This window comes from Phyllostomus hastatus, unplaced genomic scaffold (assembly GCF_019186645.2).
Source record: "Phyllostomus hastatus isolate PE091 unplaced genomic scaffold, TTU_PhHast_1.1 phas_contig_329, whole genome shotgun sequence".
In the NCBI taxonomy this organism is placed as follows: Eukaryota; Metazoa; Chordata; class Mammalia; order Chiroptera; family Phyllostomidae; genus Phyllostomus; species Phyllostomus hastatus.
In genome coordinates, this window is record NW_025333854.1 from 2,503,269 (window position 1) to 2,625,164 (window position 121,896).

Consider the following 121,896-nt stretch of genomic DNA (forward strand, 5'->3'; position numbering starts at 1 on the left):
CGGCCTTCGGTTTCACTTGATGCTTGCATTCTTTTTCACTTGCACGAGACGAGCGCTATCGTTACAATGACGGTGAAAAGTCCACGCTACCGGATCTGCATCTACTGCTCTGTTCGTTGCCTGTGACGGTGCAAGGCACACAGTGAACGATCAATATGTGATGATGGATTAAGAGAGTGATCTTCGTGACGACCCCGTGAAGCCTCGGTCCTGCAGCTCACTCTCTGGCTGTGGACTTGGGAGAACCGTATCAGCCCTCCGGCTTTCAGCATCTGGAAAAGGAAGGGACAAGAGCAAACAGTCTCTCAGAACCACAGAAATGGTGGCCCCCTCCAGCTGACCGTAGGGTGCAGCTCAGCTCACTACCCGTGTGTCCGCTGGAAAGTGGAGTTATTGGTATGTTACAGGGCACAGAGGAGTTTAGAACAGAGCGTTCCCTTTCCTGCTTTTCTTCGCCAGAGGCCAAATGCAGGGCACGTTACAGCGAGGGGCCTTTGGTGGTATGGTAGACGCTCTTCCTTCCTCAGCCCCTCGGGGCGGGCGCGGGGAGGAAGACCAGGGTCTCTCTGGCACGGTGTTCCCCCGGCAGGGCAAAAGCTCTCCGGTTCCACCACCACTTCCGCTGATCAGAGCTACTCTGTTACAAATATTTTTAGCCTCCTAAAACCTTCCAGTAAAGACAGAAAAATACCGAGCACCAACCCGACTTCAGACGAGGTCATATACTGATCCAAACCTCATTTAGTTTGGGAGAAGTTAAACTCCTTCACAGCGAGTTTCTAGACAAAGTCTGTGAAGGGGTCACTGTGGAGTGGGAAGGCTGGGCACCTGCGAAGTGTACGGTGGGGGCTTGGGGGTCTGTGAATTATTCTCGAGATTCCTGGTAATATTCTTGGAGATGCTAGAACAAATTTCCAGCCAGCGAATTAGCAGGGTTGATAGCTGACATCCAAGCAAGTTCACATGAAAAAGAAAATAGAAAAGAACACTCATTATCCTAAGTGCCAATAAAATACCCTCCACTTCCCTCTTCTTTTGAGCAAATACTTTCAACGTGGTTTTCCTCCCCGGGCCTCAGTTTTATGAGTCTGGTGACATGCGGTCAGCGGTGTAATGGCCTCCAGAGGTGGGGAGGAACGGCCAGGACCGGACAGGAGGGTGTTTTCCAGCTTAGGTGACCCAGACGCTGAGAAAATAGGTTCTAGGGGCCCTGGAGTAAACTGGGATCGCTCTGCAGCGACGGGCGACCGGCGCCCTGCGTGCACTGCTGACACTCCGGCTGACGTGCGTGCGCACCGGGACGCAGAAAACCCCCAGGGAGCCCCCCGGGGGTCCGCTTGCTCCCGGACGCCACTCGCGCCCCTCAGCGAGCAATACAGTCGCTGCTCGTCATTGATGAATGACACCAACCAACTCCACACACGTTTCAACTCCATTGGGGTATTACGTGGGAATCAATGCGTCCTCAGTTGCTTCCTTCCATTGACCGTCCAAGTATCCACGTTCAGAACTCACACTTAAGGACCTGCTGAGGTGCCGGTGTTTGGGTTTTTGAAGAAGAAGCATCGTTTACACAAAAATGTCTCCCGAGTGGGGGCGTGAACGACCGTTTGCCTCTCCCGTGGAAAGTGCGGTAGCAGCCTGCTCACCTGCCCACCTGCCCACCTGCCCGCCCGGCCGCCGGCCCCGATGTGTTGTTCCGCTCTCCAGGGAAACCGCTGGCGACTCGGAGAGCGTGCCCCCTTCCCCGGACGACCTGACTCCGGGTGACTCTGGTCCTCAGGGGTTGTACCCACGCCGTCTGGACCGTCTGTCCCGGGGAAGGGTCCCGTCTCTGCAGTCTCCCCGAAACAAACGAGTGAAGACCACCCGCCACACCGCGGGCGGAGGGGTCTGCAGGGCAGCACGGGGGGACCGGGCCCCTGACCCGCGGGGTCTGCGGGCTCTGAAGGCAGCAGGCTGCCCGCCTGGCCTGGGTTCCAACGACAGGAGGGCGACTGGCACTCACGCCAGAACCCGGGGTCCCGCAGGTCGCTCTCGTGTGCAGAACGTGATGCATTAGAGGTGGGTGGAGAGGCTTGTGGACAGGGGGGTGGAGAGACTTGTGGATGGACGGAGATCACTTCAGGTGGTACTACACTCACCACAACGAGAAATGGCTACTTTTAAAAATACCTGCTCCGCCCGATCTGTAGTTTCGGAGTGTTAACAGCAATGGTAGGCGTCTGGGCCTCCCACACCCCAGGAGTGTGAAACGTTGGGAGGATTTTGCCCCCGAGTGGACTTGGCACAGGTCCGCCCTGGAAATTGGGCTTGTCTGCACAGAAAAGGCCTGCCCGGGTTTGGCTGGTCCCTGCGGTACGGCCTCCACGCCGTGCTTTTGCGGGGACCGCAGGAAAACCGCGGTCGAAGGTCGCGGCGGCGCGTCTGCTCCGTACAGATGCTGTGCTTCTCTCGGGAAAGGTTCGGGTGTCCGAGAGCCTGCAGGTCTTGACTCTCAGAGGCAGACACAGGGAGCTCCGGAGCGTCCAGAGATAATGAGGCAGTGTTCCGTTTTTTCAGGGGTAGTTGAGAAATGCCTGTCTTACCGACAAAAGACGAGGTTATCTCCGAAGGGACACTGTCGTTGGCCTTCTCCCTGCTGTGAGCCAACACACACACACACACACACACACACACACACACACACACACGCCCCGCCTTCCCAGAGTCTCCCGGCTCCTCCCGCTGCCAGGCTGCCCCCCAGCCTCCGCTCAGAACCATGCGCAAAGCACATACACCCTCCAGGGAGCTCTCTGGACGAGCCCACCGGGTCCGGGCTCCGGTCACTCTCACAGCACTTCTGCTGGGGTTCCATTTTATAAGATCCGATCGTCCATTCATTGATTCGTGGAACACGGGGGCCAGCCCTAGGCTGGGCATAGTCCTAGCACTTGAGATGTACTGCTGAGCAAAACAAAGATTTCTCTTCTCCAAGAGCGTATATCTCAGGAAAGAGAGGGCGATGTTTCATTTTACGCGTTACCTAGCTCCGGCTGTGGCGCCCAGACGTTTGGTTGCACTTCAGTCCAGGTGTTTCTGCGAAGGCTATTTTTCTTTTTTTTTTTAATGTTATTTTAATCATTGTTCAAATACAGTTTTCTCCCTTTTACTCCCAATCCAGCCCCCCTCCCACCCCTCCCCGCTTCCCTCCCATCACCACCCTCCCCCTAGTTTTTGACCGTGTGTCCTTTAAGTTCCTTCCCCTGAACCCTTCCCAGTCGAAGGCTGTTTTTCAGATGCGAGCACTCGGACTTTGACGGAAGCGGAGTGGCCTGCGGTTAGTGTGGACCCGTCGCGCGCGTGAAGCCCTTCAGGGTGAGAGACCGAGGCCTCCTGAAGAAAGGACTCCGCCTCCAAAGCGCCTTCAGGTCTGAGCCGTGTCCCCAGCTCCTCTCCGGGCCCGCAGCCTGCCAGCGCCCCCTGCGGACCCAGGCCCGCTCGCCTGTGCAACCACGCGGGCCACATCCTTAGACTCACTCTCCCTCTGGGCAGACACGCGCACACGCGCGCGTGCACACACACACACACACACACACACACAAACATTTTAGTGGCTCTGCTTCTCTGAAGAGTCCCGACTAATACGGAGATACATACGATAAATAGGAAATGCAGTTATTAAGTCACGTGATATTTCGGAAGATGATGAATAGGGAAGGGATGTCGGGGATGGGAACCGGCCATTTGATTCCGTGGAGGAGGACGAGGCCTCGGGGAGAAGCTGAGGCTCGGGGAGGTGCCTGAAGACCCTGGGAGAGGCAGACGCGGGGCGGGGGGGGCTCTCCTCGGACAGAGCTCTGCGGGCAGAGCGGCCCACCGGGCCCAGCCAAGGCGGGAGGGCGGCGTGTTCAAGGAGGAGGAGGGAGCCGGATGCAGCTGGACTGCAGCAGCGGCAGAGGCCGAGCCGTGGGGAGGCCGGCCGAGTGGCACAGGGGAGCCTTAGGGGCCACGGGGAAGAGAACCATTGCAGAGCGTTCAGCAGAACTGACGTGAGGCCGATGTGTGTTTTTAAAAAACTTCTTTCCAGCCCTGGCTGGCGCAGCTCAGTGGACTGAGCGCGGGCTGTGAACCAAAGCGTCACAGGTTCGATTCCCAGTCAGGGCACATGCCTGGGTTGCAGGCCACGGCCCCCAGCAACCGCACATTGATGTTTCTCTCTCTCTCTCTTTCTCCCTCCCTTCCCTCTCTAAAAATAAATGAATAAAATCTTTAAAAAAATCAACTTTCTAAAAAAAAAGAATGAACAAATAAAATAACAAATAGGACTATTTAAAAAAAAAGTTCTTCCCGAGAATGGACCTGAGAGGCCAGCAGGGACCTGGGTCGGGAAGGCGCCCCCAGCAGCTACGGCTCTGTGCCGAACCCCCCCTCCCCCGTGCCCCTACTTCAGGGGCTGCAAACAGAACGGGGTCTAACTCACGGCTGCACAGGTCGGCCACTCGGAAGTCGTGGGCTTTTCACAGCCGGGGGGCTGAGGAGTAGACGTCCCATCTCGATAGTAATGGTGGAGTGTTTGCTTGGAAGCTACAAGCCACGTTTGGAAGGGGTGGGCTGTAGCAAGGGGAATCATTGCTGACATTCTGGGGACAGCCTACCGCACAGGCCGTGGTGGACGGCCAGGTAAGACAGGGCGGCCGCGTGGGGCAGGGGGTGGCAGCGGAGGGGGTGGAACAGGTGGGAGCACACGCCTGCCTGCCTTCCCGGTGAGTCAGGGGGTTGTTCGGGGGCCAGGTGTCCGGGCCGGGGTGGAGGGGGTGGGGGGAGAAGGACGGTGAGGAGGCGCCCCGGGAGTCTCCAAACTGGAACCACGGAGCCGCCGCCCACAGGAACCGAGGAGTCGGCGTGGGGGCCACAGTACGACAGGAGAGCGGGACCCCACCCCGGCCGTGCCGTTTCCAGCGTCTTGTAGACCCCGGGGAGGCACCCAAAGCAGGCGGTTGGCTAGCGAGGCTGACGCTGGAGGCGGAGGTCGGACCAGGAGTCCTCGCGCGTCGCCGGTCATCAGACCGCGGTGCGACCAACCAGGTGATTCCGGAAGGACCCCGGGCGCGGGAGAACACCGGGGGTGGAGCCCGGTGCTGGTGCGGGGATGCTCACGCCAGCACCGGTGCCGGTGCCGCGGGTGCTGGGGGGCTGGGCAGGAGAAGCGGTGGTGCGGGGGATGGCGGCCCCAAACCCGAGTGCCCTGGAAGAGGAGCCACGGGGGGACCGGGGCAACGATGATGCAGCCCAACGCTGCTGCCGCTGACAGGTCCCTGAGAGCGTGACCCTGCCAGCCCGTTCGAGGACCTCTGCAAAAACGAGCTTTGGGAGCTTCTTCTGTCTTTTTTTTCTGTCAGGTAGATACGTCCGCCCTGGCTATGGCAGGAGCGGCAGGGGGAGGAGAGGAGTCATAGGAGCACCAGCAGCAGCAGCACTACTGCGGGTGGTAACAGGTGGCCGTGGTGCGGCGCGACTGTGGCGCAGCAGTAGTTCCAGCGGCCGCGGGATGGTGATGGTGGTGCGGTGGCGGCGGCGGTGACAGGGTGCAGCAGCGGAGGCGGCAGAGCAGTGGCACCAGAGAGGCGGTGTCGGTGACAGGGCAGTGCCGGGGCAGGGGCGGCAGAGTGGGGCGGTAGGGGAGTAGCAGCAGCAGCAGCAGCAGCAGAGGCTGTGAGCAGTGGTGGTCGTAGGGCCGTGTTAGCAGAACAGCAGCAGTGGTGGTGGCAGCGGTGGTGGCACCAGCAGTAGCAGAGGAGTGGTGGTGGTGGTGAGAGGAGGGGCCTAGCAGAGCAGTGGCGGTAGTACACGAGTGGGAGGAGGAGGAAGGGGGCAGCAGCAGCAGCAGGCTCCCGGTCCCCTAACCCTAACCGCCCCCCTCCCCCAGGAGCCCCGAACTCCGTGTGGATACCTCCCTGAACCCTCAGAGTAACCCTTTATGGACGAGGACGCCGAGTTTCAGCAAAGTTCGCTGACTTCCCCGAGTCCCACTGCCAGGGCGCCGGGCACAGAATTGAACCCCAGGCCTGCGGATCCATGGACCCCCGAGCCTTCCTCCTCACCCCTGCGCGGCACCAGTACCGGCACCAGTACCGGCACCAGTACCTGCACTCGGGAATCAGGAACGGGACCTGCTCCGCGCTGGGCCCGCCGCAGGTCCGGATGCAGGGGCGATCCCATCCCCCTCCGCACTGGAAGCTGGCCTCTCGGTCCTGCCACCGTTCTTGCAGCCCATCCGGGTCTCCTCTGGTTACTGGCCTCGGCTTCCACCTGAACCGCGTGGCGGCCGAGATGCGGCCGGCGCAGCCGCAGCCGGAGCGGAGAGCGAACAGCGAGCAGCCGGAGCGGACCCTCGCTGCCCCCGCCCCCGCCCCCACCCGGTCCTCCTCACGCCCGCGCCCCCCCCCTGGCAGGGAAAGCAGGCTCAGCGCCCCCAGACCCGCTTGCCGACCAGAGTCAGAAGGTGACACGCACATGTGGGCACGCTCGTTCAGCCTTGCCCCCTTTTAAAACAGAACGAGCAACACACTGCTCGTGATGTTTAAGTATAAACGTCACGCCAAGCTTTTGCCCCGTGTGTAAGCACTGCGTGAGCTTTAAATGACACCCACGTTATCCCCGTGGGTGGCACCAAGAATGCTTTTTCCCACTCACATCTGGCTTAGAGCCACTTGTGTCTACTTGATATTCCCCTAAAGTAGATATTAACGTATTCCCTAATAATGTGAGGTGGTTCACCACAGCACAGAACCATGCCGGTGGCCACCACTTTTTAAAGCCCTAGCGGCCACTGGAATCCCTTGTCGGAAGAGATGCATCGGAGGGGGTGGAGGGGTCCTCAGGGGCGGCGTCTGCAGACAGGTACACAGGCGTTGGGGGCTTCGGCCCACGGCGCCTCACCTGCGGCACCGTGCAGTGGGCCAAGGGCCCTCTGAAACCCTCTCAAAGGCAGAAGACAAAATCTGACAATTCACACTCCAGGGATCAAACTTTCTCCAACCTGGGGCTAACAAAACAATGTATCGATAAGATCTCAAGACAACACCTTGCCGACTGGACGTGTTCTCGATTTTTCTCCCTGCCCCCTCCCCCCCATCTCTCAGCTCTAAGGTATTTCTCATATCACCGCCAGATCAACCCTATCCAATGCGGCTTCGCTCTGTGTGGTTTCTCTTCTGAAAAGTCTGCAATGACTCTCTACGGCCTGGAAGGGCCACGAGCCACCCTCGCGCAGGCAGGGCTGCCTAGCGAAGGCCACAGCCGCCCCCACTGCAAAGGCTGGAGAATGGAGACTTTTCTGCTCTGTGCCTCTTCCGGCTGCAAGCAGCCAGTGACGCATCTTTCGACGATGAGATCTACGACTACTAGGGACCCCAAGAAAGACTTTGCCTTTCTGACAAAAAGAACATGTGTGGTTTTTACTATTCTTTCTCCCTATGCCTTGTCTTGAAGGTAGATGTAATGCCTGAAGCTTCTGCATCCATCTCGTGACCATGAGGGCACAGCTCTAAGGATACAGAGTCTCTAAGGACGTCAGAGAAGAAGTAGAAAGATCCAGGCCCATGAGGACTCTGTTCAGCTGCCGACACGCCCCTGAGGCTGCCTATTTCTTGATTTCTTGTTAATGAAACAAGAATCGTTTCTGTGTTTTCATCAGGGTTCCTGTTTCTTGCAGGTGACATTATTGTTGATTTGGCTCAGCGTTCAAACACTCACACTATCTGATTTGAAGTTGTTCCTCCGTACACACCTACCCTTTCCCTGGGGACTTGAGCCCTGGGTTTCAGAAAGCTGTCACCAGCTCCCATCTCCAGAGCACTTCCCGGCCAGTCCTGCTTCGTGGCTCAGCCCCTGTTCCTTCTCCCGCACAGAACGGCAACAACAGCCACCTCCTTTCTGTGTCTGCAGTCTTGCTTTGCTTTCCAGTGTGGATGTGCAGCTCCCGTGTGACTTCCTCCACGAAAACTTGCCCGGCCTTTCTGAAGGTGATAGTGTCCTTCTCTGAATTCCTGGGGAGCATGGCTCTGCCCAGCGAAGACCACACCAAGCCCCAAAAGGTGCCATGGATGTACACACCATCTCATCTGCCCACATGTGCTCCTTGACTCAAACTGGACTTGTACATCATTATTTTTCCTTGGGGAGAGGTTGCACTTGGGTGGCCATTCATTTTTTCCCCCAGAGGAGTAGAGGGAATGGATCTCAAGGGTCTGATATATGAAGTGGGTTTCGAGTAACAGAATTCGAGAAGTGGTGGAATACAGAGGGCCTCCTCAATCAGGTCAATGAGCAGAGCATCCTGTCACCATAAAGAGACCATCCAGAGTCCCATCAATCACAGGAAAACTGAAGTAAGGTTTTGGCCAAATGCAAGACATGAAGAAACTCTTTGGTCCTAAGTCTCATTTTTACTGCTGAGCTGTCATGCTTTTGTGCATAATTTTTGTTACATGTTATGGGGAATTAGGCACATAATTCTATATAGTCTACAAGAAAAACTGGGCCCATGAAATCTTCTAATTATAAATTGAATTCTTTGTGGTTTTTATTCGCATGTTTTCTTTGTATTATAACCTAATAGACTTGCTTAGGAAAACACATTTCATTGTTTTTGAGTCATTTCCCCATCTTGAGTTTATTAAACTTCAATTAAAATAAATTATACTAAAAAACAAAGCTCTGTTTTCTACTTGAAAACCTTTTGAAACTAAATAGAGTTACAATGCAAAACATTAGGCACAGACAAGCCTTAAAAATGCGAAGGGCTTGCCCATCTCAAACACAGAAATTTATGGCTGCGACATGGGAATCGTCTCTGCCCCTCGGTCTTTTCCAGGGGAAGCCGTTTGATGAATGCGCTGTCAGATGCCTCACATGAGGCAATGAATTAAGTTACTCATCCTGTGCGTAGCCCCTTCCCGTCCACTTAGGCAGCAAAGGGTGGCGGAGGGTGAACGGCTCTGGGAGGGGAAATGAGGAAACTCAGGCATGTGCACCAACAGACGCGTCTGCCGCCTTGAAGAGAGACAGAGAGAAGGAACCTTGGGGGCGGGGGGAATACTTCGATCCCACGCCTCTCAGCCCCCGCCCCATTTGTAAATAATGCACTAACAGACGGAAAGACAGCTTAACAAATCAGAAAAGCCCACAAACACCCCTAAGGACTGCTGTCACTACTCAATCCTGATGATAGCCAGCTTTCCGAAGAAATCTATCTAAATTATGGGCTTTTTTAAAGAAAGTTAAGAAATCCAGGAAAGTTATAGTCCTGATTACAGACGCTGGCACAGTCTCAGTTTTTAGACACAATGTCCTCCTCTCAGTTGTAAACTCACAGACGGGCCCTTGGGCCAGCCAAGTTCAGAGCAAATTTCTCCACGTGGGCCTGGAACCCGAGTGGCTCCTTCCTGATCTTTCGACAGTTTTCACCGAGTCAGCCTTCTCCTTTCCAGAAAGCAAACACCCAGTCTTTGAACTGCGAGTCACTCACATGACTCATCACTGTGGAGGGACAGGCGAGGGTAATCTCAGGCTTTTAAATTGTGGACGTTTCTTTCAAATGTGTCTCAGGAGTCCCCGAGCCTACGTCGGTTTGTCTCCTGGGATGGGACGGTTCCTTACTTGGCTCACTCGGTCATTCACTTTGATTGGCAGATATCGATCAAGCTCCTCCTACGGGCCAGGCACCGTGCTAGACTCTGGGGATACGCCGGGGGACGACGTGGTAATGGAGTTTGTGTTCCAGTGGGGAGGGCGGATTAGAAACAAGCAAACAAAAGCCATGTGCCAGGAAGTGATAAGTGACACGAAAACGATAAGCAGAGTTGGGGGGGGGGGGGCTACTGTTTGCGCTGGGGGTGGTCAGCGAAGGCCGCTCCCACGCCGGCGTCACCGAGCAGGGGTGGGGCGCGCTGTGCCGAAATCTATCTGGGAGGAGAGCCCTCAGGCGGAGGAAGCGGCGCGTGCGCAGGACCCCGGCGCCCCAGAGCGGTCCGGGGTGCCCAGGGCGCTGGCGCTGCTGGAGCAGCCCCGGCCGGCCGTGCTGGGGTTCGAGGCGACCACAGTACGTAAGACACCGAGGGCCAGAGCAGGCCCCGGTTTGTCCATTGTAAGGCTCCTGGTGTTGACTCCAAATAAGATGGGAAACCAAGGACCTCGGTGATTTTCGGCAGGAGAGCTCAGAAGGTTTAAGCCTCAGGATCTCCTGGGCCGCTATGCCGAGAACGGACGGCAGGGGGCAGGCGCCCCCGCAGGGGCCCCAGCGAGGAGGCTGCGACAGTATTTCAAGTGCCAGGTGAGTTCTTGTCTTAGAAACTCACACGTCCAGCCCCAGCGGGGACACAGGTTTCACCGCGATGTTCACCTCGGGGCCAGCCTTTGGGTGTAACATTGTCTCAGAGCTATCTGTAACCAATTCTGATCTCATTTCTTTAAAAAAAAGATTTTAAAAAAGATTTATTTATTCATGTTTTAGAGAGAAAGAAGGGAGGGAGGAGGAGAGGGAGAGAAACGTTGGTGTGCGAGAGAAACACGATCGGCTGCCTCTCTGACCGCCCCGCTCCCCCCCCCACCACCAAATGGGACCTGGCCTGCAACCCGGGCTCGTGCCCTGAATCGAACCTGCGACCCCTCGGCTCGTGGGAGGACGCTCCACTGCCCGAGCCACATCAGCCAGGGCTCTGACCTCATTTCTGTGCAGGGACCAACGTGTCCCCAGTCCACCCCCTCCGAGTCAGCTCTCGTGATGCGGTCCTAGGGGAGGGAGACAGCTGCCTCCTGAGTCCCAAAGAGCCCCCCCCGTGGGCCTCAGACGTGTCTGCAGGGGCCCCATGTTTGCCTCTTCCTTCCCGTCTGAGGTGCCTCTGACACCGCCGGGCTGGAGGAGTTCTCTCCCACCCTTGCTCTGTTTTTAAACTCTTCTCGGCCTCCCCCGGGGCGCACCCCGTGGTGTGTTCACCAAAGCCGGTCTGGCTTCATTCAGGTGGGGCTCACTGCCCCCCGGCCCCACCCCCTTCTCACTGAAGGGTCTTTCTGTAGCTGGTGTGTGCCCTGCGGCGCCTGGCATCACCCTGGGGTCTCCGGGGCCACGTTCTTTACTTTTAGCAGAATTTCTCCTGCTGCCTCTAGCCCTTGGACTGCCCGCAGAGTTCCCCCCCCCCCACCCCCAGTCGGAGCGGCACTCTGGCCCAGACTCATTCTGGGAGTGGCGGTGACGGACGGACGGGCCCCGAGCCGGCGGCATGCCGTTCTTCGGTCCCGACCACCTTTCCCGTCACACCTGTGCCAGAGGCCGCTGGCCGGCCACGCACCCGCCATCCCAGCCTGCAGACGTTTCGTGTGGCCCGCACGGCGCCGTGCAAAAATGTTGAACAATCGCCAGCACTAAAAATGATGAGCTTTCTATGAAAACCCTAATTTTTCATTTCTCTGGAAGCACGTCCACTGGGCATGCACGCTCACGTAGCAACAGGGAGCTTGAGCTCAGCCACAGGGGTCGGGAGGCGCGGGCCCCTGCTTCCTGGCGGGGGCCGCTGCTGGCCGGGGCCGCTGCTGGCCGGGGCCCCTGCTTCCTGGCGGGGGCTGCTGCTGGCCGGGGCCCACCAGACATTGGAGCCCGAGATCTGTGGTTCCCACTGTCCCTCTATTTCCCCACCCCACCTGCCTCTCCAAAACGGTTCTGGAGGTCCCCAGTGCCCCTGAAGAATTTTTAAAGATGAGACTAATCTTTTGAAATTGTACCTTCAGGTAAAAACAACACTCTCTCCCCACGGATAGAAAAAATGAGGCATGACTTTCACATGAGAAAGAGCGACCAGACTCTTAGATCTTTCCAAAGCAAGGCTCTAAGTCGATTTTGGCTGGTCGTCCCGTTTACTGCAGTCTGGGTAACTGCCGGCCACACACCTTGACCTGCCCTTGACCCGGCCCTTCCCCGCCCCGGTCTGTGCTGGCACAGCCTCCTGAAACAGGGTTTGGAGAAAGGCCCACAGCCCAATACAACTGTGGACAGAGGTGCTGGCGCTGGACTTGCTGTTGCCGCTTCAGGCCTGATTCTTCAGACTGGAGTTCCTGTCGCCTCCTGCTCTGTCTTCAGAGGCCTGGGTGGCGAGGGAGGGACCCTCCCGCATCCCGCGGAGCGCTGAGCAGCCTCCGGTCAGCGGGCCGTGAACAGGTGGAGGTGGCATTTCCTCCAGCCACTGCCTTCGGCCGCCTTGCTCACTCTCCCCTTCCTGTCTCTTACCAGGACCTGCACCCGATCCCATGAATGTTCCGTCTCCTTGAGCGATTAAAACTCAGTCACTTTACGGTATCGATCTCACTTTTGGTCTAAGTCCCTTCCTTGCTCTGTGCCCGTGCCTGCGTGGCTCAGGGCCGAGTCTCCCCGAGGGCCCCTCACTGCGCATTTCCCAGACCCCGAGGTCCAGCCCTTGTCCCGGCCCTACACCTTGCCTTCACCGGGCCACCACCCCACAGCCTCCCGCTCCCGGGCCCCCCTCGCCCGAGGTCGCTACTGTGGGCAGGGCAGTCTGCCTACACCCAGCAGCAGCGATCTGTGGCCCCCACCTAACCCACCGTCAACTTGGCTATGTCTGCCACCAATCGGGGGTAAGGAGCCTGCGCCCTCTCGCCCCTGCGGTCTCTCTTTAGCGCTTCCTCTCCACCGGCAGGGCACGGTGACAGAGCGGCCAGCTGCCTGCCCTGCAGACCCCTCCCCTCCAGGGCTCCTTCCCACCGGGGCTGTGAGTGTCCCACCAGGGCTCCTCTCTGGAGTGTCCTTATCGCTCGCCCGTGCAACAGGAGAATCCGCCTCTTTTCCCGGGAGAGAGAGCGGATCACCTCTTAGCGAAACCCTCCAGGACTGGGAGGCTTCTCGCCCTGTCCTTCCCCAGCCCTGGGCCCGGCAGCCTGGAGGGAGGCCCGGTGCTGTGGGCTCTCCTGAGCCCTGCGGGAGGGCCTGTGCGTCTTCGGCCGCTGTCTTCGGAGGACAGGGCCAGCGCGCTTTCACAAGTGCTGCTGCCTGTGCTGGGCCTCGGGGCCGTCTGGGACAGGCCTGCTCAGTGTCCCGCCACGGTGTCCTCAGGGAGCGGGCCGAGTCATCGAGGACACCCCCAGGACCAAGTGACAGCCAGAGCTCTCGACCCCAAATGGCTCTGTCCCTGAGGAGGGACACCGTCCCACTGAACTGACAGAGACCGGTGGGAGAGTCTGGCTTCAGGCTGTACTGGCTCCTGGCTCCGCTCTGGGGCCCGGGTGAGAACTGCGCGTGGAAGTCTCAGCGTCCTCGGAGAGCCAGGCCAGGGCTCACGTCCTCACCGGCCCGTGGGGGCGGCGGCGGCTCCCCGGCCCCTCCAACGAAAAAATCGTGGGACGTGACTTAACTGCAGTTGTTGGGCACAGTGTCCGTGTGTCCATCAGACCGAGTCGATGAATTGTATCCAAATCTTCTCTACGCCTCCTGCTTCAGTCTGCTCATTTGGTAACGGGGTGCAGCCCAGAGGGGAGCCCCAAATAGGGATTTGTAACGGGGCCCAGAAGAGCTTGGAGATGATTGGCTCCACACCACAGGGCCACACCGGCCCTGGAATGTGGGCAGCTGCAGCCAACTGTGAGAGGAGCCGGAAATGGGGCTGCAGAGGGAGACGGGCGCTGGGGTTTAAACGGAGGCACGGCAGCCACTGGGGGTCTCTCTTTTTGGGACCACGCATCTTGGGTGAGAGTCAGGACCACGAGGCTTTGGAAGTGCTTCCTTCTGCCATGTGGAGGGTGCCAGGACGGCTGTGTGTGTTTGTGGAGAACTTTAGTTTGTATTATTTAAAATAAATAATAAATTCCTTTCCTTTTCACGGATCTCTGGTATTAAGAGACGTCTTTCCTCAGGTGGTGGGCAAAAGAAACCCAGTAGGTGGAGAGGAATACCCAGAGAAAAAGGGGGCGCTTTTATATCATTCAGCACCCGCCCCTGTCCCCCCATCTGTCCTGTAACAGTTTGTCTATCCGTTACCGACAGACATGTGTTAAGATCTCCTCCACCTGTGATTGTGGGTTTATCTTTGCTTTCCGTTCTGTCGATACTTGCTTTCTGCGTTTTGCAGCCATGTGGTCTGGTGCGTACTAACTAGGGACTGTTCCCTCTTGAACTGACCCTTCATTGGACCGTAATGTCGTTCTTCATCTCTTACAACAATCCTTCCACTTCGCGTGTAGTTGGTGCTTTCTTTTCAGTTACTGTTTTTTTAAGACTTTATTTATTTATTTTTAGAGAGGGAAGGGAGGGAGAAAGAGAGAGAGAGAGAGAAACATCAATGTGCGGTTGCTGGGGGTCATGACCTGCAACCCAGGCATGTGCCCTGACTGGGAATCGAACCTGCGATGCTTTGGTTCTCAGCCCGCGCTCAATCCACTGAGCTACGCCAGCCAGGGCTGATTGTTGTTTTCTCAGAGCATCTGTGCCCATTCCTTTCCCTCTGATCCGCTCGCTCTCTTCCCGAGCTCCTGTCTGCACCAGGGTTTGCAAGAGGCCCTCAGAGGAGAGGCTGGAAGGACGGTGGGGCTCGCCGCCCGCACCCTCCTGCTGCCTGGCCCCGAGCCCTGCTGTCCGGCCACGACCCATCCGCCAGCGCCCACGCTCTCGGAGCAGGTCAGACCGGATCCAGCCTCGCCATCGACACCGGGACCAAAATCAGTCCATCTGTGCTCCCGTTCGTTCCCCGGCCTGTCCTGTCGTCGTCCCTCCTGCGACTCTCGTCCTGTAGGTGCGGGCTGTTTTCCCCTTGCACTGCCACTTTTCAGAGAGAGAAGAGGTAAGCTTACCTGCTCCCCCTGCCTTGTTCGGTCAGAATCCCCCTCCGTGCCCTGCCGGAGCCCCCCTGCCCCGTGCAGGGGCCTGTCTGCTCCCCAACTTCCGAGCACGGTTCCCTTCGAGAGTCACTTCCACGTGGCTTCTCGTTTCAGGCCGCGCCGCTGGGGACCCAGGTCTGGGATCCTTGCCTGCGCGGCGATCACGGCATCTCAGGTTAAAAGGTATTCGGAGTCTCTAACCATAGTTTTCATGACTGTGCAAACCTGGTTAGATGGACTCAGTGTTCCCCACCAGTCTCTTCGACACTGGCTCTGATGTCGCCCCCTGTTGGACTGGATTTCACCGGGAGAAGGGATCTGTGACAGGGCGTGTCCGTGGCCTCTGTGTCCCGTGTGTCTCCCGCTCAGCCCGCCACCGCCTTTGCCGTGGAACGCCAGCGTGCCGGAGCGCGGCGGGGCGCGGCAGGCTCCGTTCCTCCCTCGGCATCGCGGAGGCCTTGGCCGCTGTCCTCCGACGCTGGGCCGTGCTGCGGGGACACGAACCAGCAGCTCCACTTTTAAGTCACGTGTTTATCCTCCCCGATGCCTGAAGAACTGTTACCCCGAGAATTCCGTAAAGACCAGGAAAGATTTTATGGCCCCTTAGGACGGTTCGGGGGTTTTATCAGAACACGCGCACCCTCCGACTCCGTCATGGAAACTCCTTTATGTTCGGGAGAACTACCTTCTGTCTCGACTGGAAGTGCACGCCCTGCTCCGCTTGTTCGGACTTCCCTTCCAGCGGCGGCACGGATGGTCTCGATGCTCCTCGGTCTCCGTAGCGACCCCGCGCCCGCCCGCCCGCCGTGTCCTCTGTCACTGCTCGCCCTCTCCGCGGTGCCTGGCTCCCTGGAACCGTGCCCAGAGTCTCCGCCGGTCCAGACTCACAGTCCATACGGAGCCACCGGCCGTCCGTGGCTCTGGAGATCTCAGCGAATTAAAACTTTTCAATGCAGCCTTCGGTTTCCTGATTGCACTAGCCACACGCGGAGCGTCCGGGCGGCACCGTGGCCGCTCCGTCGCCCGGCGCAGAGAGACAGCGCCCCAGCTGTCCCGCCGGCCCCCCGCCCAGGACCGCTCCTGGTTGTACTCTGTCTTCTTCACATACGTTTGTCGCTTTCTTCCTCAAGGGCCACACAGTAGTCCTCCGTATTTCCTTAGACCCTTTATTTCTATTGTATAGTTTCATCGCGTCCTTGAAGTTTTATGCAAATGTGTGTCCTGGTGAGCTCTCCCGGAGCGCGCACTCGGACAATTTTCCCTCCGGGAGGGGGTTCGCATCCTAGAGGCACATGGTTCCCTCTATCATTTGCATACTGTACTGTTTCATGTCAGTTTTGTTTAACCTTTGCTGAAATACATTTTCTCTTGTTTGTGTATATTTTGTTTTCTGATTTACTGTCACTTAACATGGAAAGATTTCTCCGGGCCGATTCGCGCTGATTGTCACGTGGTTGAATGCTTCTCTGAAGAAATGTCCACCTTTTGTCCTGATGCGCAGCACTGCCAAGGTCAGCAAACGTGGCCCATGGCACACCGTGGCCCGTCTGCTGTTTGCATGAGAGATTTTACGGACACAGCCACACTCCTTCACGGGTGGGCTGTCACGGGCTGCTTTCCGGGGGCACCAGCCGAGCTGGGTGGCTGTGACAGAGATCGCAGGGCTTGGGATGTCCAAGCCCTTATCATCTGGCCTTTTGCAGAAAAGGCTGGCCCCACGCTGAGGTGCAGAGAAGGAGACAGGACCTGTAGCCTGGCCGAGGGTGGGAGGTGGGGCTGAGCCCCTTCAAGATGAGGAGGACTTGGCCCGAGAGCCGCCTCTCCCTGCCCCTGCCCCTGCCCCTGCCCCAGGTCCATTGTTTATTTCTGAGGGGGGTGCTTTCTATGTCTATAAAGACTTCTGCTTCACCAGTGCCCCTTCGGTATGACTTCCCAGCCTTTTGTTTTCCTCAGCTCTCTCTCTCTCAGTGAGTACTAGGAGAGGGGTGCTAGCAGCTCCCTAAAAGAGCTTTGCTTTTCATTGGATAGCGACCCTCGGGGGGTATATCTATCTTCCTTCCTCCCTTCCTCCCTCCCTCCCTCCCTCCCTCTCTCTCTCTCTCTCTCTCTCTCTCTCTCTCTCTCTCTCTCTCTCTCTCTCGGTAACTAATTTGTTGTGCATATCTTAGATTTTGCAGAAGTAAATTCTGAGCTCTTGCTTGGCTCTGCCCGCCGGCACTGGGAGACAGTGACTGGTTGTAGCAGAAGCTCCCTGAAGAGCCTGTGTACAAAAAGCCCTTGTATTTCCTTCCCACCTGTGGGGTGAAGGACTTGCCATTCAAAGGACGAACCACAAGGGGGAGTATTTCCTCTTACTTTCTTTGAATAAACGAACAAGTGTACATGGTTTATGCTGTTTTTTTTCCTTTTTATCCAAGATGACCGGTGAATAAAATTACATAAGAAGGACATGATATTTTGCAAATAACTTCGTTCAGTCACAAAACTGAATCGACAATATTCTGCACATCTGCAAGGTGCCAGGCACCCCGATAGGCTGTGCATCATTCATGCACACTGTACCCCATGTCTTTACAAGCCAGTTGTATATAGAAAAGTGCTGGGAACTCTGGGTGGTGTCTTCGAATGCGTAACTCCAAACGGGCTCATGTTGAAGCAGTCTTTTAAAAAATAACTATCGCATCTAGTTTTCAACGAGGAATGCAAATACCGCCCAAGATATGTTCAATGTCGACGGACCTCACACCATGCCGTTCAAACCTTCTCAGGCAGAGACATCTCCACCTGTTGCAGATTCCGCTGCATGGAGATGCAGGGGCCACGTGGACGGAGGCCTGAAATTCACTCTCCTCTGCTTTCTGGCGTGGCGCAGCAGCAGAGCCCTCCAGATGCTTCCGGGGAGTCGCTGAAGCCGGGGGGTGTTTCAGGGAAATTCCTGATCATGAGCCAAAGCACATGACCAGGAACCTAGCACTAAATACTATTTAAGGCCCTGGCTGGCGTAGCTCAGTGGATTGAGCGTGGGCTGCGAACCAAAGCATCGCAGGTTCGATTCCCAGTCAGGGCACATGCCTGGGTTGCAGCCATGGCCCCCAGCAACCGCACATTGATGTTTCTCTCTCTCTCTCTTTCTCCCTCCCTTCCCTCTCTAAAAAGAAATAAATAAAATCTTTTAAATACTATTTAAGAGCTGAACATCATGGTGGCAAATATTTGGGCAAAATCAGGAATTTATTGCCTCACTTGGTTGAAAAGTCCACAGATCAAGCTTCGGTTCCTCTCTTTTCCTGCTTGTGTGCAGCGTCCTGAAACCGGCCTGGCGCGGACGCAGAATCCCAGCTTTAAAAGGCGCGTGGGGGGTGGGGGGGAAGGTGTCTTCCCACCGAAAGTGTTGATGCACAGAATCCAACCTGGCTTTCGAGGCCCTCCGGGATCTGTCTGTTCAGGTCGCCTCCCAGCCTCTCTCCCTTTTTCTTGCATCCCACTGGCCTCTCCTCCTCCTTCAAACGTGCAGAGTGCTTTCCTGCCCCAAAGCCAGGCCGCTTCTCTCCAGACGCTCCGCCCCTGCCCTGCGCACGGGGGCTCTGTCACCCCTCAGGTGGGTCCGCTCAGGCCAGGCCCTGTTCAGCCCGTGCTGACTCTGCCACAGCTGCACCCGCCCCTCCCCGACTCACTTCCTCCTCAGCACCCATCACACACGCCCTCCCTCCTTTCCTCGCAGAAGGGACAGACCTGCCTGTCTTCCTACCGGATGCAAGCTCCACCAGGCAAGGACCTTATTTTTATAGTTCACAGCTGTATCCTCGGTGCTTCAATAACAATAAGCACTCAAGACATATTTATAGGCTAAGCAAATTGCTTTAAAAATCAAGCAACAAGCCCTGGCTGGCGTAGCTCAGTGGATTGAGTGTGGGCTGCGAACCCAAGTGTCGCAGGTTCGATTCCCAGTCAGGGCACATGCCTAGGTTGCAGGCCATGGCCCCCAGCAACCGCACATTGATGTTTTCTCTCTCTCTCTTTCTCCCTCCCTTCCCTCTCTAAAAATAAATAAATAAAATCTTTAAAAAAAAGAAAGAAAATACTTTAAAAAAATCAAGCAACACAGAAATTTGTTAAGAGGAAAGCAAAAGTATTTTTTAAATCACCTGCGATTCCACTCCCCATATACAGTAACTATTATTTCAGGAATGCTAATCCACCCCTTTCCTCTGGACATGAAGGTTACACAGATGTAGTTTTTTAAAAAATGCAATGACACTATACACTATTTGTCATTTTTTAGATTTTAATGTATTTGTACTTGAATTGAACAACAAAGTACCTGAAATGAAAATGAAGAAATTTGAAACCATCACATTTTTGTTCAGAAGACATAGTTTTTTAGTTGCCCCTGATAGATCTTCCTAAAACTAAGAAACATTGTGAAAAATATTGAGGCTTGAATCAATGTTTTGTAACTACATGATCCAATTAGAGGCCATTTCTATTGTTTTTAAAAATATTCCAATATCCATCATATTTTATCCCACAACCGAAATCCCACGATTGATGTTTTTGTTTTGTATTTAAGTGAATTAAAATCTCTTTCCATTATTTATTTATTTTTCCATTAACTTATTACTAAGTTTGTTTTTTTTTTTAACTTTGCTTAGTGTCTTGATTGACTGGATTTTTGCAGATCTTTCCAGAAGGGCTCTTGGGTATTTTTTCTTTGTTCGGGTTGAGGCCTGTCAGGCTTGGCCTTTACCAGCACCAGCCCGGCTGTATGTAATATTTGGCTCGTGCTTTTGTTCTCAGCCGTTTGTAGGTGTTGCACACCGCCATGGTCTGGCATTGCACGTCCCGGACAAGTCCAAGGCCATTGTCATCATTCCCATTCTTCCGTCTGAATGTGAATGGGATTCTTTATCCTTAATGTTTACAAACGTTACCAGCGCAGATGCTGGTGTTACTCCGTCCTTGTCCACTCCTGTTGCCCTGGGTTACCCTATCTCCAGCCTCCTCCCCACTCTTCCCTTGCGGGGGGGGGGGGGCACCTGGCCTTAGCAAGTATTCTCCCTTCTGTGGCCTTACCATGCTGCTACCTGCCCCCCTCCACCCCCGCCCTGCAATGTGCTGCTGCCCATTCCGGCAGCTTTAGCTCCAGCCTCTCCTGGGTGAACACTGCCTCCAGCCCAGTCCTCAGGTGAGCGGCCACTTCCGTGCAACGCAACAGTGTCCCTTGTATGACACCTGGTTCCCTGGCTTAGCATTTAGTGCTGTGCGACAGTCACACACCCCGGACGATGGGCGCCAAGGGGAAGGACGCCCCCTTTATAAGCACAGGACTAACCAGCCATTAAACCCAGAGTTCCTATCGTAAGAAGCTGGAAAGGTTGGATGGATGGGTGCGGGCAAATTGCAGGGCGGCCAGTAAACAGAAGTGTGAGCTGATGCGCCGCCGAGTGCTCTAAGTCTTTCAGGGACGGAAGCCGGCGGGTGGATAAAAGCGTTATTCAAGAGAAGCCTGCAGGGGAGCTGCAGGGAAAGCCCAGCTCCCCAACGCAGGTGCTAAGTGTCCGGGAGAGCGCGGTCCGCTGTCCCACGCCTCGCATCCTGTCTGCCGAGACGCGCGCACACGGCCAGTCCTGGTCCCGTCTCCGGACACCTTTAACTTGCGTTGCCTTCGCAGCTCACTAGCGAGTGGAAGCGAAACTACTCCGCGGGTCAGGCCTCTGGAACTGCGAGGGCGGGCGGCGGAGGGGCGGGGGGGGGGAGAGGGCGGAGCTAGTTGTGCGCACGCCTGTGCGGGCGGGTCGGTGGGCGGAGCCTCAGGTGCGCCTGCGCGGTGGGCGGCCCCGCGCCTCCGCCTCCTCGGCCGCAATCCCGGCCCCGGGACCTCAGGCGGGATGGTGCAGCAGTGCCAGGTAAGGCTGGGGGCCCCTCCCGGACGTGTGCGCCCCACTCCGTCCCTCTCCAAACCCAGCACCCTCCCCTTCGAGCACCTGAGCGGCTGCGATCCTTCCCGACCTCGGAGTCTGGGCCCCAGCGCAGGTCCTGTCCAGTTCCCGGCGCCCCGGACACGTAAAGGCATCCTTGACCTTTGTCCGTGTGTGACGGCATTCGTTTGAACGAAGACAAGCTTTAGTTTAAAAGATACGCATTCTCTCTCTTCTTTTCAGAGAGTGTGTAGCTAGCTCATTTTATTTTCTTTTTCCATTGCAGTTTACATGCAATGTTACTTTGTAGTAGTTTTAGGTCTTACAGATAGTGGTTAGACAGTCATCTACTCGAGCGGCCCCCAACCTTCTGTGCACCAGGGGCCGGTTTTGGTGAAGACGCGGGTGGGGTGGGGTGGGGGTGCGGGCAAACGACAGAGGAGGCGGAGCTCAGGCGGCCGGGGGCTTGGGGACCCCTGATCAACTTTACAAAGTGATCCCCGCAAAAGATACGCCCTTTAGGCATTCTTGGGGCATGCTTCCTCTGTGCATTTGCAAACTTTGGATTGTTTGGTAGAGAATATCGCGTTCACCGAGGACAGGGGGGCCGTGCACTTGGCGATACTAGTGGATACCAGTCTAGCCACACAGATTCGTTCCAGGAAATGCCAGTTTAACCTGTATCTCAAACGCACCTCCTTTGGTGTAAATGTCAGGGTGGGTGGATTGCATAACTTAGCCCTAGGCAGCTGGGCTCAGTGTGGCTGTAGACCGGATTCAAAGGTCAGGTGACAGCCGTGAAAGACATGTTTTTCCCTTTTCTTGTCATTTACTCTGCTTGTGTAATTCATCTCTTCACTTGGACGTGCGTTCACTGCTGGAATTTCACGGCAGCCGAAGACCCACCTCACTTCCCAGTTCCTGGTGTTAGGGCTTTAGCTGCAGCACGATGATATTGGTAAAGCTGAAGAACATCCCAAAGTTGGTGTGAGTTGTGCTTCACTCATAAACGTTTCTCAACATTGGAACTTGGAGACACACTGACATTTTGACGGGCGACTTGATGTTCTCCGACTTGTAAAATTTGCCTTTGAAAAAAACCACCGCATCTGGAAACCACAGCTCAGCGTGGACAGCCAGGAAAGGCCCGTGAGTTGCCATTAAAAGCATTTTTTTCTCCCTTGCAGGTGGAAGTGCTGTATTTCGCAAAGAGTGCCGAAATAACGGGGATCCGGTCGGAGACCATTTCCGTGCCGCAGGAAATCCGGGCGCTGCAGCTGTGGGACGCGATAGAAGCTCGGCACCCGGGGTAGGGAGGCGGACACACACGACGAACAGTTTTTAATACTTAAAAAATGTGTAAACGAACACATGATAAAGTTAAAGAAACAATTTTGATTTTCTCAATGTCAAAAGGGTCATTAGTTCTATTTTCCTGGAATTACGCTGAAAATGAGAATTCTTGTATTTAAAAATGCACAACTCCTTAAGGAAGTTTAAAGATATTTTACTGGAAAACACAGGGAGCGAGGCACTCCCCAAGGGACATGACTGTATTCGATTTTGTAATTTGCAAAATATTGGAAATGTAGATTTTGCATTTTTAGAATGTCATGTGAACTTGTTACAAAGTCTGTTAAAAACATGTGCTTTAAGCTTGAAGTCAAAATAGAAATGTCTAAGATTAAAAGGAAAATGAGAGGTAAACCCTAGCCACTGCTGAATTTGTCTTTTGCAATAGTTGATTTTTTCTGGCATTGAAAATCGGTCATTTTACTGCTGTTGTTCCTACCACAAGTTCTTTTTTGGAACAAATGATAAAAGTGGACTATTTGGAGGTGTTCAGGAATATTAGTAGTGTCACATAAGTCCCTATAAATGTTTAACATGTAAAAGATACTCCATAATGCTTGTTCAAAAGAAAAAATTGCCCTGGCTGGTGTGGCTCAGTAGATTGAGTGCCAGCCTGTGAACCAAAGGGTCACCAGTTCAATTCCCAGTCAGAGCACATGCCTGGGTTGCGGGCCATGTCCCCAGTTGGGGGCATGCAAGAGACAACCACGTATTGATATTTTTCTCCCTCTCTTTCTCTGTCCTTCCCCTCTCTAAAAATAAATAAATAAAATCTCTAAAAAAAGAAAAAAATACTTATTTTTAATTGTACATGTTTAAGTTGCTCTTAAAGTGCCCTGATAATCAATGACACGTGGTGGGACCTTTGACCCACTTTACCTTTAACCTCTAACCTGCTGAGTGACAGCTGGTCTTAGGGGGGACTTCCAGGGTATGCTTAGGGTGCTTGTATACTTGAAAGGGCCCTAAATGAGGAATTTTTTCTTTTTCTTTTTTTTTTTTGGACTGCGTCTGAATGTTGTCTTTAGGCTAGATGTGTTTGTTTGTTTAATTTCCCGAGACACACATCATCCGATAAGGGGCTGTTAGCAGTGTAGTGTGTTTTTCGTGGTGAAAATGTATATTCTTCGGTGCATATGTCCTTTGTAGCATATGGTACCCCATGAGTAACCCCGCATGCATTGCTCCCCAAAGTAGTGTTATGCAGTGTCTTTCCTGGCAGCCGAGGCATTCGCGGTCTATCGCGGCCCTGACACCTCTTGTCCCACCTGCTTCCTTTCCAGGTTGGCCGATGTCCGCAACCAGGTGATCCTGGCCGTGCGTCAAGAGTATGTCGAGCTGGGGGATCAGCTCCTCCTGCTTCGGTCAGGAGACGAAGTTGCCGTCATCCCCCCCATCAGTGGAGGGTAGCGCTCCGGAGCCCCCCGAGTACGTGAGATCCGATTTTCTTCCCCGGGCTTCGGGAGAAGGGTCGGCAGGGGTCAGACCTGTGTGCAGCGCGCTCTGAGTGCGTGCTCTTTGCGGGGCTGTCGGCGGCAGCGCCCGGTGAAAGCGGCAGCCCTCCGTCGGTGCCGCAGAATCACGAATGCCCACCTGTCGTGCCGGCGTCAGCTCCCGTAAGCAGTTAGTGCCGGTGGGATGTGTCCGCCCTGTTCACTTAACGTGGCTCGTCGAGGTCTCACTGTGAGCCATGCACGGCGCTGGGTGCCGGAGCCCTAAGGTCCCTGTTTTTCTGGGGGGAAAACTGAGACTCAGAGAAGCTGCAACACTCGTCCGTGATCTCGGAGCCAATAAGCGGCAGACCAGCAGAGAGCTCAGACTATTGGGGTCCCTGTGTACGCTTTCACGAACATGTTCATCAGTCTAGGTGATGGCACTCCTGGGCGGAAATGGGGAAAAGTCACAGAGCCAGGAAGGGACAGGGTCGCTGTGCCTAGGAAGAGAGCGCGCCCGTGTCCGGGGCCTTCGGATCCACCTAGAGAACAGCTTTGTTTGTACAGCGTGTCGCAGGTGGTGGCCCCAGGACTCCGCTGCGTCTCCCTCTTCCCAGACAGCGCAGGCCACGTCTGAGTCGGGTGACGATGACATGTGGGAGCATCTGTCGGGCGGTCCGGAGGGGCGGACGGAATGAGCTGACCTTACTGTCGGCCGCAGAGTACATACCGCAGAAACGAGCAGTTGCTACCCGGTGAGAAGCGTGGCTAGGTCAGGAGTGGAGGAAAACTGTCTCCGTTTGATAGGGTTTTTCTCCACAATCGGGAGCAAATATCGTCCTCAGTGGTGCAACCTTGGTTTCCTTAAAGGAAGGAGCAAGCCAAGGGCGCCTGAGTATTTTCCGCCCACTTCTGCCCCGCCCCCTTCTGGAGCGCAGGGCCCCCAGAGTGGAGAGTAAAGAGGGCGAAGCAGATGCCCACCCAGCACGTCCGAGAGACTGGAGCCTCTGAGTCTCCCCAGTTAGAAATGCAAGAAGAATTCCTTGTCAGACAGGCGGCGGTTTTATTTGGGAACTGTGGTCCCCTAGTCGTCTGCACAATTTTAGGAAAATGCTGTCTTGGGGGAGCTGGGAATTTATTCCGAAAACGATGGGCTGCCGTTGAAGTTGGAGTGTGTGATGAGAGCCCCTCTCTGGAAGGATTAGGAAGTGTACTCAGCACCCTGGTGGGCTGTTGGGGGCTCTGACGGGGCTGGAAGTGTGTCGTTTTAGAGGAGTCTGCGTCCTCGCGGAACCGTGTTGTGGGCACGTGGTGCGGTTGACGTTCAACCCAGATGGTGTTCAGGTACCTGCACCTCCCCGCCAGAGAGGGGGCGGGGGGAGCCCAGGCGGCAGCGTGTGCGGAGTTGCAGCGTCTGGCGTCCAGTGGTGCAGGGGTGCCCACTCGCCCCCTCTCTGGAGCTGGCGCAGATGTGGGGGGGAGCCGCGTGGTGGGTTTAGCGAGGCCCCTTGTGGTTGGAACCAGCGTGAGGGAGCCCTCAGCTCCTCGCAGCCCCCTCCTGCTCATCTTTGCCTGCGGGCGAAGCCCACAGGTATGTGATTCTACCCGGGCTGCACGTGGCCCGAGCGCCTCCACCTGCCGCCCAGCCTCCGCCCGTCCGGTCCGCTCTCTCCCTTGCTCACGGGCCTTCGAGCCTCCCCATGGTTTCTGGGGCATGCCATGCTCATCCTCGCCCCAGAGCCTGGACTTCATCATCCCCTCTGTCTCTGCTGGGGGGCGGCCCGAGCAGGTGTCCACTCTAAGCTTCAGCCCTGGAGAGAGGCCTCCCTCGGTCCTCTCACCTTGAGGAACCCGGCCCAGCCCCCGGCGTTCTCTGAGCCCTGCGGTGCCCTCACGTCTTGCCCGCTGGCAGTGCCATCCATCGCTGGGTTTCCCTCATCCCGCAAGGGCCCCCCCCCCCCAACAGTGTGGGGACCAAGGCTGTGTTCCCGGCTGTATCGGGAGCGAGGGGGCGTCCCTGCCCTCCCGAGCAGGCACCAAAGGCTGGATGAGGGAAGAGGGGAGAGCTGGGGAGGGGCGTGCGGTTCCTCCTCGTATTTCGTGGGTGGCTTCGCCGGTGCCGCGCCCGGTCCCTGTGGCGTGGCCGTGCCTGCGTGAGTGTGCGTGTGTGTGCACTTCCCCCACCGCCTTCTTTGGATGGAGGGAGAGGCGGTTCTGGGCATGCTGCCCGGGTGCAGAGGGGTCCTGGGGGAGGCGCCTGGGGGCGAGGGTCTCGAGGTTGAGACTGGGCCGTGACGGGAGGGCAGAGCAGCGGTTCCGGAGCTGGGGGGAAATCGGTGTGGGAGGTAGAGCACGTTTTAAGTGGTCACGTTCACGGTCAATTCCCTTTTATGTCCCACTCGCTTCGTTCCGGGTGTTTATAAATAGTGCCGCTTCGCTACGATTCTACTCTGATTTTTATCACCCGGATCACACCCCGCCCCCTAGCTCGTCTCATGCAGGAGCGCTGTGCATTGAGGCGCAGTCCGTGAGTTGGCGTTTCGCCTCTGCGGCCACCGTTAGGGTGTGTTCACATCTCGTTCCCAGGAAGGACACGAACGAAGCTGAAGAGAAGCCGAGAGATATCGTGAAATTCACCACGGAGAAGCTTTCCGTCGACGAAGCCTCGCAGTTGGTGACCTCTCCGTGCTGCGGCGCCGTATCCCTGTTTGTGGGTGAGTCCTAGGTGACGTCCCCGGGGTGTCCTCTGACCGCACAGCAGCAGAAGCCGCGGGAGTTTCTGGAAACTCGGCATTCCTACAGGGGTTTTCAGGGACCGAGCAGTAAGCCACGGGGACCTTGGTGGTGGGTAGAGAGGTTTTCAGCTCTTGTTTTGTCTTAGTAATCTCCAGGTTAACACGCTAAAGGCGTAGTTGGAGCAGGATAGGGGCCATTATTAGCAGAGAGAATTCTGCATTTTCCAAACGCTGAGGGAAAAACGGGGATGGTAACAACCTCGGGATAATCCCGGGACCATAGTGTTTTCCTTTTTTTCTAATCCTCACCTGAGGACATTTTTTCATTGCTTTTAGAGAGAGAGAGGGGAAGGGGGAGCGGGGGTGGGAAAGAAAATTGAGTGGTTGCCGCTCATAAGCTCCCCTCCTGGGGATCGAACCCGCGACCTTCTAGTGTGCGGGATGGTGCCCGGCCGACCGAGCCATGCCAGCCAGAGCCTCGGCGTTTCCCTTTGAAGCACAGATGCTGCCGGGAAGGAAACACGTCCCGGTTTGCATGGGGGCGTTTCCGTTAGCGTGCCTGGCCCATGCGTGGTTGTTTTGTTATCTTTGTGAAAATCAGCTTTTGTTTTTCTCACCATTTCCATGTTTAGAATATTTCAAAGTAACTTTTAGACCAATTGGTATGTTCCTTGTCTATTCAGAAATAACCCTTTTTGCCCTGGCTGGCGTAGCTCAGTGGATTGAGCACTGGCTGCGAACCAAAGCATCGCAGGTTCGATTCCCAGCCAGGGTACATTCCTAGGTTGCAGACCATAACCCCCAGCAAGCACACATGGATGTTTCTCTCTCTCTCTCTCTCTCTCTCTCTCTCTCTCTCTTTCTCCCTCCCTTCCCTCTCTAAAAATAAATAAATAAAATCTTTTTAAAAATAACCCTTTTTTGTTCTGTTAATGCGAAGTTTTTATTATAAGGAGAAACCTTATTTTAATTGCTTTTTTTTTTTTTTTTAGGGACCACAAGAAACAACTTCGAAGGTCGAAAAGTCATCAGCCTGGAGTACGAAGCCTACATCCCGATGGCCGAGAACGAAGTCCGCAGGATCTGCAGGGACCTCAGGCAGAGGTGGCCGGTCCGCCACGTGGCCGTGCTCCACAGACTCGGGTGAGCCCCCTCCCCCCCCCGACGCCCCCGGCCGGCTGAGAAGCTGAGTGTGGTTGCTGCCCGCCCCTGTGCCAGTTCCGACTCTGCAGTGTCTCAGGGACCCGGCGTCAGGGAGTCCCTCCGTGGACAGTGGAGACGCCTCCCCAGCGCCCTTCAGGCGGCGTGTCCCCGGTGACCCGTGGGGACCCGTGGGGAGCGCCTGGTGCTGCGTCAGCGCCCAGGTGTGTGGGACCCTGGGGCCCCGAGCCGAATAAATAGCTGGTGCTCATGTGCCCAAGCCCTGAGATGTTTTAACAATTGTCTTGTCTTCTGGATTCTTTACATAACAACAGGCTGCTAAAAAAAACAATTTCTTTTTTTTAAAGATTTTATTTATGTATTTTTAGAGGGGAAGAGAGGAAGAGAAACATCAGTGTGTGGTTGTCTCTCCCACGCCCCCTACTGGGGACCTGGCCCCCAACCCAGGCAGGCACGTGCCCTGACTGGGGACTGAACCACCGAACCCTCGCTTCCTAGGCCGGCGCTCAACCCCTGAGCCGCACCAGCCAGGGCAAGAGAAACAACGTCTAATGTAAACGCCTCTGAAATCGTCAAACTAGTTTCCCCTCGTGTACCACCGAGGAGAGCGAACTCGGGGCTCTAAAAAGAACCCAGCACCGAGACTGTCTGTCACCGTCGATCAGAATTACTCCTTTGTTACTGACAACTGGGATTTCACGAATAATTCGTGTTAGCGATGCCATTAGTTACTGTCCATCGCCGTTCGACATTTTAAATTCCGAGTCGCACTCGTCACTGGGTGGCCGTCTCTCCAGCGTCACCCCGCACCTTGTCTGTCTGATGGGGGACTCGCCGAGTCAGCGCAGGGTCCCTCTCCTCCGGGTGCCCGTGGTGCAGGTCTGGGGGTGGGGGTGGGGGCTGACAGCGCAGCTGCGGCCTCAGCGGCCCTCTGCCGCGTGCCGCCGGGGGATTCTGTGCTCCGTCTGTGTTCCCACGGAGCCGGGCGCTGGGGGAAGGAGGAGTGGGTGTCGGACCCTGGAGTGCGTCTCCGGGTTTTCTGTCGTGTGCGGCAGAGTCTTCAACGTGCAGCTTCAGAGGAGGTGGTGACCGCCCCTGTGTCTCGCTGCAGCCTGGTGCCCGTGTCGGAAGCCAGCGTGGTCATCGCTGTGTCGTCGGCCCATAGGGCCGCATCCCTCGAGGCCGTGAGCTACGCCATCAACGCCTTGAAAGCCAAGGTGCCCATATGGAAGAAGGTGCGTTAAGAGTGTATCCGTTTTGCCTTTGGGTGGGGTTTTTCTCCGGGACTTTTGAGGGTAGGGCGCGAGGGCACTTTCACACCGCGTTTGTTCTCATGGGTCTTCCTGACTCTGTAAAATCTTGTGTTGTTGTTTTTTTTTAAAGATTTTATTTATTTATTTTTAGAGAGAGAAGGGAGGGAGAGAGAGAGAAAGAGAGAGAAACATCAATGAGCGGTTGCTGGGGGCCGTGGCCTGCAACCCAGGCATGTACCCTGACTGGGAATCGAACCTGCGATGCTTTGGTTCGCAGCCCGTGCTCAATCCACTGAGCTACACCAGCCAGGGCTAAGTCTCATTTTCTTTATCTGTGAAACAGGGTGTTTGCGCACTGGCTTTTTTCCCGGGTTGGTCAGGCATGAAAACTATAAGGCCCCCAGGTGCACGGCCCGGAGTCGGCCCCCACAGGGGGACATGCCTCCTCGTCCGGACTGTTGCCCTGGGTGAGGGCCCCCTGGAGCGCAGGGTCTTCTCTGTGGAGGGTGGGGAAACTCATGGCCACGTAGGCGGACGCTGAAACAGAGACTCCTCGGGCAGAACGACCTCCTAGAGCTTTGCCCCTTTGGATGGAGGGAAGGCTGGGGTGTCGCTGCCTCGGAGGAGATGCACAGTGAGCGCATTTGGAGATGCGTCCGGGACTGTGTTTCCGTCTGTGTGTCCAGCCCCCCCCCCCCGAGAGGGCCGACCGTCCCTGGGTCATCAGAGCCCTCTGAGGGCACGGAAAGCTGCCTTGTCTCTGTCCCGCTGCGGTGGCAGGGACAGTGGGGCTGTCCTGGGTGCCCAGGCGCTTGGCTTGCCCGCCCCCAAGCCAGGGCCCGTGGGGTTTGGTGGCCCTGCTTCCTGCTCCCTGCAAGAGCACCAAAGGCCACGGCCGTGATGGCCAGCAGGGGGTTGGTGGGCATGACGTGTGGAGGGACGCTGCCCCAGGGCAGCCGGGCTCCCCAGTGCCCACAGGGGGGTCGAGGGTCCCTGGAGAGAGCGTGGCCGGAGAGCGCCCCCAGAAGGAGTCGTGAGCCCGGGGGTGGGGGCAGAGGGGCCGCCGGCCATAGAGAGCCGATGAGAGGGGCGGCCCCCAGTTACCTGGGTGCAGGTTTCAGAGAATGGCCGAGTTTGGGTCCCTTCCTGCAGAACAAGCACCGACTGGAGAGTGAGACCAGAAGGTGCTGTGTTCTGACTCCCCTGCCCTCCGGAAGCTGCCTCATGCTTGTCTGGTTCCAGGCTTGGGCTTGGGGAGTGACGGGGGGCTGGAGGGAGGGCACCCGCCTCCGGAGCAGTGTCTCTGAGCCGGCCCGGCCCGTGGGAGACCCTCGGCGGGGGGGCCCTGACTTCCCAGCTGACGGGGCCACCCCCCCTCCACCCTTGGAGCAGCGTGTTTGAAAGTGCAGAAGTGGGATGAATGAGTGGGTGGAAAGAAAAGGTGTTTAGAACTAAACCCCCACCCCCTCTCTGTGCGTGACCTTGCCCAGATTCTCCCCCGTGCTGTTCCCAGGGGAACTCACAGTCTGTCCTGCCCGCCCGGGGCCCCTGCAGCCCCCCCCTCGTCTCGCTAAGGCTCCTTATCTGCCGTTTCTCCCGCCGCGCTGGGCGCCCGTGGCGCAGGGAACGTGGTGTTCCTTTCTGGGCTCCCAGTCCTCCTGTAAACGTTGGCTGCACTGCTGCAGGGGGAGCGGGTCTGGGCAGCTGTGATACGCCTTTGCCTGCCTTCTTCAGGTGCGTCTGCGTTTATCTAAACGCTCTGTCCTGAGTGCCTGCCCTGCCTCTGTTGTAGGAAATGTATGAAGAATCGTCGTCGTCCTGGAAGAGGAACAAGGAATGCTTCTGGGCCACCACCGAGTGACTCGCTTCTGCGGCCAGCGTGCTGACGCATACAGTCGTCCCTGACCGTGTTTTCAGTTTCTCCTGCAGATGCCAGGCGGGTCTGGGATGAGGTCCTACACTGGAACGCGAGACAGGACAGGCTTCGGGCGGGGGGGCCGCGGGGGGACATGGACGAATAACTTCAATGTGAGGGAAGGCGTCCGTGGCAGACGGATCGTCCCGTGACCAAGGTCTCCTTGTCACGGGACTCACGGCCCTGTGGCCCCTCCCCGCTGAGCTTGTCTCAGCAACGCCCCCCACCCCCGCCCCGCCCCGTGATGTCGTGGTTCCCGGGAGTGTCACGGGGGTGGTGGCAGGGCTGGAGGGTGTGCAGAGTCACTGCCGGAGAGTCTCGATGTGTTTTTAGAATTTCTATATTTAAAAAATAAACCAAATAAACATGTGATTGAAAATGTTTACAAGCAGTATTTTTCTCTTTTTAAAAATTAAGTGATAAGCCCCGGCTGGTGTGGCTCAGTGGATTGAGTGCTGGCTTGTGAACAAAAGGGTCGCTGGTTCGATTCCCCGTCGGGGCCCATGCCTGGGTTGCAGGCCAGGTTCCCCAGTAGGGGGCGTGCGAGAGGCAACCACACATGGATGTTTCTCTCCTTCTCTTTCTCCCTTCCCCCTCTCTAAAAATAAATAAATAAAAATATTAAAAAATTTTTAAACTAAATTGATAATACTTAAAACATATTTCACAATATGGAAATCTCTACTATTTCAGAATCTGGCATTTTACCATTGCTTACCATGTTTTCTTCATGGCGAGTCTTGTATCAGTGTGCAAAGCAGCACGACCGTGTTGTCACGCCGGGCACACTGACTGGCACCGGGTTCGTCTGTGTTACAATGTTCGCGGAGCCCTCACGTCTGACCCACGACCAGTTACGAGGGAGAGTTAATTACGCGGTGGCTTACTGAAGCATCCTCGGATGGCGCTCCCTTCAGCTGCCTGGGGAGCGGGCTCCTCAGCGACGCCATCGGTAAACCAGCTTCGGCAAGGCCTTCCCACGGAGCGGAGGTCGGTCTCTGCCCGGCCGCCTGTGCTGTCCCCCAGCTGCAGACCGGCCCTGACGCCGTCGGGCACCGATGGCACTCCCGGCGGCCGGCGGGCCCCTGCCCCAGAATCGGCGTCCTGCGACTCGGGAACAAAGGCTATCCTTCCAGACACTTAGGTGGACGGTGTTTTTGCCAACATCGTCTGTTACATCCAGTGAGACATTGTTTACACAAGGAACCCACTTTTTTTCAGCCCGCCCCGAAGGCCGGTCTGCTGCCAGGCCCCCACCTGGGGGTCCTCGTCCGCCAACCCCACCCGCCACGGGGAGGCCTGTGTCTCGTCCTTCCCCGGGACCCACGGCACAGCCGAGCTGGCAGCAGCAACCCCGCCCTCCCCCCCGCAGTAAACGGGGCCCTTTCCTCCGCCCGTCCAGGGGCCGGGCCGGAAGGACCGGGGGCAGACGCAGCCCGCCGACCACTGCCTTCCCCAGGGCGTCGCCCGGCCTGGCCCTGGCCCTGGCCCTGGCCCTGGCGGCTCGGAATTGGTGCTCCCGTCTCCCTCCCACCGAATCTCAGCCCGCCCGTCCCCGCTGAGGGCAGAGACGGTTGTCACCCGTTCGGAAAGCACGTCACCGTGGCGTTCCTGGCCCGCCGTAGATACTCCCAGGATTCTGTACCCCTGTCGTTGATGCGTTCCTGAGGTCGTAGGTGTCAACATTGGGTGTACGTGCCATTCCAGCACTTCCTTAGAAGATCTTTCCTGATGGGAGTTACCTTTTTGAGAAACAAAACATTCCTCAAACGTGTTTTTAAACAGCGCTGCCTGCACGAAGCGGGCTGGCTGTGTTCTGAGTCTGGGACGCACTGCTGTGCTCCTCGGTCTCCGGGGCAGGAGCTCAGCGGGGCGTGCCAGAGCGCTGGGCCCCTCGCCCTGGACCCTGGACCGGAGGGGGTCTGCGCCGACCCCGCTTTCTCAGGAGCGGCGGGGCTCCTTGGCGGTTGAGACACCGAGGGGCTGGGGGCGCCCTGACTCGGCTCTCCTGTCTGCGGCTCGACTGCTCCAGGACTTGGAAGAGCAGCTTAGAAAACGTTACCCTGTAAGCAGGTGGCCTGTGAGGTTTCCAAGTCCCCCTGGGCCCGTGGCCAGGTGTTTTGTTGTAGCCAGGTAAGCTCCCTTAAAACGTGGGAACTCGAAATCACTTACGTTTTAAGTCCTTGTCAATAGGTAGAAACAGGAGAATCTGATCTTTCACGGCAACAGCAGGTATCCAGGGAGGTGCATTTTCTGGTGTGTGGTCTCTTTGTCCCTTAGGTGGGGTGCTGAGGTGCCTTTTCAGTGTGTCCTGCGAGTCTCCACCTCAGAACCCTGCGTGCAACGACTGGAGAACCAGAGACGGACCCCTGGGGACCTCCTGAACTCAGCCGCCTCTCCCCCCTTCGGCTGCGACCCCTGCTGTCCAGGGCACCGCTGCCTTGCTCCGGAATGTCGCTGCGGCCCGCCGACCCGCCCCCTGCTCCGTCTCCCATGTGGGTCATTCCGTATCCTAGGGACCTCCTGGCAGCCGACCACACCCTGGGGCCTGAGCGTCCTCACCTGGCCTCCGGCCCACCCGATCCGTTGCGCCCCCGCCCGCCCCTCCCACCCCCTCTTGCTCAGACTCGCAGCTGGTGCGTGGAGGCCGCTCTGCCAGAGGACCCTCACCTGTCCTGGCAGGATGCCCTCCCGCCAGGTGTTCCCCGTCGGCTCCCGCACTTCGTTTCAGTCCCCGATTGCCTGTCAGCCCCGCAGAGAGCCTCCTCGGGGGTCCTGCCGCCTCACTCTGCTTTACAAACTTTTGTCCCGGCGCTCCCTGCTTGCTGCCTGGCGTGCTGTGCCTGCCGGTTCGTCTCCGTCACGGGGCTCCATCGCGTCACTGAACTTCCCGGGGCCAGGACTTCCGCCTCGGGCACCGCAGTGTCTCGCCCACACGTGGACTCCACGGCACTGCTGGGCCCTGGCCTGTGTGGCTCAGTGGGTTGGGCATCGTCTGGAAAAGCAACAGGTCGCCGGTTCGATTCCCAGTCAGGACACATACCTGGGTTGGGGCCTGGTCCCTGGTTGGGGTGCAAGAGGCAACCGATCGATGTTTCTCTCCCTCCCCTCTATCTAAAGATAAATAAATGAAACCTCCAAAAACCAAAAGGTACTGTTGGTGTTTTGAGTCTTGTGTAGTGTGGCACCCTTTCCAGATGCACGCCTGGGCCTGGCTAAATGAACAGGGGGGCGGGTGCAGCCTTCTCGTCCACCCCCTCCCCGCCCCCACCCTGGGGTGGCGGCTGCGGGTCGCTGAGCACCAAGCACGTGACAGCCCTCCCGGTGGGCGGACACCCCCGGGTTGTGTCGTACCCTGGCTGCCGTGCCCCCCGCTGCAGAGAGCATGGGGCTGCTCACAGCTTTCGACTCGGCGTTTCATCGTCTTTGGATGAACACCCAGCAGTGGGATTGCCGCGTCATAGGGCAGTTTCACTTTAGTCTTCTGAGGACCCTCCACACTGGTCTCCACGGCGGCCGCACCAGCCTGCATCCCCACCAGCAGTGCACGAGGGGCCCCTTTGCCCACGTCCTCGCCAGCACTTGTTTGTTGGTTTTTTGGTGGCGGCCGTTCCGACAGGCGTGCGGTGGCGCCTCATCGCAGTCCATTTGCATCTCTCTGATGATTGGCGGTGCTGAGCGCCTTTTCACGGGCTGTTGGCCATCTGCCCGTCCTCTCTGGTAAAATGTTCCTCTTGGTAAAGTCCTCTGCCCATGTTTAATCGTGTTTTGTTTTTTATATTAAGATGTGTGAACTCTTTATATATTTTGGATAGTAACCTCTTACTGGATGTATGATTTTAGCTAGATGAAATAAGTCAGAGAAAAAAGAAATACAGTATGATCTCACTTGTATGTGGAATCTAAAAAAACAGACTCACAGACGCAGAAAACAAGCTAGTGGTCACCAGGGCGGAGAGTGCTTAGGGGCGGGCGAAGTGGGTGACAGGGCTGAGAGCTACAGATTTCCAGGTATGTATGTCACGGGGATGGAAAGCACAGCACAGGGAATACACGGTATGGTGACAGATGGTACCTGGACTTAGGCAGCAATGATTTGTGCGATGCGGTTAGGCAGCTCTCCCAGCAGGGGGCAGTAGAGCCCGGGCTACAGTAACAGCAACACAAGTCAGAGTTTAGCCAGTTGCTTTTATTTTGCACAAGCCCAAAAAGTGGTTTGGTTCGTAGCCATTGATTTTTAAAGTAAGTTAGGTTGGAGTGAGCCATCAATGAAAATTGGTCCCTGATTTTGAGTAAGATGGTTTTCAATCTTTAGTTGGTATCCTAATTTAGGATCTTAAAGGGTTATGGTTGCAATGAGAGAGCTTTTAAAAAATGTATGTAGCTTTAAAAATGATGTGGAATAAGACAAGGAATTAACTTTAGGAAAATGAATAAATATCAGGTCGTCCTCCAGTTGGGACAGAGTGGCAGCTTTAATACTGGGCATTCGCAGCCCCTCTGACCTTCTCTGTGGCAGAACCACCAGAAGCTAATCTTCCTTTGCTCTGGAGTAATGTGTCAGTGTTAACGTGTTGACGACATACACCAAACGCGCTTCTGGTGGGGTGCCCGGGAGGCCGCTGTGAGGACTCCGTGCATCCGCAGGGGTGGGGGAGGGGTGGGAGAGACCGCCCCCCCGCCCACGGGACGTCCCAGCGTGGATGTCAGTGGCGTGACCCATCAGCGTGAGGACGGCCAGCCTGTGAGCCCGAGATGCGTCTTGTGTCACAGCCCCAGCGCACTCAACCCTTAAGGATAAACCGTCAGCCCTCCTTCCTGCTCCTGAAACGAGAAAGCGCAACCACGCTGAGGACGGTTCTCGCAGGTGGAGGCTGTTTGGCTGCCTTATTTTTCCTCTCGCCTTGTTTTAGTTCGAGAGATCAGCTGTGCTTCAGAGTGGCGCTCCTCAAACCTGAATGCGACTGGAATTACCCAGATTATCAGGGTTCTCGTTCAACTTCTGGTTTGCACACAATAGTCCGGGGCGGCACCCGAGACTGCCCTTTGTCACGAGCAGCCTGGGGGCCACTGTGAGGAGGAAGGCTCTGCACCTGGCCGCTGAGCTCTGCGGGGTGGTTCAAGGTCGCCACGGAACACCTGGCCGGCCTGCCTGCCTGCCTGCCTGCCAGTAATGGGCGGGGAGATCCAGCCCCTCCCTTTACTGAGTTAGGAAGGTGTTCCCAAGCTCACTGAGCGTGTCAGACCTGGAGAGTGAAACACAGAAGCCGTCCAATGCCAGATCCCAAGCAAACAGCAGCATGTTCAAAACCACTTTAATGATACTCGGGAATGTGGTGTGGGAAGAATGGTTCACAATGAAACAACGCTTTTCCGCCTGGGCCTCCCACCTGAGCAGGAGAGAGGCCCTTACATCAACCCGCTGACCACGCCTCCGGCTCAAGATTTATTTCTCAGAAATCAAGCGAACTCCGCAAGTTCATGTACAAACACGCATACATTCCTTTCCATATTTTTGGTGGACAGAAAAAACAAAAAACTAGTCAATCAGAAACCATACACTTACTACACCTGACCGAAGATGTATACATTGTGTCTGAAGGAAAATACCCGAGACAATGTCTTTTAAAAATATACAATTCTAATAGAGTCGTGCAATATATACATTTATACAGACTTTCTCTTCCAAAATAAATCAGGCACATAGGAAATCATCTTTTTATATTTACACAGTGGCTACATTTTCATTAAGTTTCCAAGTAGTTTGCATTTTTATGTATTTCACACTTCGCCCCACGCCTACATTTACCTCTGGAAGGTCAGTGTCTCAAATTGACTAGTGGGTCCATGAAGGGCATCGTCCTCCCCTGCTGTCCATACAAGGGTTTTCTGTGCGCAGCCTGCAGCAGCGAAGACGGACCAAGGAGATTCCTTCGAGGAATCCTGCTTGCTGCTGAATGACGTCTTAATTTATGAGATTGTCCTACCTGGATCCGTAGCTGTGCAGCGGAATAAATACAGTATAAAATTATACCTCTTCTAATAATGCTTAGTATAATCACTTGTGTGATTAGGATAATTTGGCTTTTGCTTTCTTCACTCTTCACAGTTTATAGGTAATTTTGACTCTTTTATAAAAAACAACAGTGCCAGCTGGAAAAAAAAATTTCTGCCGGAAGTCCTCCTGTCGCTGCTAACATGGGCCACGCCAGGGCCACGCCTCCGCAGGTCCCTCCCGAACTGTTTCCAAAGGAGGGCGGCGCGGCAGCTGCGCGCGGGGCAGCTGGGTTCTCATCACATCCACAGATCCGTCTGACGGCCACCTGCCAAACGGACCCTCAGAAAGCGCATCCTTCAAGCCCCGCCCTCGACTTAGTTTCAAAACGACAGCGTGGCTACATAGGAATACGGACTTCTTTTTCAGCAATTTTGAAACATTTCTCCGATGAAGATTCACTTCTGCTTGCAAACGCGCGAGCAATACTCCGGTGTGGATACGTAGCTGCAGCCTCGGCCTCGGCGGTGGCTCTGGGCGCAGAGGCTGTGCGCTTAGGCCGCGTGTGGCCCGCGCAGCGGGTCTCAGTCCGGGTGGTTCTGCCTTCCGGAGGCGGACACAGCGCCTGGAGACTTGATGGTCACGACCAGGCGGGAAGAGTGGTCCCAGCGTGTGGTGGGGAGAGGCCTGGAACGGCGCTACAAGTCCCGCGAGGCGCAGGGCAGCCCGGGGGAAAGGGCTACGCGGCCCCGCCCACGCGTCAGTAGCGTCCGTAGCACCTCCCCCGAGAAGCCGGACCTCGAGTGAGACGGGGCGGACCAGCGAGTCATTCACTTCGTTTACGGGAGTCGTGCAGCTTCGTGGGGACGGTGCCGCCAGCGCAGCTGCCGGAGCCGGGCTGGCCGGAGCTCCGGCCGCAGCCCACTGCTTATTCCAGGGGGCGAGGCCGAGGCCACGGAGTCTTTGTCCAGCGCGTGGAGGAACCAGCATGTGTACACCCATACAGAAGTGACACGGTTTATTACACATTCTTTATCGGCTTAACGACCAGTTTCTCCCCTCACATTTTGTAAATAAAAATGGTATTGCAATGAAACAGGTTTCATCCAAACTGCTGTCGGAAAAACTGGGTTCCAGCTCGCTAGCTAGAGAGCACCTTGGTGGGCTGGCTACAAACCCTGGCCTTTTAAAGTGGCTGTTCTTCTTTGTTTCGGCAAACACAAGATAATGATTAAACCGTGCACAGCTGTGCACCGCCGACCCAGGGCCGGGCCGGGCCGGGCCGGGAGGGCGTGGGGGCCAGGCGCACACGGGCAAGCACCTGCCGCCCTCCGACTTCTTTTCCCAGCCAGACCTTGGAGGAGGGCTTGCAAGTGTTCTAGGACATCCAGACCCCGGGCTTTTAGAGCTAAGAGCGTCCCCGCTGAGCCCGATCCGGTCCTCCCATCTCACCCCGAGGACACTGACGTCCACGGAGGTGACAGGGCTGGTCCGAAGCTTCCGCTCTGCCGTTGTGCCTGGCACTGGCCCCACTGCTTTGCCCACGCCCTCCTCCCAGCCCCTCCCTGCAAGAACAGGTGCACTCAGAGCCAGGAAAGAAGGTGCAGGGGAGGAGTGGGGGGGGTAGGCCTCAAGGAGGTCCATTTGCCCACACCGATGGGGTGCTTCTTCAACGAGGGGTTCCTGGGCCTCTCGTCCCCCTCTGACCAAGTAAGGGCGAGTCTCAGGAGTGGGGGCCCGAGAATCCAGCTTGTGAGCCAACGTGTGCAAGGGGCAGCAGCCACCCTGGAGGTCTAGGTCCCCCAGAAGGGGACAAGCACAGAGGGCACTCCGGCTAGTTCAGGGGCGCCGACCTATCCCTGTCCCTCCTGGCCAAGTCCTGAGCCGGCGTCTTCCTTTGCCTGCTTCACGCCACCTGCCGTTCCAGCTGCTGGAAACCCGCTCCGGCCGTGATTCCTGCTGGTTTCGCACTCAGTGGAAAGAGCTCCCCCAAGTTCACTGAGTGGAACAGACGGCGTGGCCTCCTCACCCCCGATGCAGAGCCGCTGCCCGAGGCAGACGGATATTTGGACACGGGTAGAGGAAGGGGGGGCCACTGCAGACCCCTGAAGAAGAGGCAGGCTCAGGGGCTTCTAGAAGATGGGGCTACAGGGCTCCAGTGTGGAAGGGGGTGACATGGCAGAGACGTTACCCCTTTTCAAAATTCACCAGGTCCCTGCGAGCCAGCCAGCCAGCCAGCCAGGGCAACCAGGGCAGCCAGTGTGAACCCGGAAGGAGGTAGGAGGCCTCCTGCTTCTGCCCCCGACGCCGGCCGCCCTCTGGTGGACGCTAAGCGTTGCCACAACTTTCTGTGCTTCGGCCTCTCAGCTCCCTCGGCCCAAGGGACCGCAGACGCCCCCTGCTGGCGGCTCGCTCCAGCTGCTGGAGGGTTTCCTAAGCACACCCACCACCGCAGGAAGGCGATGATGGGAGGAGGCAGCCCGGGGTCACCACAGCAAATTTTACCTGGTTTATCAGCAAAATTTCCCCGTAAACTCTGCGGCAACTTCGGGCGAGCAGCGCAAGGTGAAGACTGTTGGTTTTTTTCCCCCCCAAACATCCATATCCGAGCAATTATCTCCCTACACCAAATCTACCTTTTTTTTGTTGCTGCTTGAAAAAAAACAATCATTTTACACAATTGGGTTTTTCCCCGCGTCCCCGCAACATCTAAGGAAGGTTACATTTTTCTTTACGACATGTCAAGTGTGAGAGCGTTTCACTTTCTGACACAGTGCACATTATAACGTAAACCCTGGACCAGCCAGATGAAGATCAATTTTCCGTATAAAATAACCCCCCCCCCCCCGCCCCGCACCCCCGGTTCCTTTTTTCCAAACTGACCTGCAGTTTTCTTAAAATAAAATATCAGGCTAGTTCACCTATTGCCTTACAAAACACTGGGATTTTTTCTTTTAAAAAAATCCACGCCAGCAGCAGCAGACCCTGGCTGGGAGGCTGCCGGGGTCACGGCGGGTTCGCGGCGGGCGCTCAGCTGTTGAGCTCTGTGGTCTCGTCCACATCCTCTGGGTTTTTGGCCATTTTTTCGTACTTTCTTTTGAAGAAGCCGAGCTGTGGGGACAATGTTGTCACAGTGTTACCATCCCTGGCTCGTTCTGGGCAGGGCCTGAGAGAGACCCCCCTGGGCTGCCACTTGGCCTCATTGGGGACCGCCGGGGCTCTGGACGGGGTGGCGTGTGGCCTGGCCGGGCATCAGCCCTTCGGGGAGGAAATTCACTCCCGAGAGCCAGACTGAACTGCGTCAATGCCAGTGTTTATTTGCAGTTGAACAAGACCTCCAGGGGTCTGGCTGGAAGGAGGGTGGGGGGAGAACCTATGGACAGGAAGGACCAAGGAGATGAAACCTTTCCTCACTGTTTTCCAGGTCGGGAGGGGGACTTTGCACACAGCGTACACAGCCTTTTCCTTGTGACGGGGAGGGGCCCAATGAAACAAGATCGATATTTGATCAGGAAATTCAAGACGGAGGTCCTCAGGAGCTCTGAGCTCTTTTTTTAAAAAAGATTTTACTTATTTATTTTTAGAGAGAGGAGAAGGGAGGGAGAAAAAGAGGGAGAGAGACATCAGTGTGTGGTTACCTCTTGTGCGCCCTCCACTGGGGACCTTGGCCCGAAATCCAGGCATGTGCCCTGACTGGGAATCGAACCTGTGACCCTCTGGTTCTCAGGCTGGCGCTCAGCCCACTGAGCCACACCAGCCAGGGCAGGGGCCCCGTATTTTACAATAAGAAACCTTGCTTACCTTCCATAAAATCGCAACCAGAGCTAACAGCAACAGGATTCCGGCAATGACACTTCCTACTATGACCCCGGTCGGCACTTCGGCTTTCTCATGAGGTTTCATGATCGTAACGGGAATCTGCAAACGTATACACACAAGAACTGAGTGAACCAGCGCGAGCCCCCCTAGAAAGACGGTTTCGTCAATTCTCCAACTTCGTAAATGACGGTCACGCAACTTGTGCAGGATCGTGTTCTTCGGTTAAACATGGCGCGGGGCGATTTCTGGACAACACGTGCCTGAGAAGCGCAGGCAAGGAACACACGTTCTCCGGCCTCCTCCTTTGAACCGCGCCCGCAGGAGCAGACGCGCCACCTTGGACGGCGTCAGATGCGTGCGTTATCTATGAAACGGAATTTCAGTTTCCTGCCCACGGTTTTATCGTCCAGCCAGAGCATCTGGAGCCCAGTCCTGGGAGGGCGTCCACGGCCTGTGGTTAAACCCCAGAAACAGCCACTTGGACGTGGGCTCCCAAAATGCTGTTTCACTAACCCCCCACTCAAGCGTCTCTGGTGCGCGCTGCTAAAAACCAGAAGGAATGTCTCGGGGCTCAGGTTGTCCTCGGCAGTGAGGAGATTGTCCTTGAGGCTAGCACCTCTGATTCTCTGTGCCCACTTCCTGGCAATCTTTGTGACTCTGCAGTAGAGTGACTACCCTTCGACTTTTAATGGTAAAACTGTCTAGTCTTTTTTTTTTTTAATTGTAGAAAGAATCACAACCACTTCCTCTGCAAAGTATTGGGTTGGCCAAAAAGTCTGTATGGTTTTTTCCCATAAAATAAAGAACCTATTTTTCATGTTCACCAAACACTTTATTGATTTGGATATTTTGAGTATGTCGGCATCTGCTGTATGGTAAAACATTGATTGTTCTCAGTTAGTGTCTCGATTTGATCGCTATGGACTTCAGCTGGTCCACCGACCGTGAAGCGCTGTCGGCGAGAAATCTCGAGCACAGAACCTCGAGAGTCACCTCTGGCACGTCCCATCAATGTCACGGCACCTTCTCCACACACTGCACTCGTCCCTTTTGCATTTCAGTTGCGTTTCCACCTTTCTTGAAATAATACAGTCTAAATGCTGCAAAAGTTGCCTATCTTCTTCCATCTTTAATATGAAAATGGCTTCACATGCCCTGGCTGGTGTGGCTCAGTGGATTGAGTGCCAGCCTGAGAACCGGAATGTTCTCGGTTCAAATCCCAGTCGAGGCACATGCCTGGGTTATGGGCCAGGTCCCCAGGTGGGGGCGTGTGAGAGCCAACTGATTGATGTTTCTCTCCCTCCCTTCCCCTCTCTAACAATAAATAAATGAAATCTTTAAAAAAAATGGCTGTACAAAAATGCACCAATTTTGATAAGTTTTTTTAAAAATGCACACTAAATATGACAGCTGTCACAACACAAGCTAACAACATTGTTTCCATTGAAGTTAAAGACAACTGAGCGCCACTAGAGCCATGTTACAGATAAAACCAAACGACGCTTTCGGCCAACCCAACACGTTCTCAAAGAGCTGCCAGGGGACAAAGCCTAAATGATTTACTTGGCTGTACCCTGAATTACCCTGATCACAGCGGCAGAGAGCTGCTCTGCATCACAGGGCTGGTGAGCTGGGCTGACCTGCACTCTGGCCTTTCGGTGACTGCATTTCCGTTCATTCGTATCTGCAAGAGCCAAAGTAAGGCTTTGAGAATTAGACAATGTGGCAGCTACGCCCTCATGCGGTCCGCTGCTTTCCGGCGGTCACGGCTCTGCTGCTCTCTAGTCTAGAACTCCCCGGGCTGGGTCCGCACATCTACGGGGGTCCCTGAGTGTAAAGTTTTGGGGTCAGATTTGTAAATGGGCCTGGGGTTCAAAAACATTGAAGAGTCACGTATTTACCTATAGGAATACGTCAATTTATTATTTGGGTTCAAATAATAAATTATTTGGGTTCAAATATTATTAAAAATGTACCCAAGTTTTACTTGGATGCACAGACTGTTTTCACAGACACAGCAATGGAGCAGCTGGCCCTGGTTATTCATCTGTATTGCTGAGAGAAAACCAGGGAAAGAAAATTTCCCAAAGGGTTCCTTAAAATTGTTCATTTGAATTTTCAATTAATACATTTATTTAACACTGCTTTCAGAAAAAAAAAAAGAAAGAAAGAAAACTTCAGCAAAGGCCCAGGCATTGTCTGGAGATCCCGTTTTTCTAAAATGAATGTTAAAAACCTCCATAGTGCTTCCCCCCCCCGTCTAAGTTCACAGCACTTTGAACTTGAGGGTGACATTTCCTTTGCTTCTATTTCTGGTTCCCCACACCCCCTGCCTCTGCTGCAGAGAGGGCATGGTCCTCAGGGGTGGGGGGACCCAGAGACGGAAGAGCGGCCCCTGAGGCAGGGAACCCCTTTCCCTGTGCCGAGAGCGGGACAGCTGGGCCGCGACCCCCACTCCCAGGCAGCGAGAGGCCCAGCGCTCACACAGGCCACTGGCTCTGTCCTCAAGGTCACGGGCTGCAGCAGGGGACCGACGCCAGGCTGGCCTCGGGGGGGAGTCTGGAACTGCCTTCCAATTTCTGACAAAAGCTCTGGGAGGAAAACGCCCGGGGCGGTGCCAGCAGAGAGCTGGGCAGGGCACCCCCGCCGTCTCTGAACAGGGCATCTTCTGCCCGGAGCCCCGGGGCGAGGGGAACGTGCCCCGGCCAGCTCTCCGGACAGGGAGCCTTTGTCCTCTCCCAAAGCACATTTCTTTGTGAGACTTTTGTTAATCAAGGGCAGCATTTAGAGCTTTCTGGACGGTCAGACCTCATGAATGGGCACTTCGCTCAGTGTCCGTGAGGAGGCATGCTGCTGCGAAAACGGAAAGAGAAGCCCTCTACTAAATGCCTTGTTTGTTCAGCACACATCAGCCCTTGCCTCTGAAAAGTGCTCTAACAGATGCTTCAGAGCAGCAGGACTTGGATTTTAAGGGCGAGGATCTGGACCCTTCTGTGGGAGCGGGAGGAGCAAGGAGGCTGGAGGTGCGGGTCCGGGCAGGGGCAAGGCAGCCGCAGCAGCCGGGGTCCTGGGGGCTGTGCATTGCAGGGAACCCTCCATCCGACCCGGCTTTGCCCACGTTGGGGGGCAGGGAGGCGGCCAAGGAGCAAACACCCTCGCCCAAAGCTCAACGTAACGAACATCAGGTGGTCAGCGTGTCGGTAGCCCACGCCGCGCACCGGCAGGCCAGAAGCAGCCCTGCCGTGCGTTTTCAGAGACGGACCCTGCGGCCCGCGGGAGGGGCCGAGGCGCTCACCGTGACAGCGTTGTCCTGGATCACGTACACCTGTGGGTTGTAGGTGTCGACTTCCGCGGAGGCCGTCAGCTGCACAGTCTGGAACGTCGACTGCAACACAGAGCGGAGAACAGGTGTCACCCTGGCAGAGGCTCGGGCGAGTGGCTTGGCGCGGTTACGGTCCCTTAATTTCCCCGCGCAAGGTGACAGGAGCGAAGGCCAAGGTGGAGACTCCAGACACTCAGTGCCCGGGACCGGGGACAGGGGACAGGCCACATGCCCCGGGACTCCCCCCGGTGGGTGGCGGGCCTGCCTAGCAAGTGAACCCCGGACTCCCCGGGGCAAGGCCACACATCTCTCCCGGCGACCGTGACTTCAACTGCGGCTGCGGAACAAGGGTTCGGAAGTGAAGTTCTCAACCGGGGGAGACCATGGCACAGACTTCTAAAATCTTAGGTTGGCCACGTGAGCGGAAGTTTTTAGAGAGACAGCCTCCTACAGACAGAGGACAGACTGCTGGTTGCCCGAGGGGAGGGGTTTGGAGACTGGGGGGAAAAGGGGCAGACTGAGAACTGCAATCGTCAGCGACAGGTCGGCCACGAGGATGTCAAGTACAGGGCAGGGGACACGGCCAAAACTGTGGTAACACCTGTACGTGATGCCAGGTGGGGTTGGAGGTGTCGGGGCGCCCCTCTGTAAAGGACCTGGTCGCCTCCCCACTGTGCTGTGCACCTGGGCTAACACCAGACAACACCGCCTGTCTACTGAAACTGGAAAACTAGAAAAAGGCAAACTGGATTTTTTTTAACCTGTTTCCTTCAGTAAGGGATGCAGCCGAGTGGGAGATCAGATGAAAAAGAAACGGAATTGCTCCTTTGGTGTGCACATCTGTCAGGAAATGCTGCTCCACAGGACCCTTGACCTTGACCAGACCCGTCTGCAGCAGAGCCCTGACCTTGTCGCGTACGTGACAGGGCTCCTCGTTTCAGATTTCCTAATCTGAGCGTTTCTACCAAAACACACAGGACCTAGGGCAGGCCCAGAGAAAGCACGTACATTTTATGCTGATATTTCTAGTGACCTAACATGAAATAATTCAGCATGCATCCTCGGATCTGCTGTAGAAAAACGAATCTGTTTTCCACCGGCTACACTGTCGGTGTGAACAGTCTCTTCTCTATGATGAAACACGGGCCTGAGGCCTGCCCTGAAGTAGAACGTGGCGCCCCGGCTCCGAGGACTCGGTGTTCCTGACTGCCAGGGCCCGGGGCGCAGCGCGCTCCAGGAGGTGCTGGCCGAACTCTGTCTGGGAGCCAGAAGAGGGGCGCGCACATCCAAAGAGTGAGCACTACCTTTCCTTCCCACTAGCTCAGTGTCAGACCAGTCTTCCTCATCGTCTCCACGTGGGAGGTTGCCTCGGAAACGAACTCTGACCCCCCCCCCCCGCCCCCGTCTCTGGCACAAATCTTACTGAAGGGTGTGGACGCCCTGGCCGGCTAGCTCAGTTCGTAGAGCACCCTCCCGACAGGCCAAGGGGGCGGGTTCGGGCTCCGGTCAGGGCACAGACAAGAAGAAAACCATAAAGGCAGCAATAAGTGGAACAACAGATCGATGTCTGTCTCTCTCTCAAAATCAGTTTAAAAAGGGCATTGATAATGGTTTAATTTAAAAAAAAACCATTAAGCGAATGCTGGTTTCACAGTCCCTACAGACTAAGAACGAAAGAGTCCCCTCACGAGGCTGATAACCTGCCCTCCCGAGCCAGGCCCGCCGCACAAGCACCAGGACTCCCGCAGGGCCGCCGGGCTGTGCCCGGGGCGTATCCCACGCACGCCCGAGACCAGCGGTCAGCAAGGGTTTGCGTCCACGTGGTGGTCCACGGCACCACCAGTTTGGAGGCCCACGCGGTCGCTGGGCGAGGAGATTCCCTGTCCTGTTACCTTGGTCTGCATCAGAAGGGGGCAGACAGTAGTACATTAACGGTCCTGATGCAGGAAATGAGGTCCACGTTCACGCCGAGAGCAGCCCCTTGGCCGCGGGAAGGGCTGCAAACGCGGTGGAGATGCACGCCTGACCTCCGAGAGGGAGCCCGCCCGGGACGACAACTCTCAGGGTCGTTTCTCAGTCTAACCCTCGTAACCACGCGGAAAAAGCCTCAATCTTACACTTCCTCAGAACGTCGCTCCCAGACATGAAACCTTTCTTTTTTTTGTTTCCTGAAAACCTTGGGACGGATACGTTGAAAAGCCCGGCGGTGAAAATGATGCAGCTTTAGATAAACTCCAGAAAAACCCAATGGCTTTTGCAGAGTCGGCACCGCGGCACCTGATCTGCAGCAGCTGGGCTCCTTCCCGGCTGGAGACTGCGGCTGCCATGGAAACAGGGCTCCTCCCTCCACCCAGGCAGCCCGGAGCCAGGACGGGGTGGGGGGGACCGAGCTCCGAGCTCCAGCAGCCGGACCGTGGGATGAGGGGGGGGTGGGCTTCGCATCTGCCGGCACCTGGGGGCCCCCATGGCTGGAGAGCAAACGCAGCCCCACGAGAAGGCGAAACAAGAGGAAGGAAGCAAGAGGAAGCCCACCTTCTCACTCCACCCCACCCCCCACTCTTCCCTGCTTTCCATGATTCCTCTTTCTGTTGTATCTTTATCCAAGAATGTTGCTTATCCTTTGGTTCCAGGGACAGGTTTTCTGGGCGCGTAGTTCTCTAACCAGACACAAACCCCACGGCGGGGCATGGGGTGTGTCGGAGAGACCGAGAAGTGGTTAGAGAGTAGGGAGTCGAGTCTGGTGGGTAAGCACCTTTGGGGCTGATACGTTTGTTAAAAAAAATAAAATCCGCCGAGAGCCACGAGGGCCCCCTGGAGGCCTCCGTGGGAGCCAGGCCCGCAGTCCGACTCCAGGAGCCTGCCTTCCCTCTCGTTGTCGTCCCAGACTCGACTTCTGGCCCCCAGACCTCCGCTGAAAGCGGATAGCACTACGGTTCCACCTGCCAAGTGGAAAAACACGCCGACAGTGTTTTGGCACTTCTTTCAACCGTTTCGTGGGATTGAAATGACTTAAAAACTGGTGTGCGCCCTGGGCTCCCTCCAGGGAAAGGGTGGGCCAGGAGAGGCGAGCGGCACCTGCTCTGGCACAGAGAGGGGAATCCTGCCTTGGGTTGGAATCATCTGCCGGGCGGCCCGAGGTCACCGACAGTGGGCTGGGCGTTCCGGGGGGGAGGGCAGAGTCCGTCGTGTGCACTTGGACGGGGGCGCAGCGGAGGAGGGGAGGAAGGCAGGTGGGCATGTCGGGAGCAGGGGCCCCTTGCGCCGGGGGCAGCAGGGGACACCTCGGCACGGTGCCCCGAGGCCGGTGGGCCAGGCCGGTGTGCAGCCTGAGAGCGAGGTGCGTCCCAGGTGGGCACCGGCGGGGCTCTGAGACCTGGCCGGACCCGACGAGCTCTGGAAGGAGAGGCAGCACCCGGCTGGCTTCAGGGCGAAACTGCTCTCGCCCAGGAGGGCGCCACGGACACCGGCCAGGGGGTGGGAACTTCTCGACAACAACGAAGCCCGAGGACCCAGCGACATGCCCAGCAAAGAGGACCGACACTCACGGCGGCGAACGTCCCGTTCCAGAGCCTGGTGGACACGTTGAGGAAGTACTCGGCCTTCACCTGCGGGTCCCTCAGCCAGCAGGTGACGTTCTGGCAGGAGGCGGTCCTGCAGTTCTTCAGGGCGGGATCACGGGGGGGGGGGCGGGAACAGAGAGGGTTAGTGTGGGCTTTGGGAAGGAGGAGTCACCCTTTTACAGAGATGGATGCGGTGGACGGAGGGACACAGGCAGCCTCACGAAGGACCGGCAGCTAAAGCTCTTCACTGCGCCTCCCTACTGGGCCGGTCCCCCGACTCTGCCCGGCCGTCCCCATCTGCACGGAAGGCCTCGGGCGACAGTCGCGCCGTGTGGGGGTAAGTCCACCACCCCTGCTTCGTTCGTGACCGCTTCTGAGGCCGAACAGCAACCGCTAACCCGTGCTTAGCAACAGTGCGCTCAGTAAGCAGATGCCTGAGCACACGGGCACCACAAAAGGCAGCACGACTCCGTCACGGAACACAACGGACAAGGAAGCCCTCTCAGGCTCCAAGGAGGCCGACAGCAGAAGAATCAGTAGCTGCCACCATCGGGGGAGGGGGGGATGCAGGGCGAGCATTTTCCGGACAGTGACATGACTCCGTGGGATGCTCTCGTGCAGATGCGTGTCACCACACACGTGCCCAAACCGATCACGTCCCCGCCCCGAGTGACCCCCGGGGTCAGCTCTGGACTTGGGGCGATTACAACGCCTCAGATGTGGGCGCACCAATGGGGAGAAATGCACCGCTCTGGTGCAGGGGGGGTGCGGGGGGATTGGGTAGCGGGAGGCTGCACCTATGTGGGGTAAGGGGGATGTGGGAAACGTCTGTATTTTCCACTCAGTTTTGCTAAAACTGCTCTAAAAAACAGTCTGTTTTAAGCTGGCATATTGGCCTATGAAAAGGTGGCACCGTCCATCTGTGCAACAGTATCCACACGCATGTGTGTGCGGACCAGTGCTGACACGCGGGACGGAGGCTGTTCACGGACTGTCGGGCGGTCAGCCGTCACATTCCCCAGGAGCCTCAGTGTCTCTGTCCTGGTTTCTGTTGTCAAGTTTGGTCTGTGTTGTTTCCACTTAGCAATTGACGTCGTCACAAAATCAAAGCATTTTCACAAGAGTAAGGAAAATGCTGAGATGAGTTTCTACGGGGAATTTTTACACATTAGATTTCAACTGTATTTATAGTCACTGCCCTGTAATTACTTTAGAAGGAAACTATTTCATCCTCCTCTTTTCCTGCTTCCTCCATCCACCGTGAAATAAAACAATTGAATCTAGACTTGAGTGCGTTCCTAGCCCGTGATGCATACTGGCCATCGGAGGCCGAACAGGAATCTCTGATTGGGGGGGGGGGAGGGGCGGGTAGAAATAAGTGCCTCCGTTTCCCGGCAGATCGAGCAGTGACACCCCGAGGGAACCTGTCCCCGAGTTAGCCGGTCCTCACCAAGTCTTTCACGTGCCGGAAGTTTTCACTCTTGAAAGATACGGGAGAAGATGTCTGTCCTATTTTCAGTGGGTTTATTTTGGCGTCACAGCTGATGTCACCAGCCTACGAAAAAGAACACCCAGTCGGTCTCAGGAAGCAAAACGGTGCATGAGGTTGCCTTCCACCTGGTAGGAAGTCTGGCTGCCACACGGGGGATGGGGAACCGTTAGGCCAGCTTCACCGCGGAGCTGGACACACTCTTGCGTCACTCACGCAAACTGGGACGCACTCAGATGCTGCGGACCTGACTGCGGGGGGCTGCTGGGTCGCATCGGTCACGAGACAAACTGGCAGTGACAATGACGGTGAGTGACTGCACTCAGGGTTCCCCCTCCAGTGGAACGGTTTAGGATTTTGACGCGAGAACCAGCCCAGTAAGTGCCAGAGGACCGTGGGGGCCAATGTCAGAGCAGGTCCCAGCCCCCGGGACGGGGGGGGGGCTTTAAAGACAAACGCAGGTGCTGGGGCCTTAGCTGGAGAGATACCCGGTTGACGGCAGGGAGGGAGGGGGGCCTGGGCATCACTGTCATCCAAAAAGTGACCTCAGCAATGGACATGAGCGGGCAGGCTGAGGACGTCAGGTGGAAACTCCAGCTGCTAACGGTGGCTGGGAGACGACGTGTCTCCTGCTCAGGTGCAGCCTGTCACCTCCTGGCTGGCTAAGCTGTCCCCGGACAGGGCTCTGACAGAGCCGGCCCTCCACCTGGCCAAGGTGGGGCTCCAGGAACCACTCCGGCCATCTAGATTCAGACGTCTGTTTCCTTATACCGACATCCTGCGTCCAGCATGCAACTGACGTTTCGTGACCGGGCACCCAGGGAACCCGGGTCACCTTCCTCGTCTCCCGTCTGCAGCGGTTGGCCGAGGTCGCACGCTGCCCCCCGCCGTGGGAGCCTCCATGCTGAAAGAGCAGGTCGTTACAGGCAACTCGCGGCCCTCACCTGGTCCGTGTGGATGCCCGTCAGGTACAGCAGCGGGTTCCTGGCCTGGGTGTGCTGGGGCACGTGGATGGTGACGGACGCCATGCTCACTGGAATGCTTCCCGTGGCCACCTGCGCGGTTCGGAAGGAAACCGTCTGTTTATTTACTGGAAAGATCTTCACCTCCGCAGTCTGAACGGGGAAATACCTTGTGACTTAGGAGATGGTTAAAAACACCCGCCGTCTGTGGGGCTGGGCTGCCAGGGCACGAGGCAGCCCCCTACGCGGACGGGCAGCGTGGCCCGGGCAGGGCGCGGGGCCCCCCGCACGCCTCCTTGGTCCCCGGAAACAAAGAGGGTCGGCAACGCAGGTGGGGGCACAGGTGGAGTGCCCGTTCTCACGGGTGGGGGGTCTGCCCGCGTCCGGCAGTGCCTGTGCCCTCCTGCTTGTTAAACATTTCATTTATTCTTTAAATTTAATCTTTATTGTATTTTTTCCCCATTACCGTTGAGTCCCCGTATTCCCTCCTCCCCCCACAGTCACCACACTGCTGTCCATGGGTGACACCCAGGGGAAAATCATCGTAACTGACGTCCTCACCCATGTGGGGTCACGGGGGCCAACGCAGACAAAACTCTGGGTACAGAGGCTGATTCTTATTACTCCCTCTGTGACTGTTGCCTTCTTGTCACTACTGGCTGACTGACTGGTTCCTTAAAGAGGCAGTTGCCAAATGCCATGCATATTTTATACATTTCAGTACCCGGACCACAGTCAAGACCATTTAAAGATTTTTTGTCTTAAACCACCAAATTGCAGGGTTGCAACTGCTTAACAGACTAGTAAGAACTGTACAAAAGAAAATTGTGCAGACTCAGGGGGGTAGATGAATTTCCTTTTTACTTTCCAAAGTTTCTGTGATTTACAGTATACAATAGTTACCTTTGCATATTAACTTCTCTGTTACATAACTGATAATAATCTCTAGATTAATAATTGCATATACTAGCCCTGGCTGGCATAGCTCAGTGGATTGAGCATGGGCTGCAAACCAAAGTGTCGCAGGTTCGATTCCCAGTCAGGGCACATGCCTGGGTTGCAGGCCATGACCCCCAGCAACTACACATTGATGTTTCTCTCTCTCTCTCTCCCTCCCTTCCCTCTCTAAAAATAAATAAATAAAATCTTAAAATAAAGGTAAAATTTTAAAAAATTGCATATACCAATAGACAATAAAGCAGATTTTACAATATTTCTAGACACCGCCGAGCCTGACCACAGAACGCACAGCTGCACACAGATGGGGCACGGCTGCTGAAGCAGCAGCAGCCCCGCAGGGCGCACTGGCGTACTGATCCCATTCCAGAGGCATCTGCCCACGCCAACGCCATCACACTAGCGTTCCGTTGGGTAATGTTGACCATTTTCTTTCATAACACACCCATGGCCCCTCACCCAGGACACAGGACCACGCACAGAGCCTGGAACCTTACATCTGGGGTCCATCTCAGGGACTCTCCCAGGATGGCCGCTGGGCCCGCCACCAGAGTAGCCCAGAACTTGTCCCAAACGCACACTTTCAGGCCCGCCCCACCTCAGATGCTCTGGGGACGGGGCCCAGGGGCCCTCGCTTGGACAAGTCCCTCCCCAGGGGATCTCACGTGTGCTCGACGTGGGGACCACCGGTATGTATCAACTTCTTTTTCCTTCCTTCTTCTCCCCCCGGCCTGACTTTTTCCTTTCCCCTCCCTCTGGTTTCCCCCCCTCGTGACGGGCAAACCAACCTTAACAGAGAAGGTGAAGCTCGGACCGATGTCTTCGAAACTGCGCACCACGGAAGGGACGTTCCCGTCTGGCGAGACCTCGTAGAAGTTTATGTTGGTTGACCTGTGGTAAAGCCAGATATTTCAGTTCTGCTGTTCTTCTGGGAACGTAGTACTTCTCCCACTCAGAGGTCCCTAGCCCACGTTACAAGCGGAACAGTTTGCATTCAGGCACAAACACATGAGATGGAAACACAGGCTTATTCTGGGCCCGTGGTCCAGCGTCCCCCTCTCCGAGGCTGAACCAGCTCTTCCCACGGCATCTCCGGGCTGCGTGTTTGCTCCGAGGGTGCCTGCCCCGGCCCGGCGGTCCCGCCGAGCATCTTGGTGCTGCGTGTTTGTCTGTTGTACGGCTTCCGAAGCAGGTACCACGGTCACTGCTTTGGAGCTGATGGGGGGGCTCTTCTCTGGATGGCTGCCACCCTGACTGGGCGTTCATGGGGTGGATGCGGGTGGTCCCAGCAGAGGATTTCCCGCCGGGTGCGGCTGACACATGGCAGCAGAGTGCGGGCCGGCGCTCCGGCACTCCTGCTCCTGGATGCTCTGAGACAGGACGTCCATCCTTCTCCCTCGTCCTCCCCCTCCTTCCCCAGATGCAGAACAACGCTCGTGCTTCTGGGCTGAGTGGGGTCGGCCACTCTGATTCCGTCAGCCTAGAGACCACCCTTCCGTGGCCGCCCCCAGAGGGTGTAGGAGACGAGACCTAGAGGCACCGGACTGACCTGACCTCTGTGCTGGGGGCTGCCAGCTGCAGGGGTGACCAGGCCAGGGGGACCCCCACAGGACCAGTCACTTCTGGGGCCGTGAGGCTGGGTTCCGGGGGGGGGTTGTGGGGAGAGGGGCAGGGAGCTGGGGAGAGGCTGAGAAGCAGTATTTATTCCCGCCACATAATCCATCCTCATTACAGGATGTTGATTATATTTCCTAAAGAAAATTAGGGCAGTTTCTGAGATAGAGATGTTCGATTTCTTTTCTGAAAACACTGCCTTTTTCTTCTTTACACCCCCTTTAGAAAAAAATCACTTTTGCAAATCCCCAAAAGGAAAATGCACCCCAGGGAGTCTTAAGTAAATGTCGTATTTGTCACGGTCCCGCGTGTGACAGGAATGAGGACCTGGGAGCCTTCCATGGCGGGGGTGTGGGGGGTGGGGGGGTGGCGCTGCTGGGACTGTGAAGCTGAGATCTGGCTGCCGGTACAGGAGACCCCCACCCCCCGCCCCTGGAGGTCTTTGTGGGGCCCCAAGGACCCCCGTTTCTCAGTGGATTAACAGCTCTGCTTTGGCATTTTGAAGCGATCCAACATCTTCCCATTAGTTACCTAGGTTTTCCTGAAGTCCCTTGAGAGCTGGCCAGTGTATTTGTAACAGCGGTTAACTACACCCAGGGGGCGCTGTTTCAGAGATGACTCTGCCACCGTCCGTCCCTGCCCAGGGCATCTGTGCGACGGAGCTGAACACCCACACAGCACCAACGCGGTGGCTACAGGTGACCCGCAACAGTGGGCAAGGGCTTGTTCCAAAAAGCTGGCACAGGTATTTGTTTAAAGATGTTCTTTTTCCCCTCCAGCGTTGCTTGTGATGATTAAACAAAACAAAATAAAGACGCAAAAATCCAAGTATCTCGTTAACATTAAATGGGTTACATAAATTACACTCCAGCCGGGAACAGGACGAGTTCAATCTCGATGTCCTAACCGGAATTTCTCTAGATCCGTATTTCTCTAATCCGGATTTCCTTACATAAACAGCAAGGCCCAGAAAAGCGTTATCATTCCACCTGCGAAAATAACGTGCGTGTGTGTGTGTGTGTGTGTGTGTGTGTGTGAGAGATGCTCATGTCCCGGTGGAAAAACAAACTGTGTCTGGGAGGTGTTCCTAAAACCGTGGAGTTAGTCATCTCTGGGGTGGGCGGGGCGGGCGGGCGGGATGATTTCATTTTCCTTCGTGCAGCTTTCTCTAAGGTTTGGGTTTTCCATCCATGTACGTTTTCTTTCTTTCTTTCTTTCTTTCTTTCTTTCTTTCTTTCTTTCTTTCTTTCTTTCTTTCTTTCTTTCAGTTTTTTTTAAAAGATTTTATTTATTTACTTTTAGAGAGGGAAGGGAGGGAGAAAGAGAGAGAAACATCAATGTGCGGTTGCTGGGTGCCGTGGCCTGCAACCCAGGCATGTGCCCTGATTGGGAATCGAATCTGCGACACTTTGGTTCGCAGCCCGCACTCAATCCACTGAGCTACGCCAGCCATAGCTCTTTCTTTTTTTTTTTGATTAAAAAAAATCAAAAGGAATTGTGGGGGTGGTAGGATTAAAAGCCACATTAGCTTTATTCTTCATAATTCTTCCTATTAATTTTTTAAACTGTGTGATATTTTTAAAAGAAGATCAGGATGTCTCAGAGTCCAACTTACCATCACAAAGATACACAGCTAAGCTGTTGGTAGAGTGAAGTGTCACTCGGTCTTACATTTGTTCCGTGGTAAAATGCCTGAGAAAACTGGCCGTGGTGGGGAGTGCAGTCACACAAAGACTATACTAAGAAAAAACATTTAGGCCCTGGCCGGGCGGCTGAGGTCGTGGGTTCGGTTCCCGGCCAGGGCACACGCCTGGGCTGCAGGTGCAGTCCCGGTCAGGGGGTAGGAGAGGCCACCGATTGATGTTTCTCTCTCACACCGATGCTGCTCTCTCTCCCCCCTCCCTCTCTCTCTGGTGCCAATAACTGTATCCTTGGGTGAAGGTTAAAAAAAAAAAACCAGAAACAGTATCCGTCTAGGGAGGAAAAAAAACTTCGAGTAACTGCCCCATCCATCACCCCGGCTGCTGGAGTCCTCGGTTCCTTCTCCAGCAGTCCAGGGGCGTCCAAAGTCTGCGGCTGCTGATTAGTTTTACAGGGACGGCGGCTTGGACTCCACCGCGTTCCTACTCTGACTGCCCGCGACTCGCCTGGTGCAGAAGATTCTTTCCCTCCCTGCTCGTGCGCCTCGGGCTTGGGCACACGTTCCTTGTTGTTCTTGCTCCGGGATCTGCGGGGGGCCTCCACACCCCCCCCCCACTTTCTGGGGCTGCAGTGACGTGGGAGTTGGAGAAGTCCTGTCCCAGACACTCGGCAGCCTGGCTGTTTGGGACCGTGCCACTGCATGCTGTCCATGGTCACTGACCGACCTGTGCCGGGAGGCGGCCTCGCCAGGCAGAGAACCCGGGTCCCGAGGCGAGGAGGTGGGCGGCCCCTGTGGCCCGTGTCCCGGCACAGCTGTGCCCCAGAGTCTGCCTCTAGGAAACCACCTCGCGTCTAAGCAGGAGTGAAGGTGATGACATCAACCTGCAAGCTCCAGCGGCGTTTATGGGCCACTCACGTCTCAGGACACCTGTCCCCACGAATGACTCATGACGAGCGGTGTCACCAGCCCCGTTCTGCACCTCGCTCTCCAGTTCCCCCACTGGGGGCAGGCCAGAAAAGGGAGCAGGGCGTCTCCTCGTGGGTGACCTCCTTTGGAAAACGCCACATCTCCTCTTGCTTGGAACAAACCCTTTGTCTGTGAGGTCAGCACTTTTCCACCCAGAAATTAACTACTTCTGTGACCAGACTCAGTATTTGCGGACTGGCTCCGTGCACAGCGCGGTGCTAGGGGCCTCCACGTCCCCAAAGGGGCCGTCGCTGAGGAGCTCGTGGGGATGGGAGCAAAGGGGCCTGGAGAACGTGGCGGGAGCTCTCAGCCCGCGCTCCGCTCTGACATCCGGGGCAGTTCGCAGCCTGTCTGGGGGCGGGGGGGGGCGTGTCCCCCGGCCTGTGCCAGAAGCATCACCCCTGCCTTTCTGGCATCATTTTGGTCAACACCCTGGAGTGGCTCCGGGCTCCCCTGGGAGCCAGGTTGTCCCCGGACGTCCGTCCAAGTCGACAAGGGAAAAGCATTTCGATCCCCGTTTCCAGGGAAGGAACAGCACACAGAGGACGTGGGCAGTGCCCAGCCCAACGTGCCGGACGCCCGCGGCGGCCCCTACCTCGTTATGTGAATGTCGGCATCGTACAGCAGAGGGATTTTGAAGCCGACCCAATTGTCTGCCGTGTTTTCCTCGTCGCTTTCGCTGCGGAAACAAGCGTCAGGGAATGAATTACTCAGAGAGAAGTCTCAGAAAAGCCATCCCCCAGATACGTCCTTCTGTTTTACTACCTGGAGGCCCGGAAACTGACGGACGCCTGATTCTGAAGGTTTTGGAGGTTGAAGTCGAAGTTGATGGCAAACGTCACCTGCACACACAAGTAAGATTCCCCCCTGAGTGACGCCCCGCGCTTTCGGGGACCAGCACGGAAAACAGGGCTCCCGCGAAAGTCGAGTCCCTCCGGTTTAATTCAGAATTGCACCCGCCGCAGGCTTCCGCACGCGTAGCCGCTGTAAGCTGCTGTGCACCTCGCTTCAGCCTCCCCTGCAGACCTGCAAGGGCTGAAGGGCTGTCACCCGACACGGACAAGGGCCCCCCTCTCGGGCACGTCCACGTGTCGGGGTTCGGACACTTTTGTGCGGGTGTGAACTCTGCTCATCAGGGGCCGGAAAAGGACCGTGGGGACCCGGGCCGCGGCACTGGGACCGACGCCGGCCAGGGCGTCCATCGAAAAAGACCTTCCCGTGTGGTGTGTGTGTTTGGGAAGGGATTGCCTGGGGGGAACCTCACATTTTTTTTTTAGTAACTTAAAGAACACTTTCAGATTTCAAGTTCTTCCTCTAAATGCACCACTGATGATGTTATGACGCCTGTGAAACGGTGGCACCTCTCACGGAGGGTGGCACCTCTCACGGAGGGTGGCGTGTGGGGGTGGTGGCGCCTGTGCCCAGGAGGGGCTGGCACGGGTTCGAGGGGGGAACGCAGGCTGTACCTGTTGTCCCCGCTTCAGTGCGGGGTAGCCCACGTCGCAGCCCACGGACTTCTGAGAGGACGCCACCTGGCACGTGACTTCCGTCCCATCCGCCTGCAGGAGAGCGGGAAACAACCAGCCGTTGGTGTGTGGCGTGTGTGTGCGGGCACAGCCACGCCGGAGGGTGTGCCAGCCACGTGGGCCTGTCAGCGGCCAGACCGGCTCACGCCGAGGGGATCCACTGTCCCCCAGGACGCGGAAACCGGGCCTCGTCCAGGGGGCTGAGACGCCATCCTCACAGCGCTGCGAACACCCGACAAGCCACAGGACTGACTCCCCCAGAAGTGCACTGTGGCTCTGCCATTTCACGGGCACACGGCACCCTTAATCCAGCATGCAGAAACGCTGTCTTGAGTGCACACCGGTCTCCTGATGGATTTGAACTTGGTAGTTTCACGAGAAAAAAAAAAACAAAATCATCTGTTGGTGTTTGTTTATGCTTTAAGTAATCTAAAGACTCTTGTTTAGCTTCCTTTTCTTTTCTCTTTAAAGGAAAAAGCTGTCATTTTTGCACAGAAAACTTATAAACACCAAAGTCAGAACAGGCTGAGAACGCTGGGTCCATTAAGTCCACGCGGACTCGAAACCGGCTGGAGCCGTGTCAGAATTCCTGGGTCAAGCAGGTGGCTACTTTGGAAAATCTGAGCTTTTCCCTCCTCCCCCTTTCACAGCTTGGTGGCCGAGGAGGGCTGAGGGGGCACTCGTGGTCAAGTGCGCTGCTGGAATAGCGATCAGGCCGACGCGATGCGGTGACCTCGCAGGAATGTGTCTCTGGCAGCCGCAGCCGCAGCAGCCGCAGCAGCACCGTGGCTGAGCTGCGGACTCCCACTCACCGGGGAGTGAGTACGGCTCGGAGCTTCCGAGCACCGCCCGGCGGCCGCGCCACGCAGGTGGCCAGGGGTTCTGCCAGGGCCGCAGCCACGCGGCGGCGCGCCTCGGGGCAGACAGAGGAGAAGCTAGACGCAGAGCCGGGCCGGTCCTCACGGGGTTTAACTCACTGGGAGCCGCAGAGCCAGGACGGACAAGGGGCCCCGGGACCATGGGCGTCGCCACCTACCGGCGCGGACATGGACGCGAAAAACAGGTTCTCGGAGAAGTCCACCGCCAGCCTGGTGTTGTACGCACTTTCCTTCTGGTTCCTCAGCGTCACCGCGAAGGGCAGCCTCCTGTTCTGCGTGCTGACGACGAAGGGCTGGCCTCTGTTACAGAAGGGGGGGAGTGGAGTCATGGGGGGAACGAGGGGCCGGCGTGCAAACGCCTCGTCCGTGTCAAAAACAAACTCTTTCGGTTTGTTTCGAATACCGAGGGGGTTGCTTAATGATAAACGATTTCACTGCAAAGCGATGCTAACGATAAATAAGACGCTACTGAGCTCTCTTCTCTGCTGCCCTCGATGGCATTGCAGGAGAAGGAGCTGCCTAAATAGGGACTTTGTTGTTTGTTTGTTTTAAACATTATTTATTTATTTATTTATTTAAGATGTTATTTATTTATTTTTAGAGAGGGAAGGAAGGGAGATAGAGAGAGAGAAACATCAATGTATGTTTGCCTCTCACGTGGCCCCCACTTGGGGACCTGGCCTGCAACCCAGGCATGTGCCCTGACTGGGAATCGAACCTGCGACACTTTGGTTCACAGCCCGCGCTCAATCCACTGAGCTACACCAGCCAGGGCTTATGGACAGTTTTATACCTCTTATTGTTTTACGTCTAAATAATGGTAGAAATTGAGATTTAGATTTTAAAGGTCTTTATCAGTTATGAATATTTCTATTGTAAAAAAAAATCTCTATAAACATTCACTTGAATAACACGAATGTGTCTTCTATTTCTATATTGTACACTGAACTTTATTTGTTTCTTAAGATTTTATTTACTTACTTTTAGAGAGAGGGGAAGGGAGGGAGAAAGAGAGGGAGAGAAACACCCATTGGTTGCCTCTTGCATGCCCCCAACCGGGGACCTGGCTCACAACCCAGACATGTGCCCTGACCCAGAATTGAATCAGCGACCTTGCGGTTCGTGGGATGACGCCCAACCCACGGAACCACGCCAGCCAGGGCTGCGCGGGGCTTTACAGTCAGACTCACTGAGCAGCCGGCACCTGTTGGACCGTGAGCACGAGGTCAGAGATGCACACGCCGTCCTCTCCGCAGTCCTTGTAGAAGGGGACCTGCAAAGGGGGACAGTCCCAGACACGTGCGTGTGAGGACACGCAGGCCGGCACAGCACACACAGCATCATGCCATTCACACGAGGCTCAGAACCACGCCGAGCCACACAGAGTCTTAGGAGGACACACACGTCCAGCAACATCGGAAAGAGAAGCAACGATCAGTGCGAAATTCAAGGAGATGACTTCCCCGGGGAGCAAGGGGGACGTGGGTCTGCGGGGCTGGGGAGGCACGCGGAGAACGTCACAGCTGTCGGTGACATTTTGCTTCCTAAGGGTGTTTGCATTATTGCTCTGTGTTTCTTCAATGCAAATCTACAGACCACCTTCGGGGGGTGGGGGGCCGGGCACGGCTCACCAGGCTTGAGGGGAACATGGCAGAGACCAGGGAGGACACAGCCCTCAGCCTCCGTGGAAGTCACGTGCTGTGCACATAACCAGATGTGTTTCATTCAGAAAGTTAACGATTCACAGGCTGGGTCCTGAGTACGTACGGGCCAAGCAGCCGTGAGCGGCGTGAAGCTCAGTGGGGGGGAACCGGAGGCTGGGCGGCCGCACTTACGCTGAAGACCTTGGCGGTCTCGGAGTAGGCTTCCAGGGCGGGGCTGGAGCCCGGGGTCGCCAGGCTGATGTTCACGCACAGGTCCAAGGGGCTGACGACGTCCGAGGGCTCCTAGACGCACACACAAACACACAGGCAGGCGATTAGCACACGGAAGCTTTGCAACAGGGGTGCCCAACCTTTCGGCGTCTCCGGGCCACACTGGAAGAGGAAGAGTTGACCTGGGCCACCCATTCAACGCACGACGACATGTCATCGCCAAAGAATCTCATGACGTTTTAAGTAGATTGACGGCTCTGTGCTGGGCCGCACTCACGGCCGTCCTGGGCTGCAGGCGACCTGCGGGCCACAGGCTGACACCCTCGACTTGAACCCAAGAAAAGGGCCACCGTCTTGTTGCGAATTTTCAAGACCCTGGCTTCTTCCCTTCTGCCCTAATTCCACTCTCCGCCTCCCCACTACTGAGAAACCTCAAGACTGGGGTTCAGTAAAAAGTAGAAGCAGCAATTCTTAGTCAGCCCTCAGTAGTCTCGTCACGCATGCAGAGGGGGTCGTAGACGTCTAGAGGATTGCGTCCAGTTTTGCTCAGAGGCTAATGCTCAGAAGCCCCTGGGTCAGTGTCTGGCTCGTACGTCGTTGGCTCTGGCCTTTCCCCTCCTGTCGCCAAGGCCTGGGCGTCCTTAGGGGTCCCAGGAAGACCTCTGGAAGGGAAGGCGACGGCCTCACAGGGACGGTGCTCGGGGCGATGGAGAAGGTTCCCTTCCTCAGTCGGAACCTAACTCTGCTCTACGAGGCCTGATCCAGGGAGTGCCCACACCCAGAACCAAGCCCCCAACTTCCAGCTCCAGCCGACCACCAGCAGCTGCTCTCTCCTCGCACAGGTGAGATGCTGCAGGTCTCTGCCCTAGTCAGGAAGCCAACACCACCCGGTACACCCTCTGCACCTGGCCTTCAGCGTGGGGGTGGGGGCGGGCCGTGTTTCCCGGGTCACTTGGTTTTGGAGGCGTCCTGTCTACTGAAATATGTGAAACTGTCCCAAAGGGGTTGAGAGTGCCGTCTAGCGATCCCCGCACAAACACGTGCCCTGTCCTGGTCAGGAAAGAACCAGGTGCCGAGGGGGAACACCGAGACCTGACTTCGCCTTTTCCGGAGTGGTGACGCTTGTTACTACCTCTGCTCACAGCGGGGACCACTCCTGTCCCCAGCCCTCTGGAGGCCCGACTCCAGGGAGACACCTCGCCTCCTCACCTGGCTCAGGACTGGCACGCACCACCGACCTCCTACTGGTATCAAATATGGTGTCAATGAAACACTGTCTCCTAGCGACGGAAACAGCCCGCAGCTTCTGAACGCTTCTCCCACGAGAAGGAACGGAGTCTCCTGGGGAACTACAGGCCGGCTGTCTCGTCCCCCGACTACGGGTGTTGTGTTTCATCATCTCCACCCGCCAGCACTGGGAGGGCCGAGACTGGAAGCCTGCCTTCTTCCCTTTAAATGACCGGTACAGTGGGCCCCAGGCCTCCGCAGACAAGGAACCTCTAACTGGAACAACGCACAGCTGAAGCTGCTGCATCGACGCACCCCCTGGACGTGATTCCGGCTACAGCGCCCAGCACCCCCTGTGGTGTGGCCTCTGCATCATCTGTCTGCACTAGGAACACCTGGGGGTGCCCCCGCAGCCGGCATCTTCCTTGACCTCCAACCCCCAGATTTCGGGGGGCGAGGACCCAGAACACGCATTGTGTCAAAGTTTCCTTGGCAATTCTTACGCGTCGTACACTCTCTGACAACCGCATTCTAGAGAAGTTCTTCAACGGCTCTTTTGAAAATGGTTTCCTAGGTAAATTACACTTTTAAACAATTACATGGTTTCCGGGGGGAACTATGCCTATAATCCATAAAGTAAATTTCCCGTTGGAAGTGTTCTCCTCTTGGAAAGCATTTTCCTGCTCGAGAGATTTTCTAGACCCATCTGAGTGGGCGTAACTGTGGCCTAAGGTCAGAGCCAATCGTTTCAACCTGAAACTCTGCCGTCCGTCACCTTTGCTAATGAAATCCAATCGTGGGAAAACACCATTAAAATCGTTCTTTTCAGCACCTTAAAAATGAAGACAATTGTTCCATGATAGGAAAAATGTCAAAATGAAAAGCTTACGGTCCACTCACCCTCCCTGTTAAATATCTAAAGGAGCACTCTGTCCTCGCTGTCTTTGAGAACCTTATATGTAGCCCTGGTTAGCATTCCGGATAAAATTTAACGCCCCTGACTGATTAATAGTGGAGTGTGGCCATGGATACAAGCAAAGGAAAGATGCGTCCTGTTCCTAGACCAGGAAAGCTTTCACTAGGAAGACGAGCATCTTCTGACTCATCAGTATCCACTGGGGCTGGCCCGCGGGGACCGGCCCGGAGGAGCAGGACGAGGAAGGGGGGAGGCCGAGGCCCCACCTGGATGTTGATGACGAGTGTGGAGCAAGTCTGTGCCTGGCGGACGGCCACGTCCTTCTGCAGGGTCCTCTCGTTGTTCTCCTGGAACAAGCCCCTGGAGGTGACGCGGGACGAGTACAGGTCTGCGTCGATGGTGATATTATACGTGATGACTGTGGGAAACATCATACAAAAAGGTCACGACAGACTCTTTCAAAGGAAAAAGCATCCCAGTCTTATTGGGTCTTATTGGGCGAAGGCTCAGGGATGAGAAAATATAGAAATGAGCCCTGGCGGGTGTAGCTCAGTGGATTGAGCGCGGGCTGCGAACCAAAGCGTCGCAGGTTCGATTCCCAGTCAGGGCACATGCCTGGGTTGCAGGCCACAGCCCCCAGCAACCACACATTGATGTTTCTCTCTCTCTATCTCCCTCCCTTCCCTCTCTAAAAATAAATAAATAAAATCTTTTGAAAAAGAGAAAATATAGAAATGATCTTTCCATGGACACAGGGTAAGCCGTGGACAGCCCATGACAACTGTGATTCTGGCTCTCGTGACGGACGTGAGTGTGGACACAAAGACGTGTGATTCAGAGAGGCGTGGCTGGAGCAGGGGAAAGACAAGTGGGGTCGCCACCGCCTGCTGAGTGACGCTGGCCGAGCCACCCCCTCACACTCTGGTTTCCAAACATCGTTCGGAACACAATGGCACAAAAGGAAAGAAACAGTTACTGAGTGCCCACCCCGGAACACATTCTTACGTGTTACCTTATTCAAGTTTTACAGTACATCAGTTTTGATGAAAGGAGGCATCACTATCTTGTTTTTCCGACAATGAACAGAATGAAAGAGGCGAACTAATTCACCTCAGTCACCTCGCACAGCGAGGGCACGAGCAGAAATAAAATTCGGGGGATTTGGAAGCCAGAGCCCATGCTCTCGCCATCTCTGCAGGTGCGAGGGTTCACTGCTAGGTGAGGAGGGGCTGAGGTGCCACAAGGGAGCGTGGGGGTGCCGGGCGTGTCCGGGTGCTCCCCTGGGGGAGGCACGCAGCCCGGCAGTGATGAGGTTCTGATCAGACAGACTTGTTTGTGCCCTCACTCTGCTTTTACGAGCGGTGTGACTGGAGGCCGTGTGTTTGAACCTCCATTGCCTCATCAATAGAGCAGATAATGACAGTGACCCAGGGAAAAGGAAATGGAAAAGCAATGTGATAAAAACTGATGTCAGAAGCCAGTGTCTAGCCCTAGCTGGTGTGGCTCAGTGGATTGAACGCTAGCCTGAGAACCAAAGGGTCGCTGGTTCGATTCCCAGTCAGGGCACATGCCTGGGTTACAGGCCAAGTCCCCAGTAGGAGGCACATGAGAGGCAACCACACACTGATGTTTCTCTGAGTTTCTTTCTCCCTCCCTTCCCCTCTCTGAAAATAAATAAATAACTAAATTGTTTTAAGAAAGAAGCCAGTGTCTACACTACCGCCAACCGAAGTCTGCTGACCGCATGCTAAAATCAAGAGAGATCCGGCACTATTCATAGCATTGGCTGGGGTTACTCAATCTCATTTTATTACTGTCAATATTTTAAAGGTCAAGTAGACTTCCAAAAACGTTAATTATAGATGTTACCTTTAGGATATCTGCTAGAACTATCGTATGATTTTCCCAGGCCTGTCTGTATCTCCAGTCTTCCCACTGGCTCACTTGTTTACTGCTGAGGGAAGTACCTTCGGGAACTCCCGCCTCCTACAGTTTACAGCCAGAGACCCATGCGGTGGGGACAGAACCCCCGGGGCGACCGCAGACGGAGGAGGTCATTTAACTGAGTGCAAAGTCCACCGCTGTGCGTGGCGGGGGCCGAGACGCCGCAGCGGGTGGGGTGGGGTGAAGGGGCGGCGCGGCGGCGAGGAAAGACAGGAGAGAGGAGGCGGGACCCCGCCGGGCCCTGACAGATGCCTCGGCCAGTCCCGGAGACGGTGACAGTTCCTGCTGACCAGTGCCCGCGGGTTTCCTCCCTGTCCCCGGCTGATAACTCGCCTCAGGCCTCTGCTCACTTCTCCGGGTTGTTTAGGAAATGGAAGACACTGGGCGAGAGTTACGTATTCTCTTGTACGATCTGTCACTATTGCATGCTCACTGATCCCCGAAGAGCAGAGCTAATGTCTGGTGCTCACACTGGACGCCCCTGCCCGGACCATGGCCCAGCCCACAGGGGCGCCTCCCTGCGCCCGGGCTGCAGGAAGGGGAAGCGGGGCGAGCCCAGGTTTCACGGGGGTGCCCCTGGGGGAGAGAGACACTCGAGGGGTACAGCTGGGAGGCCCCGTGACTACGTCATAGAGACTGCAGCTCCGTGCAGCCGATTGTCACCTGCGGGAGATGACGGAGGAAGGTCATTCAGGAGTGCCCGACCTTTCGGCCTCTTGGGCCACACATTAAATACACAAACACTAATGAAAACTGATGAGCAAAAAAAAAGAGAAGGTTTTAAGTAAATTCACGATTTTGTGCTGGGTCGCCGGCAGAGCCATCCTGGGCCGCATGTGGCGCACGGGCCGTGGATTGGACGCCCCTGAAAGCTTCCCGCCTGGCTAGCCCCTCCCGGCCACCGCACGTGTGTGGCAGTTTAAGTGCCTGCAAGTGAAACCCTCATTTCCTTCGGTCTGCAAACTCAAAGCGTAAGTTGCACTCGGGACGCAAGACCTTTAAGCCAACCTGTCTCCATTCGGATCGTTTGCAGTCCACTCACCCACGAGGTTGTCCTGCTTGGGAGGTCTGAACTTGGCACTGAAGCAGAGCCTCAGGCGCACCTCGGCATTCTTGTTGGACAGAGAGATCTTTTCTGGTGTGAACGAGGCATCCATAGACACGTCAGCGATACTCTGCGACCTGAAAGGTGCAGCGAAACAGGTGAACGGTCACATGGCCGAGGGCCGCGCGGGGGACAAGGGCCACCACTTCCCAGTTATTCTCCCCACCCCGGTCTCAGCACTGCAGCAGTATTTTATATTGGAAAGCTCTAGGATGGTGGTAGGGATCATGCTTTTTGTTGTGTTGGTTTTTATCCTCCCCCAAAGGCATTTTTAGAGACAGGGGAAGGGCAGAGTTGGGGCGGGGGAAGAGAGAGAGGGAGATGTGAGAAACATCGACTGATGGCCTCCTGCCCGCGCCCCGACTATGGATCAAACACATAACCCAGGTATGTGCCCCGACCAGGAATTGAACCTGCAACCTTTTGGTGCACAGGATGATGCTCCAACCAGCTGAGCCACACTGGCCAGGGCCACCTGGGCAAGGTGCTCTGCCCGTGAGCTCTCTGAAGGGTTCTCCACACACGTGGCCTCATTGTTTCTACACCATTCCTATGCAATAGGCAGGACAGACGTCATGTCCACTTAACAATGGAGAGTCTGAGACACGAAGACGTTTGTAGCTTCACTGAGTGACAGGTAGTGGGAAATGGTGGTGTGTGGGCCGTGAGAGCCCACGGCGTCCTCATTGCGTGCCCGTTGGGATTTCTCCTTCACCATGGCGACCCCTCGTAACCCCCCCATAACTATTTACAGAGCACCAAGCAGACATCGGTAATTTCCCTGTTCCTACAAGGACTCCAACAAGACAGAGAAAACATTTTCTCTTAATTTCAGGATGCGAGTCCCTTGAAAAATCACTTTGATAATTTATCACGTATCTACCAGGCCACCGAGAAGCAGCCGGAAAGCATCTCGTGAGCAACGCAGCCCGTCCACGCGCCTGCACGGTCTGCCGAGTCGGGGGAAGGCTCTCGCCGTCCGGCTCCGAGACGCCGAGCACTTGTCCCAGTAGGAATGGCACTGACTGAACTTATTTTGCACACTTGTCTTTTAAAAATGATCCTCAGGAAGTCACCCAGGAAAACCGGTCTCGGCACCCAATTAGAATGTGACCACAAAGTGCCATTAACCCAGCTTGACTGAACGTCGATAAGTTGATTTCATGTGTCTTGACTGTTTTAGAGAATCAACGTCACCTTCCAGGAGTATGGCCCGGCCACTGCTGGCCACTGCTGGCCACACGAGCGAGAGCGCCAGCGTGGTGGTGACCGAGGGGCAGCGTCCATGGAGGTGTGACTCCTTCTTGCATAAAGTCAGTCACACGATTATGTCATCACCCCTTGCATTTTCCAACAGTGTGCTGCTCTTCACTGATTTACCTGATTTTATTCCGTAAATGTTGGCTTGTTTTTAAAGTCTTAAACATGATCCTCAAGTTTTATTTTCGCACGTAAAGATGTCATTAAAATGACACATTTTGTGGTTTAAAACCACGCGTGAGGCCCTGTAAACAGTATAGCCACCCTCAGAAACGACACGACACCCCGCGTACTTTTCTGTCCCTGATGTGCTTGGGCGCCGAAAGCGCGTTTTTTCAACAGAAACCAGTGACCGGAAGGCTGCGCCCTGCCGCCCTGGGGACTCTCGCTCCAGCTCTCGGCTTCTCTCTGATTCCATTTCCTCGCCAGCCCCACACACTTGTGTTTGTCCTTGAATCACATGGCCCTCGGATCCCTAATTGTCCCCCCTTTCAGCTCCTCCTGAGTTCACGGAGAGGTCACTAGACCGACATCATGGCTTCTTGTGGGTGATGAATAATTCTGAAAGGTTCCTCTTAACCACCCAAGAAGTAGCACTTCTCTCGTGTGGTTTGGGCACTGGGTGGGTCTAGGCCACTGCCAGGGGGGTGCCCAGCTGTGGACTGGGTGAGGCCAGGCTGCGCGGGGAAGCCGGTCTCAGAGACCTGGGTACCGTGTCCCGGGTGTTGTCTGTACCACGCCCGTCTCCGCTCACATAGAGAGAAGGGGCACCATGAAGCTGCCGTGAAGCAAAGGGTTTTTATATCCCACCAGGGGAAACAGGCCCCTTCCGTGCCATTCCAACCAGGACACCTCGGTGTCCCGGCGTCTCGGACGGCGCGGGTGATGTTGCTGCGCGACCAGCACAGCGGTCCACCTGCTCCCCAGGCCCGGTGTCGGCCCGCCGCCGCGCGCCTGGCTCCCCCGACTCACCAGAGCTGGACCACGCGCCCGAAGGCGCCGACGGACACGTCGGTGATGGAGTCCCCATTGAGGTCTGCGTAGCCATCCAGGGACCTGCCGAAGAACTGCAGGGGGCTCCGGAAGGCTCTGTCGGATCCCAGGATTTTCTGAAAGGACATGGGTGACATGAAATTACAGGGCGAGGCCACTGAGACGGACAACACGGCAGCCACTGCACAGCCCGCAACCTCCTCCACACGGCCACGCCCGGGGGCCTCGGTCTCCGCGAAACCCCATCGATTTTCCGGGCTCTTCTTATCTGACCTTTTTTTCATTCCTGCGGCCACATTGCCATCAAAGAGACAGCACGAATCTTTTAACATAAAACCACAAACCAGCACAATGTGGTGGAGGAGCAGCGGCCTGGGAAGGAGCCGATCAAGTTCAAATCCCAAGTCCGGTCTGACCTCCCTTCCTGCAGGTCTCCACCCCAAGGTGCTTCTCCTCCCCGTTTGAAACACCTGACACCTCCCGTCCCCAGACGCTTAGTCCCTGTTTCATTGGAAATGTCCCTTATCATTTATTACTCTCTGGAACTCTTTATCCTATTCATCTTATTTTTCCTCTGTCTCGTCCACAAGGACGGATCAGTGAGATCCACGAAGAGCAGACGTTTGCCCGGGTGTCTGCAGCGTCTGCAAGGCCTAGGACAGTCCCGACCCTGTTAGGAGATCACGGAGCAGTGACAGAAGGAGGGGATAACGCTGTAAGACGAGGAGGGTGAGTGGAAGGGTGGAGCGTGATTCCCAGTCGCTCTGGCACGACGACGACCACACCGGCGTGTGAGCACGTGGCCAGGAAACGCGCGCCTCACCTGCGAGCACTTGGTGCGGATGGTGCCCTCGTGGCCGTTGTAGATGTACACGGCGCCGGCGTTGTGGTTCTCCAGGGGCGCCCCGACGATCACGTCGTTGAGGCCGTCCATGTTGACGTCCGAGAGCGCCGCGATGGCCGAGCCGAACCGAGCGTTCTCCGCGCCCTCGGGGCCTTCCAGGAACCGGTGCCAGTTCAGAATGCCCTGCGGAAGGGGGACGGGCAGGATTACGGCAAACCCGGCAGCCCTGGCGATTAAAACTCACAGCAGATGAGGCCGAGCCGATGCGCAAACTGGTAAACGTGGCCAGGGCTCTAAACCTTGAACTCAAAATTCCCCAAACATGGTAAGAATTTCAAGTAATGATATCCGAAAGTAAGGTCATAGGATGTGGGGTCATAAATCAGGGTGAAAGGAGGGAATTCTCCTTAGCGACACAGCCTACCTAGAACATCCATTCCCTTATCTCCTTTCCCCTCAACACTATCATCTGCACCTGTTTCCAACCTCGATTTAAAATGTTTATGGTGAAAATGGAATATGCTGAATACAATTAAGGTACAGGCAAAATAAAATACGATATCTTAATTTAGACCTTTACGTAAAACTTACTGAACAATGGCATAGTTATAATGGTATAGGAAGAGCACAATGAGATTGTTAATATACACGATAAGAAACACTAAATAACCCCACCCAAAGAAAATCCATTTCCTTGTAAAAGATGCAGATTTTTTTTTCAGACTTTGAAATCGAGAAGGGAAATATTTCACGACTTCACAGGAGAGCAACATTCATCGCCATGAAACTGGGTCAGTGCTGGCTCCCCCTCCTCTACGGTTAGCCCCTAGAAACCAATTTGCTGCTAAGTTTGAGAAAGTGTTGGATCTTCTCACCTTCAGCAGTTATTGATAATTCATAATAGTTGACAAGCAAGAAATATTTAAGAAACTGAGATTTGGTACATTTTCAACCAAGTAGATATGCCCTTTCCTTATTAAATGCTCAACTACACATTCCCTATATTCTTTAGAATGGTTTTAATTGCTTCTGCTCAAGGTAATTTTACATTAATTTAAATAACTAAGTTGGGGCACAACACCCCATCAACTAACAGGTGGTATTTACTATATCGATAGCAGCTCCTCTTTTCCATCCCCGCTTCTCTGTGGTCATCTAGTTTCCTATGTCACTGTCCTTAGGTGGACGGACGTAGAGAGCTTTGTCTTCCAGTTGGACAAACTGTTTTTCCATGTTAGAGAATGCTGAGCTTTATGTGCAAGGACTGGAAAGTTAGGAGTTGGACATACACCTAAATGTTACAGTGAGCGGTGGAATTTCCTGACTAAACGAATGCAGAAAGCGTCCGGGATTGTACGGAGGCTTCCAAAGTGCCTGGCACAATCCGTCCATTTCACGTAAAAAGTAAATAAGATTCCTCTGAGCTGTTATTACAGCAAAGAAGAACAAGTGGGTACGATACTTGGAAAATACACAGACGTGTGTGTGTGCATGTGTGTGCACTTAAAACGACATGCACGTATAATGACTTTATTTGTATAAGAGAATATGTATTCAAAGACTTCTCATGGAAGATGTCAGTGCATAACACATTAAGCTCTAGATTCATGTAATTTTTTTCTTTTTTTTAAGATTTTATTTACTTATTTTTTAGAGAGGGAAGGGAGGGAGAAAGAGAGAGAGAGAGAGAGAAACATCAATGTGCGGTTGCTGGGGGACCTGGCCCACAACCCAGGCATGTACCCTGGCTGGGAATCGAACCTGTGACACTTTGGTTCGCAGCTCATGCTCAATCCACTGAGCTACGCCAGCCAGGGCAGATTCATGTAATTTTTAAAATTATAACTAAATGGTGACATTCTCAAAATGAAGACATGTGATCCATACTGTACATGAACATCGTTATTCAGTGATAATAGACTCTCTTCAAGTACATGCAAACATGCAGGCGAATGCTCATTTATCACTACGAACGCGGATGAGGCCGATGCAACGACGTTGTTACCTTTGTGATCGTAAACAGGTAGACGCGTCCCTCCTCCTTCTTCAGGTCGTTCATGTACATGGGCGCGCCCACCAGGAGCACGTCCGTCACGCCGTCCCCGTCCACGTCGACCGCACACAGCACGCTGCCGAAATAGGAGCCGATCTGCAGCGGGAAAGCATAGCACCCTCAGGATTCCCGGGGTCCGCACACCCCCGACGTTACACTGACCTCGTGTCTCCTCGTTCGACAGAGGCAGAGCGAGCGTTGACTCCTCGTATAGAAACCTAAAGATGGGCAACACCCCCTTCGCTCAGGCTGCATCATCATCACACACTTGGCTCTGACACCGCAGGGTGCACACAAACCACCAAGAACATACCTTTAAAAAACACAGATTCCCGAGACCCATTTCTAGGGGTTCTGAGGCAATGCCTGGGACGCGATCCCAAACGCAATATTTTTATAAACCCTCCGGGTGCTTCTGAGGCTGGTGGGTCCAAGCCCACACTGAGCAGACGCAGCAGGTGTGTTCCAGAGAAGAGGGGGAGGAGGAGAGAAAGGGGGAACAATGTCGTGCTTCCACGGAAAAATACACTGTAGTAGAGGAGAGTACCAAGTGTCATGTGACCAGACTGCAGGGGGGCAGGAAGGCTTCGGAAGATCAGGTATTGCAGGCACGGCATCTTAAAGGACGCCAAGGAGTTTTCTAAGTGAAGAGGGGTGGGGACACACGTGTGAGGTCAGTGTCCCTGGCCTGATCGGGGACAGGAGGGTAATCACCGGACAGGTTGGGCTGGGAGGGTGAGAGGGAGAGGAGGCGAGAGGAGGCAGGCTGGGGATCGAATGTTCATCGGTTCGGCCACGTTCCGCCACGTTCAGCGCGTGCCCCGGGAATCCCTCTGGAGTGTTCGGAAATGAGTAAGAAGTTATTTCTTCTGCAACATTTTCATTGTTTTTTTTTCCCCTCAAAATAAAAGCACCCTTTTAAAAAATATTAAAGAGGAGGGAAAAGTATGTGGCCTCAACTGGTTTGTAGTCAAGGAAATGGAAGACTTGGGTCTTCTTAGTCCTGGAAAACCCAGAGAGGCCATGGGATCGGACTCCCTCCCGGAGAGGAGACACCTGCACGGGCCGGTTTCTCCAGGGCAAGGAAGAAGATTCCCGGGGGCTGCCAGAGACCCGAGGGGCTCACCGCACACAGGTGCCTGGGCCGCGGGTCAAAGCTGCTTGGGAAGGAGACGGGAGTCTACCCGCTCACCGCCGCTCCCATGGGTCACACCCGAGACCGTCACGGTCGTTTGACTATGGAACTGTCACACATCAGAGGAAAGTGGCCGAGAAGACAGTCGCTTTTAGCGAGCTCAAAGTGACAGGACCCCACTCCCTTCTCATTATTTCTCCTTCAAATCCTCGGCTCCCGGCAGGGGCCTGCCTACAAGCCAGCAGCCAGGTGCCCATCGCTGGGGCTAAACGATGCCCGGCATTCCTAACCCAGGGGTCGGAAACGTGGAGTGGGAAGTGGCCCAACGGTGCCGGCCGTGCGGCCAGCTGGGGCTGGGCTTGAGTGGCAGCTCCACCCACGCAAGCCACGCTACCCGGCAAGCTGGTTGACCTCTGCGGAGCCTGTCAGGAGGAGGCGGCAGGTCTCGGTGCTGCTGGGATGACCTCAGGGACATTCGAGTAAGCGCAGGTGGCAGTCACAGGGCAGGCCCTCGGCGGGGGGGGGCGCTAGTCTCCCTTCCCTCCATCTCCCCGTGGGCCCCAGCTCTGCCTGCAGTCCGTGTCACCTTCTCAATGAGAAGGGACTCTTTACCTGGTCGCCTCTGTGAGCCTGAACCACGGTGACGTTGCCGCTCTCGCTGACACGGTAGAGCACTATCTGGCCGGTGTAGTTTGCCCGAGGAGCACCCGCGACGAAGTGGACCCCCCTTCCATTAGAGATCGCGGCCACAGAGTAACCTAGGAGAGACGGAGTCACAGAGTGTAGCAGCTGGCCCGGACGGGCTCCGCCGGCAGAGGCGGCCACAGGCCCTCGGCTGCCAGCTGTGCGGCGCGGCTCCGTGTCCCGAGCCTGCCCCCCGGGGCACGTCCCGCTGTTTCTAAGATGAGCTGCGCCTGCGCTTTGACCAGCGGCACTGCCCTGTGTGGGCGGGACATCGGACTCTACATGCTGGGTGGTCCCCCCCACCGGCCGCTCAGGAACCTGGCCCACAGCGACGGATCCTCTGACAAGTCACCAAATGGGTGAGACAGGGAAAGGTGCAGCAGAGTGGGGAGACCACGGGCTTGGGAGTTGGACGGTCCCCGCTTCCCATGCTGCACCTGCCACCTTGTGGCAGATTAGTAAGCTCACTGGGTCTCAAGGGCACAGTGGGGACCATGAGACCGCCCTCCGAGGGCCGTGGGAAGGGTTTAAATGGTCACGTGAATTTCTATGGACAGCCCAGGAGCTGCCCCAGAGGAAGCGTCCCAAATCGAAGGCGGCTTGTCGTAGGAACAGAAGACTGGGAATTCTGCATTTACGAAAGACCATCCATCCCTTGCTGTGTTGGCTTTTAGGAACCACTTCCGTTTTGGAGAAACACAGGAATCCCACCACCCGGAGAGTGGAGAGATCAGCGAGTACAGTGCAGGTTTCGTTAAGGAGTTGTGGGCACAGGTCTGACTGGAGACACAAGTACCGTGCGTAACGAAAGAGTAAGTAGATGACAGTTAAGGGCCGTGCGGAACTGACCCTGGGACCCCACGGTGGCGGGGGAGGGGCGCCTTGAAGGGAAGGGAGGGTCAGGCTGCTGCGGAGTCCGGTGCTGCGGGGCCTCACCTAAGTAGGAGCTGTGGTTTCTGTCTTGCAGAATCTCCTCGAAGGCTTCCTTGGGGAAGATCAGAGGCCCGCGAGACGTCTGCTGAACTACGGTCCCGCTCCAGTCGTAGGCTCCGACAGCGCCCAGCATCAGGACATCCTACAGTGATGGGAAAACCACGAGGGAAACACATCTCCTTTAAAGTGCAAGGATTCAGCCCTGGCTGGCGGTAGCTCAGTGGACTGAGCTCGGGCTGCGAACCAAAGCGTCGCAGGTTCGATTCCCAGTCAGGGCACATGCCTGGGTTGCAGGCCATCATCCCCAGCAACTGCACATTGATGCTTCTCTCTCTCTCTCTCTCTTTCTCCCTCCCTTCCCTCTCTAAAAATAAATAAATAAATCTTGTTTAAAAAAAAAGAAAAAAAAGAAAGAAATGCAGAATCTCAGGCTGGTCCCCAGATCTGATGGGACTGAATCTGAAAAGAGAGAGAGAGAGAGAGAGAGAGAAAGAGAGAGAGAGAAAGGAAGGAAGGAAGGAAGGAAGGAAGGAAGGAAGGAAGGAAGGAAGGAAGGAAGGAAGGAAGAAAGAAAGAAAGAAAGAAAGAAAGAAAGAAAGAAAGAAAGAAAGAAAGAAAGAAAGAAAGCGTAAGGATTCAGCGTAGGCAAAGCGCCGACATCCACCGTCCAGGTTTGAGGAAAACAAACCTAGGCAGGATGAGGTGATAATCACCCGCACGTCCGTGGTCTATCGCAGAACGGCTCTTCTGCACATCCGTGCTGGAGAACGAGCCTCCTCGTGGCCATGCTCCCTCGGCTTTAGTCGCCGTGACGCACCACGCACACAAAGCCTTATAACGAGCGATAACCAGGAGGAGGAGTGCACAGCCGTACTCAGGTCTCCCCCGAAAGCCGCGCATGCGCAAAGGCCGCAGCTGTGAGCCTTTGGGAAGGAGTCAGCAGGGACCCTACGGTCTCACGGATGCACAGAGAAGCCCCCGCTGGGGCGTGGGGCAGCCTGAGAGACAGGAAATGCTCACCCGCCATCTCCCTCCTGTCCCATCTGCTTGGAAATAGCGCAGCTACACGAGTCACCCTCAGTCCCGACCGGGGTGGCTCAGTTGGTTGGTGCACCATCCCATGAACCAAACAGTGGCCAGTGGGGCTCCCAGTCAGGGCATGAGCCTGGGTTGTGGGTTTGGTCCCTGGTCTGGCCTCATACAAGAGGCAACTAATCAGCGTTTCTCTCTCACATGGATGTTTCTCTCCCTCTCTTTCTCCTGCACTTCCCTTCTCTCTAAGAACAAATGAACAAATAAATAAAATCTTTTTTAAAAAGGCACCCATAGCTGCGACGGCCCATCTACCGCCAGGGAACCGCCGCAGGCCAGCCCCGGTGGGGGCGGGCGGAGGAGACCATTAGTGCGGCTGGACTGCACCCCAGCCTGAATATTCAAACCTGGGAGTCCTTGCAGAACACAGAGATGCCCAGGGTGGGATGCATTATTTTTAAAATTTTGATTACCTATTAGGAAACATTTCGAATGGAAAAATACGAGCCGTTAAAAAATAGCAAGTTGGGAAATGCTGGGTTTGAGCCCAGGAGACCATGAGACCGCGTGAGCGACCCTCATAAATCCAGGACTCGGAATCTGGGGAACGGGGAGGGGCTCCGGGGAGAGTCCAGAGACTTCGGGTGTTGGTGCTCAGAGTTCCCTGTGGGGGGTTCATTCGCAGTTCCGAGGGGGAAGGCCTGTGACTTCTGTGAGTGTCTCTGAAGACTGGTGACCCAGGAGGAGTCAGCGCCTTTACTTCCAGGGAGAAAGCAGGTCTCTGTGTCTCTGGCCCAGTCCCCTGAGCGAGCGTACGCCGCCCCGAGTATTTCTCAGGGTCCCTCCCTCCTGCTGCAGCTCCCTCACACCCCGAGCAGACTGGACGCCGAGGCCGGGGGGTGGGGGTTTCTGAGAACGGCCTTCCCTGAGCTACGGAGATGTCCCACCTCACGCTCTCCTGACGCCTTCCTTTTCCAACCACAGCAACTCGGAACTCAGCAAGGACAGTGGTGACAGGGGTAAGCGTTTTTTGTTTTTTTTTAGAGAGGGAAGGGAGGGAGATAGACAGAGAGAGAAACATCAATGTGCGGTTGCTGGGGGTTATGGCCTGCAACCCAGGCATGTACCCTGGATGGGAATCGAACCTGGGACACTTTGGTTCCCAGCCCACGCTCAATCCACTGAGCTACGCCAGCCAGGGCTGGTAAGCGGTTTTAATGAGCTTTTCCAGTAGTTAATTGGCTCAAAGGGAATTCCTGCCATGACAATGCCCTGGATTAACATGGTGCCTGTCCCCTGGAGCGCTCAAAGGCTTTCTTGTACAGGACCATCTTTTTTTTTTTGTTCTGTGCACACAAAATCCCTGTGACTCAGGGAAGGGAAGGCATGGTGAGCCCTTCGTGTCTAGGTGGCCAGTCGGCAGCACAAAGAAGTTCAAGGACTCTGACCCGGAGTCAGAGCCGTTGGTCCCCGGGCGGCTGTTTTTCCCACGGGAGGGGCAGGGCCACCGCGCCCACGAGGGTCGGGGCCTAATGACACCACGGCAGGAAGTCACACGATATACACACGTTTTCAGGAGCGTAATCTGCGCTGAATCCCACTTGCGACATTTCCATCTGGAACTTATCTCCTCCTTGGACGGTGCCTGGGAAGTGTAGCAGTTTCCAGAATTAGATGGCGGTCATCAGTTCTGAATCGATTCTTCAGTCACGCGTGCGCATGCGTGCCCACACACACACACACACACACACACACACACAGTCCCGAGGTTCTGAGGTTCGCTCACAGACACAGAGCTGGCGGATGGGAGAAACCACTGAGGAAGTGTTCCAGCAGGTACGGAAACCCTCCGTAGCTCCACGGCACAGCTGCAAGCTGTCATTACTCTTGATTACGTAGGAACACATGCACTGACATGAAGTTCCGGACAGCAAAGATCCCTCAATGTAGGGGACGGGGAGAGGAAAACTGAGGCCATAGCCTTTTAGGATACAGCCTATCATGACTAGCTAAGAAACTCTCTGCACTTTTAGCTTTAAATATTGGTGCTAATGTTTAGCTTTTTAAATACAGGAACTAATGAATGCGTGCCCACCTCAGGTGGCAGGTGATGGGCGGTGCCCACGATGCTGACAGGTGCGGGGTCAGCCTGCAGGGACCGGCAGTCAAGACTGAGCGGGAATGTAACCCCCTGGGGAGTTCGACCCAGTTCAACGCGTGTGGTGCCTCCGACTCAGCCCCAGGAGACTCAGTTAGTGCTCACGTCCACACACCGTGGTCACCATTGCGGGGACTCATTACTCCTTGCAAAAATGGAGCTGAATTCCTGGAGCGCCACTTTTATAGAGAGAAGACCGACTGCGCCCCGAGACGCAGTCCCTTGTTTGGAAGCTGTGACCACGTACACAGCACGAGTGGAGAGAATTCTCAGTACAGTCACGCAGAGTTCCCCCCAAGCTCGTCCTGTAGGTGACGCACTTGTAGGTAGCTTTTAGACCGCATCAAGGTTGTTCACACTCACGCCACCGCAAAAGAGCAGAATTATGACAATGGGCAGCCAGATCATTTCATTTCAGGGAGTGTGAGGTTTCGACAGTGATTTAAACAATTCAGGAGCCCCACAGGACGTGTAAGAGGCAATACGACTTTTTGGATAGAACTTTCTAGTGGATTAGGAGACTAAGATACGACTGAGGAACGAATACTGAGTCGCTCCAATCCCCTGGGACCTGGTTCTGGAAGCAGTACTGGTTACCTAGTAGGTGCTCAATAAAACATGCCTTTCACTTCCAGTAGTGATTCGGGTTCACCGTCAGGAGCCAGGTTTGGGGTCGTAGGGGCCTTTTTACCGACCCGAGTGTGGGCCCCCGTCCTGCATACAAGTGACGCCTGGAACCTGGGCCATTTCCCCTCCGGCCAGACCTTCCAAGGCCGCGTCTGTGCATTATTGTTGATCTGCCAAATGCTTCCTTGAAATCCTAACGACTAACACTCTTCACCACATTTTTTTAATTTTAAAGGTATACGTGTTTACAAGCAAATTGAAAAATTGGTGAAATTAGGTAATATGGTGTAAAAAAGCAAAACTTTTCACAATGATGAAAACACCAGTGCCAAAAGGTAAAACTATTTACAATTAAAATAGATGCTACTAAATTGCCTCCCAAATGTTACAGAATTTATCACCTCATCAATAGTCTATGAGCTTCTTGCTTCTCCATAATCTGTCCAAAATTAAACATTACTAATCTTTGTTATCTTTTAAACACCAAGTCACAGTGATTTAATTTATGCTTTTAAGTAATTGGGAATGTGTTCTTATGTTTCTTGGCCATCTGTATTTCATCTTTTATGAGATACTTATTCATATTTGCCTAGTTTGCTTACTGACTTACAAGAGTTCTTTTCATACGAGACACACACATTAACATTCACAGAGCAAGCTGCATCATAAAATCGAGAATTCCCAAAGCCCTGGCTGGCGTGGCTCAGTGGATTGAGTGTGGGCTGCGAACCAAAGCATCGCAGGTTCGATTCCCAGTCAGGGCACATGCCTCGGTTGCAGGCCACGACCCCGAGCAACCACACATTGATGCTTCTGTCTCTCTCTCTATCTCCCTTCCTTCCCTCTCTAAAAATAAATAAATAAAATCTTAAAAAAACAACAACAACAAACGAGAACTCCCGAAAGAAGTGTTTGGGAGGAAGCCGGTGGGAGGACCCGTCTCACCTTCGATGCTGAAAATGTGCTCTCCTATGGTCGCTGCCTTTTCCAGCAGACCTGCCTCGTCAGACACGTTGAAAAAGTATCTTTCGGTTGGAACGCTGGCAATGGCTTTAATTTCTTTTATTAAGTTTTTCGTATCGAGGGCATTTCTGTTCAAGTACCCTAGAACCTTGAGAACAGAGGGAGAGGAGGAAACGGCCACTGTCGCTGGGCTGTAATGTCCCCTGCAGCACTGTCTGGGCGATTTCTGACCGCCACCGGCCCTCTGGACAAGAGAACCCACCCGCCCTCATGGACAGGACGACCACCAGCGAGAAGCAGAAACAGGGTAAAAAATTTCTTTTATGTCAAGCTTCGCGAGCTGATGAAAAGGGCAGTCTTGGGAAGCGATGCTACAAGGAACATGTACCCGTGTGCGGAAAGATAACTAGAAGAAAAGGCACTCAGCCCTGGCCGGTGTGGCTCAGTTGGCTGGAGCGTTGCCCAGACACCAAACAGTCGCCAGTTCAGTTCCCGGTCAGGGCACACGCCTGGGCTGTGGGTTCGATCCCCAGTCAGGGCGCACACGGGAGACAACCGATCGGTATTTCTCCCTCACATGGATAAGTTTCTGTCTTCCCCTCCCCTCTCTCTGGAGTCAACGAGCGCGCCCCTGGGGGAGGAGGTACAGAAGGGCACTTACTGCTATGCCGAACCTCAGGATGCTGTCCTCGTTGCACTGCTCGATGACATCCTTCAGCATGGAGCCGTCGTGCGACTCCCCGTCGGTCACGACCACCATGACCCTGGTGGCGCCAGGCCGCCCCCCCGCCTCCGGCGTGTAAGCGAAGTCCCTGGGGCAGACAGAGGTGGAGACTCACCACCAGCACGGGACGTTAAAACGCACCCCTCTTCTGGGCAACAGACCCACAGAACCGCTCGCTTGGAGCCCAGCCTATCGTGACCGAGGGCGTCCCCCCACGTCACCCGGGGACGGGCTGAGGGACGCCCTGCCGGCCGCGGGTGGAGAAACATAAACGGGTAACTCCTGCCGGGCCACAGAGGGAATCTCCGTGGGTTCCGTGGTGTGTGTTACGTGTATGCACACGCATATGTACATCAGGAACCCTTAGAATTACCTTCTGACAAAATTAAATGCATTAGTACTAACCGACATCAAAAATACTCAAAGTGGTCCTAAATTTTACTCATTGAATCTGAATTTACTTTTTCAGTACAAATTGTTCTTTTTTTAAATAGGTATATGTGCTAAAAAAGCATTTGGAAAGACATATACTGAAAACCTGACACTAAACTCCTGTTCCAAAAACGCTCACGATCTTCGTGTCTCGTGTCCTAGAAAATGGTCTGTCTCCATGGATATGGGCCGCCCACCCCCAAACCAGGGGTGTCCAACCTCTGGCGTCTCTGCGCCGCACTGGAAGAGGAAGAGTTGTCTTGGGCCACACATTAAATACGTTGTGACACATAATCACAGAAAGTCTCATCAAGTTTTACGTAAATTTACGATTTCGTGTTGGGCCACATTCACAGCCATCCTGGGCTGTGGGTCGGACACCCCTGCGCGGGCGTGGTGGGCAGCATCGCCTGTCTTTCTGATAGAGTCCTTTCCCTCTGCCAGCACAGGGACGCCCCTGCTCCTCCCTTCTGGCCCGCGGGACGTTTCAGCGCTGGGGGGTGTTCTAGCTGTGGAGCCGATTCCCGGTTTCCGGGCGCCCAGGCCGTTTTGAGCTTCTCTACCAACGCTGTAACAAATGCCCCTGTGACTCTGGGTTGGCCGTTTCAAACGTATATGCGCAACAAAACAACCGGAACAAAGCATATGTGCACTTCAAATGTTGACAGGTGGTGCCAAATGGACCTTCAAAACTTTCAAGTGATTTATGTTACCATGAAAGTACAACAACACATTTCTCTACCTCCTTTCCTTACCAATGAAGATTGTTAAGCCTTTAAGTTTGGGGCATTCTGAGAAGCGACAAATAATACATAGTTATAGTTTTAATGTGTATTTTTATTATGAAGGAATAATGAGAATTTTATATGTTTATTATTCATTTGTCTTTTTCTCTAGGAACTCTATTTTATATTTTTTATATTTGTCCATATTTTTTTGGTGTGCTCATCATTTTCTTAGTGACTAGTAAGATAGTTTGTTAATAAAGAAAATTATCCTTTGTCATATATATTGTAAATAATTTCTTCAACTCATTGATCTTTGAATTTTAATGGTATTACTTCTGTACAGAAATTTTATATTTTGATATAATCAAATCCATTAACTTTTTAGTGACTTTTTAATACTTGACACAGTATTTCTAAAGGACTTAACTCTTAACCCCTTTTTAAATCACCCCAATTCTTTCAGTCCTTTGAGGCCTGCACAGAGTCACCAGTTGATAGAAGACGTGACGAAAACATAGCGCATGCCCAGAAAGAAGGAGCAGAGATGAGGACATCGGAAACAGAAACGATGGATGCAGTGACTGATGGGCTGTGCGGCCTCCAGAGGCACAGATGCATTATCAAGCCCTGACTGGCGTAGCTCAGTGGATTGAGCTCAGGCTGCGAACCAAAGTGTCGCAGGTTTGATTCCCAGTCAGGGCGCATGCCTGGGTTGCAGGCCACAGCCCCCAGCAACTGCACATTGATGTTTCTCTCTCTCTCTCTCTATCTCCCTCCCTTCCCTCTCTAAAAATATACAAATAAAATCTTTAAAAATTACAAAAAAAAATTAAAAAAAAAAACACTGCACCATCAAGTTCTCGGTCTCCAGCCTGGAGGAAGGGGCAGGGGCCATGCTAAATGCTGATGACAGAAGGTGGGAGCGGGGGCAGGAGGCAGAAGTAGGTCAGTGGTCCAGGAGGCCCAGATCTGAACAGCGACCCCCACACTGTGGACAAAGTGAAGCAGCATCAGCTGGCTCCTCGGTGCGCTCCGCTCCGGGAGGGTGCCGAGCTGACCGCGTGGCCGCAGGGTGACCCGCGCAGGGCTGGGTCGCGGGAGCGGACACGGCGGCTCAGAGAAACGCGCTGCAGAGACAGAGGGCTCTGTCGAGGGACGGGAATGTGGGACAAGGAGCCAGTGTAGGGGCAAAACTGCCGACAAGAAGTTGGCAGGGACCCTAGATGTTTGTGGCGTCCTGGCAACAGGACGGAAGCAGTAGTTCTCGTCGCTGTCAGATGTCCAGGGCGGTGAGAGGACGAGGCCCGAGGCAGGACCGCTGTGTGCATGGGTGACGAAGGGCACCTTCCTTCTACCTGCCTGGGGGCGGAGCCTCATGCTTCAAGGAGGTGGAGGGGGCAAGCACAGACACTCGCGAAAGTAACAGTGATGGGAGGAAGGAATGTACAACGAGAGGCAAAGGCGGGAAGTAGGTTGAAGGGGAGGTGAGTGTATTGTTCTCATTTACTTTTGAACAGCAGGACAGCATTTAGCATTGTTGTAAAGGCGTCTGGTTAAAACAGAGGGAGGGTGGAGCTTGGGGGTGCAGAGAAAACAGAGACGCTGAGCTGAGAATGGGGGGGCTACCCAGAGGTCAAGTCCCCCGGCCCAGAGGGTGACGAGCATCTGGAATCCATTCCATTGGATGGGAGTCCTAGGTCCCCAACGTTGAAGGTTCTAGGGCCCTCCCTCATTTGCTACGGTTTTAACTAAGGCCTTTTCATTTCATTTCGCTATGCCCTGTAGAATATCTTATAAGAGTCCTAGAAATCAAGGATTTTTAAACTTCATTTCCTACTGTCTCCTCCGAGTGTTTCAGTTACGGGATATTTAAACTTTCTTCTTCGTTATTTCTGATTTCAGTGTGGGTACCAGGTGTTTTACTTTTCTCTCTCTTTTCTTTTTCTCACGTCCAAGCACTCCTGCTTTATCAGACTCGCGGCCTGCCAGCTGCGTGACTCACCGTGCGTATTTAATTGCTTTGAAGGTGTTTGTGAGGTCCCCGCCGTTCTGGAACGTCTGCGACGTCGCCGCTATCATTTTGGCTTTGGTTTTGAAAGTGTTCAGGTTAAACACGACCCTTGGCTTGTTGGCATACTGGATCAGCGCCACCTGCAAGGGAGCGGGAGTTCGTTAGAGGTTGCAAATTACGTTACAAAGCATTTCTATTTGATCACTATCATAAAAATTGAAAGGGCATTAAGACGGGGGCTGAACGCGTAAGAGAATTATTTTTAACCTTGTTTGTAAGAACAGTCATTTTTCTTCCAGCGAAGTAAGTTGTTTGTCAGAGGCTGTAAGTGCAAAGCGACGGCACGTACGGACAACCAAGATGGTGCGCTATTGCGTGCGATTTGGTTCTCAAGGGCGATGGTTGTAAGATTTTAGGCACTGCCCTATAGCACTTTAACATCGATAAATGTTAGAATAAAGTCAGTAACAGAAAGAGAAACATGAGATACATTTTCTAATTGACAATGGCTGCAAACAAGAGCGGCCACGTCCGGAAGATAATGCATCGATTCGGGATAATTGTAGAGCAAGCGGAGAATGAGAGTTCAAGACAACCGACGACGGCGGATCAGCAACGCACTCAGCTGGGACGTGTTTCTGGTGCTGGGTTTCCCCTCGTCACACACGCGAGGGGCAGAGACGCTGCCTTTGCCCGAGGGGCAAGTGCCATTCGAGAGTCCGCTGGGAGGCAGGACAACCTCTGGACCGGACGTTCGGGCACGTAACCCTAACCCTTTATTTACCCCAAGAGAGTCAGACCCTTCTGCTGCTGCCCTGCTCTCCGCCCTGACAGCACCCCCTATGCCGAGGAGCGGGGCTCCCACGGCCGGGAGTGGCAGTGACAGGCCAGGGTCACAGGGCTCTGAAACACAGGCCGGGAGGTAAGACAGGTGGAGGGGCAGAGCCTGGATCTCTGAGACCCATCGGCTCCTCCCAGTGGATGGCAAAAATGTGGTGCTCCCAGACCCCCCTGCTCAGGGCACACTGTAAGGCTTGAGAGAGAGAGAGGGAAGGGACCGGAAAGAATGCTGGGGATTTCCAAGTCTCACGGGGGAGAGGATGGTGGCGCGTCCCGTGAACGGCCCCAGCACGTCGTGCGGGAACGGGGAAGGCGGGACAGAGGACGCGAGCAGACGCGGTGCAGCAGGACGGACGGAAAGGTCGCGTTGGGGTGATGAGAAGAGACCGAGCAAAACCACCGCTGGAGAGGAGAAGACGCATCGGGGCGGGGAGACAGGAAAGGGCACGGGCTCCGTACCAGAGACCCTTACGTCAAACAGGTCACATTACGGGCTAATCTGTTCAGAGACGGGGACAGACGGCAGACGCACGAGAAAGCTTCCCCAACAAGGGGTGTGAACAGGAACGCTCCCCAGGAACCAGGGCCACACTTTGTCTTATTTAACAGAAGTTTCTGGTAAAAGCCTACAGTGAAACCCTCATGGTTTGGGGGCTATAATCTCTTCTTGGTAGGGAGAAGCAAGGTCAATGGGGAAAAAGTCTAACGATTTTTTAAAAGACTTTGTTTATTTTTAGAGAGAGGGGCAGGGAGAAAGAGAGAGAAACATCGATGTGTGCTTGCCTCTCACTTCCCACTGGGGCCCTGGCCCACAGCCCAGGCATGTGCCCTGGCTGGGAATCAAACCAGCGACCCTTTGGTTCCCAGCCTGTGCTCAATCCACTGAACCACACTAGCCAGGGCACAGTTTTTTATAACACTGCATAAAAAGGCTGAAAAAAAACTTCAATACAGACGACTGAAAGGCACTTAGGGGAAAATGTCCCGATACTTGTCAGCCACTGTGGGACACCGGAGCACCAGTGGCAGCCCAGGGACACTCACGGGGACGCTGGGAACTGGCCCCTATTGAGAGCGGGTCAACACGCTGCCACAACCAGGACGACCCCTGGAACGGCAGAGCCAGTGAGGAGACAAAAAAACCCCCAACAACTTAAAAAATGAATGTGAGTTTAATAGAAGCCCTAAGCTTCTGATCTCGAGTTCTGGTTGCCTGTCTCAAAAAATAGAAAAGCAAATTAAAGACTCCGTAAAACACGGAGAAATGTTCAACATTATTGAAAAGACCTGTCCTGTATAAAAAGCAGGGTAGATTAGAATGTAGTAAAGGACTACAAAATAAATAGAATTATGCTGTGCACAGGCTTATTTATGAAAATACCAGAATTCAAGGAAAATTGTTCAGCAGCAAGGAATAAATGAAAGAAATTCATTATTAGCCCAGTGGGTGTAAAAAAAATCATATTGGATTTTAAAACACACTAATAAATTCATGGGTTAGGGGATGAAAAAACAAGCCACAGAAGGGGATTAGAGAGGATTAAAATGCTCTACCCCCTCTCTGGTGCCTGTGCCAGACCTAGAAATCCAAGTTCAAAGACCAGCACTGGGCCTGGTCACGGACAGAACAACTTGGGCACAAGCTTCGTGTAACGCTCGGGATCACCGTTCAACGCGGTGAACACGGGGACGGGACACGGGCAGATATTAAGACCTCGTACCCAGCCCCATTCCCTCAGGGCGGGGTGGGGGGAAGCTGGGTTCACCTGGGTGTCTGTGCTCCGTCCATACCTGCGTCTTGGTGGGGCCTATATCCAGGCCTTGCACGAACTTTTCCAGGAAGTTCTTCACCGCCTCCCAGGGGTAGATGCTGTTGGACTCGTCGCACACCACCACCACGTCTATGTAGGACGTGCAGGCTGCCCGGGGAGAGAAACCGAGTCGCGGGGATCAGTCGGAATCCCCACCGTGTGCACATGCGACCGAGCGACCCCGAGGTGAGGGCTTGGGCGGCATGCTGATAAATGGCCCACCCCCCTTTGGTGCAAGGCGCCCCTCAGACCCCCCGCGCCTTCCTCACTTACTCTGCACGGCCGGGGAGAAGCTGGCGGAGCGCTGGAAGTCGGGGCTGACGTCGGAGCACACGCCCGTTGCGTAATACTGGCTCCCGCACTGCTGCGCGAACAGGGGGCCGCACGTCTTCAAGAGAAGGAGGGCAAGGACCGAGCGTGGGAGACCGCTCCGTCTGGGAGCCCCAGCCTCGCCCCTGTCCTTCTGCGCAATACTAGGCATCATCGTCAGCCCTTGGAATGGCAGGTCACCGATGCCTCTGAGTGACAGTGCACCTGACCAACAGCGGTGAGGGCGGGCGGGGTTGCCTGGGCCGGATGGCAGCCTTGGGGGAGCTGGCAGGCTCTGGGACCATCAGGGATGGGGGTCAGCGTCGGGGGAGCCCACCAGGTCCCCCAACATGCTGGAGAAATGGGGTGCTTTTGTTCCAGGGACACCAAGGAGGAAAGCGAGTGCAGCATTCACTTCCTGTCACTTTGCACCTGCCTCTCAGGTGCTTCCCGTGCAAAATGCAGATCAGCACGCCCTCCCCCCCCCATTTTTTAAGGCGGTTGTGAAGAGTAAATGGGTCTCTAGGTATACAACCCCTAGAACAGGGCTGGGTAAACAGCAGGTCGCATGGAATTGTCAGCCAGCACCATTGTCGTTGCTGTTTGTGAACACCCAGCTCCACCTGTCCCTTCCATTGGGTCCAGTCAGCAGAAACCATAAAGCCCTACATCCCAAGGGCCAGGCAGCAGACCTGGAAGAACGCTGGGGGCCAGGTATAGACGGCAAGGTGAGTGAGGGGTTGGCCCCTCTGGCCCCGCTCAGGGGCCGCCAGATCACCCCACCCTAATCCTCAAGGAGGGGACGAGTTGTGTGTGGAAGCTCACTGTTTAAAAAAAAAAACACTCTGTGCTAAGCAACCACAGACGGGGTTCATGAACGGCCAGTCTGAAACTTTGCTCGAGAGCATTTCTTGGAGGACCGCAGAGCCCCTCGTTTTCCACGCCCTGAGGCCTCGCTGCGTGCGGCCGGCCCACGTCACGCGAGCTCCAATGCCGAGTCTCTCCACCAGCCCCGTCCCGCGCCTGCCCTGCTCAGCACTCCCCGCATGCCGAGAACTCCCGATGCCCTCCCACGGGAAATATCAGGTTAATATTAAAGTCGTCAGATGGAAAAGGAAAAAACTGGTAAGAGAAGTTCAGTCAAGATCTTGAAAAACAGCCACAAAGCTCACTGTGAAGCTGCGGACTAATTGCTAAAGCTGGACAGCAGAGCGTGGGCTTGGAAAACGCAGTTGGGAGAGGGGAAGGAAAGGTGTTGGACCCGGTTTAGCTGCTGGTAGCATGACCGAGGAGGCAGCAGCTGCAGGCGTCTTTCCTGCTCGGTGCGTGAGGACCGCCGGGTTTGCCCCGCGGAGCCGGTTCATCTCGCCAATTAGGGGAAAACCAGAACTGGTGCGTGTGGCCGTTCACCAAGTCACAGATACCGATTATTGATTCCCACACCCTCCCCACCCCCGAGCTGATGGTTCTAATCACCTTTAAAAAAATAACTTGTGAAGTATTCCAAAAAAATTTTTTTTAAAGCAATGGAAAACAGCATGAAGAAGTTGAAATCAGACGATGCCAATTGTTAATGCCAGAACCACATTCCTGCTGTAAGCCCAGGATTTAAGCAGGTTCAAAAAAATGTGATGATTGTCAGTCTTTTCCACATAGTTCTTAAGAGTATCTTAAGATTTTTGACCTCTTAGGCATATAAAAAAATGACTTTTTTCTTTCTTTTTTTTCTTTCTCTCTAACACACTCTCTCTCTCCTGCCCGCCCTCCCTCCTCTCTGCTCGCCACATGATTAAGTTAATCTCTCAAATTCTCTTCCAATTTTCTTTGACTCTATCTGAAGTTACAGGTTAAAAAATTCTGAATCAGATTCCATAGGAAATCCTTACGTCTCCATATATTTCTCTTCCTGAAAGTATTCCATTTTAAAGATAAACAAGCAAAAAAAGATGAAGGCAATCCCATTCTACGGACTTCGGGAAATCATAAAGCGTGGAGGTTCACCGCAACGTTCATCCACCCATTGATGCAACGCGTGTCATCTACGCCACACCTGACTCGCTCAGTGGTCCGCAGTCTGTCTGAATGCTAACGTCCACTGGAGAAAGTAGGAGGGCGTTGCTCAAAACTGAAGATATTTTCAGGAAAGTACAGTGATCCACACAGGCTTTTAGGTGAGCACGTCATAGATACAACGCACGTAAAGTCAAGCTTTCCAAGACTACACTAACACGCAGTACAACCAGGACACGCCTGTGAGCGCTGACGGGGATGGGAGACACAACTGGGCTTTTCTTTGCCTGTAACTTTCTTTTGCCAGTGTGCGAGGGTTTTGGGTTTTTTATACGGTCCAATCTTTTCAGCCATTTTCTGTGTCATTTCTTCTGCTAGTTCTAAGCTCAGAAACTCTTCTCTCTTTCAGAAAGTGACCGCTTTCTTCTACTGGTCTACATCAACTCTTTAATCCACGTGGAGGTGGGTTTGGACGTGCAGGTCATTAACTGCCCGGTTGGCCCGGGCCACCTGCTAAGTAAGGCAATGTGTCTCCCCGATCTGCGGCGTCTTTTCTCGACATTCTAGAAAGCATGGGAGAGTCAACACTGACACGAAATAAAACGAGGCCGAGCCCTCGCTAATCTCCGGTCAGCCGAAGCTTACAGGAAATGGGTCAAAACAATAGTGCGCTTGGCTTTGAACCCTCCCGTTGGGACCAGCGGAGCCTAGCGCGCGAGTTCCTGCGGAAGGAGACCTGTGGCCCGCAGCGCTGATGCTGCCAGCAAAGGCCGGGCCCCCTGTCCAAGGGCAACGAATCCGGGTTCCTCTCGCTCCCCCTGTTCACAACGTGCTGTGGCAGGAACTTGGCCGAGCGTCTGAAGGCGCCTCCCCATCCACACGCTGTCACTTCCCAGGGGACAGCCAGGGGGCACGACCGATCAACGAGCAAGCTCCTGAACCTTGAGCTCTCGGGTGACGGGCGGGTGGGGAGAACCACTGACTCCGTCCCTCCCGGAGGAGCAGGGGGGGATCTGAACAGGGAACACTCACGAGAAACCCTCCGGTCCCCACGTTCCTGGCGAGCGTCAGGCCGAGGCTCATGTTGGTTTTCATCTCGGTGATGTTGGGGATGCTTACGGACGCTGTCAAAGGGGAAAAAATAAATAGTGACTGTTTCCGTACGCATTTAAAGTTGTTTTTTATTATTTAAAAATTTTTTTTAAGATTTTTATTTACTTAGTTTTAGAGAGAAGAAAGGACAGAGAAAGAGAGAGAGAGAGAGAAACATCAATGTGTGGTTGCCTCTCACACACCTCCTACTGGAGACCTGGCCCACAAACCAGGCATGTGCCCCGACTGGGAATTGAACCAGCGACCCCTCGGTTCACAGGCCCGTGCTCAATCCACTGAGCCACACCAGCCAGGGCTAAAGTTGTTTTTTAAAAACACCCATGCACACTCAGGTGTGACTGTAGTGTTTAATTCAGTGTCACAGACTCAGGAAGAGGGTTGGGCGTGGGGAAAGGGGAGGCCCTCAGGGACCGCGGCTCACCTGCCCTCAGGAGACTGCAGGTGCACGTCACTGGGGGTGAGGGCTGGAGGGGCAAAACGGATTGGCGTTTAAATTTAAAGTTGGCGAAGTGCCGGCCAAACAAAACACAGCCGAGGACACTAGTCTCCAGTTTGCCACCCCCGCTCTTTCCAAGGTCACGAAGACTCTATCTGGTGCTTCATTCTGGGTCAGAAAAGACACCTGTGAGCTTGTGCTCTGAGCTCGTGCTCTGCGGGAGACTCCGGCTCACAGCAACGGTGAGAGAGTTCGGAAAGGAAACCCCGAGACCCGCCCTGGTGAATAATAAACACGTTTCTCCGACCTCCGCCTTGCCACCGGACCAGTGCCACACCCCAGGCTCATCCTCCAGTGGCTATCGGCTCTCGGACATGGCAGCTCTCCTCCACGCCGTCCCTGACGTGTGCTCGCTGGTCTCTGCCAAGCCAGCCCTGCCCCTGTCCCTCAGCCCTCGCACCCCGGGGCCACCGATTTAAAACTCGACCCTCCTGCTCAAGCCTCCACACTCAGCCCAGGTCCCAGCCCTGCCTGTGCACACCGTGTCCCCTGCAGAAAAGACAATCGCACTCGAGCTGCAAGCTCGGCTCCTCCCTGTTCACCGAAGGGTCCTCCCAGGATCCCCGCTTTGCTTGGTTTCCGGAGAGAGCAGCGCTCTCTCCAGGGCTCACTTCCCAGCGCCGGTGGCCCTGTCCAGGGACTCAGCTCTGCACTAATCGTCACCCCCTTCCTACCTCCTCCTTCCACTCTCCTGACAAATAGGGCCATCTTCTTGTTGGAAAGACCTTCCCTTAACCCCGCTCCCCCATCGGACCGTTTCCCTAACTCTCCTCACCGCTCAGCTGGTGCAGACGGAGGCCCAGGCTCACCCCAGCCCCTGGTCGCTACACGCCCGCTCCCCCCCACTTGGCCACCTGCGTTTCCCGTCAGCCCTGTTGGGGGCTTAGCCTCCGGACAAGAAAGGTGCAAAATGTGATGGCATGGAATGCAGCAAGAAAAATGATACAACTTCTATGTGTATGTTTTTGTTCTTTTAAACGTAGCACTTTTATTTAGGAAGATAAGGTGCCAGTGCAGGTATATAGTCAAAAACGATTCTATACCAAGTGTTCGGGAGTCAGAGGCAACAGGCAACACGAGGGGTAACAGAACGAGGCCTTCGAGCACCCACGCCTCGGACACGTGTTCAGACTCAGGCGTGTGTGTGTCGTCTGCGTGTCAGCCACGGTGAGGGTTGACGATGCCTGCAGAGCACCACCCCCCACCTCCCCACATGCCTTAAATAAGACGACCCTCTGCACTCGGTGGCCGTGCCCCCCACCTCCGGCGTTTGGCACGATGGACACTCGACCCACTTCACCGAACACGGGCTCACTGAGTCCCCACGACCGGGAGACACCGTGCGGGACGCCAGGTGGACAGAGACGTGTCCGAGCTCCCCGGCCTGTGCCCAAGTCCTGGCCACCGCCTCGAACCTCTCCCTCCCCTCCATGCCCACAATGGGGTGTCTCCCCGACCCGCACCCCGGTTCCGCCCGGCTCCGACCCCTCCGTGCCGACTCTTCTGAGTGATGGGAGTGACCGAAGTGGGTAATTTTTACTTGCACCGGGAAATGCAGTGTGGAAGCCTGACTCACGCAGGTTTTCGGTCACTTTTAGGAACTTTTTGCGTTAACGGAGAGCATCTGAGATGTGGGTGGTAAACAGCAACTCCAAACATTGCAGGTAACTCCCGGTCGTGAACATTTTTACTAGAACGACATCATTTGGACAGAGGCCTTCCGAGGTCCGTCCTAGGACTGACCTCCCTACACTTCAAGGTTTGTTTGAGGGGAGAGAGAGGTTCGCGCAGCCGCAGATTTCTGTCAATAATCAGCAAAACAACCCCAAACGTCGGTGGGATCGGTTCACACTCTGCGGGGTGGAGGGTCCAGCAGGCCACCCGCTTCCCACACTTTGTATCAACTTGGGACTTCAAAGTGTGTTGGGAATTTGGATGCAGTGGGGCCCCATATAACTGGGAAAAAGAAATACAGGCAGCCCCGACTGGTGCGCTCAGCGGGTTGGGCGTTGTCCCCAAAACCACAAGGTCCCCAGTTTCATTTCCCAGTCAGGGCGCAGGCCTGGGCTGCAGACCCAGTCCCAGGTTGGGGTGTGTACGAGAGGCAACCGACTGATGTTTCTCTTGCACATGAATGTTTCTCTCTCTCTTTCTCACTCCCTCCCCCTCTCTCTAAAAATAAATACATAAAATCTTTTTCTTTTTTAAAGAAATACAGGCAAAAAAAAAGCTGTCTGCATTTCTTTCAGACAGAACTATGATTGGATTTGCTAGTGTTTTTCAACCGTGCCTGTAACAAATCAGCTTTGGTTACGTGTAAAACATCGCATCGCTCCTGAAGAACTTACTTTGCAAATTGAGCTTTTCACAGGTCGCCGCGGGCCGGTCAACAGGACATCGGTACACGTCCCCCATCCGGTTCTCAGGGAAGCCACTCCAAGGTGAGCCGATCAGTAACCTAAACACAGGATTTTGTTCTCGTGAGATCTGAGATGGTAGCTCATGTTTCTTCGAGGGACAACTGACCACAGAACAGTGGGAAAACACATCTACCGCAACTTCCATGTGTACTTAGTGAACGGCTCTTATTTGTTCAGCTATAATTGGGTCTGTGTCCCCTAACCCCAACCCTTTCCTCTTTGCTGATGCGGAGGCTGGAGGACCGCCTGCTGTCTGGTCCCAGCTCCCTGGGAGGTCTCTCTGACGCAGCGCTGACCAAGGCGGGCATGGTGCCAGCCACCAAGGTCAGCCGTGAATGTCACTTTTTAGTTGTCTAGTAGCGACATTCATAAAATAAAAAGCCACCCGTGACATTACATAATACACTTTAACTCAGTATATCAAAACCAGCATTATTAACGAGTTATCTGGCATTCGAGCTGTTCCGCAGAAAGTCTCTGAAATTCAGGGTGTACTTCCTACTTAGGGCACGCATCGATACGGACGAGGGACATTTCTAGGGCCCGTGGCCAGTGGCTCTCCCGTGGTCAGCCTCACCCCAAAGAAGGGGACAGAGTTAAACCCAAAGGCAAAAACTCCTATTTGTCAAGTGCTTTCTGTGTCCTGAGAACTTCCCTGGTGTTTAGGGAGGAGATGAGTTATCTACATGGCTTTGTGTTTATTGTTTCTATAAGTGGGTCCTCAGCAAAAAAAAAATACAGAGCAGCTATGTTTGCGGCCGGAGCACAGGATACGGGGTCCGCAGCTGGCGCTCACGCGCGCCCTGGGCTGGTTTCACTTCCCTCGGCGCGTCTCCGGTGGAGCCCGCGGCTCCCCGCGCCACAGCGCGGACCGGAAGGGTCCTCGAGACCCTCTGACTTCTAGAAACCGGAGCAGGGGAGTTGCTCAGCAGCTCCAGTAGTTCCCGAGGAAGAATCTTCGATCCAACTTTTTTTCTTTGTCAAAGCTGGGAAGGATTAGATCGTGTATCCAAGATGCTTATATTCTTTCAGGATCCATGTGCATAAATGCTTTAGTGTTATCAGTGACACCACCTGCGCCCTATGCTACCTGACGGGGTGGATTACAGAGGGTGCGGGCACACTTCTGTTTGCGAAACGTAGTGGACCCGCTTAAAATACGCAGCAACGCAAACAGTAATCATACAAATGAATGGTAAGACGTGAAAATGGTCACCGGATAAAGGAGGGGTGTGTGTCAGCATTCTTAGCCGAGGGGACGGGGGGACACAGATCATTCTGAGAGACAGTTCATGGCTCAGGAATACGTTTGTCCGCTTATTCATCTTACAGAATTATCCTCAGACTAGTATTTCGTAGAGCGCTCTCGAATACTTTGATTCAGTTAGCGTGGATTAAGGTCAGAGTTGAAAGAGTCTTCTCCCCCTGAGCAGAGCCCGCGGCATAACCGACCTGTTGAGACCCTAACCGCAGACAGGATCACTAGACCACCGGCACGTGGGTCGGGGGTTGACAGAGCAATCTCAGTGCTGGCGCCCAGGAAGTCCCAGAGTTCGTGGTAGTGACGGGGGGATTGGCACCAGGCCCGCGAGGGCCGCTGGGGCAGAGCTCGCGTCCTTCCCACTCACGTGCCTCGGACACTCCGTCCTGTGAACGCATCTCCTGGCTTCGCCTGCCCCAGCCCGCGGCCTTCCTCCCACAGGGGCCTGCCGGCGCGACCTCTGACTTCTGTGGGCTGGGTGCGTCTCCAGCAGAGAGGCACACAAGGAGACAGAGGCCCCAGTGCACCCCTCCCACGTGCGCTCCTCCCCGAAACTCCGAGTTCAGCTCAGGCACTTTCAACTCAGGTCCTCGGCCCAGTCAGAGGCCCTCTGGCTTCTGAGCCCCCACACAGCCCGCGTCCTGCCTGGCAAGGTCCTACGCTTTCGCCAAGTCTGCCATTCAGCACCACCTCCTCCAGGAAGTCCCCCCGGCTCTTCTGCGTGTGGGCAAGGGGGCCTCGCTAGGGCCTCCACACCCGGGGAGTCTCCCAACCTGTACCGCTGGCCCTGGCCCTGCCTGCCCGCCGACTCTGTCCCTTCGAGGGGGGGCGGGGCCACGAGACCAGGGCTTGGGCAGCCGTGCCAAGGAACTACCAGTGGACGAACGTACGAACGACAAAGCACGTGAATGCAGAAAGGAACAGACGATGCTACGCTGGTATTTAAAAGGACTCGCTAGGCTGAGGAAAAGTTAAGTAGAAAAAAAATTTTTTTTGCATTATTTATGTATTTTATCCTCGCCTGGGAACACTCCTTCATTGCTCTGAGAGAGGGGGGAAGGATGAGAGAGAAACATCGATTGGTTGTCTCCTGCACACACCGGACCTGGGGTCAGAAGTGCTCTGACCAGGAATCGAACCCACAACCTCTCGGTTGCAGAACAATACTCCAAGCAACCAAGCCACACCAGACAGGGCTTTTAGCTTAAAAAAAGAAAACCTTTTTAATGAAAAGTCTCACTCTGCTCTCACTGTCCGAGGTAAAGGTAAAAGAAATAGGAGGTAACCCCAGCCGAGCTGGGAGGAACGCACGCTCCCACTGGCTGCCCCGCCGGCTGCCCCGGTGAGTGAGCTCCGCACGCTGGCTCCGCAGCAGCAGGGCTGGCCGGGGGGTCTGCAGGGAGCACCGGGCGCCTCCCGGCAAGAAGCGGCAGGCGGAGGGGCGGCCCTGCCCGGGGCCTGCCGGGAGCGGGTGTGAATTCCAGTGGATCTGAGGAAAGTGGGCACCGGGCGTGAGGCCTCCCAGCACCATCGGAGTTCAGGTGCCCACCGCCGGGGAGAGCCACGGGTAACCGATTCCCAAGCCCAAACTCTTCAGCCTCTGCTGTTTCCCCTTCTTCCTCCCGGCTGCGAGGCCTGGCGTGGGCCCAGACTGGGAAGGCTGTGTGACAGCTGGGTGGCATTCCAGAGCCTTCTAGGGGTCGAAACACGGAGCTGTGGCCGTGTGCTGCAGGGGACGCACCAGCCCAGGTCATCCTGTGCGAGCCCGTCCGCCCCGGGGGAGGGGGGGGCCAGGCTGTGCCAGCTGCAGGCAGGTAAGAGCAGGTGGTGTCCGGACAGAGCCAGGTGTGGTCAGGCCACTGCCCATCTGTCCCCCACGGCCCAGGGGAGCCGGCCGAGGGGCCACGGTTGCGTGTTTCTCATCTAAAACTTACCCACGGGCCCCTCGGGGCTTCCGGCAGGCAAGCCGCACCGCTGGCCGCCTGCTCTCTCGCCGACAGAGCTCCAGGGCCACGCGCTGCTTCCTGCTGCCTGGGCCTCTCCCAGGCACCCCCCCACCTCACGGAGGAGTCGGGGCGCCGGCCCCTCCGCAGGCCCTGAGGGCGCGGCCCCCAGCCACCGGCCAGGGAGAAAGAGGCAGCTTCTGCTCAGTGTCACAGCGAGATGGGAAAGGTCTCAAAATTCTCTCAAAGAACCCTTGTAGATCTGCCAGCAGTCTGCCATTTGACATTATTATTATTATTATTATTATTATTATTATTATTATTATTATTTAGAGAGAGGGGAGCAGACAGAGAGAAACACTGATGTGAGACAGAAACACCGATTGGTCCCCTCCCGTATGCGCCCTGCACTGAGGACCAAACCTGCAACCCAGGCACGTGCCCTGACCAGGAATCGAACCGGCGGCCTTTTGCTTTGCAGGACGACACCCTGCCCACCGAGCCACACCACTCAGAGCTGTATTAAGCCGTTTAAACTCCCAACACAAAATGCTAGGAAACAGTGGACAACCAGACCACTCGGGTGGCCGGCGGAGAACCACCGGGGGGTCCTCGCCACGTGGGACACAGTCTTCAACTATCGGGACCCACACAGGTCAGCCGCCTGCGGGTCACGCCAGCGCCCACAGAGGACGTTTCCGAAACCACCGCCTCCTCCTTCCCCGGCACGGTCCCCAGCAGCCTCCCCTGGTCACTTCCACGCGGGGGCCTGACGTCAGCCGTGACTGCCCCGACGGAACTGCGACATTCTTAAATTAGTCAGACGGGAGGAGGAGGGAGGATGGTGTATTTATCCAGAAACATTGTGATCAACGGTGGCAGGCGGAGCCACATGCACAGAGGCGGTGACGAAGGAGGCGATGGGGTGAGGGAGTGGGCGAACCCCGTGAAATGAGGCAGGGTCCCTCCCGAGCCACCGACCCCCCCTTGTCGCGAGTGGGCACACGGACTGCAAGAACAGTTGTGTTTGCTGAGTCTCTCTGATGACACAGGATCCTTGTCCTGCAGTGAAAGTGGGAGCTCTTCCAAGACCGCTTAAAATAACACTCACTGTCCAATTATCTCGTGGCAAAACAGTCATTATGGAGCGTTCCCAAACACAGCCAATTTGCCCGCCTCCACTGGAATTCAAAATCCTTCCTTGGGCTGGTAAACAGTACTTAGGGTGGCCCAGGTCGCCTCAAACCCACCATCCAGGGGCTGTTATAAATACCCGCCTTTGGCCTGCGGGTCTCCCGGCTCCGCGAGTGTGCCCTCAACACTAGCGGTTTTTCTGCGGATCATCGACAGACGTAAAGAGCAGGGCAAGCCATGTGTGCTTTGATTCAGCCAACGCTTGCTGCGATCCTATGCGCTGACCTTCTGCACAACTCCAGGGGGCCCCCTTCCCACAAAAAGGGCGAGCCCTGGCCATGGGCGTGGTACAGTCTGGGAGGCTGTGCCCGGGGCCCCACCTACCGGGGGCCAGGCTGGGGTCAAAGCCCTGGGGGCACAGTATTGAACTAGGTGCTCAGAGCTCTCCGGCCTCCTGGAGCTGAAGTTCCAATGGGAGGGGGAGAGAATGAATTTAACTCATGAGTGAAGCACGGGGCGACCTCTGGAAACCCGAGCAGGATGGAGTCGGGGGTGTGGGGCCCTGGAATTCTTACTGGAATGGTCGGGAAGGGTCTCACGGAGAAGGTGACACTTGGGCAAAGACTCGGAGGAGCTGGAGGACTAATCCGCAGACGCCGGAGGGAGAGCAGCCCAGGCTGTGGCTGGGCCGGCGTGAGGGCCAGGGGCCCGTGGGGGGAGACGCGGTCGGGTGGGGGGCGGGGTAAGGACTCCACTCCCCTCTGAGCGGAACCAGAGGCCCTCGGAGGGTTCGGGGCACAGTGGCGACAGGACTGGACACATTCTAGAAGGATTTGAATGGCTGGTCTGCATCGGAGCAAAGGTCAGGCAGCTCAATAATCCGGGCAAGGGGTGGTGGAAGGTGGGGTGGCTCCTTACAACAAGGGGAGAGCGTCCTTATTTTAGGTGTATTTCGAAGGGAAGGCCACCAGGAGATGAGGGTTTGAATTTAAAAAAAAAAAAAGTCAAGGAAAGTAACCAGCATCAGATAAGGAGGGTGTGGTCCTCCCTGGAGCCACACTGAGGTCAGAGGGCCTCGGGGGAGGGGCTGCCAGGCACCCGGTGGTGTTTCACGCGGGATTAGAGCCCTGTGGTTCACAACACCCGCACGAACGTGGGAGACCTTAGAGCCTGTAGCACGTGAGTGTTGTGTCTCGTACGGTGGAGTTCCGAGCCCTGGACAACACGACGGGTGGGTGGGGGGGGGGTTCCCCAGGGTGACCGGCCTCCTGACTGTCACCCGAAAGGAACTGACGGTGCAAAGAGGCCACCTGGAGGACTCTGCGTCTCCGGGAAGCAGGGAGACAGGTGGAAGGAGAGAGGTCACTTTCAGCTCTGGGTTGGGAACCGTCGCTGTTGTAAACAGAACACTCCAACTGCTCGGTGCTGGCTGCGAGGCCCTTTGCACAGCTGAGCCTCGCTGCCCCCCCTGAGCCCTCTCGGGCGCCCGGCCGGCCCCCTCCCCCAGCGGGACAGCTGCCCGCCGGCTGCTGCGGACCTCGGAGCCGGAGCCCCGCTGCAAGGCTCGCCACGGTCCCCCGAAAACCCCGGGGATCAGCGCTGGTGCTGGAAGCAAAGGAACGGATAAAGGCAGACTCCATTACGTGCGCTCCTCCGACGGGCAGTGCTCCCGGAGGGAAAGCCAGAAGCCGAAATACTCCGTTTGAAGCCTGTGGCGGTGCAGGCTCAGCGTTCCCGGGCCCTCTCGGCAGGAGAGAAGACGCGACTGTAGAGCCGCGATGTTTTTATAAACCAGAGCCCGTGGGCAGAGCCTTTCCACGGGGTGCTTTGGCGGATGGTGGTTTTCATCCAGGATGCGGACTGGGAGAGCGACAGGGTCACGAACTGCTTGTTGGTGCACCGACACTCTGTCTGTACGGGCATCAACTCCTGGGACTTTATCGCTTCCTTGGCTGCCTCAGCCCTGCAGACGCCCTGCGAGGTCGGGAGCCCTCACCGGCCCTGTTCTCCCACCGAGGAGCCAGCCGAGAACCCCAGCGCTCCCACTCCCAGCCCTCGAGTCTCCCTTCGCACGGGCTCCGCTCGGGCCTCTGCCGGGGAGGGGGGCTCCGTCCTCCCGCCACGTGGGCCGGGAGCCGAGGGGCCGATGGTCCCCCCACCCCCGCCCCCGGGCCACACAGCTGTCCCCAGGGAAGAGGGAAACGGCCCAGACACCTGGCCACCGGGAAGGTGGGGGTGTGTCCACCCCGTTCACTTTGTACGTGAATTTTGTTCCGGAAACGGACATGCAGGTGTGAACAGGGAGTGAAGCCCAATGTGGTAAGACAGGTGAGGGAGGCGAGCAGGTGCCCGGAGGTCGATGAGGGTCTCCCCTCGGACCTGCGGGGCAGCGGCTGTCTCCCACACGGGTCACAGGAGACGGGTGTGTGCGTGTCCCCAGGTGTCTCACCAGTCTGTGCCCAGGGCGGAGGCCCGGAGAAGCAGGGCAGAGCAGGGGAGATGTACCATGCCCTTTCTACTGCAGACTTTTAGTTGCGAGGAACGCCAGGAACCATGGACACAACGTAACCACAAAGACTATTTTCACTTAGTGGGAAGAAAGACAACTACGGTGTGACGGATGTCGCCGAGTCAACGCTGAGGTGGTGCACGGGGGCAGGAAGGCGCCTGGGCCCATTGGGCCTGCCCCCACCCCGCTGGCCCAGGGGAAGTCGCTGCTGGCGGGAGACCAACATTCTGCGGCATTCTATTCATTCTACGGCAAAAGCGCTATGGTTGCTGATAAAAACGCTGAGGTTTTCAGGCTTGCAGTCCAAGCACAAGAATATACTACAGCCAGATTTCTAATGCCTGTACACGACAGAAGCATTGGGCTAAGTTAAAAGGTAGGGAAGTAACTACAGGGAAATGAAAGAGCGACATGGAATTCACACGTCCAGGATTCAGAGCCCACGCAAGTCCCGTGAAGAAGCGGAGCGAGCGTGTGGCACGTGGCACCTCTGACCACCTGGTGGCAAGAGGATGTCACTTTGAGAAAGAAACACAAGGGGTGATTCTGGCCGACAGGTCAAAGACAATGGCACGGCTCTTTCGGAAAAGGGACTGGGGCAGGGTTCACGGCCAAGGAGAAGGAGAAACGAAACGATGGAAGCTCATCCAGGACAGAGGAGAGGCAGCGGGGGAGCGGGGTGGACAGATGCAGGGAGGGGCCGGTCCCGGGGAGTCCCAGTGTTCTTCTCCCCGGTCACGGGTGCAGGTCACGGGTGCACTGCGCACAGAGAGCACCTCCCCCGGGCACGGCTCCGAAGCCCTTCCCTCTTCCTCTCTCCCACGGCGCCCAAACGCCCCAGAGCAGCAGGGGGACCGCCGTGCTCCAGAGACGTGGTGTGACTTTGCCAGAGTCGCTCTGCTCTTCCCGGTGACGGGGAGGGTAAACCCTCGTGCTCTGGCCCGTGACTTGGGGGACAAATCCCTCTCCGCGAGAGAGCGAGAAGACGGATGCTGACGCTCACCTGTGCTCAGGCCAGGCCGCACCTTCTGCAACAGAGGTTTTGATTCAAAATACTAACGCCCTGGCTGGCGTAGCTCAGTGGATTGAGCGTGGGCTGCAAACCAAAGCATTATAGGTTCGATTCCCAGTCAGGGCACATGCCTGGGTTGCAGGTCAGTTGCATGCCTGGGTTGCAGCCCCCAGCAACCACACATTGATGTTTCTCTTTCTCCCTCCCTTCCCTCTCTAAAAAAAAAAATACTGGCGGCGATCTGACTTGATGAAGTTTATATGAAAACGACATTTAAACATTATTCATACGTGCCAGTTACATTCAGTCGCTCTCCTCCTTGGATACTGATAAAAAAGATGCACACTGAGCACATTGTGTCTCTGTTTAGCATTCATCTACCCTGGACCTACTGTTTATTAGCTCTGCAATCTTGGACACACTGTCTAATCCGAGTCTCAGCCCCCTCATTGGCGAACAGGGTAATGACTTCACAAAGCTCTCACAAGAACTATGGGTATTAAGTGTTTGATGAAGAAAGAATACTCGACAAATTCCAGGTACTGCTCTCACCACGGGACACCACGTGACAACCCCTGACGTCTGGTATGGAAAGGAATGTTGCCTCTTTATCCTTTACCCAAAATTCTCTTACAGACAATCTGTTCCATTCACAGCACACACAGAGCTTAGTACATGTTTTCTCAATAAGTGACAACCGCCCCACAAGCTCATGTGCAGGTGAGGCCGTTTCTTGGCCAGGACACGAGTCCCGTCTAACACTTCGCTTTTCCCAAGGAGCGCGCCTGCAGTGGTTGTCGCTGGAACAAAACCCCCGCAGTTCTGCCACTGGAAATACCCCCGCTCCCAGACAGCCCTCGTCACACAAGTGACTGCGAGGTTCCCGTGTACTTGAGTCACCAGATGAGCTCAGCGTGTCCCTGGGACAGGCCTCTGGGTAAGACAGACGGGCCTAGCGTGCACCCTGGGAGCTTCCAGGAACGGGGCTGCACACGCACCCCCGCTCCCTGTGGCACTGCGTGCGACGAGGACTGCAGCACCTGCGCTGGAGCAGTCTGGGTGTGGGCGGAGGGGCGACCCCCGGGCCGACGACCCGATGACCCTCAGGCCACAGCGCAGCGGGGGGAGCGGACCACAGTGGTACTTACGCACCGAGGGGTGCGCCGGCGCTCCGCCTGGGAGGGACCCTGCTTGGAACTCATCGGAGACCCTTCAAAAGGTCCCAGAGTTCTCAGAGCCACGCCGCCACTATTTCCAGAGTAAATTCCTCAGGTAAGAAAAGCACAGTAAGCAAAACCAGTGAAACGTTTGCTAGCTAACGTGTTGTAGATGCCAGCGCAGAGTGTGCCCATACATTCTCGGGACCAGGGGGGGCCGAGTGGAACAGCCTCAGCCGTACTCGAAAGACAGCGAAGTGCGATTTTTGGGGGGAACTCAGGCTGGAGCAGGAGGCCGGCGGTCGGGGGGCACAAGAAGGGCAGGAGACGGGGCTGGGAGACGGAGCCGGGGCCCCATGAGATGCAGTGTGAGGCCGGTCGGAGAACATGGAGGAAAACGCCGCCGAAACAGCAGCTTCCAAACACTCAGTCGGAGGGGAAGGAAAACTCAGGGGTGTGTGTGTGTGTGTGTGTGTGTGTGTGTGCGTGTGTGTGTGCATTACAGATGCAAGGCTCACAGGGAAAAAGCTCACTGCGATGAGAGGAATTCATAGCAATTTCGCTTCCTGGGTCTAAAGTGACCTTGGCTGGTATCAGCAGGAAAGTTGATGTTTAAACAGCCCGCCTCGCACCCACTACCTCCGCAGCGTCCTCAGGGCTGTCCTAACTCAGGAGTGGGGGAAGGCACGGGGCCAGCTGTCCGGACCAGCCGGTCATCCCGAGCCCCAGGTGTCCTACCAGGTGCCTTTGGCCGGAGAGCCAGGGTGGACACTTGTCCTCCTCGGGGGTCACGTCAGCCCTGGAGGGAACGCCTGCTCCCCGAGGCCCTGCCTCCGTGGCCCGTCACCGGGGCGGGTCCAGGCCCAAGAGGGATAGCAGGAGAGCAGCGCCTGCAGGGTCCCAGGGCTCGGGAAGGGAGCATGAGCCGTGAACAGTGAGGGGCACTGAAGTGACACCCACAGGGAGGGTCGCCCACGGCCGCCCACTCTGCCCAGAGCTCTGCCCCGCCGATTCCCGCCACCGCGCATCCTCACCGCCCAGGTCTGCGCTCCGTTCAGTACTCTGCACCTCACCTCCTCCGGCCTGCGGCGGGGGGTGGGAAGGGCCGGCCCGCGGCGCGGCCACTTCTGCTTCTCTGCAGCGTGAGGCCAGCTCAGGGAAGGGACCCGGCCAGGCCTGCCGGCCAGGGCTTGCTCTTTCCTGCCCGCGGACACCCCCAAGGGGCTCGCCCTCGGGGCAGACGGGGACTGGCCTTTCCCTCCCTCTCGCGGGGTGGGGGAGCTCACACCACCTGGTGGCCGAGCCCAGGCTCCAGGGTGGAAGGCCTTGGAAGGCCCCACTCCGCGCCCCGCCAGAAAGCTCTGCCCGGGGGTGAAAGCAGGAGCAGCCCCCCCACCCCACCCCCACCAGTTAGTTAATGGCAGTGCCTCCGCTCCTGACCGCCTCTGTCTTGTGTGTACTCGACTCTCGGGGATGTCCTGACAAGGCCAAGGCGGGGCTCAGGAATGTCTGGTGTGCCTGGACTTGACCTCACCCGCATGGAGTCTCACCATAAACCGAGAATGCACTGGCCTTTGAAGAGTGTTCTGCACGCCAGCGGGAACCCCGAAGACAGAGAGGAGATGGGGTGCCTCTCACTCTTCCCAGGCCCCTGCCCGCTGGTTTCCCGTCACCTCGTTGTCCCTTTTGGTCTCGCCCAGAACTGCCCACGGGGCTGTGTTCCCTTCCCACCCTCAACAGGCTCACCGACCGTTTCCACCCCATCTCCGATGGACGGCGGTTCTTTCTCTTAGGGGGAGCCTGTCCCAGGAAAGCTGTTCTCCCTTACAAAGGATAACCTCCAGCTGAACGGCAGGCTGTCCTCAGCAAGGCCGCGCCCAGCAAGAAGGCCGTCGGAGTGCGTCGGAAGGTCGCGCTCAGCCCCTGCCTGCGCCCGCCACTCGGCTGGAGCGCACTTGGCAGGTAGGGGTCCTCGGGTGAGCCACTGGGAAAGGGGGCTCCCCTCGGTCATCCAACAAATGATCACTGATCCCCCGCTCTGCGCCAGCCGGCACCCTGGGTCCGGTGTGGAGGACACACGCGTGAACGAGACAACACCCCTGAACCCAGAGGCCGGGAAGAAGACAGACAAGGAGCCGCTGAAGAAGTAAAGGCTGTTCCCCACAGTGGCGACGGCTCGACAGAAGCTCCGTGGGCATGAAGCGCTGCGGAGTGACCAGGAGAGGGGTGGTGAGCACTGGCCCGTTCGCACAGACGGGAGACCCCGGGGCCGAGACAAAGATGCGAACCCGCCGGCCAAGGGGAGACCTCGGGCGGACCGGGCCTTCTGGGACAGAGGCACGTGCAGAAGCTCCGAGCAGCGGTGACCTTGGTGTGCTGGGGACAAGAGCCAGAATTCTGGGAGCCCCGTGAACGGGGGCGAAGGGGTCAAACGGGAGACGGGAGTGGCCGATGGAGGCCAGCCCTCGAAGGGTCCCTTAAGGAACGTGAGCTCATGCTAGTTGCCGCGGACGGCCACCGAGGGGTTTAATCTGGGGAGCGACAACACTGAATCGAGCTTTAAAAAGCTCGCTCTGGCTACAGTGAGGAGAGTGAACAGGGGTCAGAAGGGCGGCGGGAGGGGGTGGGGAAGCCGCCGCCACGGCACCTGCAGGGCTCGCGGTGAGAGACACGCTGCTATGCCGTCCTGTCCATTGTGGAGGTCGGGTCAGCAGGGCGGGCGCGTGGGTGCAACGCGGGAGAGGGGAGGGGAAGGGAGGCGTCAGGGCTCTGCGGCCTCATCAGCTGGCGCGGAAAACCGGGTGTTTGTTCTTCCTCGGTGGAGTTCGGCACAGGTGGGCCTGTGGTAGGCGTGGAGGCGGAGATGTCTGGTGCGGGCCTCTGCCCTCCCGGGGAGAAGCGGGGTGGCTAGGCACGACTGGGGGTCACTGGCCAGTCTGTGTGCCAGGTTCCAAGGTCGAGCCACGTGCTTCGCGGCCTCCTTAGGGTTTACGGTTCTCGCGGGAACTAGAGACTTGTGAGAGATTCCCTTTCTTTCTCTCAGACCCCACATGATGACAGGGCGTGGCTGCTTTTTGGGTCTCCAGCCGAATCGCTCTTGCTCTTCGGGACGACTGACGAACTTTCTGCACACACACACTGCTTCCCGCGTCTCCGGAACCACACCGCCCTCTCCAAGGGTACCACTGTCCCTCCGTCCCCCCACCACAGACAGCCATGCTCCAAAACGGGGATAATCCGTATTCTGTTTCTTTGAATTTACTTCTTCAGAACACCCAGCATAAGTGCACACGGGGAAAAACAGGGCATAAATTACAGCTCTCATTGGGCAAGCCCACTTAACCTCTGCACGGAGCTGTAGAGGACCCGGGACTTAAAGTTCCAGGTGAGTCTGGGGCAGCCCCGGTCGCAGGGGGTGAGGCTGCACTGGCAGGGTCCTGTCCACCAGGGGGCACCCACTCTGCCAGAAGAGGACCTACAGCCCTTCTGCCCAACGACACCTTTCAGAGCCTTCTGGGTTTACTGCCATAATTCATGCCAAACAAACCAGCAATGGGAGTGTGTATTTCCATATCCCCGAAGCCGGCTGTGTATGGGGTAAGGCAAAAGGAGGTTTATGCTTTTTCGTATGGAAAATAACACAACAACTAATAAATAGCAATGCAAGAATAAACTGTTTTGCACAGGCACAACTACACACCTACTTTTGCCCAGCCTGTATAAACGTAACCATGGTTTATAAATGTGGCCACTACTCAGCGTTGAAACACTTAGGGCACTTTTGGGAAAAAAATGAGAGATGTTGAAGGCGCTGGAGAAACGTACGTCTGTGACTTCTGCACGCGTGTTTGGGGGGACCGTCACCACAGGAGGCAGGGAAGGCCGGCGTGGAGTGAAACCAGCGGACCCAGCCCAGGGGAAGGAGAAAATTCAAAGGACAGTTCTATCATCTAGAAATGGCCCAGGGGCACCCTCGGCTAACTGAACATTTATGAGGCTCAGTAGTTACCAGTGCACAGAGAAGGAAACAGAGATAAACCTACCGTCTATTACATGGTCAGAACTGGTGAAATTATGAAATTTGCTGTGGAATACTTAGAGAAACTTTTCTATTCAGGTTCTTAGAAACTGGGACTCTGCCATCCCACAAATTACCAACCTGAGTTATCGACTCTCAAAGAAAAATCCTTCGTTTGAAAACATCTGTGGCCTACTCATCAATAATGTGCTCCGGCTCCAATTTCAGCAAGCGAGTGCAGCCCAACATTAACCACCCTTCATGTCTCCGCGGCAGGAACCGAGAGGAGCGCGCCCTTACCAGCTGCCCATTGGGCTGACGAGCTGCTGCACCGTGTAACCGAACTGTTCGCTCGAAGGACCGGAAAACACCTTCGCGTCCAGGAGACCCACATTGTAGGCTGCGCAACAGTTCAAAATGCCTGGGGAGACAAACAGAAACATGGCCCATATTTACAATGTGGGAATGTACGTTTTGACTATAATTCTTTTTTTTTAAAGATTTTATTTATTTATTTTTAGAGAGGGAAGGGAGATAGAGAGAGAGAGAGGGAGAAACATCAATGTGCGGTTGCTGGGGCCCGTGGCCTGCAACCCAAGCATGTGCCCTGACTGGGAATCGAACCTGCGACACTTTGGTTCTCAGCCGGTGCTCAATCCACTGAGTTACGCCAGCCAGGGCACATTTTGACTGTAATTCTTAACGTCTACTTTAAAAACAGCGTAGTTGATGCAGTCCTTCTCCTTATCAGTTTACCAAGACGTAGTAGATACCGCTCCCGGGCACTTATTTGGGGCCGGGCACCACGCCTCAGGTACTTGATGGGCCTGACTCACCATCTCGTCACCCTCAGAGGAAGCCCCAAGACACGGCTGCTAATAGCTTAGCTGCGTCCCAGAGAAGCCCCAGGGCCCTGGGGAAAGCCTGACTCACGGGCGGGCGGGCGGGCGGAGAGTGACAGGGGCGGGGATAGGATTTGAGCTCGGGGCTGTCTGGTTTTCGAGAGCTTGAACTTTGCAACCCCAGTATCCCCTCTCGGGGTTTTTAAGTGACTTCAGTCCTGTTATTGGTCCTTTCTGACAGGGAAAGTCCGAGCCGCCCGAGGGCAGGGTCAGAAGGCTGCTTCTGTTTCTGCTGAACCCCTGGAAGACGGCGGCGTGGCCGCTACAAAGTGTCCAGCAGAGGAGGGAACGGAGTCCCCCCGCCCGGACGACCGCGTGGCTGGCTTCCCCGCAGCGGAGACCACTGCTCGGGGCGAACGTGCAGGGGGAGTGGACGCCGCTCTCGGGCGCCAGTGGGGACGGTCGAAGGTGGCTGTGCTTCTGGACCCTTCTCTCTGGGAGCTGCAGACACGACCACTTCCAAAAACAAGGACCAAGAAGGGCGCAGCCTTGATGGACGTTTTTGGAGAGAAAAAAACTGTTTCTATGGAAACAGGAGGAGGGGAGAGAGTCGAGTAATTCCAGCTCCCTCTGCACCAAGACTATTGATGCCGCTGTCCTCCACCCCGCCCCCCACGCTGCCCCCCACCCCGCCCTCCATCAAGAGGAAGAAGGGTGCCTGGGTCCTGACGGTCTGTCGAGACAGGACTCTGCTTCCTGCCATCGAGGTCATCGTTTAGCTTTGCAGACCCGGAAGGCAGGGCGAACGCCTTAGCGCCGACATCCAAGCCCCGTCCGTGCGTGTTGTCACAAGGGAGCAGCCCGCTCCCGGGGCAGCCCCGAGAGTGCGCGCTGCGTCCTAAGTCTGGGGGTCGGGCACCGGAAGCACAGAGGACAGGGCCGCCCTCGCTGTGCGGCACTCCGGGAGCCGACGCTGTCCGGGCTCCGGAGGAGTGACGCAGTCACCGATGCCACCGAGGACGCTCTGGGGGCAGAAAGGCGTTCCCTCTCTAGGTGCCCAGATCACTCACTCCACCCTGGGTCTGCTCCCCCCAGAGAGCACAGCCCATGGATTCTTAGAAGCTCCCAGGAAGAGAGCAAACGACACTTTTGAAATACTTGGTAGCAAAACCCACACAGGTCTACCTTTGCAAATTTTCTCCCTACCGCCTGCTGTTCTGATGTACTGCCGCTCACTTTCAGTTTCTTGAGAGACAGAGAGAGACAGACAGACAGACAGACACTGACTGGCTGTCCCACTCACTGATGCATTTATTGGTTGCCTCTTGCAGACACCATGACTGGAGATCGAACCCACAACCTTGGTGTATCAGGATGACGCCCTAACCAACTGAACTACCGGCCCAGAGTGATCATTTTTACTTTTAAGTAAATAAAATGAAAAAAAAAATAAAATAAGCGAACACAGCATCAAAGTAAGCACAGAACTAGACCAAACGTTCAGAAAACTGGCACTTTCAACAAGCAGTCTGACACCCCCCCATTTCACAGGCTCGAAAGTGCCGCTGAAATGTGTTACGGCCACCTAGCACACTAGCGATGCTTAGGGAGACGGTGCCGAACTGCTCCCCCACTTTGTAATGTCTAGGGGCTGGAAGACCACGTGACTGTGTGTATGATGGCGTGTCATTTCCCCCATTAATTAGACCCTGGCAGACCTGGTAGTGACACGAAATCATGACAGAGTTCATTGTATCATCTGGCGGTTAAATTTTATGATATATGTGTGCATATAGTGTGTGTATATATATTTGTGTATATGTATATATGCACTCGTGTATGTGTGTGTATGGATATGTATATAATCTAATACACATATAATATAAACCCTGAGGCCTGATCGATGACTGAGCAGCTCGGTGTCACCTCTTCAAGGACGTGGGGCACATGTCTCCTGCACCCGGTGGGACCTGGGCCTCAGGAGCTGCAGGAGCGTTGGTGGGAGCAGGGACGCAGGACAGTGAGCTGGACACCACAGGGTCATCGGGACGGGTCAGCAGTCGCCGAGACTTGGGGGCAGCAAAGGCCCCCAGGAGAGGGGTGCCCTAGGGTCCAGCCAGGTCAGGGATTGGAGAGGCCAGGTATGACCTGTTCCAGGGCAAAAACCTCTCTCCGTCTGTGGTTCTGCCAGCTGAGAAGTCGAGCCCCCTGCTGCTAGAACACCACACTGTGGCAGCATGTGGTCGGCATTTCCACTTCCAAAGGGAGGCCGCAGAAGGAATAAGGGCTCTCTGAGTCTGAGAGAGTTTAACCTGGCAGGTCAAATGCCTTCAGGGGTCAAGGCCTGACCATAATCCCCCGTGGCTCAAGGCTCTGACCCCACACAGCTCTGCTGACCTCTGCTGTCTGACCCTTCAGTCCCAGACGGCCGCACTTTTGTGGAGACCACAATCCTGGAGACCCAGCAGGTCTGCTGGGTGTGTGGTGGGGTCCACGCCACTACACTGGAGGGGTCTCCCCAGGCCTCCCCTGGACACGATCCCACGTCCCCTGACGGCCTCGCGGAGATGGGTTCACCTGCACCAGGAGCCCCACTCCCGGGCTGTGCAGCAAAATGCTGCCCACGCACACCTGGCCTCTTCGGGGCACAGCCACCCAACGGCGAATCTTTTTATATTTGCTTTGAGAATTCTCTTGTAACTTGGATAGGCTGACATCTTCCCAGCCACCACCTACTGTGTTTTGTCCCTTCCCTCCTGCATTTTACGACATTCCACCAGGAAACAGCAGGCTGCACGTGAACATCGTGCTTGGAAATCCCCTCCACTAAATACCTAAGTTCACTGGCTGAACGCTCCCCTTCCCACGCATCTGGAGGCCACAGCAAGGCCACACGTCTGCCACCATGCAGCAAGGACCCTCTCCTCTGTTTCCAATAACATGGTCCGCGCTCAGCTCCGAGGCTCCGCAGAGCTGGCTGCAGCATTCCCGTGTCTCCCGACAGTCTCCACGGCAGATCTCCAAAGACCCTCTCTCCAAAGAGGCGATGTTCACGGATTTGGGGGGCCAGGACATGGAACTGTCTTTCGGGGGGAGTGCCATTCAATCCCGAACCCCCTCAGGAGAGTGTTTGCAGCCCGAGGCCTCTGGGGACAACAGCCCTGCCCTCCAGGACAAAGAGTGGGCTGGCCAACTTCTTTCTGGGGCAGAAACAGCAGGCTTCCCAAGCGCAGTGCCCCTCTCCTGCGATGCACCCCCATCCACGTGGGCCCTGCACGTAGCCCCCTAGTGGGGCCACAAGGGGAACGGACGGACCGTGCCCGAGCTCATGTGGACCGCTGGGGTCTGAGTAATAGAGCCTTTTGTCGCTGACTCAGGGGCCTCGTGCCTGCCCACTTCCATGAAGGGGTGACAGGCTGGTGCGTGAGCTCGTGCACAGGGGGCACCCGAGGCCGGGCCTGACGGTGCAGAGCAGAACACTCCTCGCAGTCTGCACACTGGGGGCCGGGCGACAGCGAACGTGGATACTTCCTGGGAGCCTGGAGAAATCTCGGGAGGGCATTATGTTCTCCTACGATGGGGGGGGGCATAGGGGCCTGAACAAACCTCATCCCAATGTTAAGAAGCAGAGAGACTCCAGCTGACATCTAGGTAATAATCTGCTGCCCGAGGATTTGTGGCCACTACTTTTTTCACGGCGCCTGCATGTGCCGTTCCCCCGACAATCTCCGTGTTCACATCAAGAAATATGGGCATCCCTTCCATGCCCAGAAGCGAACCCGTTTATACATTATCACGCCGCAGGGGGTGTTATGGATGGAGTGCATCCCTCCCAAATGCATACGTTGAAATCCTAACTCCTAATGTGACTCCGTTTGAAGCCAGGACCTTTAGGAGGTTAAAAGAGGTCATCGGGTGGTCCCTAACCTGAGAGCACCAGCATCTGCGTGCGAAGTGGGAGCCTTAATGTGGCACAGGCCAGGCCACGTGAGCACAGTAGGAGGTCACAGCCTACAGGCCGGGAAGAGAGACCTCACCAGGAACCCACCCAATGGTCCTTTTCCGGAACTGTGGTTCCCAGGGCCGCGAGAAATGAATTTCAGTGGCCAACGCCGCCGCGCGGTGCGTGGTGGCCTGCTCAGGCAGCCCCAGCAGATCACACAGGGAGCAGTCAGATCACAGCAGAGAGTTTCAACGCACCGTTCTGCGTCTCAGAGAGAACTCTGCCGGTGCGAACCGAGGAATACAGGAGAGCTGGGGGCTAATGCCAGTCACATCGCTAAGGGCGTATGTTTTGTGTGGAATGGTGTTTTGGTGACGAAATGAGTGCATCCAGGCTGGGGTGCTGGGGCTGAGGGGCCAAGGATTTGAGGCCCCGCCCCACTGCTGCCTCGGGGGCAATGACCAGCGACCATCTGCAGAAGGCCGCTGCAGTCGCTTCTTAAGCCAGCATCCGCTACAACGCAGCACTTCGAAACCACTCAGCAGGTTCCTTTTTTATCAGGACGCTGGAGGGGGAGCCGCTCCCTGGCAGACTCACGGCGTCCCCGTGGCCCAGAGGACCGGGAGGACCTGCAGGGAAGGCAGCTCCTCCGTTTACCACTTCCTCCCCCAGCCCCGCCCCCGGGAGCAGAGAGCAGCACCCTGCCCCAGTGAGGCAGCGGCTGCGGAGTGGCTTGCTGAGTAATAACAGCAAGACCGGCCTCACACGCCCGCCCGAGACCCGGTGTGAGACAACAACAGGCGGACTGCAGTCCGCGCTTCCTCTGTGACAGCTCTGCGCACAGCACACTCCTCTGTGGGCTTTTGGTCGCGACCCCGTGGCGATCAGACAAAACCTGGAAAAGTGTCCGCCCAGTGCCTGGCCAGCAAGGAGCACTTCCAGAAAACTCTTTGTTCTGTCTCTCACTCCTAACCCTTGTGTTACTGAGGACGGCATGCTGCTCGAGAAGCGGGAAAGGGCACAGCACCCTCAGCTCTAATGTGACAAGTGTGTCTGGGGTGCATTTCCACGCAGGTCTGGACCCCCAAGCCTGGAGAGAGGGGCCAGCCCTGCCCCAGGCCGCGCCTGCGCAGAGCACACCACCGGAGGCGAGAGAGCGTTATCAGCCCACAGACCCCCCAGGAAGCCGCAGCGGCAGGAAGCTGGGTCACTCACAACCTGACTTGGAAACTCAGAAAATAGCCTTGAAACTCAACAGCGCAGCTAATCATTACCCAGAGTGTGCATGGCAACGGAAACCAGTCATGGGCCACCTCCCCTCTCAGGGACACACACACACACACACACACACACACACACACACACGGCCGCAGGAACTCCCGCTCGAGAGCATTGTCTCTGCGGGAAGGATGACCTGCTGACCTCCTGCAGAAAGCCGCCCCTCCGCTCGGAAACACAAAACAGCCACTGGCCTGGAAATAACAGGCTCCTGGGGAATGACCGCCCAGCGGGCCCAGGTCTGAGCTCTGCGAGGCCGGCTGAGGGCTCCGGGCTTGGCAGAACGGGGTGCGCACCCCCACGGCACAGACGGGCCCTCGCCATAGCCGCCGCTGCCGGAGCGCAGTGGGGCGGCCTTCCCTGCACTTTCACTAAGGAGGGAAAACTCCGACTTCCTTTAAGTCTTTGTGTTGAGTGTCAGGAAGGACCAAGGTGCCGCCCCTCTCCCCCACAGGTGACGGGCGTGAGGGACGGAGAGCAGAGCTCCGGGGGCCGCCCTGAACCCCGAGATGCTGCTGTGTCTCACTCTCTTCTCCCACCATTTGACGGGCACCCCGGGGTCCCTCAGACATGAGTGATGATAAAACGAATGGGTGCCCTGTTCACAGATTGGAAAAAATAACATGGCATGCGCCGTTGCTGCGAGCAGACCACAGGACAGAGGGGACGAGGCCACTCCGGTCGGAGAGAGCGTGAGCAGCAGGGCCCCAGGGCAGCCTGCAAGGGTGCAGCCCCGGCCTGAGTCATTTTGGAAGCCAGTTGCTAGAAAACCGAGACATGTGGCCAGATGGTCTCCTGAAGGTTCATCGAGGCCCAGATTCTAAAGCATCCTAATCTACACAGAGTTCTCAAAGGACAGGTCTTTTCAGGTGGTAACAGAACGTGCACCCTGGCGAAGAGGAGGAAGGAGACTTAAAATAAACGTGAGGCACCACTTTACAACCACCAAACTATAAAAAGTGTTTCAAAGCTACAGAAAGTAAATTAAAATCTAATGTTGGAGAAATTTGGTAAATCCACATATGACTGATGACTGCACCGTTCAATATGCTCCAGGAACTAAAAAGGACCCATTTATCTTTGCCCCAGTAATGCCTCTTCTGGAAATCACCCAAAAGGAAAAGAGAAGAAAAGGAAAAAAGGAAAGGCTTCTTGCACAGCGATATTTATAACCACCTTATTTACAGCAGGGGGAAAAGACCCAGAGGAAGCGGCCCCCTTGCCCAACACGGACACAATGGCGCCCACAGCCCGGCAGGATGCGGGAGTGCAAAGGCCCTGAGGAAACGCACACACAATAGACGGCAAGTGGGGACCCGCCGACCCGCCATTCTCCTGTAAATGGGGAGCAGGCCTGTGAAAAAATGACAACGTACACATGGGCACACCAAAGAAAAGAAATATAAACGTTTCTCCAGTTATGATGAATATCTAGCCTGTGTCATGTTTTTTTTCTGTAAAATATTAAAATAGTCTGCTTTGAGTGTCGCAGGTTCGATTCCCAGTCAGGGTACATGCCTGGGTTGCAGGCCATGACCCCCAGCAACCGCACATTGATGTTTCTCTCTCTCTCTCTCTCTCCCTCTCTCCCTCCCTTCCCTCTCTGAAATAAATAAATAAAATCTTAAAAAAAATAGTCTGCTTTGTAAAGAAAGGTTTCTATAAACCGAAACGATTAATCCAGTTTAGTGCTGTTGTAGGGTAGAATTCACATTTGGGTTCTAACTGATGTTTATTTTAACATGTGTTTTAGCACTGGTTTTCTGGGCCCTTACTGCACACTAACTAGGGCCCGGGAAGCGCAGGGGAGCGGAGAGCATCTTTGGCGGGAGAGCGGAGCTGCGGGTGAACTTCGGCGCCGCTTTCTGGGGACGGGAGGGGGTCGGGGACAGGAGGGGGAAACACGTCCGCACTGTCCTGCACGCCCGTTCGCCTTGCCGGCTGTCCACTGCGTTCTCGTAGGCCCACATCTCAAGGCGAAGGAGAAACTTTTCAAAAGCAAACAAACTCTGTCAAGTGAAAAAAATCGACCAGGAGAACGTTCTAGCAAATTCAGGTAAACCTGCCGATATTGCCCGCACACCGCCCCCGCCCCGGGAGGAAGGGGGGCCAGCGGCAGCTTGGCGTTCGTGCACAGAGCGTGCCCTTCTGCGGTGGCCTGGGAGCGGTCACTCGTGTGACCCTGGCAGGTGCCATTCAGCCAACCAAGTGCCACCGGCACAAACGAAGGAGACTTGGGCCCTGTGTTCTCCGAGTCTGCCATCGGGAGGAGTTGGAGCCCAGGACACAGGCGGCTGACCCCAAAGGGGGCAAAGGCCACAGAAGGGTCCGCGTGTGGGACTGTAGTTTCCAGACGGATTATCCATCCTATTCCAGACAGAAGTGAAGAATCAAAAGTGAACCGGCGAGACGTCAACGCACAGCTCTGGAACTTTCTGTTTTGGGGAAATCTGATGAAGGCGCTGACGTGAACTGCCCCGCCAGGACCGGAGTGCTGCTGCGGGTCCCACAGCCCAACGCCAGCACCGAACTCACTCATCACGACCGCGTCAGGGTGGTCGGTGCGTGGGGGAACGAGACTATGTGCATGGCCTCCGCCCCAGCGGGGTGCTGCCCCGGAGAGCGGGAGGTGCCTGGCCCGCGCTCCCCGAGCCATCCCCCTTCCCAGGCCCGGGCCAGCCCGGCCCCCGACACCCCTGCTGTCCTCTGTGTTTCACAGCCCGCCCTCCTCTGCCTCCAGCCAAGGGCTCAGCTGCGGCCTCTCATCTGTTGCCGGAGCTGGTGGTGCTGCAGGTCGCCCAGCGCCCCCGCTGGCTGCGCCCCCAGCCTGTCCCCACGGGTTCGGGGCCCCACCACACACACACAGGCCTCAGCGGAATTTCCAAACGTTGCAAGTGTGTGGTGCGCGGCCGTAAGTGATAGAGGAAAGAAAATCTCATTACGGTCGTTCGCCTGCAAGTCTCTCCCGTGTGTGTCTGTCCCAGGCAGAGGCCCCCATCTTGTCCCTCCAGCCGCTCTCGCCCTTTGCCCCCAGCCGCGCTGACCCACGCCATTTCCTCCCCTGCCCTTCCCCGCCAGCCCGCTGCCCTCTGGGTTCCACGTTGTCACTCCTCGCCGCGGCGGCGGCCACGCGGCTGGACGTGTGTGAGGAAGTCGAGCCCACTGACCACGCTCCGCTCCCACACCGGCTCTGGGCGCCCCCCTTCCCGGCCCACTGCGCTGGCTGCTCCTTCTCTCGGGGTGGCCTCTCCCCCGGCCCCCCTCGGGGCCCCTTCTTCCAGCTCTGGTCAAGGCGTCCTGAAGTCTCTCTGCACCCAACTCACTCACCAACGCCATGTCTTCTTCTACTGTCTAGACTCCTAAACCTCTACCCCTGCCTCACCCCCTCCCCGCATACACATCACCATCCACGGACCACACGCTCACACCTAGAACTTGTCGGTCCTCTTTCCCACCCCGCCTGCCTTCCCGCAGCACCACCCGTCTCGGTAGATGGCCCCCACTTCCGACACCGGGGCTTCAGTCCTACCTCCTCCCTGTCGCCGCCACCACGGCAAATCCACCACCAACTCCTGGCCATTCTTCCCTAACATCTTTCGAGTCCGTCCCCCACTGTCCCTCCCCGTGGCCATTACCTGCATGTTGATCGCCACCCCCCTCAGTGGGTGCGCTCCACCAAAACTGAAACGAGAACCCACTCTTGTCTCAGCGGCCTTGGTGCCTTCCGTGTGGCCTCTCCAAGCAACCCACCAACCCTCCCTGCTGCCAGGGGGACCTGCCTGAGGGGCCGATCTGATGGTGTCCCTCCAGGACCTGGCCGCCGTCTTCAGGATAAAGCCAGGCCCCTTAGCACAGTTCACAGGCCCGTCCCAGTGGCACCTGCACCCCTCTCAGCCTTCACCCTCCGTGGACACCTTGAGCCGTGTGTCCTGGACAGAACGACCTTCTCCTTCCCTAGACAAGCGTCTAAAACCCCTGGCGGAGGGACTGGGGCACACGCGTCCTGCTCATGGTCACAGGGTTCTGTATCTGACAGCACCACGCCGTCACCACCAGCCCTGGTCAAAGGGGGCGCCAGACCCTGTGACCCCTGGGGTCCCCGTGGCAGATGGGAAGTGTAATGATTCTTTCTCCATCCAGTGAAGGCTTCTCCAGGCGCTTCACACTCAGGTGCGTCCCAGCGATTTTCTCCATCCGCTGAACTCTTGAACCACTCATTGGCAATTAATGATAGGTGACCCCATGGCATCTATTATGATGCGGAAACTCTTCATTATATCTCTATGTCACAGGCATCAACAATGCAGCATAATAAAAACAACCTAAAATTTAAATTAGATGGAAGTTTTTTAAGACACCAGGAGAGAGGATGGCTGTGAACTTCAAGAATTCCGAAACTGGAAAAACGGCCCAAGACCCACGTTCCTTCTGTCGTCCCCTGAGGACGGTGTGTTGGCTTTATCCTCAGGCCGCCGCCGCCACGGCTGCAGGGTGACTGTAGCTGTTCCGAGCTTCGTGTCCGGATCGGACAATGTGTTTCTTAAAAGCGCCTCTCTTGCCCTGGCTGGCGTAGCTCAGTGGATGGAGCGCGGGCTGCGAACCAAAGCGTCGCAGGTTCGATTCCCAGTCAGGGCACATGCCTGGGTTGCAGGCCACGGCCCCCAGCAACCGCACATTGATGTTTCTTTCTCTCTCTCTATCTCCCTCCCTTCCCTCTATAAAAAATAAATAAATAAAATCTTTTAAAAGAAAGCGCCTCTCTCAGCAATGGAAAAGTTTTTCCCAAAGTCCGGCAGCAGATCCGCGTCCCCGTCTCCTCGGCCCGAAGCGCATTACGCGCCCGTGTCTGAACCAGACCCCGGGAGAGGCACGGGACCCCGGACTGCCTGGTCCAATCACTGCGCGAGGCCGCAGATCACCCAGCCGAGGGGGCGGGGTCAACCCGACCCCTGGACCGTGTTCGGGAAAGGAGGCCGGCAGGATGCGGCGCGGGTCAGGGCCCCGTGGGGGCTGGGCCCACAGCCTTCCCTCGCGTCCGCGCCCGTTCTCCGGTGGACCGAAGCCTCTCCCACCGGGTTCCGAGTCGCCTTCGGTTCCACACGGGGCGAGCGCGCTGCCTGACAGAAAGCAGTCGCTGCACAACCATCTGCTCGGGCCCCAGGGGCTGGAGTTCGCCGCAGCCCGGTCCGCAGAGCAGCTGCGGACCCTCTGCGGGACTCCCTGCCGCACGCAGCACCTACAGTCGTCTGGGCTTTGCGGTACCGAGGTTCTTCTCTCCAGAGAGCCGCTCTTCCGTGCGTTTTCCGTGCAAATCATCAGTCACCATGACAGCCGAAACAAACATACAAACCACAGGCCCCTGCACGTCGTTGACCTGACGATCGTAGGGCTTCTTCCTCTTTTCCGCCGCCTTGCAGCAATGCCTCCCGCGGGGCTGACAGCCTGCCTGGACTGCAGCCGGTGACGCCAGTGGTCACACCTACCTAATGTCCGGAGGACCCTTTGGGGACCCAATATTTGTTGAAAATCTTTCTTTTCAAATTATTTTTTATTGATTAGAGGAAGACATCAATTTGTGGTTCCCCACTTCATTGGTTGTTTCTTGTATGTGCCCTGACCAGGGATCGAACCCACGACCTTGGCGTTCGGGGACGGGCGCTCAAACCAACTGAGCTACCTGGCCAGAACTGACAGTCTTTATTTTTGACACACTGACGGAATGTGTCTTTATTTTGGGGAATGTCTACAATTCCGTCGTGAGAGGCTCCTTTCTTTTTTTTATATAAAGATTTAATTTATTTATTTTTAGAGAGGGAAGGGAGGGAGGGAGAAAGAGAGAGAGAGAGAAACATCAATGTCCAGTTGCTGGGGGCCGTGGCCTGCAACCCAGGCATGTGCCCTGACTGGGAATCGAACCTGCGATGTTTTGGCTCGCAGCCCGCGCTCAATCCACTGAGCTACGCCAGCCAGGGCTGAGGCTCACTTCTTTACAGTAACAGACCCCCCCCCCCACCCCCCCTGCTCGGACCTGCCCACGGCAGGTAGCCCAGGGAGACGGCAGCAGTCAGCACCCCCTTTGGAGGGAATTTGCTCAGAGTGACACGCCCACTGCCTCTCGGTGTGGAAGCCTGCCTGTCTCGGTGGTCACCTCACACGGGGTGGCACAGGCAACGCCGGAGCTTCAGTCGGATAGGACCTAGGGGGTGCGGCGCTAATGTTTCAGCAGTTACTTCCACCCCTGGCTGTACATCAGAAACACATGAGTAATTGTTTTTAAATACTAAATCCTGCACCCCAATCCATTAATTTAACTCACACAGAGGCTCGTGAGCCAGTGTTTAAGAGAACAAAGCTTCGAGAGGTTGGGCAGCGGTAGCTGGGGGTGACTTTATCGGAGGGTGGTCTGGGGCTTGGGGCAGGTCCCAGAAATGAGAGGTGGCCTCAGACTTTCCTTTTTGTTATAAAAGAAAAACTTCCCCGTTTGATCATTTTGCCTGGGGCTGTTTCTTCTAACACAGGAGGAGTTGCAAAGAGGCAAGAGAAAAGGGAGGAGGCACCGAGGCAGGCAAGGCAGAGAACAGTCTGGAAAGTGTGCTCACACTAACTGCGGTGCGCCTGGGTGCAGTCAGGTCGCAGGTGGCGTACGAGGGGTGTACATATGGCCTTGGGGGGTGACGTGTGTGCACACGTGTAGTGTGGCTGCCTCTGTGTGTGAGCAGGGCGGGCGTGGCAGAGGAAAGGCTGAACAGGTTGGCTGCGGCCAGATGGCAGAGAGCTTTCTCCGAACCTGCCAAGACATCTGGACTTTACCCTACCCAAGACGGGGAGCCGCCGAATGTTTGCAGCAGGGGAGCGGCGGGGCACAGACCCGTGTTAGAAAGATCACTTTGGACCCCGAGGAGACGGGGCCGGAGGGATAACAAACACAGGAAAACCAGTGTCAAACTACAGCAGTTCACACACACACGCGCACGCACGCACGCTAACCCAGGGCCTGACGTGGATGCCACAGCACAGGTCGCCGGGCTGGGGGGAGGGGACGGAACCTGGAGGCTGGAGATGGGCCGCGAGGCGAAGAACAAGGCCAAGGCCCCTCTGTAGTGTCTGCCCGGAAGGCTGCCCTCAAACAACCGCGGACCACAGAAGGAGAGCAGGGTTCAGAGGCCAGGTGCCGACTGCCGCGGGGGACGTGTGGAGTCTGACACTCGCGCAGCACCTCCGGGTGGAGGTGCCGGGCGGAGGGGAACGGAAATGCTGCTCAGGGGGTCAGAGCAGCGGCCTGGGCGGGACGCTGGCCTGCACTGGGACTGGCCCGGGGAGAATGGGCGGGATGGCGAGGAAGGTCCAGGACGGGACCCGGCAAACAGCACCCGGGCCTGGGCCAAATGCAAGGGCCAGTGGAGGAGACTGAGGAAGAACGGCCAGGAGGGTGAGGGAAAAACAGGGAGGACAGGAGCCAGAGGCGGGGGGAGGGTGCTTCAGGAGGAAAGCGCTGGCACTCACAGGCCTTGCCTCCCAGGGGAGCAGCAGGAGTACCTACAGCCCGAGGGGGGGGGGGCAGGGAGAGGGCTGGAGAATACTCTGTGGTGGGCACCAGAGACGGTGCAAGAAGGAAACGCAGAGCCCAGAGGAGACAGTGTGGGTGGGCTCGGGCGTCTCACAGCAACACTGCCCTTGCCCCTCTGGGCCTGTTGGTCGCTGGGGATCATCTAGGCCTCTGTGGTCTTTCTCGTCCACCCCCGACCGGCCAGCTACCATCTCAGCACAAGCACTCGGACGGGGCCGGATCGGCAGAAGGTGAGAACTCGGAAACCAAACTATGCACACTGCTTTTCCTAAATACCGGGGAGAAGGGCTATGGAAAGTGAACCTGAATCTGGGCTACAGATGACAGTCTGGGGCCTTCTGTTTCTCCAGCGATCAGCACGGATGCCGGAGAGGAGGCAGGGTGTGTACACACTTACACACACGTGCCGTTAACCTTTCAATTTCTGGTATGTTTTCAGGTTACACAGTTGAGCATGCACACCGTTTATAAGCAACTGCAGGCGTGTGTAGCAGGGATGAACCCTCACCGATGTTATACAGACTGGGGAATGCCACACACAGCTTCGGCCACCGCTGACCGAGAGATTTCAGTTATGTATAGTCTCGGATACTGGGGGGACCCCAAAATGTGGCTGCTTCCCTGGGAGCCTCCGCTGGTGTCACCGTGGCCAAGTTCTGCCGTGACCGTCCTGATTAGGAAGGAACCCTGTTCCTCGAGGACACAGGCAGCCGGAGCAGAAGGAAGAGGCAGCCACACGCAGGGTTTTGCGGCTGCCACTGTACGCCTCCCCCGCCCGCTCGCTCGCCCACTTGCACGGAGCCGCCCTCCGGCAGGGACTCCTCCGGTTCAAGCCTCCGGACCTGCCTCCACGCCTCGAAGCTACGCATTCCTCGTTTCGCTGCTCTGTCACAGACAAGCCTCGACTCCTCCCCGGAGACGGAGACGAGAAAATGATGTTATGTTTCCATAGCTTCGGTTAATAATGGGTAATTAAAGAGGATGGAAAGCTTGGAATTCAGTGTCTATTAGCTCTGTCCTGGTGCAGGGCCTGGTGTCCCGCGTGAAGCCAACTTTACCTGGAACCCCAGGTTAGGTAGGGCTGGTGGCCCCTCAGAAACACTCCCTGGGGCGGGGCGGGGGGTCAGGAGAGCCGCTTTTGCACCAGAGGCAGGTTACACAGGAAATCTGCCGGTGCTTGATTGCTGGTGATGGGAATGGTGAGGCTCTCTCTCTCTGCTCTCTCTGGCCTGGGAAACTGCTCCGGGGTCATGGGGATTGGGTTTCTTCCCCAGTAAGGAACAGCCACCCAGTAGGTGCCTCAAGGGAGGGCGGTTTAGGAAATACTTAGGTTAACTTCTTTGTAAAAACATTTGAAAGTCAGAGACCGTATATTTGTTCTGAGGGCTGGTCAAACTACAAAATACCAATGTGACTCCCCGTCACCACCCTCCCCCCCAAGTAAAGCAAAATCATTCAAGTTCACGCTGGGCTCTGCAGAAGGTCTGGGGGAAGCACTCAGGGCGCTCGCGGGGCGGGAGGAGGGAGCGGGGCGCAGCGCCCGGCACCCCCAGCCTCACTTCCCAGCACAGGGCAAAAGGAGTCAGGCGAGGGTGGGCCCCGCTCGCCGCCCTGCAGCTGGCGCTGCCGCGACCTCAGCGCTGCTGCAGCGCCAAGAGCAAGCAAGTGGAAAGAACTTTTCCTGGCCTGAGTTTACATTCGTTGAACAGGCGACGTAAGAACAATAAGAGGAAGGCAGGAGGGAAGGAAGAATCCCCCTCTGCCGAGTACCTGCCAGGCGCTTGGGTTTTCTGTCCCCTGTGGCAAGAAACACCAGTGCCGCGTCCTGAAGAAGTGGGGGCGCCAGCACACGCTTGGGGTGAAAAACCAAGCACCTGCAGCGGCCGGTTCCCGCGGAGCCACAGGCACGGCTCCGAGGAGGCGCAGGCTGAACCCCCGGCCCCGGCCTGGCGCGGCACCTGTCTCAGCCAGGCTGCGGGACTCGCTCTCCGGACACTCACTCACACCCACTGTCTGTGCACAGGTGTGTGCCTGCACGCGTGCCCCAAATCAGAGCTCGCACTGACTCCACTTTGAAGGGTGCTTAACAGACGGCCAGTCCCTCCTTCGTGGGGACACCGGGCGGGGCAGAGTGGATGAAAGTCTCTCCGTCCCGCCTCGATGGCTGGGAGCCTGGGCCCACGTGGACCCAGTCGGAGCGGAGACGCGCACTGCCTGCGCGCCCATCCCCACGACCTGTCCCCCCGCCACCGCCGCCACTGCGGAGCGCAGCCCTCGCTTACCTTGAAAGAGCAGCAGCACCAGCCGCCGCGGCGCGGTCCCCTGGCGACCCGGCCGCATCCTGCGCCTGCCCCGGGCACTGTAACTGCTCGGGGACTGCAGAGAGACCCGAGAGCCCCGCCACTCGCCAGAGGCCGTCCAGAGGGCTGGGCTCTCCGCCCCCGCGAGCGCAGAGAAAAGTCTTCGGGCAGCTCCGGGGGCGCCAAGGCCCGCCCGGGCCCGCCCCTCGGCGTAGGCTAACACGGATGTGCCCGCCCCGCCCGGCCCCGCCCCGCCGCCAGGCCCCGCGGGCCGCACCTGGGCCCCACGCCCCCGGAAACCGCACCTTAGCTCCGCGCCACCGGCCCAGCCCGGGGGTCCGGAAACCTTGGGGAAGCGGCCGGTGCAAACGGCACCCTGCCCCCGCGCACCACCGGACAGCCCGGGCAGATGGATGGCTGGCAACCAGCCTGCCCTCACCCCGCCCCCTGGCCCTCCGGAGACCCCGGGATCCCCAGGACTACCCCGCCCTTCTGCAGCCCTTGGTGGCTCCGGGCGGAGATAGGGGCTCGGAGCAGGGCGGGGCTGCGCCGTAGGCCGCTGCCCTGCCTTTCCCAAGTGGGCGGAGAAGCTGACAAAAATAAGCCCGGAACGACCAGGTTAGAAAAAAAAAAAAAAAACCCGCTCCCAAGCTATGATTATCCCAGGTGACATTTAAGCGAGACCTGCGGCAGGAGCGCCGGGTGCCCCGTGTGAGTGTGAGTGAGAGCCTCACTCGCTCCTCTCCTCCCAGACAATCCAGAGCCGATTGCAGTGCCAAGTTTGGCCAGTTTACTCCTAGACCCAGGGAGCCGAGCCCAGGTGGGAACCGGTGACCCTTCCTGCCCGCCTGTGCGACAGACACCGTGATCATTTTACTTGCTGGCGGCGGGCCAGTCTCTTATCTGCAAAGAGAACATTCTATGACCTCATGTGGCATTTTTACTTACCAACCTAAGAAGGAATAGGATATTTGCTTTTCTTTAAGCCTGACTTCTCCTCCAAAGATTCCTCCACAAATTCCTGGCTATGGCCGAAACTAGAATTCTTCCAGTGACTACTTTTGGGAAGTAAGCAAGTGTGTTGGTAAATTAAGGAGTTATTGTCACCATCCCAAATCTTTGTGGAGCAGGAAGGGGTGCTTAGGAGACTGTCACCGGAAGCTGGGTGATTCTGGGAGGACAGAGCTTCATTAATTGGTGAAAAGCAAATGCTCCCTTTCATGGCCAGGGCTGGAGTCTCGAATTTTGAAAGTCTTGCATTGGTACTGATCACATATTACTGCTTCTCATTATGACCATAAACTCTGTACCTTTGAACCCAACATGGAGAGCCTTCGGTTCTCGCCTGTGTTCTTACCCGTCTGACTAACTCTGCTTACTAATCCTGACACAAACACCGGTGGGCCTTTCTTCTGACCCGTCCTGGCCACTCACCGGCTTACTAAGGCCTCAGCTATCGCCTGAGAACTGTCTGGTGGCCGCTCACTCACCCCGCACCACGCCCAGACTCCTTTCTTGCAGGAAGTCAGCCAGGTTCCAGGGGGATGAGCAGGTCTGCTCCTTGGACTCCCCGAGTGTGAGTGAGTGCACGCTCCGCACAGACTGTGTGTAAGGGGGCAGGAGAGCTCCTCCTTGCGAGTCGGGAATCGGGGCTTTGTCTTTGGGAGCTGGAGACAACTGTGCACCCTTTTTTGCTTTTGTGCTCAGAACCGGACAAGTGAGTGTTTTGCAGGTTTGGGGACAAAAGACATCAGGAGTTAGATTTTTTTCACAGCAGACAAACATTTCAGATTTCAGGAAACAGATTATCGACTCCTGCTCCACGTCAGTTTTAAGAGTGCGAAGGGTTCCGGAGACAAAAGTTTGAGAATGCCTGCTTTAAAATGCCCAGGCGCTGCCCTGCCCCGGCCCCACTGTGCTGGACCCCGCGTACAGGGCGGGAAGTAAGAGCATCAAGCGCGGGCTTTGCAAACTCTTTGGTCTCAGGGGCTCTGTACGCTCTTAAAATGATTGCAAATCTCTTGGGTGAATGCATTTAAAATGCATTTTTATATGTGCAGAGATGCATATGACAGATGGAATACTATGCAACCAAAGAAGGAAATCCTGCCGTTTACGATGACATGAATGAACCCGGAGGACGCTGTGCTGAGTGGAATAAGACAGACAGAGGAAGACAGGTGCCACGTGACCTCCCCGACCTGTGGAACCCACAGAGGTCTACTCGTGGTGCAGACTACAGCAGGGTGACGACCTGGGGCTAGCGGTGGGGCAGCTGCCGAGACGCTGGTCTTGGGGTGTAAACTTTCAGCTGTAACATTTGTAAGTTCCGGGAATCCAACGCACGGCGCGGTGACTGTAGCTAACAACACTGGGCTGTATACTTGAAATCTGCAAGGTGAGTAAATTCTAAGTGGTCTCCCCCCACATACACACACACAGAGTAACTCTGTGAGGTGGCAGATGTGTCCAGTAGCCTGACTGTGGTACATATTTTACATGTATGTGTGCATCAACCTGTCACTTTTTACATTTTAAATATGTAAACTTTTTAATTGTCAGTTACAACTCAAAATGGCTGGAAAAAAATATTGAGGGTCCCAAAGAACTTTTGTTTCCGTGGATTATTTCTACCAATGCTTACCAAATAAGAAATTGAAACAGATAAATTTTCTAATATTTATGTATTAATTCCTTAAAATAACAATAAGGCTATTATGTGCTAACATAAAAACATGTTTTAGGCAAAATAACTTTATTTCCCAAAATAAAAAATTTATCAGAAGAATTACATTTTTTGCCAATCTTTTAAATGCCTGCCTAGAAAATAAACACTTGTCTTTTCAGATCTGCTTCTGCATTCAGCCTGTGATGATACATAGTTTCAGTGAAACTATATGAATTATTCTGGTGTCATACAGATGTGTAATTAG

The 121,896-nt window shown here is 55.8% G+C and overlaps 2 protein-coding genes across 2 annotated transcripts; one reads left to right on the top strand and one right to left on the bottom strand.

Annotated features, from left to right (window-relative positions):
- The first annotated feature begins 21,964 nt into the window (after positions 1-21,964).
- On the top strand, positions 21,965-31,010 carry MOCS2 (molybdenum cofactor synthesis 2). The gene is made up of 6 exons (XM_045839974.1): positions 21,965-22,086; positions 23,414-23,558; positions 26,150-26,277; positions 27,291-27,441; positions 28,571-28,694; positions 30,505-31,010. The coding sequence occupies exons 2-6, from the start codon at positions 23,461-23,463 to the stop codon at positions 30,571-30,573; spliced, it is 570 nt and encodes a 189-aa protein (XP_045695930.1). The 5' UTR covers positions 21,965-22,086; positions 23,414-23,460; the 3' UTR covers positions 30,574-31,010.
- An 8,475-nt stretch (positions 31,011-39,485) lies between these two features.
- On the bottom strand, positions 39,486-119,532 carry ITGA2 (integrin subunit alpha 2). Its single transcript, XM_045839904.1, has 30 exons — positions 118,946-119,532; positions 103,334-103,454; positions 89,928-90,037; positions 87,003-87,094; positions 83,925-84,039; positions 83,632-83,759; positions 80,992-81,140; positions 77,767-77,917; positions 77,088-77,253; positions 74,926-75,002; positions 72,329-72,467; positions 71,321-71,466; positions 69,526-69,669; positions 67,500-67,703; positions 66,656-66,792; positions 64,361-64,500; positions 61,641-61,792; positions 59,193-59,303; positions 58,548-58,630; positions 57,516-57,657; positions 56,420-56,512; positions 55,719-55,795; positions 55,549-55,632; positions 51,520-51,622; positions 49,757-49,867; positions 48,774-48,878; positions 47,309-47,422; positions 43,737-43,826; positions 40,424-40,540; positions 39,486-39,733 (listed from the first exon to the last, which is right to left on the bottom strand). The coding sequence occupies exons 1-30, from the start codon at positions 119,001-119,003 to the stop codon at positions 39,653-39,655; spliced, it is 3,540 nt and encodes a 1,179-aa protein (XP_045695860.1). The 5' UTR covers positions 119,004-119,532; the 3' UTR covers positions 39,486-39,652.
- Between the last annotated feature and the right edge of the window lie 2,364 nt (positions 119,533-121,896).

What these genes read in the sequence shown, in the direction of transcription:
- MOCS2 (XM_045839974.1), top strand. Translation starts at nt 23,461, where the DNA reads ATGTCGAGCTGGGGGATCAGCTCCTCCTGCTTCGGTCAGGAGACGAAG. An exon ending in CGCCGTATCCCTGTTTGTGG is followed by an intron (nt 26,278 to 27,290) that starts GTGAGTCCTAGG and finishes TTTTTTTTTTAG; the next exon opens with GGACCACAAGAAACAACTTC. An exon ending in GCCGTGCTCCACAGACTCGG is followed by an intron (nt 27,442 to 28,570) that starts GTGAGCCCCCTC and finishes GTCTCGCTGCAG; the next exon opens with CCTGGTGCCCGTGTCGGAAG.
- ITGA2 (XM_045839904.1), bottom strand. Translation starts at nt 119,003, where the DNA reads ATGCGGCCGGGTCGCCAGGGGACCGCGCCGCGGCGGCTGGTGCTGCTG. An exon ending in ACCTGTTTACGATCACAAAG is followed by an intron (nt 67,704 to 69,525) that starts GTAACAACGTCG and finishes CCCCTTCCGCAG; the next exon opens with GGCATTCTGAACTGGCACCG. An exon ending in CGGGCATCCACACGGACCAG is followed by an intron (nt 48,879 to 49,756) that starts GTGAGGGCCGCG and finishes TCTTTTTCGTAG; the next exon opens with GCTGGTGACATCAGCTGTGA.